This window comes from Thermobia domestica, chromosome 3 (assembly GCF_964235325.1).
Source record: "Thermobia domestica chromosome 3, izTheDome1.hap1.1, whole genome shotgun sequence".
Taxonomy (NCBI): domain Eukaryota; kingdom Metazoa; phylum Arthropoda; class Insecta; order Zygentoma; family Lepismatidae; genus Thermobia; species Thermobia domestica.
The window spans coordinates 43456799-43600977 of record NC_137456.1 but is presented as its reverse complement, the minus strand read 5'-3'; the positions used below and the strand labels follow the sequence as shown (position 1 = coordinate 43600977).

General features: G+C 36.1%; 1 protein-coding gene across 3 annotated transcripts; it reads right to left on the bottom strand.

Moving 5' to 3' along the window:
* Window positions 1-47667: 47667 nt before the first annotated feature.
* LOC145680334 (annexin B10-like) lies at window positions 47668-139564 on the bottom strand. Of its 3 annotated transcripts, none has more exons than XM_081750719.1 (10): window positions 139335-139564; window positions 117309-117436; window positions 94864-95040; window positions 92236-92440; window positions 83919-83998; window positions 71825-71897; window positions 64588-64761; window positions 63314-63495; window positions 52295-52327; window positions 47668-47952 (listed from the first exon to the last, which is right to left on the bottom strand). In XM_081750719.1, exons 2-10 carry the CDS (start codon window positions 117321-117323, stop codon window positions 47896-47898), a joined length of 996 nt encoding a protein of 331 aa, XP_081606845.1. In that variant the 5' UTR covers window positions 117324-117436; window positions 139335-139564; the 3' UTR covers window positions 47668-47895. The 3 variants fall into 3 exon arrangements, with proteins under 3 accessions (XP_081606845.1, XP_081606846.1, XP_081606847.1); XM_081750720.1 differs by lacking the exon at window positions 71825-71897 and adding an exon at window positions 78151-78220 and having other exon boundaries at window positions 139335-139561; XM_081750721.1 differs by lacking the exon at window positions 52295-52327 and having other exon boundaries at window positions 139335-139559.
* Between the last annotated feature and the right edge of the window lie 4615 nt (window positions 139565-144179).

Sequence of the window (144179 nt, the reverse complement as noted above, 5' to 3'; positions counted from 1 at the left end):
GCAATAAATTCACGTCGAACAGCATTCTCAAGTTCATCAACTGTCTTTTGTTTAATGAACCCGCATAATGCACTATCGCTAGATGTTAGATCAGGACTTCGGGATGGCCACTCCAAAGGTACAGACAAATGGACAGAACCTAGTCTAATCCATTTATCATAAAATACATTATTGAGATATTCTTCAACGGCAGTATCATAATGGGGTGGTGCTCCATCCTGCTGGAACCATATACGACCAAGCAGTCCTCGATCTTGCAGATATGGAATAAACCAATCACGTAACATCGTGAGCTACGCAATGTGATTCACAACACCATCAAAGAAATATGGACCTAGTAAGTGGGTTGCAGACATTGCAGCCCAGATCACGGCATACGGTAGGTTGTGTTCAAGTTCTTCATAAAAATGAAGGTTTCCTTTACTCCAGAAATAAACGTTTCTGACTTTCGCACTACGATATATTGTACACTCGTCTGTGAAAAACGCTTTCGCTCTTGAAGAAAGAGTTATAAAGACATCGAGCATTCTCCCACAAGCCAGCTGACGTTTTTGCATGTCACTATAACTCAATTCGTTTACAAACGTAGGTTTAAATGTTTTTAACTGTAAATTCTTCTTCATATGATTTTGTCATGTTGAGTATGTAACATAATTCCTACGACGATTTACGAATGGTCTTTTTTGACGAACGTTCGACAGACGCAGCATCCTCCACACACATATTTCCAGTCGTATTGGTGGTCGTCCTGAGCATCTTTTATGCAACCAGTTGCAAAGAGGTTTTACCTTTATAATTTTGCCACTTTTAAGTCTCAGTGCGACAATTTCAGAATTTTACATGTTTTCACCCCTGGTGAAGTCTCTGTCCAAATTTTATATTCCCCCCTCCTTCTCTTTGCTTTATCAATTTGAAAATGAAATGAAATCTTTCAGTTTAACGTCCCATGATTATGTCTTTTAGGCTAAGGGAGATGATGATTAAGGCAAGTAAATGATTATGGAAGAATTGATGGAATGAGAATGTGTGAGGAAATAAGAGTACCCCGAGAAAACTCGCGGACATGATGTTGTTCACCATAAAGTTACTTGGCCTGGAATCGAACCAAGTATTCCACGCACGAGAAGTAAGCGTTCTACAACTTTTTTTTTTTTAAGTTAACTGATTCACCGAATATGCCTCCTTAACTTGCTTAACTACTTATTACTAGGTTTTTACTCGTTTAACTTGTTTCTCTATTAACCTAGAATGACAGGGACACGAACACAGAAACATCGAGGACAGTTAAAATTCCAAAGACACTCTCACTGGGAATCGAACTCGCGTCCCCGTATACTAAAGGCGCACGTGCTAGCCACTAGACTAGCGGGCAGGGCCTACTGAGCCACTCTATAAAATTATTGGGCTCGGTATCATTTAAGACAGTGGTTCTCAATCTAATTCCTATCACGACCCCATTTTATCTCTTCCTCTTGCCAGCAACCTTCTTATAATTTCTGGTTCGTAATAAGCTTGTGTAGGACTTTTAATATACCTATTGTAGAGATCTCACGATATCCAATTATTTCTATAATAGTTGAATCCATTTCTTGTATATAGTGGATGCAGTAACTTTCTTAAAAGCGAATGAATTAAAACCAAATTTGTTCAGTTCATTCATCTTCCGCTTAACTTCACGACCCCTCTAGGGGTCGCGACCCCTATGTTGGCAAACCCTGATTTAAGAAATACGACGAAAACTACAGTTTCTATTTTCCTTCTTTTCTACTTATTTTTCTTATCTCTTCTCTCTTGGGATTTCACCCTGACAAAATTCCTAAAAGATCGAAGCACCCCACAGAGTCAGCGAAATTGCGTCTGGTAACCCTAGAAATGACACAACTGGACGTAACATATGTCAATATAGTGCGATGATCTTACTGAATGTAGATCTTGTTTAATCGTATGTAGAATCAATTTTCATTGAGTTGAGATAGAGAATAGAACTTTCCGTTGTTGGATCCTGCCTTCCATTTCCTTTGTTTAGCCATAGGCGTTGCACAATACTCAAGGCTAAGGACGAATTTACATAAGCTACTGACTGACCTGACATCTACAAACAAAAGGATAACAATTACTTACTTATGAACATAATATTCAGGTCGTCGCTATGCTAATGAACTTCGCTACATTAATGTATACTTGCAATTTGTATTTGCAATTACAACTAATTTAAGCAGATTTTTTTTTTTTAATATGATATTTGCAGTTTTAGTTCTCAGTGACTGAACTAAAATATACAGCACATTATTTTTTTTCTGCTCCTCAGTGGTCGAAGTTGAGAATATGAGGGGGTATGGCATACTCTCACCTCAGGGTGGCCTCGCGTAGCGTAGTCGCTAACGCTCTCGCTTTCGGGGCGAGCGGTCCCGAGTTCGATTCCGGTGGGGGCACTAGGTCGAAAAAGTGTAATACGCTTTTTCAGGCCAGCCACCCTGAATGAAGCTTTCCTTGGTTTTCTTCATTCACACCAGGCAAATGCCGGGGTGGTACATAACTTATAGGTCCCAGGCCACTTCTTTCCTTCCCCTATCCTTTCTTCCTTCCCTTTCCCCGTATTGTGTACTCGCCGAGGGACGTCATCCCTCAAAACGTGATGGGGTGTGGCCATAGATGCCGAGTCCACCATTCACAGTTTCTGGAATTCGAAATAGGGCCTATTGAAATTTAGCTTTTTCGCGATTTTGGACAGCCCTAGCTCTGATATTATGCACTATTCGCCATAGGTCCATATGAACTTTTTGTCTCATTTTGATGTGAAGAATCATCTCTTCCAGTTTGTCGGTATATGTAGTTCATTAACACCCTGTATATGGAACCTTCAGCCTGTTATTTTTTCTGGTCTCAGAGAAACTCCCTGAATGATATTAAGTTAGCTTCAAAACAGGCCTATGCAGACCACATGTCAGAGCTTTTTTGACCATAAACCACTGCAGTTTTCTATAGCGATGGGATGATAGTGTTCCTTTTTACGGTCTACCAGAGTGTATACAATCTATTCTTCATCTCTTGTTAGCATACTCATAAAAAATACCGTGTTTACTCACGTAATAGTCGCACTTTTTATACCAATTTTTTAGTGAGAAATCCAACTGCGACTATTACGTGAGGAAAGCTGCCACTCAATTATCGCTATGATGAAAATAATTTCGAATTTTGATACATACAGCATTGTGTCAACATAAAAAAATAAAATATAGTCTACGCGCGGTAAAATATTAAAAATAAACTCGCAGCTTACAGATCCGTGGGAGACAAAAAAATCTTCTTGACATTGGCACAAAAGAACGATATATTTACATAATCGGGAAACACATGAGTGACAACTACGTAACACCGCAAAGAAGAAACACACACGTACAAGAAGTGTCATAGCTGTCCATACATGCGAAAGGCACTATTCAGTCCCATCTGAAGTTTCACTTTTTGTCATATCTGGTTCTGACGAATCTGTGTAACTGTTGCACAGAACATCATCTTCATTTCCGTCCAGGTTTTTTTGAAGCTTTTTAACACGGTGTCAGATGTTATTGAAGACCAACGTTTCACCATCCACTTGTATAAAAGTTCGAGAGATAGACGCTTTATTTCCCTACTGAGTGTTTTTTCTTTGTTGCTGTTGACCATCCAATCTCCAAAAGTTCACAGAATGGAGGGTGTAAGTAGGCCGAATCTCTGTTGACAGATAGGTCACGATGTTACGTATGTCAGTAAACACGAAAAGTTCTTTTGCTTGAACTCGCACAAGATAAGCAATTTCGAAGAAAGTCTCGTTCACAAAGACAAACATCCCGTAGGCTGCGACTTTCATACAGGGAAATCTTTTTTGGCGAATGTTTTTACTTCAAACTTAATATGCGATTATTATGCGAGGGTGACTATTACGCGAGTGCACACAGTACCATCTGGGATGTGAATGAAGAACTTTAAAAAAACAATCATTTTTGATTTTGATTTTGCTCTTGCCCTCGTACAAAAGTTTCTTTAAAAGAAAGCCTGCTTATATATTTCAAGTATTGGCATATTTAAGTGAGCTTGTAATATTATACACGAATAGTTAATTAAAAATTAGAGTTAGGAAATTGACTTCTGGGCTTCCGGCATGTATGGCTATTTTAGCCCGCCACACTTATTTTAGTATTATGAGGGATGGCATCCCTTAGCGATCACACTGCCAAGGGAATTTGAGAGGAAGAAAAATCTTTAGTTTAACGTCCCACGTTATGCCCTTTAAGCTAAGGGAGCAATGATTTAAGCAAGTGAATGATAATGGAAGAATTACTGGAGTGAGAAAGTGGGAAGAAACAGGAGACTCCGAGAAAACCCACGGACACGATGTTGTCTACCACAAATTTACTTGGCCAGGGTTCGAACCAGGAACCCTGTGCACCAGGGGTAAGCTCTCTACCACTGAGCCACCGTCCCCGCGGAGAGGAAGAAAGGGATGGGGAGAAAGAAGAAGGTGGCCTGGGACTATTTTATTAGGAACTATCCCGTCCTTTGCTTGGTGTGAATGAGGAATACCCAGAAAAAACCTTACCCGGAATGACTGACATGAGAAAGCTGTTATACCTTTTCGACCAAGTGTCCTCACTAGGAATCGAACCCGGAACCGCTCGCATCAAAAGCGAGAGCATTAGCGACTACCCTACACGGGACCACAATTAGTTAATTTATATACTAGAACATTTGCATTTTATTTGTTTGGCTTACTTTTCGGATATCTTGTATTTTTCTATTATATATGTTCTGTATATTCTGTATATATATATTATATATATATATATATATATATATATATATATATATATATATATATATATATATATATATATATATATATATATATATATATATTCTGTTATTTAAAATAAGATAATAGTACCCAGAAAACAGCATAAACAAAAGTAAAATGATAAAGGAAATAACATAAATTGATAACGTTAAAAAATCAGGTTTGCGAAACCCGTTTATTCATTATCATTTCTTAATTGTATTTCTTCCGCGAAAGTGCTTTTGTTTATTTTATTCTTTTCTGTTCTACTTTTCGCCTCATAGTCTGCGAAGAAGAATGATTAGCTCGCGTGTCTTTGATAGGTGACTTACCCAATGGGGACCCCACAAATGGTTTGGTGTTGATCTAACACTTTGAGCACAGTAGTCCAATTGGACAGGATGACACGGCATGGCATATCGATAATAATAATGATTTTAAAATTTCGAAAACTATCAAATTGTAACAAATTAAAATAAGCTTGACTATTATATACCCTATTTATAATGCAAACACATATTAGTTTCTGCGAACGCTGAAGATTCCCACGAGATCAGAAATTTCTCGTTTATACGAGATGAGAAGTAAATTTTTGAGTTCGATCACTGAGAAAAATCCGTTATTCGGACAGCAGTATATTGTATGATACGTACAAAATATACGGAATCCGTAAGTTTACTACAGAAATTTGTATGGAGCATACATTATCCTTATGCTACATACACATTGCCCTTACATGTTACATCATGCCATTGCATCATGTCTGAATCTAACAGTCTTCCCTATACTACATACATATACTTATGTTACATTTCTCAGCTATATGTTATATACGCCCAATTTTATGTGAGATCCTTACCGCCTATATTGTTTGATACAATGAAATGAAATCTATAAGTTTTACGTCCCACGTTTATGCCGGTTAGATGATGATGATGATGATGATGAGAGATGAGTGAAATGGTGGAATGAAGAAAGTGGGAGGAAACGGGAGAACCCCGAGAAAACCCACGAGCACGGTGTTTGTCCACCACAAAGTCCATACGGCGCGAGCTGGGATCGAACCAGAGACCTCAAGCACCGGAGGTGAACGCTCTACCACTGAGCCACCGCGCCCCCATTGTTTGATGCAAAAAGTACGTAAGATGCAACACTTACGCGGAAAGTAGAGGAAAACAGGGGGTTATGGAATAGGGGTGGGGTTATGGAATCGTGGCTTATTGCCACTGTTGTGTGTTATACTTTCGCGGGAATGAGCGAAACTATGTTCTCGAAGAAGCTTCATTACGTAGTAGTATTGCGCTAGTTGTTACAGCTGATTGACTTGCTGCAGTTCTTTTCTTTTCTTTTCTTTTCTTTTTTTTTTAATTTGTGCCTCAAAAAACTTTTGCAGGTAAGTTTTCGTTACTTATTTCATAGAATGATTTTGGAAATTAAATGCCGAACTCTGCAGTAATGTGTGCGCCTTATGTTGTGTTTCTAAGGAACAGAACGAAATGTCACTTTGTAATGCACGATTTATTTGAGGTGTGGTGTTTTACAAAATGGCCATGGGAGCGGGTTATGGAATACTTCTATTGTTGGTATTTTATAACCCCTTCCAGGCTGTATGAAAACGATCAGCATAATGATAGATTTGTGAGTTAAGTACGAAATTGTAAAGAAATTAAGATGAATAATCTAATAGTACATATGAATAGATCTGTTACAGCTAAATCAGTGCACTGTTTATTAAAATTTACGCTCAAACGAAAAGAAGTTTCACTGATTTCATTTCTGCAGATCACGAAACAACATCCACATCCGTTGGACATGTCTCCTCTGCTGCAAGCTACTCCGGAGCACAAGGACAACGAACCTGATGCGGCGGAACCGATACTAGGTTAGATTAGGTAGAATAGTCTAGGTCTAGTTTAGAATGACTAGATAGAATAGGGGTCTCTAGTAGACTTAGATCGCTTTCAACCATTTCATAGAAACCTACAGTTGTAATTGATTCGCGTAGACGTTGTTTTTCTTAATGCTCAGAAACTTTTTGCATCACAAAACTGTCGATTGCAGTGGACGAAATCGATTAACAGTTTAACTTAGATTTCAACAAAAATATGAAATCACTAGTAGTTAGCTAGTCTGAGTGAATAGAATAGATTATAGAATAGTATATTAGAAGCGGTAGATTAGATTGGATTCTTTTGGTCGTTAAAACTGCTCATGAACAGTTTTCTCAACAATGTATCACTTTGATGAAAGAGTTTCTCTCTTATTTTTTAGGACCGTCGACAAGCTCATCTATCACTTCCTATGACATTTCACCACCACCATCGCAGTAACGCAAACTATCTACAAGGGGATGTCCAAAGGGATCAGCGCATGTTCTAACTTCTTTGCCATACAAAGAACAAGTAGTACGTTTGCGTGAGAGACGAGAATCGAGGCGTGGCGCTAAATGTTTTTTCTAAAAAGCGTGCTCCTCCGAAGAAGGTGCAGAAGTTAATGGGATTATCTTCATCTATTGACTCTAGTAGTGAATCTGATGAACTGCGTCTTCAAGATTCCAGTGAAGGAAAGGTCGTGGCTCCGTGCATCCAAATAAAAGATGGAAAGGTTACGTGTTTCTTTTGTGACAGAAAATTTTCGGACGAAGTTTCCGTTGAGAAGTGTGGGTTAACTGTGTGATATGCACAATCTGGGCTCATGAAGAGTGTTCTAGGTCGGACAAGGACATCTACTGGTATATATGTGATTTCTGCAAATGACAACGTGAAGAGTATGCATGTTGCGGAAAGCTGCACAATGTATATGTACTTTCCCTAGAAACACATCAATTTCTAATGTAGTTCGCTACTTTTAGACCTCAACAACTGTTTTGATGTTACACGATTCACTGAAAAAAAAAAAAAAAAACACTAATAGTTGATAAAGTGATCATACCAACACAATTAAGAGCATATATCGACGTGTAAAGATAAGCAAGTGATTATACATTATATTCCAAAAACTAAATATTTTTTTAAATATATGTTAATCAAACCCTTCGTGGACCTCTTGTAAGATAAGGATTCTGATATTTTCTAGACGAAATTAAAAAGTAAATTTTGTAAAGACATAAATTCACAAAACGAGGTGCGACAAAGTTTTCCGAGAATCAAGACGAGTGGAAAATTCGCAAAAAAAAAAAAAAAAAAAAAAAAAAAAAAAAAAAAAAAAGGAAAGAAAAAAGAAAGAAAAAAGAAAAAAGAAAAAAATCGAACCGAGACGAGAAATTAGTGATGTTCTTCCGATCTCGCCTCATCTCGTGGGCAATGGTAACTGTGGTACGCAAACTTCAAAATACTTAAGAGGCCTCATCAAGGCGAAATTAAAATACCGCTAATTTTACAGTAATTATATGGTATGTTCAAATAGATAAATGATAATCGAAATGTGGAACAAGAGCTCGCTAGACAATATTACTTTACATGAGACACCGTTAGCACGACTCATTTATCTGCATTCGATTTCGATCCATTTTGAAAATCAGCATTTATTTTCGCGTTTCTAAACGGCTGAAAACGGAAAGCCACTATATGATTGTGATAATGGTACCTCACGCAAAATAATATTGTCTAGGGCACTCTTATTCCACATTTCGATTTATCTTTTATCTATTTGAAGATATCATATAATTAGTGTAAAATTAGCGGCATTTAAATTTCACCGGGATGAGGTCTCTTAAGAGTTACAGTTCACATAAATATTTAAGCGATGTGTAACCTCCTGCATTCTAGAATTATACACCCTTGTTTCAATAGTAGAAAATGTAATATGGATAGGTATCGTTACCCGTGAAGATAACGGATTGATAACGGCTCGAGATACCCACTCTAGCTATTTATTGCAAAAAATGAAATTCGAAGATTTTCTTTCGTTCAAGATTTATCGCGTGGAGTCTTATATGTCCCATCAGTGGAGTCTTGTGTTGTAGATTATCTATATAATACAAAGTTATTATTTTCGGTATATATAAAAAATGTGTCTGCCACCCCCCAAAAATTTCTACTCTTCATTTTCCCCCTCTACAAGAATTAAAGCTGGCGTTATCTGAGTTCCACTTGCGTGATCCTAAAAAAAAGGGGGGGAGGGCGTAGAACTTGTTCTACTAGTTCTACCAGAAAAGCATTTTTTGATATCTCTTATCGTGTATGCTCTGACACCTGTTGATATACATGTAGACAGACGGACGGGTACAACAGTTCTACAGAACTTTCCGTACTTACAAGCAGTTTGAAAGTACCAAAACAAATGTAAAATTTACGTGCAAATCAGTTTTTAAAAAATTACAAAGTGATGATACCACTATAGACAATATAATTTTATACAGACGTAGAAATGAATTCTCATCACTTTCCTTTTTCTCCTCTTTAAATGAGGTTTTGTGGGAAAATAGCCTTTGAAAAAAATATTTTTTTAAAATGTAAAAAAGACACAATTACAAAGGAAAACTTCATGTTCTTAGAGGTCATGTAGAACTTGCGAAGATTCCTCCTCCGTAAATTATGTCTAAATAAATTACTTTGAGGTCATGATTACGCAAAAATTACATAGAAATTATCTTTTTGTTTTTATTTTCTTTCCATATAATTAATCCGGAAGCTCTGAAGTAACCAAATTGCAGTCAAGCAAACTCCTCCGAGACACGTTCCACACTCATGGAATGTACTGGTACTTTTAGTCCTAGTGAACCAGGTTCGTCATTTCAGATTTTAATTGGGGACGGGGAGGACCATCGATGTCAGTAAATCTTCAGGGTTTCCATTAGTATATTACCATCTTATGGATAAAACTGCAATTAGTTGTCTTTCCCAACCCTTTACCCTTTTAGGATTTTTGAGAACTTTTGTTGTCATGGCGTAGTATCGTCTTTGACCACTTATTTAGATTCTATAACAGGTATTTAAACTGGATTTCTTTTTATTTGTCAACTGAAGAATGAATCAGGGAACACCCCAAATCATTTTGGAACCGAATGGTCAGCTTGGCGGCGCCAAGTGGGTGCGGAAGGGCATGACTGTTTTTTTAAAAAAGCAAATTCGAATCTATTCAAAATATTCAATCTATTCAAAATATTCAATCTATTCAAGAAGTCGGTTGTGCAAACCATCCGAGACTTACTGATATCGGACAAAAATGCTGGTTTTTATTCTTCTTACTTTTTATTTGTTTCTCGCATTCCACTAAATGTATCTGGATATATTATGTATTTATAAGTAATATATATATATATATATATATAAGATAGATAAGATATAGATATAGGTGTGTGTGTGTTTGTGTGTAATCTTTGCCATTTCAATGTGTGCTTTTTCAATTATTATTCTAGAAACACTCGTTATTATCATAGTAATTCTCATGTTTGAATGGTCAAGTGGGAGACAAGGCATGATTAGCCTTAACTTCGCCATGTAAAATAAGACTAAATAAATTTTTAAAAACTTTTCACGCCTTTAGTTTCCAAGATACCAGATTGAAACTTTGCATACGGAATGTGTGCACCTTTGAGTATTTCTCAATTTTTTTGAGATGCCTACGTGAACCCGGGCTCGAGTCCGAGGGGCACAACTATTCTGAGGGTGTGGTTTTTTTCAAAAAAAAATCTGTTCTTTCCCGACTTTTACAATTTAAGTGTATGATACGGACATGTGAGTAGTGCCGTTGGAAAGGGCTCATTATACTAAAGAAAATGGCTTTTGAACTATGACTGTAGACCAAATAGTAACGACGCAGTAAGTTTTATTACATATATGGCTCAAACTCAGATTTTGAAAAATTTCTCCCCGCCATAGTTTTCAAGATATAGGATTGAAATTTTGCACACGTATTATGTACCTAGCTACGTATTTTTCAAAAAAAAAAAAAAAAAAAAAATTCAAATCCTCACGTGAACCCAGGCACGGGGCAGAGCGGCGCAAACATGTCGGGAGAAAATTCAAAAATCTCCCAAGTATCCACGATTTTTCGTTTCTGGTGTATAGGGTCTAATACGGACAAGGGGAGTGCTACCGTTGGAAAGGATGCTATATTCTGAAGAAAACGAGGTATGAACCATGATCCTACGATAAATAGTAAAGACGCAGTAGCTGTTTGAGTGAAAGTCTAAAATTTATCTAAAAAAAATGGAAATCCTAAAATAGTTAATAGTGCCCCTGAGTGAAACGTTAAACCAAGCGATTGACTTAGAACAGAAGATAGTCCTCAAAATACCGTATTTGATTGTTAGAACTCTTTGTTGTCACAAACCCACCGAGACGAAAAAAGAAAAACTGAAAATAAAAGAAATGTCACGCTGATCACGATATGGTTCGATCCTGGTAGGGGACTGTCGGAAACCAACCAGGAAGGAAGAAGAAAAAGTTCATTGTTAAAGTGTCATAAAAACAATTTTCTGGTAACGGAGGCCTCCACCGATTAAAATAAGTTTATGAGTGTACAACCCGGAGAAAACATGAAACTGCAATAAGTGAAAATTGGAAAGAAACTGAACTAACTAAGTTCACGGGTATTCGATGCGTTCGCAATGCGCTTTTATGGTTCATGCTTACGCTTGGAATACGCTGACCATGTTATTGAATGTGGATGGCTAATCACAATGTGCTGCAAACGTGAAAGCAATAAAAACGCGCCTAGAATACGTTGGCTCGAGCGTATTTGGCGCGTTTCGGAACAGTAGACCGCCTGCTGTTTCGGAATCAGTAAAAGATGTCTAAATGAAGAGAAGTAAAGGAAAGACGTGTTGCTAGGCAAGGGGATTTTAGCAAGAAATAGCTGCTTGGAAAACAAGGACGAAATAACAAAAGAAAATTCACAAAAATACAAGGAAACTCCGAAAAATTAGCTAATCAGAGAAAAATCACACAATAGGGTTATTTCTCGTGATTCACATGAATGAGAATAAGGATGTGGCAGTAAGGCCTGGAAGCCCAGACTGTCTCACAGCATGTGTTATAACTCTAGTGAAAGTAAAATTACCGAGGAGCCACCTAGGTTGCGTTCCCTGCGGGGGTTAACGTATCGCAAATGCATCCTTGAGAAGTCATACATTAAAACTGGTGAGACACATCATGACCCCGCATGCTAACACCCAATCTTTGACATTTGACCATTAAAACAAAATTTGAAACTGTAAATAATTTAAGTGGTAGATAAACTTGGTAAACAATAATAATAATTAAAAAAAAGATGGGTGGAAGTAGCGGGCATCAATCAAACATTCATTCCTTCAACCAGCCAATAACCGCAAACATCTTGCTAAACGAAGAACATAATCGCAGGAGCAGAAGTACCAAAGGACTGGCTGTGGCATTTGCTCTGTAAGTTTGTCTCCCAACTCTTGTCTTTTCACAGTATCCATTGAGCTGTAGTTTCGCTAGCCCGTTACCACTATACATCTTGATTTTGTAATTGTTAATAGTTCTTCTAGTTAAGTGTATCAAAAGGTCTAATGTTATAGTTCAATAGCAGACCTCTTCTGGCTGTAAATAATAAAACACATTTCTACAATTGAAGACCTGAATTGCAGAATATCCCAAGTCCACCGGAGTACTTTTGTGATTTTAGAAGAAAAACAAGGAGATTATACTGGCATGCTATTCCGTTTACCCTTTTTTTTTTTTTTTTTGTATTGTTTAAAAAAGGTTTTGATTTTGATTTACGTATTACCCAAGTGAATAGCCCTTAAAACAAAGATTACTAACATAAAAAAAAAGCGCAAAATACGAAGAGGAAGAGTGGACTTGGGATGTTATGCAATTCAGGTCTCCAATTATAAGATTTAAAACATTCAAAAAAAAAAATAAATAAATAAATAAAACATCTTTAAAAAATTGAAACAATATGTTGGGTAGTGCTGTAGGTGACATTTTTTCTTTCCTTTAAATTTCAATGCTAATTTGATTTGTCTTGTGCGGCATCTCTGTGCGTCTCCTTGAATTACGACTTTCAACATTTTGTCGCGAGATGGAGCACTACGTAATTAATAGCTACAGACGGGTAATTAAATCGACCGGAAAGGAATATTTGAAACGAAATGGCGTAGTGCGATTGTTAGCATCCTTACCTTGGAATTGGGAGATCCTGGATGGAGTTGGAATCCGGTGGCTTCCCATCGTATTTCTTTTTTTCAGTTCTACCAGCCAAATGGCGGGATGACATCTTCCTCAAGGCGATATCCCTCCACTGTCTTTCCTTGTTTCTTGTTGTTAATGGCCCTGCGTAGCGTAACCGCTAATGGTATCCTCTTTGGTGAGAGCGGTCACGGGTTCGATTCCCGGTGGGGACATTCCGTCGAAAAAGTGTAAAATGTTTTCCAGGTCAGCCGTCCTGAGTACGGTTCTCTTCGGTTTTCTTTATTTACACGAAGCAAATGCCGGGATGGTACCTAACATACGGGTTCCAGGCCACTTTCTTCTTTTCCCAATCCTTTCTTCCTTTCCTTTCCTCGGATGGTGTGATCGCCGAGGGATGTCATCATCCCGGCGAAATTAAAATACCGCTAATTTTACAGTAATTATGTGATATCTTTAAATAGATAAAAGATAATCGAAAACTGCAACAAAAGCTCACTAGACAATATTATTTTTCATGAGAAACCGTTATCACGACCCACTTATCTGCTTTCGATTTCGAGCCATTTTGAAAATCGGCATTTATTTTCGCGTTTCTAAATAGCTGAAAACGGAAAGCCACTAGGTGACTTGTGATAACGGTACCTCACGCAAAATAATATTGTCTAGGGCGCTCTTGTTCCATATTTCAATTATCTTTTATCTATTTGAAGATATCACATAATTACTGTAAAATTAGCGGTATTTTAATTTCGCCGGGATGAAGACTCTTAATGCGTAACGAGCTTACATGCCCGTGATGCTGAAATCTAATTCCTAATTCCTAGGTATTGTTATTGACTATTAACCATTCCAGTATAAATTGAGCTTGTAGGCTGTATATAAAAAATACAAGAACACATCTAAAGTACTTATAAGTCAGGGCCGGTTCTACCAGATGTGTGACACGTGCATTTGCACGGGAAGGACAGTTTCGAGGGGCAGCAAAATCTGTCATAACTATAAATATTTCTTGTTGGAAACAGACTTCATGATGATGGTAGTGAAATTTACTAAGCTAATCTTCTAATTGAATATATTACATTCATAAATCATGTTTAGGTTGTATTAGTTTAAACTCACACGGACAGTGCTAAAGCAAATGGTCAAACAAATCCCAGTATGACTTGCTAGATTATTGTCAAATACAAGAACTTAATTTTTGAACTGTTGCGAACACCTGTTCCGTTAGTTAGTTATCACAGTTTTGATATAAAAATTAGTCCTGTCCTTGTCACAAACAAGTTCCTTATCATTAAAGGCGGAAACAATTATTATTATTATTATTATTATTATTATTATTATTATTATTATTATTATTATTATTATTATTATTATTATTATTATTATTATTATTATTATTATTATTTAACAGGCGTAGAAGGAAAATCAAGAAATAAATGTAAACGAGCTAGAGTCCAGAAGGTATAACGTCGTTCGCTTCCCGTGCTTGGATCTGCTCGTCACCGGTAGTAGAGGCAATATACGGTTTGACCCGGAAATAATTGCAACACAAATGGTTTTTTTGTCTATCACTTCCAAATAGCGTTGCTAATAATATATTCAAAATCCGCTTTCGTAATGCTTGGGGAAAGTCCGCCATCTTGGATTCAATATGGCGGCCACACCGAGACACCGACTCACACTTAAATGACAATATCTACTCACAGATTTAAGCTGAAAACTTCGTTCCTGCGCCATTTTCAAGATAATAGCATACCTTAAGGGATGCAAGTTTGCATGCCTCTATGTACAACTGCCATATTGAAAAATGGCGGCGATTATTAAAAATATAGTTTCTTTTTCAATTGGCAATAATGTTTTATTGGCAGATAACTCAGAAACTAACAGAGATATGCAGAAATTTCTTGAAATAAACGTAAAAGCTCATGATCTTAGCTTTCCAACGAGGGTACTTATGTTCGTTTATCTTACAAAGTAACGGAGCTGGTCGAATTTATGTGGCACTGGGTGTGCGATTTTCGATAATATGACTTTTTTTCTCAGGTTCCTGCTAAAAGCTAAGTAGACGCAGTATACGGATTGACCAGTAAATAATTGCAACACAAATAATTTTTAAACCAGGATATGTAACAAGGTGTATTTAGCTACATATTAAAAATCTTCTACTTACCTCCTTGGGGAAAGTCCTCCGAAATTTCGTTGAAATATGACTTCTGAGATTTCGTTCAGATGTCGCTACAGATCGCGATAATCCATCATTGAAATGAAAGAAGATGTGAAAAATTGCTCAAAATTACGATATTTCTTCAGTCCTTGTTATGGTTAACGCTACATGTCTATTTGAAAGGCAAGAATTAAAACAGTGTAGCAACCTCTTCACTGAAAAAATTGTCCTCGTCTTTACAAAGTTTACACTCTTTTCCACATTATCACAAGTTTCTTCCAGGCAATTGTCACTAAGTTATATTAGTAATAGATCACGTTTCTGGCATGAATACTTCATGTCTCTATTGTTTTCATGTATGTGTATATATAATGGATAACAATTAAAACAGTGTAGCTATCTAATCATTAAAATGAATGATCATCTTCATAAAATTCTAGAATTTCTTTACACATTGCACAAGTTTCTCTCACATAATGCCCACATTCAATGTACAAACTATATCTACTTTGCACCGCATACGTGTATGTTCATACCTTATATGCATATTCAATACATAAAAACTACATTAATAACTAAAACTAATAATTTTCATTTTCAAAAACTTCAGTTTTGTCTCACATTATCAAAATATTTAACCAGAAACTGGTCACAAATTGATGTACAAAACTGTCCATACTCCTTGCATCAACACACCATACTGACATAGTTTTCTGCGGATATGTATATTTAGTAAATGGCAAATAAGCAGCACACCAACCAGCATAGAGATATTTCATTGAAGAGGATGAGTAGGGATGCAGCTGATACTTAAAAAAAAAAAAAAAAAAAAAAAAAAACTTGATTTCTTAACATTATGTCAGCCGTTCCGAACTGAAGAGAAACTTATTAATATTACGAACGGTTTAACTGCCCAAGATGGTGTCAATGTTGATAAAGCAAAATGTGTTGGACAAAATATTTTACTGAAAATGAAGGAAAATTCGTCAGACTCATTCATATTTTCGAAGAAGGATAAAGCCATTACAATGGCAGACAAGAAATCCATACATACGATTACCGGATCTATCAGTATGGAACATAACAGGCTTTTCCAAAGATTAGCAATTGTTGCTATGAGAGGAAACATGAATCTAGAAGACGTTTTCTCCTATGAGCTTTGTTCTGTTCCAAGAACTTTATTTGAGGATTATGAGACTCTACGACCAGCAAATAAATCAGCACTGGCTAATGCTTTATGGAAAATGACAAGTTCACCTTCAAATACACCAACGTCTTGTAAATATGTGATTGACGGTGGGTGGGTGCTCCACCAGGTCAATTGGCCAGTGAATCATACATTCAAAACAGTATTTGAGTCCTACGTTTCTTACATGAAGACAAACTTCATTGACGCTTCAGTTATTTTCGATGGTTACATTAGTGGTCCATCGATAAAGGATTGCACACATCTAAGGAGAACTAGAGGTTTGAGCGCTCCTGAAGTGCTACTTTCACCAGAAATGAGAAGGGAGAGACTAATTCGAAAATTGGGTTTGGAGCTTTCTGCTGTTGGATTACAAGTTTTGTATTCAGACAGGGATGCTGACACACTGATAGTCAACACAGCTATTCAAGAATCACGAAACCAAGATACTTGTGTTGTTGGAAATGATACTGATCTGCTCATTCTTCTCCTAAGTCTATCACCATCAAACACGAATGGTTTGTTTTATAAAACAGAAACTAGGCTTTGGGACATTAAATCTACGAAAACAGACCTTGGCGAACTCTGTAACAATCTTCTATGTATCCAAGTATTTCTTGGTTGTGATACATCACGATTTTTTGGAAAAGGAAAACAAGTGGCATTACAACTAGCTAATTCCGAGGGGGCCTTTCAGAAATCCATCTCTATTTTTAATTCTAAAAATGCCTTTAAAGAAGAAATTATTCGTGCTGGAGAACAGGCAACAACAAGGCTGTACAAATGCAAGGAAGATGAATCTCTTGTTGCTTTAAGAATAAGAATGTTTTCAAGCAAAATCAGTACAGCAACAGATTTTGTACGACCAGAAAACCTTCCCCCTACTCCTGATGCACTTAAATATCATTCTCTGCGTTTTTACTACCAAATCATGGAATGGAAAAGTCTATCCTCTCAAATGCGACCAGAAGATTGGGGATGGCGACTACATAAGGGAATGTATTTTCCAGTGATGATGGACAGGAAACCTGCTCCTGATAATATACTGGAAATCATTCATTGTAATTGTCATGGAAATGGTATAAGCATGAAGTGTTCTTGCAAGAAGTATGGTCTGTTTTGTACATCATTTTGTGGACAGTGTCTGGGACAAACTTGTGATAATGTAGAAAGGGAATCAGAACATTCTGACAATGAAGACGACTTGTTTTAGTACTTAGGTTGGTGTGCTGCTTATTTGCCATTTACTAAATATACATATCCGCAGAAAACTATGTCAGTATGGTATGTTGATGCAAGGAGTATGGACAGTTTTGTACATCAATTTGTGACCAGTTTCTGGTTAAATATTTTGATAATGAGAGACAAAACTGAAGTTTTTGAAAATGAAAATTATTAGTTTTAGTTATTAATGTAGTTTTTATGTATTGAATATGCATATAAGGTATGAACATACACGTATGCGGTGCAAAGTAGATATAGTTTGTACATTGAATGTGTGCATTATGTGAGAGAAACTTGTGCAATGTGTAAAGAAATTCTAGAATTTTATGAAGATGATCATTCATTTTAATGATTAGATAGCTACACTGTTTTAATTGTTATCCATTATATATACACATACATGAAAACAATAGAGACATGAAGTATTCATGCCAGAAACGTGATCTATTACTAATATAACTTAGTGACAATTGCCTGGAAGAAACTTGTGATAATGTGGAAAACGGTGTAAACTTTGTAAAGACGAGGACAATTTTTTCAGTGAAGAGGTTGCTACACTGTTTTAATTCTTGCCTTTCAAATAGACATGTAGCGTTAACCATAACAAGGACTGAAGAAATATCGTAATTTTGAGCAATTTTTCACATCTTCTTTCATTTCAATGATGGATTATCGCGATCTGTAGCGACACCTGAACGAAATCTCAGAAGTCATATTTCAACGAAATTTCGGAGGACTTTCCCCAAGGAGGTGAGTAGAAGATTTTTAATATGTAGCTAAATACACCTTGTTACATATCCTGGTTTAAAAATTATTTGTGTTGCAATTATTTACTGGTCAATCCGTATACTGCGTCTACTTAGCTTTTAGCAGGAACCTGAGAAAAAAGTCATATTATCGAAAATCGCACACCCAGTGCCACATAAATTCGACTAGCTCCGTTACTTTGTAAGATAAACGAACATAAGTACCCTCGTTGGAAAGCTAAGATCATGAGCTTTTACGTTTATTTCAAGAAATTTCTGCATATCTCTGTTAGTTTCTGAGTTATCTGCCAATAAAACATTATTGCCAATTGAAAAAGAAACTATATTTTTAATAATCGCCGCCATTTTTCAATATGGCGGTGGTACATAGAGGCATGCAAACTTGCATCCCTTAAAGTATGCTATTATCTTGAAAATGGCGCAGGAACGAAGTTTTCAGCTTAAATCTGTGAGTAGATATTGTCATTTAAGTGTGAGTCGATGTCTCGGTGTGGCCGCCATATTGAATCCAAGATGGCGGACTTTCCCCAAGCATTACGAAAGCGGATTTTGAATATATTATTAGCAACGCTATTTGGAAGTGATAGACAAAAAAACCATTTGTGTTGCAATTATTTCCGGGTTAGGCCATTTTATCTCGTTTGTTTCTTCTACTACGGGGGTGTAGCAAAAGGATAGCCAGTCAAAACCTTTCAGATTTGCCTAACTTACTCATCGCGAGGGTGGTGATTGGCCATCCTCGTACCACATCCCCAGTGACGAGCAGATCGAAGCGCGGGAAAGCAACGACGTTATACCTTCTAGATTTTAGTTTCACTGGAATTGCAAACTGATATATTAAGATTGAAGTTCGATATTGGATTCTATAAAAAGGACTACCATCTTTCCTCTGTAGGTGTATACAAGGGCACCCATACTGTGGTTTCCAAGGGGGGGGCGACATTTTAAATATAGGTTCAAATTTTGCTGTTACTAATGTAAAAATTCAATTGGGTTTTCCATATTCCGAACTACGATTTCCTCTAGGGGGACAAGTGCCCCACCTTGCCCCCCCCCCCGATGGGCGCCCTTGGGTGTATATTACTTGCTTTATCTTTCACTTACATAATAGACTATTTTTTAAATAATAATAATAATAATAATAATAATAATAATAATAATAATAATAATAATAATAACAAAACAAAACAGACACAATATTTTATTTGTAGTGTTTAGGCCTTTATGAGTGCGATGCTCCTTTCGTCCCCTTCGTTGTTCATGATGGGGTAGCATACTTAAAATTCTGGATTTTAAGATTTGTTATTTCTAAAGAAACAGGGGCGGTAAATGGTGCCATTGCAGACAGTGGCGGATCCAGGGTGTGATCAAGGGAGGGGCTAAACCATAGTTTGCTGTTTTATCCAGTGTAAAGCAGAATTGAAACCCATTTTATCCAGTGTAAACCTGAGCGTCAAGGGGGAGCTATGGCCCGTTAGCCCCCCTTGGATCCGCCCTTGATTGCAGAAGGTGGCAAATTGCTTAGAGCTGGCCTTGGTTGTAGTCAAGGGTATACTGCGGTATACTCCATATACCCTTTCCTTAATTTTAATCATTAGATTATACTTTCTGCTTCAAGGTGTCTTCACGGTTAAAATTGGCTATATCAGTTTCTTTTCTATTCTATTCTTACGTGCTGTTCAAGTATATCGATCATGCGAAAAAATATCTGTTTCTACGACTACTCTGCTATCACAAAAGAGAGAGGAAAGAAAGGGAACGGAGAAAAAAAAGGAAAAGGAAAGCTACATCAGCTTTGACCAAGTTCATTTAGTTTTGATCAGTGAATATCAGTACAAAAGATTTGCTTAACTGTGATATTCGTATTCCTATCCTATTTCCTCACCACAATATTCTTAATTCTTGCTCAAGGATCTTATAAAATAGAGGATCTGCCCTTACAACAAAATCCTGAAGCCATACGTCACAGTTTCGCCACCCCTACTCTGTCCACTCCGTCCAATAGGATCGCAATGTTTTGAGCCAACAATCATGGAGAAAACGAAAGTAGCCAATCAGACGATGGCAGAAACGAGAGTAGCCAATCAGACGTGCCGATGCTCGGTTGTTTTTTTGGCTTCATCGGTTTAATAGGATGAAGATACATATGGGCAGATCCTCTATTTATAACATCCTTGTTCTTGCTGGTATATCGAACGCGATTTTCTTTTGTTTCTTCTACGTACTTACATTCATTTCCTCGTATGTTATTAATGGAGTGATTTATCTGAAGAACATCATAACGGAAAATAGTATAAAACACTTTTAGACTACAAAGCAATATTGCAACCTATGTATTGTAATGAAATTATAAATACAGTAGATTCCCGAGTATCCGGTCTAATGTGGCATAAGGGGAGGCCAGATAACAAAAAAGCCGGATAGGCTGGAGTTCTATGAACTCATTTCTTTATGAGCATTAACTTGGTCATGTAAAGTGTTTAGAAATATTTGGGCACGTTTTTAATTTGCCCATTTGACGTCGAGAACAGAACTCTGCGGGGCTTCTAACCCGTTCCTACTCCTACTTCTATTATTACTTCTACTACTACTAATACTACTAGTACAATTATTACTATTACTACTACTATTACTACTACTACTAGTACTACTACTAGGGGAGAGGAAGGGAATGGCGATCAGCCCACTTTGCCCTCTTGTGTGTCCCGAAGAGAAGTCAAACTGGTGCTGCCATCTTCCTCTTCTAGCAAGGTTTCTTGTGTATTGTCGAGGAAGTTGTCAGACAAGACTGAAGTCTACAGGGCGCTGAAACTTGTTTTTGTTAATTTTCTTATAAGGATCTGCATATTTCAACTCACGATATATACAATTTTAAGTTGTAAGATCTTGAAGTTACTAAGATTCATAAAAAGTTATATTTACGTCTAATGCACGACTCATATTTTAAATAGACTACGTTTTACAGTATAACCAGCTCTATTTTCAAAATGGCGCAATGTTGGGAATGTCGATGAAGGTAATCGGTTTACCATCATGGTGATCGCCATTCCTAACAAACTTTTGGAATACTTCTTCAGCCACAAATTATAAAAGAGGCTAGACCTAAGACAGGTAATACATCTAGTCGAGTCAAACACTGAAACTTTCGTATCGGTGTAACCTTTGTGGATCGTGGGTGCATGCTGACTGTACTGCTGTGAACTCAACACGTGGATATATCTGTGACGTTTTTTTGAAAAAAACTTCAATGAAACATTCAGTTGACGTTTCTCAATCTTTCGAAGGCTCAGTTTAGCAAAAATAAATAAACAAATAAATAATAAACAAATAAATAACTGCCTATGGAACTGTGTGTTTATTAAGCTTGTACTGGTGATCGCCATTACTAACATGTGATGAGAATGGCGACCAAAGTAGCAATTTGAGTTTTTTCCATCGTGTTCCCGAACTGAAAGAATGATCTTCTTTTAATTTTACATACTTATTGTAGAAGGATTGGAGGATGTATTTACAAATTTGTTTCAATATATTTTGTAAATGAAACTACGTAATAACCCATTTTTCTTAGGTGATCGTCATTGCCCACCTCTCCCCTACTACTACTACTATTACTATTACTGCTATTTTTGCTATGGATTCGTATAGTGAAACTGCACGTTTATTTTAATGAAAAAAAGTTTTATTAAAATTTTAAAAAAATAATGGGCAAATCACTTTTCTGAGTATTATTGTCAATCTTATTTTAATGAAAAAAAAAGTGTTATGAAAGTTTAAAGAAATAAAAAAAAAAATCCTTGGGCCGGCCCACACCAGAAACGAGCTCACTGGCACGCTCGGCTACGAGGGCCGACAGCAATTGGCGTTTACTTTTTGCTAGGATATATATATGTATATCATGACTCTTGATGTTCTATCTATACCGGCTAATAAGATCAGAGGGTACCTGAAACGTTTGGGATCTGGAAATATGCCGCCCGCTTCCAATGCCTTGGCAATGTTGCCAATTTAACGTCTTGCCTTTCTCATTTATTAATTACGATGAAAAAAAAAAAAAAAAAAAACTAGGCTGGATAGTACGGAGGCCGGATACTCACTAGCCAGATACTCCGGAGTCTACTGTACTTGCATTTTACATTGTTTTTTTTTTAAGCCTTTTGTATTGTAATATATGTCTACTATTCCAATCAAAGATGTCCACAAAACAGTGTATAGGCTACCCCGTAAACATTTTAGGACAGCGCCGATATACATTCATTATCCAATGATACCAATTCATGTGAAAAGATCCCCTGTTATGAGATTTTTTTTGACAATTTCTTGGGAAGGGTTAAAGGGAATTTTCGTCTCAATTGGCAATATTGAAGACTCTTAAGTTCGCGAGACAGGCTGCGTGCAAAGAATTCAGTGCATCTTTCTAAATACATACAATTCTCAGAAACTTTTATCATTGAAAGAAGATATTAAAGTATAAAATTATTAATATAATTTAGTTCATATTATAGCTTTATTTTGTAATATTCTAGGGCTGCTGCCGGTAAGCCTGGTAGTCCACAAAATACGCCACTGTCTTGCAGACTGTATTAATTTCTCAACACATTCAAAAAGAAACTTGTACTCGCAGGAAAGTAACTGTACAATATGGAATTGTTATAATTTCTTAGTTCACAGTAGTTTTCTCACAAAAAACTTGAAGAATCAGTTTTTCTAATGTACATAGTGTATAAAAGATCTTGGTATCGTCTGTGAGAGTGTCTCCATAAACTGTGCTCATAATTGTAATTTGTGTAATCACTAGAACACCACGTTTGAGAATTAATATTTTAATCAATTGTCTACTAATTCTGTACTAGGAAAAAACGTGAAACTCGTATGTCGGTGGAGGATCTTACCTCCCATGCAAATCCGAAATGACACTCTTACAAACACACGTTGAAGATTTGTAATCTTATTTCGACTTAACTGATTTCAATTTAGAAAAAATGGAAATATTCATTTTTATCGGTGTAAGTTTTTGCCTGAAAGAAAATGTTGAGACAAGTTGAAGCTGAAATATACTGATTGCAGTTTTAATGGCAAAAATTGTAGACTGGTGAATCTTATGTGATATAATACACACAAAAAATTAACAATCAAACCTTTTATTCTATTCATAGAGAAAAAAGGAAGCATCTTTTTGACGTACCTAATTTCCCTGGCTACGTATCAACTTCTCTTAGTTTTGGTGCACTGAGAAAAAAAATTGTAGGTGGCATACTTAAAAAGATAAGTTACATGCGTAATTCCTGTAGTTTTTGGACTTAACGTACAGCAGACGTATAACTGAAAACGCATGTTTTATAATACTTTCTGCATAAGTGTTCCATCTATACGTACTTTCCATATGAAACAATGTAGCCGGTTAGGATCTCACATACAAATGGTCGTATATAACATATAGCTGACGAAGGTAATATAAGTATATGCATGTGATATACGGAAAACTGTTAGATGCCAGACATCCTGCAACGGCATGATGTAACATCTAAGGGCAGCGTCTATGTAGCATATGGATAACGTAGGCTCCGTACTGATTTCTATAGTAAGCAAGAGGATACCGTATATTTGTACAATATATCGCTGTCCGGAGAACGGATTTTTCTGTGTGTGTCATTGACGACGGCCGACTCTAATCACAACCAACAACGGTCGAAACTATGATAGGAGAAACGAAAGAAAGTAACAACCAAGAAAAAGAAACAGAAGAGTAGAATGGACGAAAGATAGAATAAAAATAGTTCTAACATGGAATGAAATTGGACAAATACAGTATTATTCGTGAACAAAGAGCATAAGAAAATGGAAAGTCAATGAAATTCTTAGAAATGGTAAGAAGAAATAATGTTGTAGCCCTACGTGGAATGCAGCAAACCATCAAATTTATTTCGGGAGGAGCTTGAGCCCAATAACCCTCCTCCTAAATACGCCACTATACTGTACTAAAATTTCTCGGAGTAGATTCTATTTCTACACTGATTCCTTATTAGTAATTTGAAAAACTGATGATTTTTATTTCTATAGAAATTTATTTTTTGTAATTACACATGAGGATTGAGGTCATTACCAAGTCCCCCCCCCCTAGAAAGCACAAAGGGAACGAGGTCCCGAGGAAGTGTTCAGAGGAGCCTGTGAATTTCCCCCCTTCAATTACCACACTGCTCAAGAGCAAGGACGGACAGGCTATTAATTGGTCCCGGCGGCTGACATATTGTCTTGGCCCCGAATTCTCAATCTCCCAAACCAGCACTACGCCAATTGCCCACTGTTTTCCCACGATAAAAGTACAGTATTATCTTAGATAAAGGAGGGGTAAAAGTGGATCTGAAAAGGTAGGGGGACGCATGACGTCAAGTCGTCTCCAGTGCCAATCTTAACCCATTGTTACTTTTTGGAAAGCGGGGGGGCGCCACATATATTTTCTAAAAGTGGGGGACGACGTCCTCCCGCATTCCCCCTCACTTTTATCCCTGAGATAAAGCACACTGTTTTTTAGTAGCCACAACTACATTATACCATAAAGTTCATAATGAGAATAACAGATAGTAATCATTAGCATAGCTTTTTTCATCTCGCCTTGGGATGGCTGAAAATTGTGATTTGTTAATAAAGAACTACTGACAAATTAATGTATAGTTAGCACTAGCGGTGTCAGTATTCGTGAATAAGAGGTACGATAAGCTACAAAGGAACGCTCACTGCACGTAGCCCGAAATAATTTTCGGGGGGGTGGGTGCGGATATATCTCCCGGAACAAGCATGACAAAATCTTCTCGTAAGGACGTTAATACCAGTAAGCACTTGTGGTCCACGAAGTATGTCAGGTACCCAGATTGTGTGTATTTATACAAATCGTGTACACATATAGGCATACAGGGTGGTCGTAATGGAATTAACTATGGTTGCAACGTGATAAAACATCAGGAAAGAAATTATTAATAGTAAGTATTAATATTGGTACCAGAAATTGGTATAATGATTTTTCATTTCGATTTACGTAATTTTATTCCAAATTTATGTGACCTCCTTCCTCTCTTTATTAAAATTTTCATTTGGCCCCCTTCTAATTTGGCCCCTGTTTGGGCGGCAATCGCCGCCTAGCCACCTCGGCCAGTCCGGGCCTGCTCAAGGGACCGAACTCCATCATAATCGTGCTCCAAAACACGATGCTCATCCAATTCAAGACTTTTAGACCAAACATCAAATTCAAATCCCTCAGACACGTTCGCCGGACATAGCGTCCTGTGACTATTGGCTTTTTTATTCGAACCTCAAATTTCCACCTATAAGGTCGCTCTTTTCAGAACAGAGAAGAAAGAGATCGTGCACAGTGATGCCAATTTAACCTATTTTTGGCTACATCTAGCCTATTTGGATAGACATTTAGCCATACAAATTTACGAAATGCTCATAACCTTAAAATAGCTTATTTTATTAAACTCTTCTGCTGTTTCTTGCTTTTTTTTCTTTGCTTGCATTCTAAAAATACTTTTTCTTTGAAAATAAGGTGCAATTTTTAAAAATTAGCGTATTTGTCATTATATTGTCGTATTAATTGGTTTTTCTGGAGAGAAGGTGTTTTATTACGAAAGAAATACTTGTTTCTAATTTTTCTTCTCTCTTCCCGGACACAGATTTACTACTGCTCAACTTTACTTATCGACTCAGAAAGAATGTTAATGTCGCTCCCGTAACGGCATCGTTTGCTACTTTCTAATTATTTTAATTTTCACATTTCATTAGAAGAATGAAAGTTTTCTAATACAAATTTAGTAAACTGTTCGACTCTTCAAGCAATAGAGATTGTTTTTGTTTATTAAAGAAAACAAATAGGATATCTAATTAGCTTGAAAACTCTCAATGCAATCACGATAATTCATGAGGGTATACGGAAGAAACAAGAAGTGTTTGTAAGGACTACGACCTGCCGAAAGAAGTACTACTGAAAATTGGGACAATGGTAGTCTACTCAAACACAACCAATCTACAAAATAAAATGCTGGAGCATCCAGTTCCTTGCTGCGACGTCATCGACTTTTAATTCAACTGATAGTATGGCTGTTGACTTTCACAAATCAGATGAGTTGTTGATGAATTTTATTGTAATTTAAAGTCATGCATGTGGTTTGTTAGTCTTCAATGAATAAAAATTGAATATTTCAAATTTTACTATAAATCACTTATAATCCTACGAACAAAAAACTGCTTAAAATTACAATATGGGTTATAGGTTAGCAGTTGAAAATCTAGCCATTTTTTGCGTAAAAAAGCTCCTTTTTGAAGGCAATCTTAGTCTATTTTCTTCAGAGATTGTTGGCAACACTGATCATGAATAACACGACGTGGTTGCCTGCTAGTAATACCACAAGAGGACTTCCAAAATCGCTTCTATCAATGGACAAGCCTGTTGAAAGAAGTATGAGCACTCTTACGGAGATGAGACCTGAAATTAGCAGGTATGATATATTTATTTTTATAGGCCAAGTCACGTACTTTTTCATCAGAAATGTAAGTGATTGCAACTAGTATGTGTGTCACCGTTATGAGTCTGTGTGTGTCACTCTTAGGACAATACAAACAAATAAGAATATATATATATGAAAGTGAGTATGTGACTTAATAACTCTCGAACCACCCAACAAATCTCGATCAAATTTTCAACACGGATAAGGTTTTGGCCTGAGATGGTTTCTTTATCATTTCACTTTGACGGTACAACTTAAGGGAGGAGAAGGGGGATATATATATATATATATATAAATGATCAAAAATGACCGATATTAGTGCCGAATCCACAGCTTTCGGAGTCGCTGAGACTAACAATGACATTCCCAATGCCATGCCATTTAAATGTAAATTCATTGGGGGGGGGGATGGCGACATGCAAAATCAATTGAAAATGACCGATATTAGTGTTGAATGCATAGTTTTTGGAGTCCGTTATGTCCAAAATGAAACGTATTTTCCCCGTGCGAAGAACGGGCATTCTGCTAATAATGAATATTTTAAACATTGAATAAGGGAATAAAATTATTTGAGTAATATAGCACTTAGAAACAGATTTTTAAATCATATATTATTCTTCAGGTCTACTCATCACACATACACACACATACAATGATATCCACGAAATAGTACCTTTCTGACGACAAAACATACATTGACATTTAACCATATTAAGGAAGTCATTGAACTCGAAATTTCTAACCAGCGCGAATTATCATTGTTCTCATTGTGTTGGCTTTCTTCTGCTCATTTAATGTAGATTTTGACGTGATGTAATCGTTGCATTAGTGTGACAAGGAATGTCAAGGCTGTAGAAGCAAGACGACAGACAACAATTCTTAATTATCAGCGTTCGTAAGCTTATAATATACAGTGCATTATTAACTGTCTGCTTTTCAAGCAACAAGAATCGTTACAATCAAGTTAGTGTAACGTTTGACTAAAGTTGTTACTAGCACTCATTGTGTGGTTTCAAAAACAGTTTTCCTTTAAATTTTAAATGATAGTTAGTTAAGCAGTTGTTAAATGTATTTAATGACATATTTGTTAAAGAACATACAAACAGACTATTACAAATGACAGTTACAAATCACAGGGCAGTATCCTCAAAGTGAGATCATAACACGAAGTACGTCACCGAAGAGTCCCCACACAGATAAAAAAAGATGGTGTTAAATCTACTCGACTCGATTTCAACATAGGCCACCAGATCTTCCAGCCTTAATACCACTGTTACGCGTTCTTTCAACACCAAGGCTCCAGTGTTACGGTTACCACAGGCCTAGTATTACGGTTAACACAGGCCTAGTGTTATGGTTAACACAGGCCTGGTGTTACCGATTTGACACGAAGGTTACAAAACTAGGTGGTTGAACGAATAAATGCAGAAATAGGAACAGCGGTAATCTTTCTATGATATACACTATGTGCTGTTAGTAATATTCTTACTAGCAAGGGGAAAAGTCATTCAGATACTAATATCAATCACTGCATTATTTGTCAATGGTATGCGAAACCTTTTGTTTGTTAAGAATAATGACTTAGATCTGGATTATGAGGACGCTGTTAATATGGCATTAGCAATGCGGAAAAATGGAATATAGGACTCTGAATATACAGTGTAATGCACAGTATGTCAAAGCTTCTTTTCAATAACATAAAATACGCCTCTTTTCAAGCTTATAGTTTCTCATTTAAACATCACTTTTGTTGTACTACACCAAATTTTATACCGGAAGACGCTATTTATTTTGCTCATAAGTTTGAAAAAAATACTTATATATACAACTATTATCATGCGAATCGTTTCGGTTCCATTTTGCTCAATATTAATTTATCCTTACTCTTCTATTAAATTGTAGAGATCCTCATAACCCCCTACTCTTGGCTACGCTACTGAATATTTCTAAATTTCACCTACTTCGTACACGTAAACACTAATAACACCGTAATGTCAACACGTCTAAACGTGTTGAATATTCTCAACGGTCGGTTACCGCGTCCTCGTTTCGCGTTGAAAACGTTCGTATTGTCCAACCATTGATATAACCAGTGCTCTAAACGATCGGCGTTAATGCTATATTGTTAACGGCACATTTTTAGTACCCATGTAGTCCAGGCCCTAGCAAAGATAACACAGACACCTGGAAACTCTGTGAATCAGATAGATACATCTAAACTGCAATTTTAAGCATTTTTTAAATTTTATTTTGTGAGAACTGATTTTCATTAAGTGGAGGAGAACTAGTTAAAGTCGTTTGACTATGTGAGCTTTCCTTCATCGTTGCATTTCGCAAGGAAGAAACAGAATAAGGACAGTGGATATTTAAGTTAGGAGTTACAGAACAAGAATGCAAAATGCAAGAATAATAATGAACAAGAAGTTCAAAGACACAAGACAATACCGGGATGAAGACAAAGAGGAGCCCTGTTAGCACATTAAGGATTATTGTGGCTGTGATGATGGTGCAACACATGGAAAAGGATAAAGTACGTTGGGTACACCAAAAAATGCTGCACTTTTTGATTGGAATATGACATTTTCTGTGGTCATAGTTTATGTCAAAATGTAACATTTGAGCCGAATAGTGTCTAGTCGTAGCCCCCAAGTTGTACAGTCCGATGCATAGAAAATGTTACAAAAAGTTTAAGTCCAACTTAGGAACAAACTCTTGCGCCGTGTACTTATGCATTCAGAAATACACTCCTCATCGACCAAATACTTCTGGTATTCAACCCAACTCACCCCTCCTCCACCTCTCCTTGTCTAAAGCGGTGTGCGACGTAATATACTTTCCGTTCAGACCGAAAAAAACAGGAACCACTTTACAAGGTTTATAGCTCTAAAACCGTCTCTTTTATTCGTTTGTTCTGAAATGCCGTTATAAAGCCTGAGTAAAACAAAATATTACAGAATGTTCCCGTAGCTTCATAAACACCCTTATTTGCATTCTTTACCTTCTTCAAAGGCTGCATATCACATCAACCTCGGAAGATGCTCTTTCTGAAATCTTTGGAAATTGTTAATCATGGCAGTAGTTGTGTGCTTCCCAAAGTCTGTAATACGGACACAGAGCTCTAAAAACTACTGAGAGAAATTAGTGTTATTTATTTCTTTTCAGTAATTGTAAGCAAATGTTCCAGTTGGCGTCATTTGGGCAGGACAGAAGGGTGTAATTGCATCCTCCCTTGAGCTTGACAAATACATATTGTTTAATCACATGTATAGTAATACACTAAAAAAATCAATCCTAGCTAGCACCAAGTCAACTTTGTGATGGACAAACACCGTGTGCGTGATTTCTGTCGTTTCCTCTCACTTTTTATTCTACAATTTCCTTCATTGTTCATCATCACCGTCTCCTTTAGCCTACCCGGCATAATCGTGGAACTAAAATTTAAGATTTCATTTCATTTTTTGCTAATAAAAAAGTGAAACTATTATGTCGGCGGAGTGTCTCCCCTGCCCCCGGGCAAAATCTAAAATGAACCTGCTTTTAACAACAAACCCATATAGGTACGATAACACATTGCTAGAGCGCTTACGTTTGGTTTCAAGAGTCGAAGGTTTGATCCCAAGCCTTATGAGTTTATGGACGACATTGATAGAGAGAGAGATTCAAATATTGAGACAGAAAGGGATGATTTACATATACAAGTTAAGAAATGCAGAAAAAATTATCGGAGAGTATCCGTATTGTGACGAAAATTGTGATTTGTCAAACAGAAGAAAGAAAGGTTACGGACTGCGAGGATCACATTAGGCAGTTGTTGAATTAAGGTATAGAACTCTTTTTATAGCATCAGAAGATTGCAAAGGGAGAAAAAGATCTCAAGATCTGGATAATTAAGAATTTACAGTAAAAAATCTTTAGCCTTGGAGTCGGGTTTCGAACCACGAATCTTTTGGTTATCGAACCATGCATGACTTCATCCATTCAGCCACGGAGAATTCTATGTAGTCTGTCACATACTTTTCCTTTACCTACTAGAATGGGATATGCCAAACATAGACTCGTTGGATTCGCTGTTCAGATGAGACGCAGACCTATTGTAGCTTAGTTACAGGGTGTCGAATGAACTTTCCCTTGTTCAGGAACACTTTTAAGGAAGTAAAAGTTTATTCCTATCGTGTTGTTATATTCGATAGAACTACATGATAAAGTAGTGCCAAATACTTTGCGTCATTGTCTATTACATGAATGTTTAGTGTAAGGGTTTCCTACTTGGATGGTCTTAGGTTCGAATCCCGACCGTTTTTTAAATTTTCTTCTAGCTACGCTCATACTGTGCACTCCAGAAGTTCCAATTTTGAATTAAATGTAGTAGAAGCTAGTTTAAGATGAAATTATTTTCAAGTAATTTGTTATTACATGTTTTTCTTTAACTTGCGATTTTTCAACTTTGATATTAAATCCTACTACATTAATGTAATTCATTTCCCTACGTCATATCATGCTCAAATATTAGAACTTTTCGGATATATGAGACGTTATGTATTTAACGTGAGTTTTCATATTTATTGGCTTGAAGACAAAACTTTGATAGAAGAAGAAAATGAAAGAACCTTAACTTGATTAGAATTTTATGTTAAGAAAGTCAAGCTTTAGTATAGCTAAATGGCATCTTGAAACTTGTTGTAGTAAGTAAATGGGTTGCCGTTATATTGATAAGTGTAGAAAATGTTTGCTTATAGTTTGTAGCACGTTAAAGTCTTTAGGAGTTAAAATTGTTTTAAAAGTAATAAAGCTTAAGTTCTTTCATAAGTTATTAAGGAAAGCAATATCTGATTCCATTTTGAATATTAAAGTACTTAATTACCATTTAGATACTTAAATTCTCCCTCATTTTCATGCCACTGACGTAGCTTAACGAAGAGAAGTTTCATAAAAGAGTAAAGATTTGTGAAAGACTATTGAACAAAAAGGGTTTTGTATTTAAAAGGCTATTTGAAGTAAAGATAATCATTACTTATTAAAGTGAATACTCGATTTACGTGGTTTTTGAAGCCTAAAAATATTGTTATATTTGGGAAAACATTAACCTTCTAAATTTTCACGTAATATATATACAGGCCCGCAACCAGAGGGGGGCTAAGTGGGTCTGTGCCACTAAATTTTTCGCGGCTTCTCCAGACCTCAATACAAAATACTATTATTAATACATAAAACACAATTTAGAAATTTAAGAGAATTTTTAATGACTTGGCCCACCTAACATATTCATGGCCCCCCAAACGTCTATGGCTGGTTTCGGGTATCTATCTATCTATCTGTGTGTGTGTATTTGTGTGTGTGTGTGTGTGTAAATTTGTTACAATAAAATTATGGATGCTGTTTTCTTTTGTCTTCACAAATAGCATTTGAAATACTATTATTTATTATTTAATAAGTGTATTATTTATTTATTTATTTATTTATTTATTTATTTATTTATTTATTTTTACTTATTTAATAATCACCAGATACAGCTCAGAGGCCATTTTACACTGGATATCCAACAGCAACAACAATAACAATGGAAAGGATTTGGGAAGGTATCAGCCAGGGCCTGTTTAGTAGGTACGATCCCGGCATTTGCCTGGTAGGACTGAGGGAAACCCTCGAAAACCTGTCAGGATGGTCGGCAGCGGGATTCGAACCCACGACCACCCGAATGCGAAGCCAACGCTCTACCACTTGAGCCACTTCGCTCGGTTGAATACATTTTGGATAGATATCTGTCTAAATTAAAGCCTATTCCAGATACCTACGAATCATCTCTCAGCGTCGTCAGTATTCTCAGTAGTGGAGGAATGGAATTTTTCTTTCCTCTCCTTTTATAATTTATCATAAAAGGGGAAGAAAGTGAGGTATCTTCCCGCAGGACTTTGGACAGTGGGAGAAATTATATGTGTTTCATTTATACGTTACAGGGCGACTAATCGCAGACTGGTGACTTTCCTTGGAATCCTCTCGGTTATATAGACGGTGGCCCTGCTGTTTCCTCGTTGTCATGTGATTAGTGTTGTCACTGTTGTATCCGGCGTCTGCAGCTATAGTAAGTAAGATGCACGTGGTTGGTGTTTGTAAATAGAAGCACATATTGGGTGTTTGTAAATAGAAGCACATATTGGGTGTTTGTAAATAGAAGCACATATTGGGTGTCTGTAAATAGAAGCACATATTGGGTGTTTGTAAATAGAAGCACATATTGGGTGTTTGTAAATAGAAGCACATATTGGGTGTTTGTAAATAGAAGCACATATTGGGTGTTTGTAAATAGAAGCACATATTGGGTGTTTGTAAATAGAAGCACATATTGGGTGTTTGTAAATACAACCATGCAGGATATTACAATATATATACATACAGAGCTACAAAACCATTCCTATCCTGCTTTAAATTTCGTTGTAGATTTTTTTAATGATTGTTGCTCTCCCCTTTCCTTCTGTACATACCATTACAACAATAATATTTGGTAATTGTAATTACTCGTACAATATTGTCGCAATTGGAAACTTTAAGTTACCAATGATTATCATATCTCTGAAACGGTTTGAGATGTGATGCTATCGACTTGGCAATGGTGATGTTATTGAGTGTAGTATGTAACTCCTCTTCCATAGTTAGATCTATGAGATGAAAGGTACGGTTAGAGATATGAGTATGATATTAATTTCAGTTCGTTTTATCTTATAGTAAATAGATTCAAGGTGCGACTGATGATTGAGCTGTAATCATGGGGCTTGTTTGATAGGTGACTTTTATGGGCGCATGATCACTGTCGAGATCAACAATGTCTACGGCACGATGTGGCACAAGATTATCAGAAGTATTAACTACGCCAGGTGTTGTGTTTGAAAATTGGGCGAGTAGGTTAAGGTAGATGGAGAATAATGAATGATATGTTAGTATTGACAACATTGTTCTCCAATTGTGCGTCTATACATATTAAAATCGGCCATGATGAAATACCTGTTGAAGATATTGGAGATGTATTGCAAAAATTGCTTGTTTAGGGAAGAGGACGTTCTAGTCTGATATATATATAGTACCAAGTGCAATGTTGATATTTTAAAAGTAAACTGTAGCAAGGAGGTCTTCCAGTACTTGCGTCCTAAGGTAGTGGTGCTGTCGAAATAATAAAGAGGCGAAAACCCAATGGCTACTTCCCATAAGGCCGGAGCAGTGTTTGCGGCATGAATCATTATGTATTGTAGCAATCGGCAGGAGTGATATGAATATGAAGTAAAAAAGGTTTCATTAAGTAAGAATGCTGTTACATGATGTTAAAGGAAATGCTCAAATAAAAGTTTGTTTTTCGGCAGTGAGCAAATGTTGAGAAAACCATAAAATGAGTGAATTTGATTGATTGATGTAGAATGGGATTTATGAAAGTGGACGGTACTATCAGAGTATGTTGCATTAAAGGTAACATGGAAGGTATTTGTTGCCAGAGTAAATATTTGTTGAAGAATATGAGGTCTGATGAATGGGTAGTTGTTCTGTGATGCCAGCGTTACGAAAGTGAGAAGATCTAGGCTAACAGGTGAGTCTAACGAGTGAGGAATGTTGTGGGGTTGGGCGGGAGACCGAAGAGAAACGATCGAGTCAGGATGTTCCTATGCAGGTTCTGGTTTTGTTTTATACTTCTAGCATACGTTAGATGTTGTCCATTACAAGTTGCACATTTCGTAGGTTGTTGAAGATTGCTACAAACCTGTGTACTGTGGAGACCGGCACACTACTTAATCGTATTCTTGCAATCGTTCTTATAATGTAAATTGTACACCTGACAGCATTTGCAACATACCGGCATAGGTTCTGATCGTGAGGACTCTATTCTATGCGTGTAATTGTAGACGGAGGCTCCAGAGTTTAATAGCTCATCAATCCCTTCCTGATGTATTGGTAAGAGCACGTACCATATAAGTAAGACTCCGGTCATTGCGAATTCATAGTATTTTGGTGATCGTATATTCCTCGAGGGTGAGTTATTCGTGCTCGTCGGTATAAGATGGGTCAACTCCATGTATGATTACAGAAAGTAATAGTGGGCGTCGCGGAGATGAAGACTGTTTCCGTCTAGGTGTGCCAAGTGCTTCTAACTTTGCATGTTCAGCAAACGTGTCGATGGGCTCCTTGTTCTTAATGGTGCTGTAAAGGATGGAATCCTCGCAAATAAAAAAAGAAGAGCTATAATGTTATCCTGAATCCATTTCAAAAACTGATATCTGTAGAAAAACAGACGAATAGACGCATATAACTGTTTTATAAAACTTCCAGGTTTCTTTTTAGTTTAACGCCACATTATGCACAAGGCTAAATGAGACGGCGATGATCATATGGATGTTAATGGCGGAATGACGAAAATTACAGGAAAGGAGAGAAGCCCTAGAAAACCAACAGATATAGTGCTTATTCACCACAAAGTATACTTAGCGTGAGCGGGAATTTACCAAGGACCCCACGCGTTAGGTATAAGCGCTCCACGATTGAGTCACCGCAGACCCTAACTTCCAACTCTAAGCACTCTCAAAAGTATTACATTAGTTCACTTTTCCCTCTTTTTCTGTTCACAAGGACCATACTTAGTGGTAGATCTAGAAGGTAAAAACTGAAAGGGGAGGCCAGCCAGAACCCAGACTTAATAGGTAGACTATATCATAAGTTTAAAATTTTTTTAGAGTCCTGCAGAAGTTTCCAACTCAACTCAATCCTGATGGATATTATGACTAGATCGGACGTTTACGCTTACTATAAACTTTCAAAAATTTATAAATGACAGCTTCAATTACTTTTGTCTACTCAAAAAGAACTAGGGTGGCCAGATCCTCGGTTCGTTGTAGATACGCCACTGACCTTAGTGGTCCCTGATTGTTTGAGTAGCTGCAAGTCAGAACATAAACACTGACCAATACTTATTTTTTATCAGTAAAAATATGTACAAGCTCGAAAACAAATCAAGTATCATTTCAGTAATACAGTACTTTTCAATATTTCATGGGTCCTTCTTATTCAGCCAAGATGACCAGTACGCCGTGGTGTTTAATTTAGGGAAACCTTATGAAATTTGGATAGTAGTTGTAAATTAACAGTAGCGAAACCAGCGAATTCAAACCTCAATTGACGGGTCAAGTGAGAGAGGGAGATATGCCACAAATCTTGAAAATTTTTGTTTTTCCGTTTCTAGTCTTCTACTGTCATATGTCATCTATCATGTGACATCGCTCCCGCCTTTTCTGCAGCAGATATGTTGAGTTCATGAATATGTCCTTAGCAGCATTTTTGAGTGAGAGAAGGAGCTATGCCACTTACCGATGATACCTGGTATCGCAGTAGAGGAGGTACCATCAGTTGAACAGTAAAATTGTACAGAATGGTGTTGCAACACCCGGTGCTAGCTTTCATATCACGAAAATAACTCCTGCGAAATTTGATACAACACTATCAAGAATACTCTTCTTCAAATACACGTATGGTGCTTGGGGTTCCGGGTTCGATCCCAGCCCCTGCCAAGTGAACTTTGTGGTGGACAAACACCGTGTGCGTGGGTTTTGTCGGGATTCTCCCGTTTGTTCCCACTTTCTTCATTCCACCATTTCATTCATTTCTCATAATCACCGTCTTCTTTAACCAAACCGACATAATCGTGGGACGTAAAACTCAAAGATTTAATTTCATTTTTTCAAATATACCTATTTTGACATAAAACTCTTCAAGAAATTACCATTTAGTCGCTCCAAAGCAAGAAGAGATGTCGTGGTTGATTATCCTTATGTGACTACACTTCTTGAAGAAGTACCACCACTCTATTCACATGGACAATCTATATCAGAACTGAAGCTAAAAGATCTCATAGCAAAAATGTCTTATACTCGTTCAGTTTTTCATGGTGTTCACCAAAAACTAACATCCACAAAAACAATAGACAGCGAAGATACTCCAGAAGACATATTTCCCTTCTGTAGTTCATATGTAAACATGTGAACATGATTTACACTCAAGCAAAAGTATTTAAGTCATGTTAAAACTTTAATGTACTATATTGATTTTTCCACATGAGTATACTACGAACATTATACCACGCATTTCACAATAAATGCCATTTACATTGAAATTCATATTTTTCCTTATGCAGAATTTACCTAACAATAAGTTAAGAAGTAAAAAGTTTACCTATTATCAGTGGCGTATTTAGGGGGGCTTCCGGGCTTAAGCCCCCCCCCCGAAATCTTACTTACTATAGTAAAGTATATGAAATATCTTGCATAATTTTCACATTTTCAGGCAAAGCCCTCCCCAAAGTTAGCAAAGCCCTCCCCGAAACAAAATCCTAAATACGCCACAGCCTATAATTATACAAATTATGAGATTAAAAGGGAGTAACCGTGGCCCCGTATTTTTCAACTTTTTTGGGGTTTAAAATGTAGATTTCGGTGAGCTGTGTCCAATGGCACTACTTTTGATTTCCGGAACAGACCGCTTCAAGGTCAAATCAGGGGTGAAAATAAAATGGGACCATTTGGGCAATGTGGACCAGTGACCGACTGCTACGAAATGGGTCTCATCCGATTCGTATTCTTACGTACATGAACAGTTGATATGCCATTTTCCAGAAAATTCTATTTTGACTCCGAAAATTAACGAAAATCCGGTATTTTCAGCAATGCGAACCAGTAACTGACTGGAACAAAATGGGTGTCAGTTGATTTGTATTTACACATACACGAATAATTAATATGCCATTTCATGGAAAATTCAATTTTGATCCGGAAAATTAACGAAAATCCAAGATCCAAAATTACAGATTTTCGTTAATTTTTGGGGTCAAAATAGAGTTTTCGGGAAAATGACGTATCAATTATTTATGTACTCCCATGCGCAAAAAATATTGCGCGTATACTGTAACTCACGATTTTTCGCAATTATTCCATTTTCCTTATGTTTATGGGTAAAATTCAGTTATTAGTATGTGGAGATAATAGAAAGCAATCCATCTAAGGAGATATTTCCAAAAAATATAATAAAATAATAAAAATATAAGCAAAAAACAAAATTATGTTCGGTTTTGTGTATACTGGCAATAATGTTTTCGAGGGATTTTTTGCAGTAGCACAGCACGATTGCAGAGGGAATAACTTTAGTTGAATCAAGGAACTGGAAAGTGGACTAATATATTGCATTTATTGGCTTAAATCTAGGGTGTAAATTGTCTACCAAATATAAATTAGCTTCTGTAACCAAGATGTTATACGGAAGTATAGAAACAAAGAGAAAAACTGTTGTCTTAAGTTTGGAAGTGACATGCTCTATAGCCATGAGCATTTATTTGTTAAGAAAAAGACAGGCAACGAAAGGTAGTCTGTGTGGTCAAGTGGGTAGAGTGGCGGACTAGTAATTCCTATATTTTTTTGACACCAGATCGAATCCCATGCGATCCCATCCAATTTTTTCTTTAAAAAACATTGTAGAAAGTGTATAATTTTTATGTTAATAAGAACCGAAACAATATAATAATGAAATAACTTTTTGTTTTTTCTGATGACGTATTTATTTAGAATTAGTGTATTATTAATAATAGCGATTGTTTTCAGTTTATGGTATGATATGCTTAATCATTCCCTCTCCGTTAGCAGAAGTAACTTCAACTCACTGCGAGTGTCTGTGAGTCAGGAACAGTAAAAAAAACAAAACATGCGCGACCTGCTGCCTTACACACAGCGTGGCGAACACAGTCACAGCGATAGCTCGTTGTCATGAAGAAAAAAAAAGCTGATGTTAAATTACTGTTCTAGTGTTTCAGTGTGTGTGTTTCTTTTTAGAGTATTGACTCTCTCTCTCTCTCCTTTTGTTTCATATCCACAAGTGCAACAAATGCAATCATAAGTCTGTGTAAGGAAATAAAGGGTGCTTTCCTTAAACAAAACTAAATTAACAGCTCTATTTGTGAGGAACACGAATGCTTCCAAAAGATGCCATGGGTATTAATTATAATCATACCGAATTATACAGTAGCGTGAAAAACTGATAATAAAATGATGTAACCTGCATAAGCTTTTTTTTTCTAGCGTGACAACACATTAAACATAACAAATTAAATTTTTGGGATTACAAATTATCACCTTACGTGTCGGTATAGGCCTATTCGTTTTCACAGTCGAGCGACGAAAGAAGAAAGTGTGGTGATAGTTATAAAAACCGAATACCAGATTTCAATGAATTCAAGCTACAATGCTCCTACATATCGAAAAAAATATTTTTCGATGTCTGTCCATCTATTCGTCTCGGTTCGTCACGCTTTTACATGCACTCAAATAGAGGCCATACTGTTCAACGTATCTGGACCGAATTCTAGACATAACGTTTTAATAACATACTATCTTTCGAATTTTATATCCTTCGACACCTAAAAGTAAGGGTAATTTACTGAAGGATTAAAATTTAAAATAATTCAATTTTCTCAAGAAAAAAAAAAGCTGTGACGATTTTATTTACTTTTTATAAATATATATTTTATTAACAAATATCCACCGTATATGAATATTTTTTCTGAGAAAATATATATGGTGTAATTTACTGTATGGTATGCGTTCTTTTTCCACAATTTTCTCAACCACATTTCATAAATAAACGTATTATTAATAACCTAACAATATGACAACTCGTTCGAAGGAGTAGTTTACTCTTAGGGTGAGCTTTCCCCCGATGGTTTTCCCATTAATGCCTCAGGCAATTTTGTTCATATTTCGTAAAGAAATGTTTCATTAATATACTAAGATACAGCATAAATCGTTTATTCCGTTAACATACAGAAGAAGTGGTTTTCTCAAGGGTTGATTTTTTTTGACAATTTTCTCAGTAATAACTGAGACAAATTTCTTCTAATTTCAGTAAAAATATTGTCTGTAACACTCTTACAATATGCATAACTCGCTTGTTCCGAAAAGAAAAATCCAAAAGAGAGAGTTTACTTTGACAGTGAAATTTTTCCCGACGATTTGCTTAAAAATTATTCGATATACTGTCAAAATTACAGATAGAAGAGTTTACCTTTGGGGGTAAGCTTTTAACGATGACCTTCCTAAAAACAACTCAGGAGATGTTTGTTGTTCATATTTTATAAATACATGTTACATAAATAACCTAGCTATATGGTATAATTCCCTCATCCGGAAAATCTAGAAGTGGTATAATACTTTTGACAGTAAGTTTTACCCTGCGATTTTCTCAAGAACGACTCAGGCGATTGTGTTCGTATTTCATAAATAAATGTTTTATGAAAACACTAACAATATAGCATAGCTTGTTTGTCCTGAAAAGATCCACAAAGGATAATTTATTCTTGGGGTGACTTTTTTCATGATTTTCTCAGAAATTACTCAGACGCTTTTGGTTATAGTTCGCATACAATTATATCCTTAATAATTCTAATATATGGATCAAGTTATTTCTAACCAAAATATGACCAATGGGTACTTTACTTTTGGGCCTGAAGTTTCTTCTAGCAAAGTTTTCCAAAATATTATTTTATTCGCAATTTCCCAAATAAATGTTTCAATAATAGTTGCAGCCTAACACGAGTCAGTGTAAGAAATTCAAGCGAGAAAGTACAGTGCGTTTGCTCCGTACCCTTTCTTAAATGTATTTTTAATGTTACACCTAATCACAATTTTCCGAACAAAATCGAAACCTCTTTTTAAATGTGCGTTGTTGTGGTCAAATGGTTCAAGTGCATTGGTTCTGGATTTGATTTCCAGTGAGAGCTAGTGTATTTTCGTCCAAGAGATGTTACACGTCGGTGCAAAGAAAAAAAGTGTTTAAATAAGCCTAACCAAGCTAATCAACAAAGAAATAATACAATGTTACGAAATTATCGTAGAAACGTTGTTAATATTAGGTAGGTGCGACTGAAATGTCCAAACGATGATTGTCAATTCCAAAGGTAAAAAAGTGAAAAATACAATGCCAGGTTAATCAGTGGCCTCTAGGTAAAGCTATCCTACTAACATAAGAAGTGATTGAGACGCCAAAAAATGTTGTAATCGCTGGGAGACATGTTAGGAGAATACAGAGGTGAGAGAGAGTTTAATACTGCGAATCATGGATAGTCTTCACTTTCGTTTGAGGGCGAATATTGAAGTCCGTAGGCCTACATAGGTTTGCATTGAAATGAACATTCTTGTTTTCGGCCGGCGGGAGCTCAAGTGGTTCAGATTCCACTTTAATCAGTAGGTCCACGTCTCATATAGCCTCGCTGCTGAAAGAGACGATAAACTCAAAATCACATCACACATCTTTCTTTTCGCCTTTGTTTTAGCCCATAAATGTCTCTGTTCATGAGCTCCTTAGTGGATATGCGGTTAGCGCATGCGCCTTTGGCGTGGAAGACACGGCTTCGATTCCCGGCGAGAGCTCACGTGGTATAGAGTCCACGTTAATCAGTAGGCCGAAGTCTCATATAGCTTCGTTGCTGAACGAGACGATAAACTGAAACTCAATGTCTTTGTTCATAAATTTCTTTGTGTATGGTTTTGCATATACGTGGCATGGATATTAAATTTTGATTTCTACGCCATATGTATCTAATTACATACACACCTATAAAACGAACACAACAAACTTGGAATATCTACATTGTTTGCGTATGGAAAATCATCACGTTCTGCTGCACAGGAGAGCCGTGTGTATGGAATTCCATACACGTGGCAATCAACCTATTAAGAAATGTATAATAATAATAATAATAATAATAATAATAATAATAATAATAATAATAATAATAATAATAATAATAATAAACAGAAAACGATACGATCATTTACATAATTTATAAACATAAGTTAACATTTAATAAGCATATAACTGCAATGGAATTAAGTTGTTTCTCTCTCTCCCTTAACGCAACAGCCCTTATTGTGCTAAGGCGTAGAAGAGAACTTGTAGCACTCACGATTTGGGGCGGTGTGCGGTCAGAACATCGGATCCCTTTGTTGTTAGTCCTAGCTTTCTAGACGGATGCAGTTATTCCCGATAGAATATACAAGCAAATAGACTTTTGCATTATCCCTCAATGTGATACTTGTGGTTGCTTAACCGTATACAGACAGCTGTCCATGGAAGAATCGTTGATAATAATAATAATAATAATAATAATAATAATAATAATAATAATAATAATAATAATAATAATAATAATAATAATAATAATAATAATAAATAACAGAAACTCGACAAATATTCTTGCAAATAATAGGAAACAGTTTGCGTCACACTGTTCACTTTGCTAGACACACCAGTGTGCCGCGTTATACCAATTGTGCCACACTGGAATATAGGGTATGGCTTTTTAATTTTTTCCAACTATTCCAACTGCTTCAATTGAAATGGATCTATAACAATAAGAGAGTGAATTTAGTCTTCTTACCCTTCGATTTAGAAATAAGGTTCGCGAGAATTTCATAAAAGAATAATATACTCAGAATTGTATATAGTAGTTTGTTTTATTCGAAATTACATACTTCCTACAACTGTTTTTTTATTGAAATGATTTGAAATGAAACCTTTAAGTTTTACGTCCCACGTTATGCCGGCTAGGCTAAAGGAGACAGTGATGATAAGAAATGAATGAAATGGTCGAATGAAGAAAGTGGGATAAAACGGGAGAACCCCGAGAAAACTTACGCACACAGTGTCCAGCACAAGGTTCACTTGGCGCGAGCATAGATCGAACCAAGGACACTATGCACAAGAGGAGAACGCTTTACCACTGAAACACCGTGGCCTCTGAAATTGCTTAAAGGAGAAAGGGACTACTTTATGAAAACTTGATGACAAACACATTTGTTAAAAAATAATGCTTTTCGTGAAATATTGCTTATAGACATGGGCGGATTAAGGCTTTTGGGGACCTAGAGCCGACTGTTTTAAGGGGGCCCTATGTTAAGAATAGTTCCAGTGCATAAATTTTCTTTGCTGCCTTCCACAGCCTCATAGGTTTATGGAACTACCGAGAACTATGCTGTAATATTTGAATGTGCTCCAAGTTTACAATAATTAGTTTAGTTAAATCCATTATTAACAATTAAATAATTGCATTCATTATTAACAGTTAAATGCTGCTGATGGAAAGACTTAAATCTAGCGATACCGCGAGCGTAACGAGCGGAAAAAAATTAGCATCGGTCTGGAGCCTATAATATAAGTTGATTACTATATTTTACTGTTAAACAGAGGGATTTTAAAGAGCCCTCTGAGCTTGGGGTCCCGAAGCCTGGGCTCCATTGGCTCCGCCCTTAATCCGCTAATGCCTATAGATTATAAATTAAAGGGGACGGGCAGGGTCCGTTCTAAAAATTCCGGCCCGTGCAGACCGCTAGCCCCTGTGTATATGCTATCTTTGGAAATACAGTAGAGTTTCGTTTATCCGACATAAAACAGACAGGCAGAATGCCGGATAATATGGGTGTGTTAAGGAAAGACCTATTAAAAGTCAAACTATGATATAATTTTACATATTACTCATCTAATAATCATGTTTTGTAAGAAACAAATATACTGCATTGACTCATGGACGTATCCAGCGTGAAGTCCTGGAAGCTGTCCCTTTCCAAACCTCAAACACTTTTTAATAAACCTACTTTTTTCCTTTTGAGGTTCTTTTATATCAGATTACTTTGAGTCAGTGTTCAAACTGTGGGCAATGCGTTGTTGTTATAATTCTAACAAGTAACACCTCCCCAGTGTAACACTCCGATTTTGATAAAATTTGGCAGGTAGATACTACACATAAAGTAAACAAATAAGTGCTTTTTTATTTTTTGCGGAAAAACGGTTCTAGGGGAAAAAGCCCCCACCCAAAATTTTGAAAGTTGACATCTGAAAGGTAAGAAAAAGTGAACCGAAGTGAATGAAATTGTGCATAGATATTTTAGACGAAAAATGAGAGAATACGGGTTTCGTATTTTCCTGGAAAAAACGGTTAGGTGGGGCACAGACTCCTCCAAACCTTTGATCATGAAATAACAAAAGTGCTAATAACAGTATGTCAGAAGTGCCCAAATTTACATGAAGAATTGGAACAAAACTTTGTGTTAGGACAATAAGCAAAAAATAAACAAATACGGCTTTTTTTATTTCCTGTGAAAAAAAAACGGTCTTCGGGGGCAAAAGGTCCTACCCAGAATTTTGAAATTTGACGCCCGAAAGGGAAGAAGAAATCGACCGAACTGAATGAAATTGTTCACAGATGTTGTAGAGGTAAGATGAGGGAATACGTGTTTCGTATTTTCCTGAAAAGAAAAATACTGTTGAGTGGACCGTGGTGTTGAGTGTCGGAAGGAGTGGACCGAAGCCAATGAAATTGTCTATAGATATTGGATATGATAAATAAAGCCTCTCCTGTTTCACAAGTGTCTCCATCAGATTTATTCAAATTTGGCAGATCAACAACAATCACAAACAGTATAGCGTATTTTATAGTATTTCACGAGGCAACTTTAACCCTTACAATGATTTTCCGCATAAACAAAAACACGTGCCGATTAATTTCCTGTTTGCTGTTGATGTGCCAAAATTGATAGGGACATCTTAAAAACACGAAAGTCCTTATTTTACATACTGTCTATACAATATCTACACACAATTTCATTTGCTTCGGTCCACTCCTTCCTGCACTTTTACGGTAATATTTTTTTTTTTTCGGAGTGGCTCTAGGCTCCAACACTGTTTTTCCGTACAAATTAAAACACATTTCATTTAATGTTTTGCAAATTGTCCCTATACGAAGTTTCGTTGCAATTCTCCATACTTTTAGGAACTTCTGACGTATACTTATTTGCACTTTTGATATTTCGTAATAACCAACTAAGAAGATCCGTGCCCCACTCAACCGCTTTTTTTTTTCAGGAAAATACGAAACACAATTACCTCAATTTACGTCTAGAATATGTGTGCACGATTTCATCCAATTCGGTGCACTTCTTGTTGCCTTTTTGGCCTTAAATTTCAAAATTTTGGGTGGGGAATTCTTCCCTCTAAAACCATTTTTTCGCAGAAAAAAACCGTATTCGTTTGTTTTTTGTGTATTGTCCCTACACAATGTGTCGTTCCAATTCTTCATGTAAATTTGGGCACTTCTGACATACTGTTATTAGCACTTTTGATATTTCGTGATCAAAGGTTTGGAGGAGTCTGTGCCCCACCTAACCGTTTTTTCCAGGAAAATACAAAACACGTATTCCTTCATTTTACGTCTGCCATATCTGTGCACAATTTCGTTCACTTTGGTCCACTTGTTTTTGCCTTTCGGGCGTCAATTTTCAAAATTTTGGGTGGGGGCTTTTGCCCCCTAAAATCGTTTTTCCGCAGAAAAAAAGAAACATGTATTCGTTTATTTTATGTGTAGTATCTACCTGCCAAATTTTATCAAAATCGGAGTGTTACTTGTAAGAATATACCGTAATGCCATTGAAACCAGGTGGAATTAAAGCACACTTTTAAATGGGATTATAATTTCGTTTCCGTTTTGTTTATAACATTACTGTATTAGAACGATACACTCATAGCCATTTGCTATTTTTTTATGTGATATACGTAGCAGACAGTTTTCCTTACATGTCTCTAGAAAATATTTTTTGATTTCGTTTGTGTTACAATGCAGTTTGACCGGTTCATAAATGAAAAGTAAGAAACGTTTAAGAGAAATACAGAACTGTTGCATTATTATTATTATTATTATTATTATTATTATTATTATTATTATTATTATTATTATTATTATTATTATTGATATTTTTGAAACATTAGAATTACATGCTTACGAGAATTCGTGTTGGGCCCCCTCCGAAAAGAAAAGCTGGATACGTGCCTGCACTGAATGATAGACGTATGAGTCATGGTATAGACGGGCGTGCTAGGCGATCGAGTCCAGAGCATCGAAAACAGACCACAACTTGCAGTTCTTCTTGCCAATTGATGCTGCTTTTTACCTGCTATGATATGTCGGATAATAATGTGGAATAAACGAAGGTCGAGACCATGGCGTATTGGTGTTTCATGCACCTAAACCTGTAAAATATTTGTGCCGAAAACATCTTTCACTCACTAGCTAAATTTGTGGGTATGATCGCACATCTTCCCTTATAAAGTATAGTCTTATAAAGAATATATATAGCATGCTAAAAACCTAAAGACCAAATTCAATAATTTTCTATAGTTTTCTTTTTTAACAACGGGAAACTTGTTTAATTCATCACGATTAATCACGTTTGATACTAAGATGTCTGTTTCTGTCTATATATATTTTTCATACTTTATTGGAGACAATTTTTTTTTCAAGAAAAGAGGATGATAAAAGAAGCTATACAACAGCATACACTAATTCTAAATAAATACGTCATCAGAAAAAACAAAAAGTTATTTCATTATTATATTGTTTCGGTTCTTATTAACATAAAAATTATACACTTTCTACAATGTTTTTTAAAGAAAAAATTGGATGGGATCGCATGGGATTCGATCTGGTGTCAAAAAATATAGGAATTACTAGTCCGCCACTCTACCCACTTGACCACACAGACTACCTTTCGTTGCCTGTCTTTTTCTTAACAAATAAATGCTCATGGCTATAGAGCATGTCACTTCCAAACTTAAGACAACAGTTTTTCTCTTTGTTTCTATACTTCCGTATAACATCTTGGTTACAGAAGCTAATTTATATTTGGTAGACAATTTACACCCTAGATTTAAACCAATAAATGCAATATATTAGTCCACTTTCCAGTTCCTTGATTCAACTAAAGTTATTCCCTCTGCAATCGTGCTGTGCTACTGCAAAAAATCCCTCGAAAACATTATTGCCAGTATACACAAAACCGAACATAATTTTGTTTTTTGCTTATATTTTTATTATTTTATTATATTTTTTAGAAATATCTCCTTAGATGGATTGCTTTCTATTATCTCCACATACTAATAACTGAATTTTACCCATAAACATAAGGAAAATGGAATAATTGCGAAAAATCGTGAGTTACAGTATACGCGCAATATTTTTTGCGCATGGGAGTACGTGTGGATACGAATCGAATGACATCCATTTCGTCGCAGTCGAACACTGGTCAGCGATGCCCAAATGGTCTTACTTTTTATTTTTGACCCCTAATTTGACCTTGAAGTGGTCGGTTCCAGAAATCAAAAGTGGTGCCATTGAATACAGCTAATCCAAATCTACATTTTAAACCCAAATTTGTAAAATACGGAGCCACGATAACTTAATTTTAGCCATATTATGATACAACACGATGTTTTAGAAAACTCAAAAAAATGAAATTTTTAAGTTTAACGTCCCACGATTATGCCGATTAGGCTAAAAGAGACAGTGATAATGAGAAATGAGTGAAATGGTGGAATGAAGAAAGTGGGAGGAAACGGGAGAACCCCGAGAAAACCCACGAGCACGGTGTTTGTCCACCACAAAGTCCACACGGCGCGAGCTGGGATCGAACCAGGGACCCCAAGCACCGGAGGTGAACGCTCTACCACTTTTTTCTTTTAAAAAACTTCCTGACTTATTTTCTACTTCAACCACTTTTCAGGACTACTAGACACGACAGGGACACGAACACAGAAACATCGAGGACAGTCAAAATTTCACCCTGGCTACTACAGAGGGACTCGAACCCCCATTGGGCTTCACCTCACGATAATCAGCCTGACGCCTCAGACCGCTCGGCTACACCCACCGGCCACTGAGCCACCGCGCCCCCTTTAGAAAACTCAATTTATTTCCATTTCTTGTCGAAGTGGCATAGCTTCCTCTCGCATTAGACCCCTCAAATTTAAGAGTGCATTTCAGGAATTCAGACAATAATAACAATAAAAAATAACAAATAATATTTCAAATCATCTTTTATAAAATAGACTTTTACATGTTTCTTTGGCAATAGTCTTTGGATTCCCTCTTCATTTATAAGTTACTATATTTATAAAAAAGCATAAATAAGAGTACATGTGACACGTATTTCTTTCTCTTGAGTAATAATAAGACACATAATATACGAGAGAGGGAATTAGTATCGAACAAAAGGCATCACTATAGTGTGGTGAACTTCTTCTAATTCAGGGTCCTCCAATCAACGCCACCAGCGCCCTCTTATAGTCACCGGATGTTTCACTCTGTAACAAAAGAACAACGAAATCAATGTTGTAAAAAAAATATTACAATAATAATAACACTGTAATAATAATACATAAATAAGTTAAATTTCACATTTGTTGTAAAACTACAGTAGACTTTCGAACTATGGGATCTCGATATTAAAACCGGAAGTGGAAGATATATCCCTTCCGGTTGCAATAGAAAGAAAAGATCCAAGATAAACCTGTTCTTGACAGTCTGAATGTGACGTATTTCTGCCAGCAACTTGCGTTCCCTTCCTCGCTCAACATATATTACGAATGTAGTTTATTTCTGTCAGTACCTTGCTTCCCTTTCTTATCTTACTTTCTGTGAATGATCTATTCAGCACGTTTACTTGAAAACTGGAAAGCTAGTTGTTACCATGGCAGTTCATTATTAAACTACTATTTTGTGTAAGAATGTCTATCATATCATGTAAAATTCATTTTACTTAAGATTATTATTTCAAGATTCCTACGTACTAAATGAATTACAGTTTCCAGTTCTAGAAAAAAAAAATGTTTGTTTCTTTCTAAATAAGATATTTTAGATATGTGGACTCGATTTTATTTAGTTTGTGTGTCTGGCTTCTATTTTCAAATTTAAAACAAATGTGTTTATGTAATTTTTCTCTTGATGAAACTAGCCTTTGCTAATTCTCAGAATGATTCTCCGAAGTCCCTGTTTGCTTCTTATTATGTTGTTAATGTGGGTTTCAAATATAAACCTTCATATTGAATATCTATATCCTTGATGGAGCTAAAATAAAAAAAATGGATATTTATTACCTACTGAAATTGGACTGACCTCTTTGTTTCGTGCAGAAGATTATGATTTTACTTATAACTAGTAAGTCGACTAGGTGGTATCCTGCTATACAATGTAGACATGTAATGTTTTATTCAAATACAAAATTGTTTATATTTCTACATCATATGAAAAGTAACTTTTTTAATGGCATATCTCTGTAATATATGTATGTCATATCTCTAAATATTCAAGTAAAGTTTATTACCCTGATTCACTTCGGTCTGGCGGCGTCAATAATCCAATCGTCCATAAACCGATTTTGTAGTTTAAGAAATTCATTAGTAGTCAGAATATGATAGATTTACTAGTATATAGAAACGTATTGGGGTATCTTATAAAATAGTTTATGAATCAGTAAATAAAAATAGAATTAATTTCACTCAAAGAGAACTAACAGAAAAGTTAAGAAGAAGTCTCTGCAGATTAGTATTTAAGGTATACGCAGATTTTTAACAGTATTTAAGGTATTCGGTAAACCAAAGAAAATTATCAAAATTTTAAGTTTAAATAACATTCTATAGGGTTCGCACGAAGAAAATCTCAATGTTTCAAGGCAAATTGCATTAAGGGAAGTTCTTTACCAAGGAGTGGTCGAGATTCCAGACGAGGTCTGCCAAGGAGTGGTCAAGATGCCGGACGAGGTCTTTCAAAAAGTGGGCAAGATATCGGATGATGTCTGTTAAGGAGTGGTCGAGATGTCGGACAAGGCCTGTCAAGGAGTGGTCGAGATGTCGGACAAGGTTTGTCAAGGATTGGTCGAGATGGACGAGGTATACAGTTAAACAGACACCAAAAGAATATAGTGAATGAAGAAAGACTCTGGAGACACATGGAGACTCTGCATCTTCACCATCCTGAGTACATTGTTGTGCAACATAAGGACATTATGTCTATTGACCATTGTTGGGCGTTGCGGACAAGTTTGAGGTCAACAATGTAGATACCCGTAAGGATGGTTTCGCCTCGAGGAGAGAAATACATGATGGATTACTTCTATCATAGACCCTATCCCATCAATATCTGAGGGTGGAGGATACTTTCGGGCATCACCTTGAATGTTGACCTATCTTAAACCGTTTGCGATTACCGTAACAGATTCGTTTTCCATTAGAAGAGAAAATCTGATGCTGAAAACCATTCCGGTTATTCCTTACACACAGAAAACTCCAGATCCACAGGTAACAATCCCTGTTAGTTGGTGTTATTTCATGTGGTTATCATTTTTTAACAAATTTCGGAGCCACTGTACGATATGGCATTGCGTATCCTTTACTCGTCTGAAATTTCAAGAACACTTCTGTGAGGGCTCACTTCTACGGTGTTACTGAGAAGCTCTCCACGGTGTTTTAATGTTGTGTCACGGGCACGAAATTTCACAAATCAACGACGTATGGTGCGGTCATTTATCACTCCTGACCCAAATACATTTTAAATGTTTTTCACTGCTCGATGTGTAGAATATTACAGTTTAAATTCCCAAAAGAAAATCTTTCGCAATTTTATGATTTATATGTTGCACTTTCACACGACCTTGTTCAAAAGCGTACTGCCTTCTGATTGACTGGGCACCGAAGTCTGCTTTCTGAACATATACGGAGACTGTGACGTCGTACTTGAGAATACCACAATCTATCAAATTGGTTGCATTACAGAGAGTGGTTTTCTCACCAGATGAAAATAAATGCCAGTTGATATTTACCTCAAATAAACAGTTCAGACTACATCTGTGATTCGTCGTTAGGACATATATTTTAATCAAATGATTGAAGAGCAGCAGCACTTTAAATAGTTTTCATTTCTTTTGGAAATTGTATGGTGGATCATTCCCATACTTTACATGTTAAATTGAGGAAACAATGTTTGACACAACTTAAGAAATATAAGTTCTGGAAATGCTAATAGTAGAAATGTTACTCAAATTTGCTCTGAATATACATCTCTCTCTCTCTCTCTCTCTCTCTCTCTCTATATATATATATATATATATATATATATATATATATATATATACTGTATATATATATTACAGTGGCGTATTTAGGGGGCTTCCGGGCTGAAGCCCCCCCCTACATCTTACTTACTACAGTAAAGTATATGAAATATCTTGCATAATTTTCACATTTTCAGGCAAAGCCCCTCCCCAAAAGTTAGCAAAGCCACCCCGAAACAAAATCGTAAATACGCCATATATATATATATATACATACATATATATATATATATATATATATATATATATATATATATATATATATAGTAAACCTAGTTTACGCTTCATTTATACAGAACAAGTCAATATGGATCCGATTATCCGATTTCAGAAATTTATTCTGTGAAATCTACTAAATACCGGTACATGTTATTGTGAGACATGTTTCGAAAGGCTAATTCTCAAAGTTCAGTTTCCACACGCAGTGTTTCCACTTTCTACTGCTGTATGTAAGAAGCAAGCAGTTAAGAAAAATGGCGTTGACTGGAGAACAGAAATTTTTGTGTGTGCTTGATTGTCATGTAAACAAGTCCGTAATTTTTGTTGACTTTCGTTTACAGATGCAACCCGAATCTCTGAAATATTACCATTTACCATTTACGAACGGCCTTCTCCGTAGGTATATTTCTGCGATATTTGGTATGTAAATGCTGTTACACACTAATCATAGAGTTGTTTACAGGGCCGTAACTTGTGGGGGGGCAGGGGGAAACTGCCCCTCCAGGGAAACTCCCCGTCGTTTGAGGAGGGCCCATTTTAAAACAAAATTTTCTTATTCCATATACGATACGAACATGAAATTATAAATGAAGCATCAAACAGGTTCACTACATTACATAAACAAAACAGCACACAAAAGGTCAATAAAACAAAAAATGAGTCGTGGGCCCATTTCAGTAAAAAATGTCTACTACTAGAGGCCGTAGAAATAATATTTATTCCTATGGCTTGCTTTGAGATTTGTCAATATTGTTCCCTTAATTAATTTGTTATGTATGGAACGGGCCCAGAGGCATAACTAACGGCCCGCAGGCCTTGCCGTGCGGGAGGGCCCACAGGCTCCGGGGGCCTATAAACAGTAGGAGAGAGAGGGAAAGAGGGGGCCAAAGAATTAAAAACAACTTTTTCTATGGGGCCCAAATACGCGTATTAATGCCCCAGAAAAAGATCTAAGTTGCGGTGCTGCTTATTTCTCCAGTCAACGCCATTTTCCTTATTTGCTCGTTGCTGATTGTTACCGGTAGAAAATAGAAATACTGTGTGGAATCACCTTCGTCTATATCTCGTAAATGACTCCTCAGATCATTCTGTACACCAAAGATCGATAGAACTTCTGATTCGATTGGAATAATTAAAAATTATAATGTAAACACGTTCGCTGAGACCTCTTCTTAAGAAAGAAAGAATGAGAAGAACCATCACCAATTTTTCTAAGTAAAATTCACCAAAAGCCTCTGCATATACAAGGGATAGAATCAACAAGCGAAGACATAGGTGTATTACATATTATTAAAAAAAAAAAAAAAGAATATTTCTACCTGCCAATATCCGTTTGAGTAGATGGACTCGCCCTATAGGATTGGAACAAAATACAAAATAAAAATAAAATAAATTCTAAAAATAAAAAAGAGAAATACATAAAGGAGAATTATAAAAAATAAATTTAGAAAAAATTAAAAATATAAAAAATAAATTTACAAAAAATTAAAAATATAATAAATAAATAAACCAAAAATTAAAATATAATAAATAAATAAATAAAACAAGAAAATTAAAAATATAATAAATAAAACAAAAAAATAAAAATATAATAAATAAAACAAAAAATAAAAATATCTATCTATATATATAAAAGAGAACGTACAAAATCCTTTGTCCGCTCATCACGCTAATACGGCTGAACCAATTTCTTTCATTTTTGGGGGGTTATTAGGATTTGGACCCTAGATGGTTTTTATCATATCACTTTAATTTTTAATTACCAGTGTCTTGAGATAATTGACCATTCAAGTGTCCATAACGTACAAATCCTTTGTTATTAGTTCATCATAGGTAAAAATAAACGTATTTATATGCAACCCGCATGACCGTGTCACTCGGCGGGTTAACATAAATGACAGGCGATATACAGCGGAAAATAGCTTGAATCTTCTGTTTAAAATTTTTTAATTGATTTGCTTATTTTTACAGACACTTTTACAATATGCCAGCACCGGGATGACCGCAGCGAAGCGGGGCGGGTTAACATAAATGACAGGCGATATAATGTTAAGATTTACTGCAATCTTCTATGGTTTTTATCATATCACTTGAAAGCGAAAAAGTAAAAATTATCTAAGTAACAAAGTTTATTGCGTTCCGGGGTGACCGCAGCGAAGCGGGGTGAACGCTGCTAGTAATAAATAAATAAAACAAAATAAAAAGAAGCATATAGGAATAAATACAATATTCAAGCTGGAATAAAATAACCGCTTAAAAAAAAGAAACAGGATTTTCAGCATTTGATTTGATAAGTTATATTACTGGAAATAATTATCTTACTTTGTAATGTCATTATTTGAAAATTTTAGACACATCAGCACATCAATGATATTAACAGGAAAATTATGAAGATATGAAATGAAAATGAAAGCTTTGAGTTTACGTCTCATCATTATGACCTTTAGGCTAAGGGAGACCATTATTAAGGCAAGTGAATGATAAAGGAAGAATTGGTGGAAATAGGAAGTGGGAGGAAATTAAAGTACCCCGAGAAAACCCAAAGGCACAATATTGTCGACCACAAACTTACTTGCTCAGGGATGGAATCAGGGACCACATGCACCAGAGATAAGCGTTCTACCAGTTTTTTTCAAACTTCCTGACTTATTTTCTACTTGAACCACTTTCCAGAACTACTAGACACGACAGGGACACGAACACAGAAACACAGTTAAAATCCCACCCTTGCTACTACAGAGGGACTCGAATCCCTAATGGACTTCACCACACGATCATCAACCGAACGCCTCAGATCACTCAGCTACACCCACTGACTCCACTCAGCCACAAAGCCTATGAAGATAGGTAAGTTAGGAAATAGTTCTGAATATGAGTATATATAGAACTGAATATTATTTGTCCTCCATGGATATCCACTCCAAGTCTCCGTTTTTAATTATTTTTTTTTAAACACGAAACAAATCTTTCAGTTTTACATCCTACACATACGACGTGTAGGCTAAAGGAAGTGCTAATAATGAGAATGAATGAAATTGTTGAATGGTGTTTGTTCATACGGTGTTTGTCCACCATAAAGCCCACTTGACGCGAGCTGAGTTCGAACCAGGAACCCCACGTACTAGATGTGAATATTGTTCTATTGAGCCACTGCACTTAGAAATTGGCTCGGTCCAGTTTTTTTTTTTTTTTTTTTTTTATCATGTCACTTTCATTAAAATATGTATCCTGAGAATGAGGAGGGATTCTTTCTTCTTTTTTTTATTTGTCAGAAATGCAGTATCTCACGTGGTTCTCAAGTTAGCCAGATGACACTTGGTATACAAACTTTTTACTAGCGGATAGTCTAAAATGTATTGAGTCTTTTACGTGGGAGATGTCGTTACTGTGTGGTTAAACAGGACTTTAAAAAAATGATCAAGAAAAAGAATTTACAAGAAACGTAAGAGCGAACAGTAGGGCGAACGGCATCATCCTTTTTAAGCCTCCTAAATATCCAGAACTGGGACTCAAAAAACGTAAGACTATGGGAAAACACCCTGAAAATCATATGTATATATATATATATATATATATATATATATATATATATATATATATATATATATATATATATATATATATATATATATATATATAAGCTGGTTGATATGCTTTGAATAGGGCTTTTTAGTAAAATAAGAGAGATTAAAAATTAGTCTGACTTGGGAATCATTATTAATGGTTCCATATTGTCACCATTGAAGTGATATGGTTTGCATACAAACCGAACTTCTTCCCTTGTAGATAGGTACCATACCTACAAGCAGTATTATCATTCAGACGTTTCGATCGAACCGGTTCTTCAGATTCCTAGAAACGGTGGCTAAAATTCTCTTTCCACGTCTAATTATATCCAGTACGTAAGAAAAACTATTAATTCTTCAGCACTATTTTCGAGAATCTAATTCATATATCTTTCAAAGAAACAGTTAAGGGATGCTTCACTAGAGAGAAGACACTTCTATTTTCTACAGTTTCTTATCAATGGAAATGTAATTCTGCCGATTTCCAGGACGCAGTTCATTTCTGAAATATGTGTTTAAATGACGCAAACCGATAAGAAATGTCTGGGATCCTTGATGCTTTTTGTGTGATGACACAGAAATGTCCCTGCCAAGGATGCCGGGGTTTGAAGATCAGTAAGGATGCTCTTACTGTTCAAGACCAGGGGATCTCGGGGTATGAAATTCTACTTAGGTTTGGTGGAGAGGGGTCCGTGCGTCCTTCTCCTGAAAGTTTTGAAAATTTACCCGCCTAAGAATGCAGTTTTAGTTATCTTTGAATGAAAATATATTCTTTTTAAATTTACAGTACAAAATATGTATTCTTGAATGAGAGTATGGCAACGTAACCGGGGAGGATGTTGTACACTGAGTTTCTAACTTTCAGATACGGATGGAAATATTTTCCACCAATATGCTACGAAAGAAGTTAAAGTTGAGCTATCTTTGCAAGGGAGAACAAGGAAAGAGACAGAGACAGAGAGAAGGTAAGGTAGCAATTTCTCTTTTCGAAGTGATTGATGCTACCTCATGTCACTTTGACCCCATCCTTTCAACACTGATTCCTTCGAAACTTGTAATATACAGCTAAATATTTCTAACAAAAAATAAATAAATAAATAAATAATAAATAAAAAATAACCTCGCTGCCTATACTGGCAAATACATTTCTAAGCAAATAAGTGAAATTCGCCTGAAATACGAGGTATGTTGAAAAAGTATCGAATCATTTTTCGCACGTAAACCACTGAAACGCGGAAGACTTTTTTTCAGCGTAGATGTAGAGGAGACACTTACGCGCAGTCGTGATTTTTTTTTCTCGCCCGTAAAAAGCGTCACTTGCTGGCAGTCGGCCAACGAGTGGAGACGTGTAGTGAGCGCTCCTCGGATTTCAGTTGTTTTGTAAAATGACAGAAACATTTGAGCAGCGATAATGCATCAAATTTTGTCAAAAGCTTGGCGATACTCAAGAGTAAACCATTCAATTAGATTAGTACATTCGATTTTGAACGAGAATTTGGACATGAGGAAAGAGTCCGCAACATTTGATTCAGGCTTTCACCGCAAGGTGACCAGAACTTTTACTTTCCAAAACGGGACGCATACGAATCGGCGACGGGGGGGGGGGGAGGGACTTCCACATTGCATTTTGGGACTCAGCAGTGTTTTTAATTTACAAAATACACAAGTAAGAATGATAACACAGCGTTTCTAATTTAAGTACTACCCAACAATACTTTCAACTACTTCAACACTCAGAATTCCCACTGAATTCCCACTTGAACCACAGAACACTCAATTTTCATTTGAATATTCAGCAGTTCTAGGCACGGCTGAACCTTCCCAATGTATTGGTACGGAAGAGTGTAGAATTAGCATTGACCATTTATATTTTGAATAATAATTACGGGACACCTGGTTCATGTTTGCTTGAAAACGGGACATTTAGGCGTCCCGTTTGAGAATCAGAAAAAAACGGGACAACGGTTGAAAATAAGGGACTATCCCGGCTAAAACGGGACGTCTGGTCACCTTGTTTCACCGCCAAACACAACATTCCTGTGTGTCGTCAGGCTCTCTACTCACCCGACATGGCTCCGTGTGATTTTTTATTTTTGTCATTTCCCCAGCTGAAAATACCACTAAAAGGGACCTGATTTGAGTCAAGAGAAGACATCATGCGGAATATATCGGCACGGTTGCTCACCATTTCAAAGACTGCGTTCCACACGTATTTCCAACAATGGTGGGAGTGCTAGGAGAAGTGTGTGCATTACCAAGGAGACTCATTTGAAGTAGATTGGTGTTTCGTTTTGGCCAACCAAAAGTTCGATACTTTTTGAACACCTCGTATGAGACCAAAAATATGCTTTTGTATCACTTTAGGCCCAAAAATATGGCCTAAGGGTAAAATATAGTTCAAATATGCATGACCAATAGAAACCATATTTTGTGTTCACTATAACCAGAAATGTGCTTTATTTAATTAGACATGTAAGAAAGATACCACTATAAAAATAGAACGTCAAAGATAATCGAATCTTAAGAATAAAAAATCTGAGTGTGCACTATTACCCCACTTTATCCCATGAGAGCATACGTCCATATGTGCTACAGTTTAATATAGTTTATTTAGTTTATATAGTTTCGTTTCTTTAGTTTAAGTTTATGGTTGTTTTCACACATAACATACAATCGCTCATTTACTTTGTATTTATGAGTTTTTCGTAGATAATAACTTAATCGTTTATTTAGTTTGTCTTTATGATTGTTTTTCATACATAATGAACAATTCGTTTGTTTAGTTTTTTTTACATAGGTAATGAACAATTCGTTTATTTAGTTTGTGTTTGTTTTTCATAGATAATGAACAATTCCTTTATTTCATTTGTATTTATGATTGCTTTACATAATAATGGACAATTTCTTTATTTAGTTTTAGTCCAATTGTAGCGAATATGATTTCTAGTTCAATATTATTTGCTATTGTCCATGCTCATCTTAATACATAACGTTTGTGTATGAAAGTGCAATAACTGGTAAATCTAAGCATGACTGTCCTTTACAAAACTACTCATAGAAGAAAGTGTGTCACAAAAGTAAAAAAATACTATTTACAATTTAACAAAACAGTAAATACTTTAAAAATGCTACCACCAATCCCGTGAATTGTTGTTTAATAAATGACGTGAAACAAACCCATAACCCTCAACCACTAGAAACCGAAAGTGAAAAGTTATTAAATTATCATGTATTTACTCAACTACCTTCCAATACTGCTTCCAATCAAGAAACTCGCCCTATTTAAGAATAATAGTAACTAATTAATAATTTTACGGTAAATAGGTAGACTTTACCTGAATTTTAAATATGACACTGGCAAACAAAGATAGATACAAAACAAAAAATAGATACAAAAATTACAGTTTGTGAATATCTTCAAATTTTCTACAAGAGTGATAAATTTAGAATTAAATATACATGTGTACAGATTTCTAGGGAAAAAATATTACGGATAACTTCACAAATGGCAATAATTATAAACATTCCATTTAGTAACTTCTAGATTTCTAAATTCAATTTCCACTGTAATTTATTTTGCCTTGGATTCGATTTTGTTTCACTGGATTGGAATTGTCACGCCCTAACCTAACCTAACTCGTTGTAGTTGTCACGTTTTCTTCCTATACAAGATGTGTTAATTAAGATAAAATGAAAGCAAAATTGTAATGCGTTACGTTTCAGATCGCAGAAAGGGTTAATATATTTTTTTTTTATTTGTAGTAAAATGATGCTTAAAAATAAAGAAGGAAAACCCTTAAGGACGAAATCACGCAAATTATTTTTTAAAACGCATATATAGCATATGAAATAAGGTATGTTGCGGAAAAGCGACTAGCTACAATGCTGTAATACCTCGAGAATAGTTTGGTTCAAAATAGGTACCACTCCGTCAATGAACTCTAGAAACAGTCATTGATGTCAGACCTATTTTATATTATAAAATCACTGTTTTCCAGTAGAACAAAACAAAACCAACAGAAACAGAGGAACACGTTGTTCTGTTGCCGTCAATGTCCTCATGCTCACAGAAGTAGATAAAATCGACAACAGATGGCAGAGTAAGCAAGGGTAAGTTGACTTGTAGCGGTATTTACGGTAATCGCTACACACCGGCTCTCAGAAGCACATACGTCGGTAGTTCGCAGCATTCGTCCAAAAGGGGTTAACACTGAGAAAAAGCTAGGATACAGTCACAGAAAAAAAGCCACGACACTTGTTTAGAAAGAATAAGTAAGTTCCTTTCATATCGTGGAACTATGTTAAACATTCAAACCATGGCGACCCATTATTATAACCATAACAGGGTTCGAGCACTGGGTTTTACATATAACGATAAAAGCTTCTTAACGAGTAATTCAATCTTGGAGAAAAATTAAACCTTTTGATAGTGTATAAGGAATATCTTCATTCCTTCTACATATAGTTAAGAAAGTATTAAAACATTATGATCAGAAATATTATATGTAATTAGTGTTTCTTTCAGAAACAAATTTCCGAGAGGGCATACTTAGTATTCCGGGAGCACTGTTGGTACTATTCTATTTATTAGGCCTATATAATAGACTTCGCACGTTCAGAGCTCGGGGTGGGGGGTGGTGGCGTGCTCCTCTAGAAACATGTCTTAAAGAAATTCTATGTAATAATTTAATAAAATAATAAAGTTCACCCTTAAAAACCTGGCTAGTTGCTTACTCATAAATGTAATGAAGAACTTTTAACTCTTTCCACTTTCTCTGCTCTATGTACTCGTATTTCTCTGTTCTTCTACCCTACCCTCGAGTTCTCGATAGATTACACAGAAGCTTATAATAAAAGAAATATCACGGTGGTAGCTCCAACACACGAGCTATGTGAATGGATTTTTTTATTTTATTTTATTTTATTTATTTATTTATTTATTTATTTATTTATTTTTTTGCGGGTCTCACCCGACATGCAAGAGCAAACTCAATGCAATATTTAGGTTGTCAGAGCTGCCGCGACAGTCGAAGTGAAAGGGTTAAAAAAATAGAGACAAAAACTTCCAATGCATTTTTTTAAACATGTGAATCCGGAAGCTCATATTACATCACAGTTGTCAGGCACAAGATTTCTGATCTATTAAAAAATGTCCTGAAAACAACTGTTTGTTCATTTTAGAGCATATTCCAAATATGAGCTTATAATATCTGGAAATTCTAATTTTGTTTGCCCGTCATTTAGTAAAACTCAGGGACAGGGATTAAGTTCACTGTCAATTATTGCTCAAACTATAGTATGACGGGCAGCCAAAAAGTTCTCGGAATTCTTTTGTATTTTGTGCTGCCAAAATGTCTTGAGCCGTGGCAAAAATGCGAACTAAAGCTCACACCCTCACACACCCTGTGCTGAGCCAATAAGGGTTCAGCTGTTGCTAAGCGAGAGAAAGTGAGTGGAGATCCTTCAGCCGATAGCAGCGCTTGCAACGGAAGACTAGGGATCAAGTCAATGTGGTATATGTATAGCCATAGGCGCCGGAACCTGGGGGCTCAGTCCCCTTCAGCCCCCCCAATGTTACCGATGAGGGGGCTGAGCCCCCTCAATGTTTCAGTTCTGTTTTCGTATTTTTATTTCTTCAAAATAGTTTTTCCAGACTTAGTGTTTTTTGAAAACTGACTACTCAGGTGCATCTTCATTTTCAGAACAGTATTTAGTTCAGAATTTTTATTGAAAAGAGAAAAGAGATTATATGGTTCTTAAGTTTTTTCCCTCCCGCTCCCAGCTTCAATTCTTTACTGGTGACTGGACTGGTGAGCATTGTCGTCATGGAGTATCAAAGCAAACAGAGAGAGTAAAAGAATTACCGTCGTTTTATTAGTATATGATGTAAGGACAAGTATAGTTTTTCTCTAGGAATTCTGGAAGCCCACTGAACTTTCCCCTGCTAGCCCTTAATACACATGCTACTTTATGTAGAGGTTTATGACCCCAATTTGCAGAAATAGGGGTTTATGACCCTTGGTTGCACAAAATCCTTTCTTCTGATTTCTTTCTTTCTATATTTTTCACATATTGGGTTTTGATCATTTTGTGGAGAAAACGGAGACATTAATGTATACATCCCTTGTTTCTTGTTCGAAAGATTTCGTGTCGTGTCGGTGTTTTAGTTTATCGCTGGTGTTGACAGAAAAAAGAAAACGTTATTCTGGTGACTTGTTATCGTTTGTTCTCTAGAAGAAGAGGAATGTGAGTTTTAGTGAAGTGTTTTAGTTTTATTTATTCATTCACTATTTACTGGTAAATAGTGTTAATTGCAAATTTGGAAAATGGATCGTTTTGTAGTGAGAACGGAAAAAGTGCAGAATGAATCTGTCCGTGATTGACAATAGGGATACATATTCCACCGTTATTATTATTATTATTATTTTTTAAGCTACCATCCACCACTTGCACAGCGGGGAGATCCTTTTCTTCTTTAAGACGACTAAAGTCCTATCTACGATCTATTATGGAACAAAAACTGCTCAACGCGTTAGCAATTTTTAATTGTCATCAAGAACTTTCTGCAGCACTCGATCTTGATCTTATTGCAGACGAATTTATAATGCGCATCGAAATCCACAGGCAAACCTTTGCTATGAAAAAGAAGTAATTCTCCGTTTGCCGACTACAAACTTGCACCTGGATGGAAGAAAGTGTCAATTAAACATAAGTGAGTTTAGATTAACATAATATTAGAATTTAATGAGAAATTTAAAATTTGGTAGACCCTAGTCATATCTTAATATTATATCTATTTTACAAGTAAATATAGGTGCAGAAAGCCGTACTGTATCATTCAAATATTGACAATATTTATACAGTGAAACATCTCTTAACGGACAGCCCCATAATGTGAAGAAACTTTTTTTTTTTTGTCCTTCCCTGCAGAAATATGTTGTGGGAGAAAACACTTCCTTTTATGGACACTTCTCATTAAAGGGCAAATAGTCATGTTCCATCGATGTCCGTTGAGAAATTAACTAAACCTATTATTCTATGCGATAAAAGACTAAACAGTTTATTGGTTATAATGACTTATTAGCCATTGTCGTTTCTGAATTGTTGCAACTATATTTTTGAATTGAGTTGATTATCATTCAGCTATTTTTACAGCAGCGCGGCTATATGAGACGCGGACCTACAATTTAAGGTGAAATCCGACCCACTGTCTTTCAATGCTGTCCCACCGGGAATCGAACTCGGGACTCTGCACCAAAGGCACACGTGATATCCACTACACCAGCAAGGAAGGCTGCAACTGCATTGTGACGAGCTGTCAGTAGTTCATTGTTGGCGCACAGAAACGAGGAACGTAAATAGGGAGAAACACTGGCGCAAATCCCAGGGTGCTGAGGGGGACATGTTCCCTCCAATCTTGGAACTGGGAGGACTGTCCCCCCAATAATCTGATTTGATTTTTTTTTTTTTTTTTTTTTTTTTGCCTAAGTAGAAACATACCAATTATAAATATGTATGTATTCAGATTTCAGAATGTGTTCACGGCACTGGTTTGTAATACTTATATGTACCACTACTTCATCGCCTGATATGTAATATACAACAGGTTCACCTTAGAAATCAGATTCATTTACCGTAATATGAGTCTCATCTCCTCCACTCCCCCAAAATAAGCCTCAAATCTACACACCTCCCAATGTTGAAGACAACTCTGCTCCCTTGATTTTCCACAGCATTGTTTTTCAATTTCATAAATACTTTGAACATCGCTTATGAAAAAATACTACGGCAGAATGTCTTGCCCGCCCCTCGATTTGCGCCGCTGGGGAGAAAACGAATGAAAGCTGTTTGAGGGGGGGGGGGATCAGGCTGGAAGGTGCCCAAATCCATCACTGAATAAAATCAGTTGGTTTTCTACCAACTAACCCTACATCTAACAAATTCCTTGTTCCTGTTTACAGTGGTTGAGCCCCCCCAATGTTTTCCTCGTGTCGGCGCCTATGTGTATAGCTCTTTATTACCACAATATAAGTACACACTTATTTAATCGCCTTCAAAATTGACACCTTCGGAACACACATACATCTGTTCCACCGCTCCTGCGATTGGTGGAAACACCGACCAAAGAGGTTTTTTTTTTTTTTTTTTTTTTTTTTTTTTTTTTTTTTTTTATATATATATATATATATATCTTTCCAAGTTCAGACGTCGCGTTGGTATTGATCTCTCTTGCGTTGGCGAAACGGAAAAGGCCAATTTTTAGCTTTGGGAAGAGCCAAACATGTGATAGTGCTAAACTGTTTTTAAAGCTATCAAACTCTCTCAAGAAGATTTTCCCCAATTGGCACATGAACTTGAAGTTTGAGCGTTGCTTGATCTGTGAAATTGCACCAACTGATTACCACACACTCCATCGCTCAGCTACATTGCTCGTTAGACGTATTAATACTTATCAAATTTATAATTAGACAATCTAAGATCTGTACTGTATAAGATTCATTGCGATTACCTCACAAATGCCAAAACTAGAACAACATTCCGGGAACTTTTTGAATGCTCCTCGTATAACTTAAAGAACCTTTTTTTCTTTAAAGATTTTATGTAATTATTTACAGCACAATTGATAAAAGTATCTGTGTATAATAAACCATAATTAGAAGTACAAGTCGTTAACATTATAATCTTGTATTATTAGCATAAATTTAGAATGATAACACGAGTTAAGAAATGTGGACCGTTAGTTTAGCATTATTATTTTTATTTTTTTCTTACCTTAACTGCGCTTTCTAATGTTTTATCAAACAGCCTTTCGTATTCTCGTTTGATCGTTCCTAGATCTACTTCGCAGCGGCTGACAATGATTCGGATCAGAGTTTTATCATCTGTCCCCATTCCAGCCATCGCTTTCTCCAACCTTCTAGCAAAGTACGTTGGACGACTTTGAACGCACTCCACTGAAATAAATAAATAAATGTATTTGCAGTATCGGCGTGTAACGAAAACGAAAACGAAAATCCAAAGATGAAACATAAATTAATCAATAGATCTCATTAATGTCGCATAATCACTCAACAATGTACAGAAAAAATATGTAAGATATAAAGTAAATTCTAAGTTAGAGATAAGAACTTTGGTATTTGAACATTTCATTTAAAATAATTAATAACAGAGCCACACACACAATAAATAAATATAAAAGTTCCGTGTACCGGACTCCAGGATATTGATTCGATCTATTTTGTTACATAGAATCCAAATTTTGAAACCCTAGGACGACTGACCGTGACAATTTCGTTTTATTCGCGAAAAATGTGTCTCCTCCCTATCAAAAATCGCTCAAAATTTTCGCCCATAAAAAATTCGCACGATCAATCATCCTGGGGTTTTGAAAGTTGGATTCTATGTAACAAAATACACAGAACTTTTTTTTTGTATATCTGTGTTACATGTATCCTATCTGTGTTACATGTATCTTATCTGTGTTACATGTTACCTATCTAAAATCGCTCAAATGTTCCCGTCATCCCCCTGGAATTTGCGCTAGTGGTCAGGATCTTACATTCAAATGGACGCAGCTGACGTATGTAACATAAGTATATATACGTAATATACCTAAGAATTAAATGTCAGACATCCTACAGCAGCATGATGTAAGCGGGAAAAGGACAGTACATATGTAGTATGTGGATGACGTATGCTCCATACAGATTTATGTAGTAAACTTATGGAATCCGTATATTTGCACAATACACCGCTGTCCGGATAACAGGGTTTTCTCAGTGTATAATATTATTTATGTATTTTACTTGTTACCGGGAATACTGTTTAGCAATTAACCTGTTTTATAATAAGCTATCTAAACAATTAATTATAGTTACGTAACAAAATAACAACAAAATAGCTTCTGCATTGATAATTAGCTTTAATTTAGTTTTAGTTAGAGAGACTGAATGAAATTTAGCAAAAAAAAAAGAAAAAGAAAAAAAAGAAAAAAGAAAAAAGAAAAGAAAATAGCATAATATAAAAGTGAATACAGAAGTAATTACCTATTGCGAGTAGTCCGTCTAACAATTCTCCAGAGAGTTCAGCTTTCAAAGCTTCTTCGATGGTCCTTCCAGCGACATTCTTATATTCTTCAAATATTAATTTCAACTGGGCGTAGCTCTCGTGGGCCAGAATATCATTGAAAACCTCTTCATCGGTTCCCAATTTGGCCTCTCCTGGAATAAAATGAAAAGTAATTCATTGACGAACGTATATTTTAATTTACACTTTGTATCCGATAACAAAACCGTTCTTTCAGTGTTAAACTCTCTAAAAGTTATTCAGTATCTCTTCGCTAGTGCTAAATAGATCATGTGAATTCGGATTGATTTCCGGAGGGTTTCCTAGACTCCGTTCAAGGGCGGCTCTTGAGGGAATTTATATCGCTACAAGCAAAAGGAAGAAGATACCTTCAGATAATTATATACAAGAATTACTACTTTAACCTAAAGTTTAGGCAAACTTTACTTCCCTTGGCAATAAAATTTAAACTTTTACTGATGTAGCTTCTCTCAACACCCGCCATTGCCTCCGTCTTATCAGAAAAGTAGAATGAATTTGACATATAAATGAATTATGTCATCGACCAACTAGAACGAATTAACTCATATATGAGCTATGCCTTGAATAAAATAGAAAAAAAATTGTCACGTGAACGAACTACGCCTTCAGTAGGGTAAATTGGAGTGACATGTAAATGAGCTGTTTCCTTAATCTCTTGTGTTTCGCTGACATCTAGTGATGTCATAAAATACTCCGTTGCAAAATACAAGTGACTCATGAAAATTTATCCTTTATTAGGAATCCTATTAATCCTGGAGATGATGAAATTGTTTAGTGGATGTAAGGAACGAGTTAATTCTACTGTTTCTCTTCAGGTGACAGCACCTTAGTCATCTCCGGTTAGTGTTGCCAACATGAAGCAGCATAAAATTCCTTTAGAACATCAAAAGTTCCTTTTTCAGCCCAAATGTTCAACACTGCAAATATATATTTAAAAAGAAAAATTAATGTGAATGCTCTCCTCGAGCTGAATGTGTGTGTGTGTGCGTACGAGTGCGTGCGATTGTACAAAAAAGTATATTCATTGAACTTTATACAATAACTCTGCCCTACATAACGGTTTAGACACTCTTTTAACAGTAAATGAAAACCTGGTATTACAGCACGCACATAGGAAAATGAACCTGGAACGCAAGGGGTTAATAACGTGCACTGAATTGAAAAAGAACAACAAAAAGATAATACAGTATTGTTCATCTATATCTGATCCACATTAACCCCCTCAAGCCGGCATTTAAATCCCTACTTCTCTACCCTAATGACGGTATTTAAATAATGCCCTACAATAAAAAATTTTAAACCTTCTATTTAAAGTATAAGAAAAAAACTGTACATATGGCAGATTCTTTTTTTAATTCTCTGCATTTAGAGTGTGTGTGCTCGGAATCCTGCTCATAGAGTAAGCATTTAAATGATAAGTGCGTATACTCGAACTCCCAGCCTGAACGATTAACTTTTACCTTGAAAAACTTAATTTTCTAATTCTATAAAAAACAAAACCTCCGATTTGATTCTATGATGTGTAAATAATTTTTATCAACGTACTTTGTCTATTTGCTAACACTCGTTTCTGTTCAACAAGATCCAGCTTCATAGGGCTACTTGATTCCTACTCCTCCCCCGCCCCAAATTATCGGGTCATTTTCTCCGTTACTCTCCACCTAATATTCTACAACACCGAGTGAATTTATGATGCGTGTAAGCCAGGGGCGTAAATTAAGCGCCTCGCAGATCCAGCATTGCGTGGTGCCCCCCAAACCATCAGGGGCTCCCAAATCGTGAAGTGGGACGTAGAAAAGGGGTTCCACTCCACACTATCTACTGGGGGAAAGGGCAAACCTTTAGTTTCGCCACTGGTGTAAGGCATTCATTTTAAACGTCCATATGTAACCACCCGTTCTGTTTTTGGATACGAATATGTTTGGAATTTCTCTTTTCCTTATTTCATTACTCACTCATTTATTTGTCAATTCTTTTTATCAAGAACTACAGATATATATGAATTTCATTTGTTCACTGTGCAAAAGTGGTATGAGGTAAAGCCGTGCAATTTGGTGTAACTTCAGACGAAGGACATAAGTTTTGTTTCGCCATAGAAGCATGTCACTTGTACTAAAGATTGAAGAGATATAGGGTCAAAGGTCAAATTTCGATTTTTTTTTTCTTATGGGATTGCAATGGTAAATTCTAAAAGAGCCTGAAAAAACGGAAATCGAAGTGATAACAAAGAAAAAGCAGTATGGTATGATTCAATTTCGCAAGCCGACCAAATATGCGTCAATCAAGTGTCATGGTCAGAGGTCACTCTCAGATCAAGGTCGCAGGTCATCTTGAGAACCCATTTGAATACACTGAAAACAACCCAATGTCCATACCTCATCATCTCAAATGGGTTGTTTTCAGTGTATTCAAATGGGTTCTCAAGATGACCTGCGACCTTGATCTGAGAGTGACCTCTGACCATGACACTTGATTGACGCTTGATTAAGAAAAAAAAATCGAAATTTGACCTTTGACCCTATATCTCTTCAATCTTTAGTACAAGTGACATGCTGATGATTTGAGATGATGAGGTATGGACATTGGGTTGTTTTCAGTGTATTCAAATGGGTTCTCAAGATGACCTGTGACCTTGATCTGACAGTGACCTCTGACCCTGACACTTGATTAACGCATATTTGGTCGGCTTGCGACATAGAATCATACCATACAGCTTTTTCTTTGTTATCATTTCGATTTACGCTTTTTTTTAGGCTCTTTCAGAATTTACCATTGCAGTTCCATAAGGGAAAAAAAATCGAAATTTGACCTTTGATCCTATATCTCTTCAATCTTTAGTACAAGCAGTAATGAAAATTTTTCCGAAAATTTTCCGATTCATAAAAACATACTCCACTTATTGCTACATCGTTGTTTAGTCGAGATGTGAGGTGAAAAATTTTCTTCTATATTTTTCCGGAAAATTTTCCGTTCTTAACAAATATCAGTGATTAAGTAACAATTCGTCAGTATTCATAAAATTGATTGAATTCATATATAGAAATGTTAAAAAGTGAAAGATCGTTTAAAGAATCTGAAAATTTTCATGGCTTAGACAATTCGTCAGTATTCATAAATTGATTGAATTCATATATAGAAATGTTAAAAAGTGAAAGATCGTTTAAAGAATCTGAAAATTTTCATAGCTTAGACAATTCGTCAGTATTCATAAATTGATTGAATTCATATATAGAAATGTTAAAAAGTAAAAGATCGTTTAAAGAATCTGAAAATTTTCATAGCTTAGTCAATTTTCAAATTTTTCATAAATCGAAAAATTCTCTCTCCTGTACAGTGCTGAAAATTTTCCGATTCATAAAAACATACTCCACTTATTCCTACATCGTTGTTAAGCCGTGATGTGAGGTGGAGAATTTTCTTCTGTACTTTTCCGGAAAGTTTTCCGTTCTTAACAAATATCAGTGATCAAGTAACAATTTGTCAGTATTCATAAAATTTATTGAATTCATATATAGAAATGTTAAAAAGTGAAAGATCGCTTAAAGAATTTGAAAATGTTCATGGCTTAGACAATTTTCAATACTATGTAGGAACAAGTGGAACAATTTTTCATGAATCGAAAAATTCTCTCTCCTGTACAGTGATGAAAATTTTCCGGGAAATTTTGAAACGGAAAATTTTCCGATTCGTAAAAACATACTCCACTTATTCCTACATCGTTGTTTAGCCGTGATGTGAGGTGGAAAATTTTCTTCTATATTTTTCCGGAAAATTTTCCGTTCTTAACAAATAGTGATCAAGTAACAATTCGTCAGTACTCATAAAATTGATTGAATTCATATATAGAAATGTTAAAAAGTGAAAGATCTTTTAAAGAATCTGAAAATTTTCATAGCTTAGACAATTTTCAGTGGAACAATTTTTCAAGAATCAAAAAATTCTCTCTCCAGTACTGTGATGAAAATTTTCCGATTCATAAAAACATACTCCACTTATTTCTACATCGTTGTTTAGCCGTGATGTGAGGTGGAAAATTTTCTTCTATATTTTTCCGGAAAATTTTCCGTTCTTAACAAATATCAGTGATCAAGTAACAATTCGTCAGTATTCATAAAATTGGCTGAATTCATATATAGAAATGTTAAAAAGTGAAAGATCGTTTAAAGAATATGAAAATTTTCATGGCTTAGACAATTTTCAGTACTATGTAGGAACAAGTGGAGCAATTTTTCATGAATCGAAAAATTCTCTCTCCTGTACAGTGATGAAAATTTTCCAGGAAATTTTGAAACGGAAAATTTTCCGATTCGTAAAAACATGCTCCACTTATTCCTACATCCTTGTTTAGCTGTGATGTGAGGTGGAAAATTTTCTTCTATATTTTTCCGGAAAATTTTCCGTTCTAAATAATATCAGTAATCAAGTAACAATTCCTCAGCAATCATAAAATTGGAATCATATATAGAAATGTTAAAAAGTGAAAGATCGTTTAAAGAATCTGAAAATGTTCATGGCTTAGATAATTTTCAGTACTATGTAGGAACAAGTGGAACAACTTTTCATGAATCAAATGAATAAGTGGAGTATGTTTTTATGAATCGCAAAATATTCATGAATCTAATAAATTGAAATTTTAAATAATAGAATGGGATATTTGTATTCTACGAACTGGATGTGTGTTCTCTGCACTTTGCATACACACACACATAGAGAGAGAGAGAGAGAGAGAGAGAGAGAGAGAGAGAGAGAGAGAGAGAGAGAGAGAGAGAGAGAGAGAGAGAGAGAGATAGAGAGAGATAGAGGAGTTAAATTGAGTTGATTTTGAGTTTAACGTCTCTTTCAGCAGCGAGACTATATAAGACGGGACAACTGATTAACGTGGAATCCGAACTACATGAGCTTCCGCTGGGAATCGAAGCTAGGTTTTCCATGCCAAAGGCGCGTATGCTAACCGCTTAGCAACGAAGGAACACGCAGAACAAGAGAGAGAGAGAAACACTGTGTAAAAATTTATTTCCCAACTTCAAATGTTAGAAAGTTTTCCGGTTCCCGAAAGCTAATTGGAAAATTATAATTTGTTGCTGATTAACTTTCCTCTACTGAAATTCAATTTTGTAGCTCTATGTGCAGTTAAATATAGTGGAAAATTTTCCACGTAACATCACTATACATATCCAAAATTGTACGGCCTATGAAAAGTGTTTTCCACTTGTTTCTACATCGTGATGAAAATTTTCCGATCTATGAAAATTCCTTTCACTTGTTTCTACAGAGCAATAAAACTTTCCGACTCATAAAAAGTTCTTTAATTTTTCCATATAAGGCAGAAAATATTTCGATTCATGAAAAATGGTTTAACTTGTTCCTACATAGTACTGAAAATTGTCCAAGCCATGAAAATTTTCAGATTCTTTAAACGATCTTTCACTTTTCAACATTTCTATACATGAATTCGATCCATTTCATGATTAGTGAGGAATTCTTACTTGATTACTGATATTTTTTAGAACGGAAAATTTTCCGGAAAAATATAGCGGAAAATTTTCCGAAATGGAAAATTTTCCACCTCACATTACTAAGTACAAGTGACATGCTTCTATGGCGAAACAAAACTTATGTCCTTCGTCTAAAGTTACACCAAATTACACGGCTTTACCTCCTACCACTTTTGCACAGTGAACAAATGAAATTGACACACGAATTAATCAACCCTCTGTATATATATATATATATACAAGGTCTGTATGATAAGTAATGAGACTCGCCGCGCCGCGGCGCGCGTGTCGCTGGAGCGGGTTTGTCGGTGATGGAGGATGTAGGGGGGGGGGGTCCGAGCAAAGCAACGCACCGCGCGTCAGTTGGCTCCGAGCCTTAGTGGAGCGCGGACAAGCCTTGGACAAAGCCCTTGTGAACATTCTTGTCACGGCGGAAAATCAACAAACATGGAGGGTTCCATCGAACAGCGTTATGCGATCAAATTTTGCGTTCGCCTGGGGAAAACGGCTACTCAGACGCTTTCTCTCATCACGGAGGCCTACAAAGAGGAAGCCCTATCCAAAGCCCAGGTGTTTCGTTGGCACAGTGCGTTCCGGAACGGCCGGGAAAGCGTTGAGGATCTGGAGAGGGCTGGACGCCCGACAACAGTGACTACGGACGAAACTGTGGCAAAAGTGAGGGATCTCCTGAACTCAGACCGTCGATTATCGTTGAGATTGATTGCTGATGAACTCGATATGAACCACACAACAGTGCACAAGATTGTGACGGAACAATTGGGAATGAGAAAAATCTGTGCGAAACTGGTGCCGCGAGTGTTGACTGACGAACAAAAGCAACGACGTGTTGATTGTTGTCAGGAACTGTTGAACCTCATGAACAGTGACCCTAACTTTGAAGATGACGTCATAACAGGTGACGAGTCGTGGGTGTTCCAGTACGACCCTGAAACGAAACGTCAAAGCGCGGAGTGGCACACTCCTGCGTCCCCGCGCCCCAAGAAGGCCAGAATGTCGAAGTCAAAGGTGAAAACAATGTTGATTGTTTTTTTTGACAATGTGGGGGTGGTCCACAAGGAGTTTGTACCCCAAGGACAAGCCGTCAACGCCGCCTTCTACAAACAAGTCCTTGAGAGACTGCACAGGAGCGTCAAGCGGAAAAGACCGGCGATCGCTAGCCGGTGGAAGTTGCATCACGACAATGCCCCTGCCCACACCGCCTTCTTAGTGACCTCCTTTTTGACCCGGATTGGGGTGGAAGTCCTTCCACAACCACCCTACAGCCCAGATGTGAGCCCGGCCGACTTCTTCCTCTTCCCGAAGCTGAAGCCACGCTTGAAAGGAACCCGTTTTGCAGACGTCACAGCCATCCAAGCAGCCGTGACCACATTTCTAAAGGACATGCCGGCTGCTGACTTCCAGGGGGCGTTTGCAGCGTGGAAACATCGATTGCAGAAGTGCATCGACGCAAGAGGAGAGTACTTCGAAAGCTTTTAAGTCCCTGTACAGATCAGATCAATAAAACAATGTTTCCAGACCTGGTCTCATTACTTATCATACAAACCCTGTATATATATATGAAGAAAATCGTGAATTCTATGAAAGCAAACTACAATAATACTATAGCTATGCAGTGCCAAGATGAAAAGCCCAGAGAAAATCAATTATATTGTATACCTGCCTGATTCATATAGCGTTTCAGCAGCAGTCATAGCCTGCTCCTGGTTTACTGGAAGACCTTCGTCTCTATCTTCCTGTAAACACAACATAGTAAACCAATCAACGCCTTTCAATGTTGCATTTTCATTGGTGTGTTTTAACACCCAATCGTCTGTGAATTGTACATAATAAAACCATAATATTCGCTGGCCAAATGTGTATATCTGAATTATTATTTACATTATATTACTGCATTGATTAATTAGTTAATCATAAAACAAATGCATTTAAGTTAAAACTAGTGTTGTTATGTAACAGTCAAACATTGTTAATAATCACTACGTACTAGAATAGGCGGAAATTATTTCATTCTTGTACAAATTAAACAATTCTAAGAATCACAGCGGTTATAGAATAATTTCAGTTGCTTCCTGCATGGGCTCAAATAATTTGAGTGAACACGTGCTTTCAAACAAGTCAAAACACGTTCACACATACATGCAAACATACAACATACAGATGATTTTTCTTCTTCGCGTCATTATGTAATAATATCAGATTATGAAGGATGGGGGAGGCTTTCTATTCAGCGTTCGTAGGTTCCACTCAGAAAATTTCCCTCAAACTACTCAAAATTTTCCCTGTTCTGATCAAATTTTACCTAGTTTGTCGTTTCCAATTCCTAGTTTCCTACGACGTGAAGTTATCTGATAAGATTAAATTAGCTATATTAAAGGATATGCTAACCACGTTTGTTTTATTCATTTGCTTTTTGCTTCTATTTTTTAGTTTATCCTTCACTAATTTCTATGAAAAGAATACACACAAATACACCTAGCCAAGAATGGGTGCAAATTCGACTACTCCTACTTTGAACACACACACACACCACACTCAAATGATTGCTATTCTCAGTGGCGTATTTACGATTTTGTTTCGGGGGAGGCTTTGCCTGAAAATGTGAAAATTCAGCAAGATATTTCATATACTTTACTATAGTAAGTAAGATTTTGGGGGTGGGCTTAAGCCCGGATGCATCCCTAAATACGCCACTGGCTATTCTATTGGATAATTTCTGAAAAAAAAACAGAAAAAAATAAGTATTTACAGATGTGTTCAAATTATTAGACTCACGCTCAAAAAATGCAAAGCTGATGTAGGAGTCCTAATTTAGGAGTCTAGAACATTTAATTTAATAGTTAAACCACCAATATAAACTCCTTCCTTTGTTTAGTGTACAGTTGAAGTGGTGATAGCACCGTTGAACAGCAGATGGTACTACTGAGGGGAGAAAAATTTGAAAGTCGTGTTTCAGTTGTAGATAAGCTATTGTGGTTCCTATCAACAAGTTGCAGTCTAAAGTGTTGTGATTGCTGTCGTAAGAAGTTAACGACATTCAAAGCGTTCAACAGTTCGAAAGGGCCAGTTTAAAATGATCGTGACATGTTTCATGTATCAATCTTTTATTCTGTGTAGTCCTGTAATTGCAGCATAATGGGAAAAGCAAAAGATCTTTCTCCGCGTAAAATGGAAGTTAGCAAAATACTTCTGGTGAAAATAAGATATACACGACAATATATTGCTAGTAGAGTTGGGATAGAACCAAAATCTGTGAGTAGAATCTCTATTGAAATAAACAAGAGCCAAAATAGGGTTGGGAAGTGTGACCGAAAACCAAAGCTATTGTTAAGAGGTATCAGAAAACTAAAAAGATTGGCTCTGGGAAACAGAAGTGCAACTTATAATAGACTTAAGCATAAAAATGGCTGAGTGTGGCGCAGATATTTGGCCTGAAAGTGTTCGAAGGATTCTTTGTGCTGAGGGAATAAAAGCACAAGGTCAAGAAAGAAAACAAAAATTAGAGTCTACTCCAACCATGGCAAAGAAGCGCCTCGAATGGGCACGAGGCCTAGAATATAAGACTGCTGACGATTGGAGAATAGTGTGTTTCAGTGATGAATCATGTATCTTTGTGTCTGATGAATGTTCACAATATGTACGACGTTGACCTGGGAGGAATTCAAGTTGGAATGTCTTTAATAAACCGTGAAGCATCCTACTTCAGTCATGGTCTGGGGTGTGATCTCTGTCTTCGGGCCTGGAAGACTATATAGTAGAGAGGACAATGAAGCACGACCAATACCTACAAGTTCATCAATAAGAACTGCTTTCCCAGACTGCACTCTGGTTTGATGACGTACAATTCATCTTTATGCATAATAGAGCCCCATCCACCGGGTCAAAGCTGTGACAAAATTCTACGAGGACAACGAAATTCGTGTTCTTCCGTGTTCAGGCACTAATTCTGCCGAATACTGCATATTTATTTGCGACGAATACTGCATATTTATTTTCCAAACAGAAGGATAAACACTGGAATTTCGAATGTACTTTTAAATCTATCTAGTTGCAGTGTGTAGTGCATTGATAAATTGAAGTAACACTAATGGGTGGCACTGTTTGCTTTTAATTCCCCTTTAAAATTGTCATTTAAAAAATAACCATGGGTAAATCCCAGTTCCAACATTATAAAAAAAAAGAAAAAAAACAAGAAACATGGTTGTAAGGGTTAAATTCAACAAATACCTGTTCTAGCGACTTTTGGAGATGAATTTAGCAACATTTTTCCAATAAGAGTTGGTAACAGTGGAAATAATGTATGAATTTCAACCAGGTTTGCCAACCATATGATAATTTATCGTGTATACGAAAATTTATGTCTTAATGCTGTATATGATAATGCCCTTTACATAATACGTGAAGATACAATAATTTTAGCACGCACACTTTTTTTCGCAGTTTTTGAATATGCAAATAAAATTGTAGATGTGCATTAAATAATTATAAAATACACAAGCAGAGATTTTTAAAAGAGTCATTCCCAGTAAAATAAATCAATATCAATTTCAGAATTGGAAAATGGCAACCCTGTATCTATTATTTAAATTCAATTATGTTTACGAGAGGGTGAAAATATTCTTGTTGTTCAAAGTAGTGTTAATTAGGATTTTAAAAATGGCGCCGATTTGGAGTGTGAACTAAAGATTACTTGAAAGTTTATTTATATTATAATATAATTATTATAATAATATAATTATAATATATTATTATAATTATTATAATTATAATAATAATAATTATTATGATTATTATTATTATAATTATTATTATTATAATATAATTATATAATAATTATTGCTATTATTGTAGTATTATATTGTTCGTTCACTCTAGGATGGAGAATTGTTTACAAACAAGTGCTAGCGTCAAAACCTTGCTTCTCAACCCTACATGGTTAATTCATGGTTGCCAGGCACATGAGTCACCGAATCGAATAAAAGTACGTACTTCTGCACCGTCATGGACCAATTACTATTACTACAGTGAAACCTCTACTAACGGACACCTCTATAAAGCGGACACCTCCCGTAATGGACATATTTTATAATCCCCAAACACTGTAATACGAAAAATCATATTGGCAAACCTCTCTAAAACGGACACTCTCTAGTACGGACACGGACAGTATTTTCTGTCTTTTATAGGTATTATTTACCTCTGCATTACGGACACTTTCTCTAGAAACAAGTTGAGAAAATAAGTAAAAATACATTTTAGTAATTCATACATGTGTCACCAAGGAAGCATTGTGACAACATTTTGCCTTCTCAACTGTCTACTCAGCAACCCAGACGAAGCATTATCTGTTTAACAACACTCTCATGTTCTTTGCTTGCATTTCACTCCCACCCAATCTGTTTTAGATACAAAAGTGATTGGCAGTTGCCTGCCGTTTGAGATGACACCTTACACTACTGTCCCTCTGGAATCTCTGACCACGCAGAAGACAAATTTAGTATCTTTCCCCTCTGGTTCGCATATTGTCTCAAAAAAAGACACTACTGGACTGCAATTAACCCACAAATTAAAGGAACATACTGTAATCGTAGTAAATAGTGATAAGTGTAAAGTGCAGAAAACTATAACATCTTATTTCCATGTTGTGTCTAGAACATAGAGTATTGAATGGCAGAGGATAATGCAGGTTCAGTAACATTTTGGTAATATTCGTAAATACATGATTCATGCTATTATTTTTTCTAATTGGATATTACATTGTTTACTAATTTACGTAAGGAAATATTGACACCTCTCTAAGGCGGACACCTCTCCATAGCGGACAATTTTTGATTCCCCACGACTGTCCGCTTTAGAGAGGTTTCACTGTACATAAATTGCTGCTTTTGAGATGACTGAGACATTAACGTTATGACAAATCGAGTTACATACAATGCCCACTCAATTTTGTACAAGTGTTCTTATTCGAAAGTGTGCATAAGCCTTGTACGCCTGGCAATATTGGGAAGTTGCGGTTTGTGTTGTAAACAATAAATAGAGAGACCAACGACCGTTAGGTTCGCTGGACAGCATTGTTTTCATGATAAGGTGACAGAAACTTATTGTACTAATAGTAAACAGGGGCTGGGAATTTCGATGGGAGTATAGGTGGAAATATTCTCGCCACATATTGCCTGTTGGTGAAGGTTTGCAATGCTGCAAACTGCCAAGTCTAGAATTTTATACTAATTGAACGAGCTTTGAGAAGGAGGAGTATGATTCAATAATTATAATTACTAACAACCATAGACTTAAAGTACAAAGAAAATAAGCATGTTGCTGTAAGTAGAATATAATACACATCGAATTACGTGTTCAAAGTGCAGTATAAAGGGAATTTTAACATGTAAACATTTTAAAGCAGTACACATTTGCCCTGTTTGGGTACCCTTACAAGACACTGTCAAACACACACACACACACACACACACATTAAAATAGGTAGATCGAGCATGGGCATGAACCCGGCTCTCTCGTCTTCCTTATTAAAGTTTTCCTCAGTCCCACGAGGTAAATGCCTAGATAGTAACTTCTGTAAGGCCAGAATTGGACCGAACACTGAGACTCCAGAGTTGGCGGGAGATATATTCCGCCAGAATATTATATTGCCAACACTTTCGCAAATATTGTGGTGGTAGGTTCCGATATCCTTTTCTCGTTGTATGGCTCCTTAAATTCGTTATGAAGTAAATGTAAAAGTGCTTCTTTCATTCACTTTCTTTCTTTCTTTTCATATTTCTCATCCTCGCTCTCTTTTCCTCACGTTTTTAAAATCCGAACACTATCCTCCTGTAAGACTGTGTTTCTCTCTAGTCTACGGCTCAAGGTTTAAAGAGACCAACCTGATATAGTTAACTATTAGCAGAACTTTACCAATAAATTCACATTAGAGACAGCGCCGTAACTTAGATTTTTCTGAGGGTGGCAAGCATTAATACGTGTATTTCGGCCCCTAGAAAAAGTTGTTTTTTTCTAATTCTTGGGCCGCGCTCTTTCTATCTCTGTTACTCTTAATGGCCCCCCGGAGCCTGTGGGCCCTCCCCCACGGCAAGGTCTGCGGGGCCGTTACTTACGCCCCTGGGCCCGCTTCATACATGAAAAATTAATTAAGGGGACAATATTGACAAATCTCAAAGCCATACGAATAAATGTTATTTCTATGGCCCCTAATAGTAGACATTTTTTACTGAAGTGGGCCCACGACTCATTTTCATTTTATTTACCTTTTGTGTGCTGTTTTGTTTATGTAATGTAGTGAACGTGTTTGATGCTTCATTTATAATTTTATGTTCATATTGTATATGGATTAAGAAAATTTTGTCTCAAAATGGGCCCCCTTCGAAGGCGGGAAGCCTCCTTGGGGGAACAGTTGCCCCCTGGCCCCATAAGTTACGGCCCTGATTAGAGAAGAAGTAAACGGTTTCGAAATTTACGCAACTTGCAAATACCAAATCCTACTAGTGCTAAAGTTGTAGAGTTAGCACCACTGTCACCACTGCGATAAGGGGAAAGAAGGAGAAGGACTGCTAAGATTCGCTAACCAGGTTCTGTGTCAAAACACAGCGTCAAGCTATAGTAAACGGACAATACTTGTTTATCAGTAGTATTATACATACATCAGCGACTGATTCAAATGACTGCATCCAACGAAATGTCGCGGCTAGACTGTTGAAACTGATACATTGTCTTATCCATAGATGGCACTAAATGTCATGAAAGGCATATTACCAGTGCTGTAATATTTCAGTGACAAGCCGGAAACTTTAGAAAAAAACCCTCGTATATGAAACTATAGGATTTATGTGCCTGCTCTCAATTTGTTGATTATTTTTGAATTTGTTAGTTCAGTGTTACAAGTGTTAATCACGCTATCCAGAATTACCGGAAGCGCTGTATATGTTGATTATTGTATTTCTACATGCAATAACATTTCCGCAACACCATCCTTACCAGCTGCATGTATTAATTCAGCCTGCTCACGGGCTTTACTAGGTTCTAGATTATGATCTTTCCTCACTGCCTAAGGAAATAAAAGTAATTTTAAAGCACCAAATACAAATGTATTATTATCTTAATAAAAGCTATATATTGCATCATTCCTTAATGATTAAATTCTAATAAATTTTATTTAATACGTACACGGGTGGGTACAAATTGGCATTTTTGAGTGTACAATACATAGAAGAAAGAACCAGTGTTAATAATTTAAACAGAATTGGGTGTATCGTTATCCGGTGTACATCATGTGCACCAATAGATAAATTAATACAGGGTGTTTAAATATGAATATCGGAGTTTTAAGGCTTTGCAGCACCTAATACAATTAACTTACCATTATAAATAATACACCAAAAGAAAGAGTAATTCTAATAGTTTTGTACGCACGCATGCGCATGCATTGTTTTTTTTTCTGTCTGGTGTTAGAAAGCGCTAAAAGACTGAAATAATGATGTCATTTCCTTTCCGTTACCATGGTGATCGCCATGTTTTTTTCTATACAAACGCGTGAAGCGAATGGTGTATTTTAGTCTAGTAGAAACAAGAACAACGGATGTAAATTTATATAAAAAAATATAAAATGTTTTAACGACTAAATAGTGTTGGTGGGAAAATGTACAGATTTAGAATACGGAAATGCGTTTAGGAAACTACAAATAAAATCAAGAAAATTCATAAACAAAGATTAACATCTAAGAAACTTATTTCTAAAAGCGCCACATCTCTAAGTGATAAGGTGGAAATCAAATAATTAATGTAAACCTCATTATCATGTAATCCATCTTAAGAAGCAATTATACACACTAGAAACACCCTAACGTGCAGATTGACAAATTGTTGGCACTAGGAAGACTGTAAAAATATACGATTTTTAAAAAGAAAAAAACTTTTAGAACGATATTAATTCTATTGGGATATTTGCTTTCCTTATGTCTACTATTGATGATGGAAGTGTACAATATTAATGTCTACAATATTCCAAAAGAAAGGTGGAAAAAGCAAGCCTTTGGAATTTTTCAGTACAGACATCAGTGGATGTAGGTCAATCTTTTCTTATATTCGCTATCAACTTTTTTCTTAAACATTTGGAAACAGTACAATAAAAAAACATCCAATTATAAATGGTTCAGCATATATTCTAAACAACTGTTAATCATTAATCCTGTTCACGTATGTAATGTTATGATACTTATATTAATGAATCATAAATTTTCCAGAATAATTTAAGATTAATATCTGGTCATGAATAAGATGAGTACATTTGTTTTCTCTTTGTTTTTTTCTATATCTCTGTTATTTTAGTTTTATTGACTGAAAATATTTTTTAAAAAAAAAAAAAAAAAGAAACACAAATATTTCATTCAGTCTAATGTTTGCAATTCCGAAATATTTCATCACTGTTTTCGCTTTGCATTTAAGCCCTTGGTATTTAGGCTACTTCTTGTTTAGAAAATAAAATGGCGATCACCTTGGCAACGAAAAGGATGTGACGTCACACTTTTTCAGTCTTTAGCAAAGATGGCAACTGCTGAGCAGAAAGCTTTTTGTGGTTTAACTTTGCAAAGATTGAATCTGTAGTTACAGTGCAATCGTCTGTGTTGAGAATTTTAAGGAGACGCTTACAATTACGTCCTTATCGTTTGCAGTTGATACAAGAATACAGACTACGGTTTACGTGTCAACTTTGCAAATGAAATGTTGCTGCATAACGATGAAAATTTTCTGAATCGTGTCGTCTTCAGTGATGAATCGTAATTTCACCTTATTGGCGATGTGAACACTCATAATGTTCGCATCTGGGGGGTCAGCAAATCCCCAGGAGATGGTACAATAACACTCCCCTAAATTGAATGTTTTGTGCCATATCCCGGCGGGAAGCTTATGGGCCTTTCTCGCCTATCGACTCGATGTGTGCCGTGTGACGAATGGTGCTCACATTTAAACATTTGTAGTAAAAAGTGTTTTGAGTTCCTCTTTCATTTGATGTATTGTTTATAATTGCACGTTAAATGTAATAAATACTACAAAGCTTTAAAACTCCGATATTCAGAGCTCCTCCGTGGCTAAGCGGTTAGCGTACGCGCCTTTGGCGTGGCAGGCCCGGGTTCGATTCCCGTCGGGAGCTCATGTGGTTCGGATTCCACGTTAATCAGTAGGTCCACGTCTCATATAGCCTCGCTGCTGAACGGGACGTTAAAATCAACTCCGATATTCCTTTTGAAACACCCTGTATTTTAGTTATAACTGCTAATAGCATAACAAGAACAACTGACAAAATCACAGAAAAAAATAGGTTTTCTCACTTTCTTTGCAGATAAAAGTAACTCATAGATTGCATATTAATATTTTAGTGATAACAAAAGGTACTTCTGTCCTGAAGACTATGTAAAAGTGCATAAAATAATTGCTATTTTGTAAAATAATCGCATCAAAAATATGAATGTGAAAAATAGAGACAAGTTCATGTACATTTACCATTCTTTCGGCCGAAAAACAATGGAGGCCTGAAACGATGCCAAGTTCTGTTGAAATCCGCAAAATTGAAAAATGCAATTTCCTACTTTAGTGTTGAGAATAACTTGCCAGACAGAAGCTTTACAAGACATACAGAAATTTAGAGTTTGCTAATTGAGTAAATTAATTCACATCTTCACGGGGTAAAAGTGACTTTAACGGTCGGTATCCATATCGCATTCATTCTTAAACGAACGTTAATATGCAACCCTCAAAATATTTAATAGTTGTGGATTGCATAAACATCCAGGCGAAAATAGATATTCTCCCTTCTTACTAGAAACGCTAGCCCACTCATTAATAAAAGTACAGTAAAGTCCCGATTATCCGAGTTAATGTGCACCAGATCTAACTCGGATAAGCAAAAACTGGGTTAACACAGATGTATTCATTAAAAAATTGTACAGTATTTATTATTATTATCGTTTATTGATTATTTGTCTTTATTATTATTGTATTTATTATTTTTATTGGGCATACCTACATACGTACATAAAAATAATCATTTTCTCTAGTCACCAAAGGTCACTTTACCAATTACTTGCCAGCTTTTTGATAGTTTCACCACTATCTAATCGTTTTAATAGCTGTAAGCTTATCTTGTAATGATAAAACAACACTTTTTTCAATTATTCCTACAAATAGTCACTAGAACTAGAATAAACACCCACTGCCGCTCACACAGCTCTGTTGTTAGACAAAATACGTCTTTTGTGACTTCGGTCCAAAAACTGATACTCAAGACATGCAACAATTAAAGTTTGCTGGCTTAAATGTGGCAACGTCGGACGGGGACGTTATCTTTACGCTAGCTTCATTTTCGCTTTGTTGCTGTTTTTAAAAGATTTTTTTGTTGTTGTTTTGATTAAGCACGGATAACACGGAAACTCGGATAATCGGGACTCTTCTGTATAAATATGGTAGGTGTACTCTTTACTTTCTTTATTAGAGTTTATTTTCTCTTGATTGAACCTGATCAAACACTTATAGTTTATTATCTCGCAGCCATCTTCCAAAATTAACATTTTAAAAATACTTACTTACAATATACAGGTTAAGTCAACATGATAGACCTGATTTCAGAAATTTTTCTGTGATATCTAATTAACGTATGTTATTGTGAGACATGCACTTCGAAAGAGTTAACTTTCAAAGCTTGGCTTCCAGTCAGTGTTTTCACTTTCTACCGCTAAGAGTCAGTAGCAGGCTTGCCAACCATACGATAATTTACCGTGATATATGTTAATTTAGGCCTTAATACTATATACAATAATGCCCTTGTGAAACTAAGTGAATATATGGTAATTTTAGAACGTACAGTACACTTTTTTTCAGTTTTTGAATGCGCATTAAATAATTATTTTTTTTAAAAAAAAAACCACACACAGAGAGCTTTTTAACAATCATTCCCGCTAAAAATAATCAATAACGACTTAAGAGTTCGCAAATGGCAACGCTGCACCCATTCTTTAAATTTAAATACGTTTACGAGGGAATAGGAATATTGTTGTTGTTCAGAATAGTGTTAATAAGAATTTAAAAAATGACGAGGACAGTGACGCTGTTCGAAACTGAAGATTACTAGATAAGTTTATTATATATTATTCCTATTATTAGTAGTATTATTTTGTTTCTAGAATTATCAATTGTATAACGAAGATACGAAAACTTTTTGTAATATACGATGATTTTAGATATGAAAATCGATAATTTTGTTCCCTGAAGTTGGCAACTTTGGTCAGTAGCGAGCAGTTAAGGAAAATGGCGTTGATTGGAGAACAAAGATTGTTCTGTGTGGTTGTAATTATCATGTAAACAAGGCCGTGATTAGTTTCCAACGGCATTTCCGTACCAAATATGGGAGAGAAGCAGCAACAGGGAAGTCCATTGGTAAGTGATATAAACATTTCAGAGATTTGGGCTGCACCTGTAAACGAAACTCGACTGGCTGTCCGTCTCCTGATATTGACCGCAACCTGCAACAAAAGGTTTGACAGCAAATAAAGAGTATCGGCTTGATATGTACCTTGTTTTTTATGCGAAGTGCTTACATAGAACATTTGTTACATGTTTGAAGAAAACTGTTGACAGTTTATTTTCCTTAGCATATTGCAATATCCCATGTGATGTTGTAAACAAACAATTCCACACGTCAGTGTTTACAAACACCACTACGTGGTTTGGCAAGAAGACTTCACACCAGATGGATCTACACTCACTTACAGATGACGGCTTCTAGCCCCTCCCGCGGAGCAGAAGACCACATCGGAACAGCAGCGCCATCGCGAGAGCAGCGTCACAATCAAGGATCTTATAAAATAGAGGATCTGCCCTTACAACAAAATCTTGAAGCCATACGTCACAGTTTCGCCACTCCTACTCTGCTCAAGCCAACAATCTGGCAGAAACGAAAGTAGCCAATCAGACGTGCCGATGCTCGATTTTTTTTTTTTTTTTTTTTTTTGGCTTCATTGGTTTAATAGGATGAAGATACATATAGACAGATCCTCTATTTACAACATCCTTGGTCACAATAACATATGTTTTTTAAAGCCTGTGACAAACATCTTCACATTTCAGCTAAACGAATAAAACGCAAGCTCTGACGCGACGTTGCCAAGTGGTAAAGGGGTGCGACTATGAATTGGCTAAGCAGGCAAACCACAGCGCGATCAGGTGGCAGGGAATAGACTGAAGTGACTGTGTACGAAATAAACGTGGCAATACCGCAGGCCTCTCATTTGCTAGCAGCATTTAAAGGGAACTTGGAGCGCTGCCTTCAAATGCCAAGATGTTGGTCACTCCGTTTAGATTTCACAAAATAAATTTGTGAAATCGGGTCCATCATTTTGACTTGCCCTGTATTGTATGTAATCTGTTCTTAAGTAATAATGAGACCTATAGTCTTTTGTATTGCTCTATCTTAAAATCACTGGTAAAATTCACTTTATTTTAAGCATTAAATTTCAGTTCTCTGCACTAATTTTTTAAGTGTATACACCGTGCAACCTACATTATTTTTTATACTGTTTATAGTTGGTACGATTTGTAAGAAAAAAATATGAATATGTTCTCTATATTTGGAGATTTGGGTGAAACTAGAGAAATATAGTAGATGCATATGATCTACTATGTTGTAGACAAGAGTCATATACTAGATGTTGTAATTTTAATTGTAAATTAAAACAACAAAATATTTTACTTACTGTAACCAGAAGAACAAGTAACCTTCTAAAATCCCCTGACGTTTCTCCTTTTAGGGCCTCTGCTAATGGTTCCTCGTACACTAAAACATAAAAAAAATAAAGATTAGATGATCCGTTAAGATTAGGTGAAAAGTTATTAGATTACTCACTGACTCACTAAACAGTGTTATGAAATTGTGCTCGAAGAATAGATACAGAAAAGGCAAGTAACAAATATATTATTAATGTAATAATTAGTACATTTCTGTATAAATAAAACGAGTATATATATACAGGGTGTTTCAAAACAACACCGTCAACGTTTTGAAGGTGATTCCTGACACCAAGCTAAGACAAAAAGTACAGACCAACCTGGATGCATAAATGCTTCCTTTCGGAATTATAGCCTGCGGAAAACATGAAAAAATGAATTTTAAAGATCCATAGCTCCAAAACTATGGGACCTACTGTAGTCGGATCAAGACTTTACTTAGGAACTAGTATGTGAACTATTCAATATTCATGTTTCACAATCCTACGATACTTTCGAAACAGTTTTTATAGAGGTAGTGGGCGAGTACTTCATATTATATTCCTATAGCCAAACTTCGTCTACAAAAATTGTTGCGTGAAAACGACAGGATTTTGAAACATGTATTTTTGGATAGCGGACATATTAGTTCTTAAGGATAGAGTAGGAGACCCAGACAGACCAAGTGGTCCAGATAGACCAAGCGACCAGGATAGACTAGGAGACCCAAACAGACCAAGTGACTTGGATAGACTAGGGGACGCAGACAGACCCCAGGCTCAAATAGACCCAGATAGACCCAATCACTCGGATAGACTAGTAGACGTAAAAGACCCCGTGGCCCAGATAAACCCAATGACTCGGATAACCTAGGAGACCTAGACAGACTCCGTGGCCCAGACAGACCCAGTGACCCGGATAGACTAGGAGACAAACAGACTCCGTGGACCAGATAAACGAAGTGACCTAGATAGACTAGGAGACCCAGACAGACCAATGGCCCAGATACACCCAGAGACCTCGACAGAGTAGGAGACCCAGATAGACCAAGTGGCCCAGATAGACCAAGCGACCAGGATAAACTAGGAGACCCAGGCAGATCCAGTAGCTTGGATAGACTAGGGGATGCAGACCGACCCCAGGCCCAAATAGACCCAGTGACCCAGATAGACGAGGAGACCTAGACCCAATGGCTTGGATAAAGTAGTAGACGCAGAAGATCCCGTGGCCCAGATAGACCCAATGACTCGGATAGACTAGGATACCCAGACAGACTAAGTGGTCCAGATAGACCCAATGACTCGGATAGACTGCGTATAAAATATATGGTATTCAAACTCGTTATATTCCTTATGATGAACTTTTAAGAAAATTCAAATTATTGTCGCTTGAAAATAGGAGATTTATACAGCGAGTGCTATATCTTAAAAAATTAATCGATAACAAGGAAGATAACGCATTCTTATTAAGTAGATTAACTTTTTATTGTCCTCGGCAAAATCTGAGAGGTAGACAGGTTTTTTATATGCCTGAAAACAGAATAAATGTGAACAGGAATTCACCACTGTTTAAATTATGTGATGCAGGTAACAAAATTGAGTCTATGGGATTGGATTTATTTCAGCATGAATTTAAGACCTTTAAGCGAAAGTGTTTTCAGTTACTAAATGATAAATTGTAGAATATTGTACAGCATATGTAAAGAGAAAAAAGATTCCTATTCTAGTACTATTTCGTGTTACCAATGTTAGTTCCATATTTGGAGTTGGGTTGCATATCCTTCGATAATGATGTATAACCTTTGTACTTTGTAATTGCCTTTGGGTGTAAAGTACAAATAAATTATTATTATTATTATTATTAGACTAGAAGACCTAGACAGACTCCATGAACCAGATAGACCCAGTAACTTGGATAGACTAGGAGACCCAGACAGACCAAGTGGCCCAGATAGACGCAATGATTCGGATAAACTAGGTAGGGATGATACCGAGACCAAGACTAGTCTCGGTCTCGTCTAGAATTATCGAGATGAGACCGAGAGCGGGACGGACTTTTATATACCGAGACAGACCTCTACAAATCGAGACGAGACTCAGGTCAGTCTCGGTCTTGTCTTGAATATTGTTATTGATAGTTATTAAAATTGCCTTTTCTCAAAATTTGTTTCGATGCTTTGTTAGAGGATATGGAAACGGTTGACTGATGCACAGTGGCGTATCTAGGGGGTGGATATCGGGCTCAAGACCCTACAGAAATAAATTTATCTTTTTTTGCATTGAACGTACAATACAAATGTTTCTTACTCTTTCCTCAAACCTCTCCCGAAACAAAATCCACTGCTGATGTATATAGCCTTCTCTCTCTCAGCTTTATCCAGTGTAAAGAAAGTATGATTGAAGCCTATTTTATCGAGTGTATACCTGAGCGTCAAGGGAGCTATATATATATTTGTGTGTGTGTGTGTTTAAAATGCTGAAATTTTGTACCGAGTTGGGGGAAATATCGAAGGGGAAATTCTTGTAGATATGCTGCAATACCGCTATATGAACAAGCAGTGTTGCTAATGCAACATAAAATTGTATTTTCTCAAATTGCACTATGTATGGCATTACATATTTCTAATTTAGATATTAAATAAAACTACAATATCATATACGTTATTCAGTGTAACAAAGGACAATACAGTATCACTAACATCAACATTTTGGATATCTCTAATGACTCAAGTGGCATGGACGGGGCAATGCGCATCATTTGTATCTTAGCGTCAAATACGTACTATGATCATGGTATAATGTATTTCAAATGAATGAAGGAACAAAGTTACAAGAAATGGAAAATTTAAATTTTTCGTGATGACATATCACGTCTCATTATGTAGATGCATCCGAAAGATTTAAATGATCACAATGCCATTTGCAACAATTGTTTCAAATTGTTTCAAAGATACCAAACATATGGGTAGTGATTATTATACTGCTTAAAATGACATATTTGTGTTATTTTTTTATAATGATTGTTGCTTTAAATTGCTTCTATTACATTACAACAATATTTTTTGATGGTTTTAAATACAAATCGCAGTTACATTATATTAAGCAGTGCTGCCCACTTAAATAAATTGCTAAATAATACTTTCACAATTTTAATTTCACACCATTTATTTCGAGATGAGATCAAGACTTTGTACTCGAGACCGAGACCGAGACAAGCATCTGTTGACTGAGACGAGACCGAGACCTTTATCAACCGAGACTGTACAAGGTCTCGTCTCGTCTCGTCTCTATACCATCCCTAAAACTAGGATAACTAGACAGACTCCGTGGCCCAGACAGACCCAGTGACCCGGATAGACTAGGAGACCCAGACAGACCTAGTGACCCAGATAGACTCAGTGACCTCGATAGAGTAGGAGACCTAGTGACCTCGATAGACTAGAGGACCCAGACAGACTAAGTGGCCCAGATAGACCCAGTAACTTCGATAGAGTAGGAGACCCAGGCAGACCCATTGGCCCAGATAGACGAGGATACCTAGACAGACCATATGGCAAAGACAGACCCAGTGACCCGGATAGACTAGGAGACTTAGACTCCATGAACCAGATAAACCCAGTGACCTGGATAGACTAGGAGACCCAGAGAGACCAAGTGGTCCAGATAGATTCAGTGACCTTGATAGAGTAGGAGACCCAGAGAGACCAAGTGGCCCAGATAGACTCAGTGACCTGGATAGACTAGGAGACTCAGACAGACCCAGTGACCCAGAAAAAGCCGAAATATAAACTCTGTAGGATTACTGCTGAATTTTCTAGTTGAGTAATGATATTCACTGCTTGAGCTTGGACATTCATCTGTTTGATTCTCAATGTGACGTTTCTTAATCAAAATACCATTATGTGTAGAATATTTCATGTTTTCGGAAATATAATTTGATGTTTATTTGTTTTCCCATACGTGTTCTTGAACATAGCCTATATACAAAGAATTAACAAAACACTGTTTGGGCTGAGCGGTTATCTTTAATGTATTCTGAACAACAATTTTTACACGTGGATCACTCTTTACCAATTCCTCACAAGAGAAACATGATACTTATTCTTTGTGTAGTTCTGACTGTTTATACCGTACCAGCCATGTGCAACAACCGGACCACTGAATGATTCCCTTTACTCGACCCGTCTGATCCGTTATATAAACTGTAATTCTTACCTAATATTTAGTGGCCCCGCGTGGCGTAGTCGCTAACGCTCTTGTTTTTGGTGCGAGCGGTCCCGGGTTCGATTTCCGGTGGGGACACTCGGTCGAAAAAGTGTAAAACGCTTTTTCCGGTCAGCCACCCAGAATGGGTTTTCCTCATTCACACCAGGCAAATGACGGGGTGGTACCTAGCATATAGGTTCCAGGCCACTTCCTTCCTTCCCATTCCCCGGATAGTGTGCTCGCCTAGGGACGTCATCCCTTATAACGTGATGGGCTAAATGGACTTAGATGCCGAAAGCCCAGAAATCTAAATCCTAATCCTAATCTTACCTAACTGTAGGGGGCGCGGTGGATCAGTGATACAGCATTCACCTCCGGTGCTGGGGGTCCCTGGTTCGATCCCAGCTCACGTCGTGTGGACTTTGTGGTGGACAAACACCGTGCTCGTGGGTTTTCTTAGGGTTCTCCCACTTTCTTCATTCCACCATTTCACTCATTTCTCATCATCGCCGTCTCCTTTAGCTTAACCGGTATAAACGTGGGACGTAAAACTAAAGATTTCATTTCAATTCAATTTAAACTGCAACCCTTGAATACGCAGTGAGACAACATGAGAAAACAATCCAGAAGCTAGTATTTTTCTTCAGCACCACCCCTTACCATTAATTTTGTGCTTTAAAAGTCATCATAAGTAAGTTTTTTTTTTTTTTTTTTTTTTAAGTAAATATTTTTGGTAACCGACAAAAGAGTTTTAACGTTCCTGTGCTGTTAATGTACGAGAATGAGCTTTTCCATTGAACATAGCTATTCAATTCTTGTGAAAAGTTAATTCTTTGTCTCGTATGCCCCTCGATGACAGTATGTTCTCTGCGATTGGCTCACTGCGTGTTCCAACCAGTGTTCGTAGTTTGAGGGAAATTTAACTAATCTAGGGGAATGTCGTAGGCATATTTAGCAAAAAGGGAATTTTCTCGATAAAACATGAAAATGCAGGGAAATTCTCGCGCTGACTAATTGACCAATATAAATGCCCAAATTTTTATTTGTTTTTCAGAAATAAACCAATACAATATGAATAGTTCATGTATGTGTGTGTGTCTGTTCAAAGTAATATAATTTACAGCCATTGTAGGCTGAACGTGTTGGAGTGTATTTTTTGTAAATAAAAAAAGTGAAGGAAAAAGCAAAAAAGAAGCAAAAAGCAAATTAATTAAACAAATGACTCGTTCAGATGCCAAACCGATTAACTCAATCAAACGAGATTTTTCAGTAGAGCACATTTTAGTAACTTATATACAATGTATTTAAATGAGAGTGGTTAGAACATTTACGCATTCTAGGGCAGGCACGTAGCCAGGATTTCGTGAAGGGGGGGGGGGTCCGTGACATGAAATACTGTGATCATCACACCAGGGGCTCGATCATTCTAAACTATTTTACTGGAGCATATATTGATTCGTTTAGCCAGGATTTCGTAACGGAGGAGGGGGGTCGTGATATGAAATTCTGAAGGCTCAGGAGCTTGAACAATAAAAACTACTTTACTATCAGTATATATTGGTTTGTTAGGACAATAAAATGAGAATATGTTGGTAAGTATTTTAATTAAAAAAACTATGAAGAAATACTCGAGTAATAAAAGAAGAAAAAAAATTATTGAAAAAGATTTTACAATATTTACGTTCCTTTCTTTGTTCATTCAAATATAACAATTTTCCTTTCATTATGATCTCAACTATTATGAAAAGTACATATTCATTATTATAGTGTAAAAAGTACATACTCAATAGTGTCTTGTAAAATATTTTACAATATCTGCGTTCCTTTTTCTGTTGAATCAAATGCTAATAGAACTCCTTTACCATATAAATTTTTGTTTTTATTATTCCGTCAACTACTGTCGGTTCCAAATGACAGGTTAAAGGAGCAGTAGAAAATTGTTTTTGAAATAACATGTTTGATTCTGCAAGGACCCGATGCCGAAAAATTATGATAAAAAATGTCCACGCTGTTACTCAACGCCACTATGCTTTCGAAAGCTTGAAATCTCCCTGACTAGTAGCATAAATTCTGAGAATTCTGTAATTTTTCCAGAAATTTCAAATTCCCTGACTCTTCCAAGATATCTCGCTCACCTCGCCACCATGTATTGCAAGTAATACAAATCTCCTCATAAGAGAGAGTAACCAAAAGCTTCCTGTAGTTTTTTTTTATTATTATTATTGTTAACGCTGATCCTTCTTTTTCTCATTTCATTTTGTTTTATCCTTCTTATTTTTTTTCATTTCTGGTATCGAAGAGGGGTCTGGACCCCCGGACTCCCCCTTGGCTACGTGCCTGTCTAGGGGCAAATTATTACACTATAGAGTTAATCGATTTTGCCTCTAGAAAGAATGTACCTTTTCCAAGTACAAAATGTGTAGAACTAGAAAACAACCAAAAATGGAGTTAATCGATTTGGCTTCTGAACGTCTCAAATGTGGTTATCATTTCCTTGAATAGCTAAATTAATCTTACCACATAACTTCTGTCATAGAATTTGGACACTCAATAAACTAGGGAAAATTTGGTAAGAAAAGGGGAAAATTTTATCAATCGAGGGAAATTTTCTTAAGGAAACCTCCGAACACTGGTTCCAACTTGCACATGCCTTGTTTATACTCTGATAAACTTCGTAATTATTTTCCGGTGCAATGTTTTACACACACAGACGCAAATAAGAAGCGAGAAAGAAAATTACAGTTAGTGCAGGAATGCAAATAAGTAACAAATTTTTAATAGCCCAAGAAAAAAGCTACTAGTCCACATTCCACAATAGAAATCATTTACTTACTTTCGGTATGAATTAAATACTCACCCGCACTGATGAACCACTCGCCGGGCGAGTGGTTATTTGCATCCCTTATTTAGTGAAAAGACAATGAGAGAGGAGAGAGTCATGTTTGTCAGAATTGCATTAATAGCCTCATGTAAATAAAGACTTTCGTCTCTGTGTTAGTCCGGGTCACTCCGCCTCAGACTAAGTCAATAAAAGTCATAGACCTACCCGGATCAGACCGTCTGTCCGGGTTACCGGGTCACTGTAGATCATTGCTCTGTCCGGCTCACCGGGTCATGGGTCTATTCGGATCAGCGGGTCTGGTAGGGCATGGTTTGACTGCCTCTGGGTCTCCCGGGTTACGCGTCACGAATTTACGGGCAGGATTATTCACCAACATACAGTTTCACGTATTTTATTAGTATATTAGTATACAATTTATTTTTTAAAAAAATGTATTTCTGAAACTCATGGGTGACAATTACCCCTGCTCTCCCCAAATGAAGCCCCTATATGGCACATCATAATTCTTATCCTCTATATAATGCAAAAACATTTCCGTCTGCCCACCACACTAGTTGCTGTTATACTTTGCAAACTACAAAATATTGTAAAGGAATCAGTGTGTTTGTGTCGGGGCTCACATCAAAGACTGTTGTTATTAAATTATTATTAATTTATTAATTTTATGCATATATCTTTTATCATCGGACAATGATGTGGGCTACCTATATTTGTTTAATTTATTTGTTTTGTAAAGTTTCGGTGTGTTTCTAAAAAAAAAAAAAAAAAAAAAAAAACTTTTATTATACAATTATAATTACAAATAAAAAATAAGTATGTTACCAACTTGCGCTCTGAAAAGCCAGTAACCTACTAATTAATGTTTTGCTGTATCAGCATTTTATAAATGTAATGTGTTTTATGTAATTGTCTTCACTGTTTTGTAATAAAATTACGAAAAACGCCATCCTAACTCCTCCCAATACCTCAACAACACCTTCCATAACCACACTAGTTGTTATTATACTTTGCAAACTACAAAATATACAAGAGTTACGTGTTAGATGTTCACCGGAATATTTTCAATGCACATGCTCATCTGATTAAATTTTAGCATTTAGAGATCGAACATTATATAATGTGGCATGGAGACGATAAAGAAAATGAGTTATAATAGAATGCCAGACACTGAAAGAGTATCATATGGGATCATTGGATACTAGTACTTAACATTTGACGCTTGAGTTTTCAAATTTTAGAAATTAATTCTTGAATACATACACCTTTCGTAAGCTGCAACGATATCCTTAATTTCTTGATTTGATCTAGTACACAGAATCTCCACCAGAGCACTTTCATCCGTACCAGCACCAGCCATAGCTCTATGTAGTTCTTTCGCTAGATACTCGGCAGGTGGCAGCATCAATCCGAGAATCACATCTTCAAATTTTCCTCCCAGTTCTTTCTGCAAATCTTCAATCAAGTCCTATAGAAATTAAAGAAATGTTATTGAAATAAAATGCGATATATATATATTCTTGGCATTTCCTAGTACAGGAATAACAATACTTGCTAATGTTGTATCGATTTTCCAGTAATGATAAGATAAGACTACACATAAATTAAAATCAAACGCAATTTCTATGTATGTATTCGAACTCGATTACATCCAGTATTCGTATGAGTTTATTTTTAAAAGTATGTATTCATAATGTGTTGTGATGTCCTTCATGGAAGGTTTTCGGACCCTGGGCCGGTTTTACATTTTTTACAAATGTCAGTTTACTTACCTTATATTCTTCTTACGTTCTGTGCTTGGGGTCCCGGGTTCGATCCCAGCCCCCGCCAAGTGAACTTTGTGGTGGACAAACACCGTGCTCGTGGGTTTTCTCGGGGTTCTCCCGTTTCCTCCCACTTTCTTCATTCCACTATTTCACTCATCTCTCATCATCACCGTCTCCTTTAGCCTAACCGGCATAACGTGGGACGTAAAACTTAAAGATTTCATTTCATTTCTTCTTACGTTCTATTATCCTCCTTCGGTCGTGAAATAAGCGAGAATATGGTGCAATAATTTATATCTTAATAATTTATTTTAACGTACTGTTTACACACGAACTCGGAGATGATTGATTTGTTCCTCATTTCATATATATTTTTAAATATATATATGGCCATAATACCTATTTCCTTTTATTGGTCATTTCGAAATAAAGGCGCTTTTGGTTTCCTTACAATGCATACCGAACATGATAACTGTTTTAACATTTAATATTTGCGGCCTCTGTTATACTTCCTACGTGCGAAAAAAGTTTCATCTACTTCCATGGTTGTTCGGGGTCCTCCTATTTGAATATTTTCAAAAAGTAATTTTTAGAAAGAGCACTTTCTTGGTTTCGACTCTTGGAAGAGGGGAGAGGGTGTCAAGAACTTTACCTCTTTTAGTTTCGTGTTATAGAGCCATGTGTTACACTGGTATAAAATAATGGATTCAGCCCTTTTTGGTTCAATTTGGTACTATTTTTCAGCCCACTTCAGAGCTAGGACTGTGGCAACACTGCAACGTACTTATCCAATAATTATGCCAACGTTCAGTGTTACGTCTAATATATAATTAATATACATTGCATGTCACTACGCATTTCCACTTTTGTCTCTGCAGATGATACGTTTCTTCTTACCTGTGGTAAGGGGATAGATACCTATACCTCCACTGAAACCGAAAGCGAATCTTCCAGCACGCGTAAATGAAATGCAGTGTCTCCACTATTCTCGATCTGTGAATAGCATAAACTGACGCAAAGATGAGGATGCAAATGTGAAGAATTCCAATATGCTGGGCTTGTTGGCCCAAAAGTTTGCGAATAGAGCATCGTTTGGAGTTAAACAGAAGCAGTTTTTAAAACGAAAAATTCCTATTCAATCAACATTCGGGGGAAAGGTAAGTAATTTGGAAACATACGTTTTAGAAAATATAATAATTCAACCATTTTATATGCTATGTGCAGGGACGTACGCGGGGGTGGGTCCTGGGGGTCCGGACCCCCTCCGAAATTTCGACTTTTGTGTAAATTTCGCCTAATTTTAGGGGCAATTTTAGTAATTTTAATATAAAATACCCTCATATTAAGTTTGGACCCCTCCCGAAATAAACTCTTACGTACGCTACTGGCTATGTGTATTTGGTTAAAAAAAAAAAAAAAAAATTCAGCACTATACATATTAATGAAGGCAACCTTCATCTAAAGATCAAACCTATGACTACAAGTATGCTAAACCATTCTGCCTGTTAGAAGCCCACATTATACAGTATATGATCTCCACGGCAGGGGCGGATTCAGGACGGGCTTCTGGGGGGGAGAGGGTTGTAACATTGCTACTTAGAGTTACTTTTAAGAGCTCCAAACTCTGGGATGGGTTTTATTTATATATAAAACAAGAAGGTTTCCTCTTCTGGGGGGCGATCGTCCCCATTGCCTCCCTCTGGATCCGCCCCTGCTCCACGGAGCTTATTTTGCAATGCTGTGTCTCCCGAAGAAGTCTGACAATTCAGTTACGTAGGTTGTGTTCGTTCGCCATTCCTGGGCTAAATGCACTATTAATGTTGTTTTGAGACTTGCTGTACAGAATGGCCCAGTTTGAATTCGTAATTGTGTCTCTTCCACGATATACTCTCTTAGACTCTGTTCAACAACGCACCGACTCCTAACTGTCTGAGTATCCTATCCTATATTTGCTGGACGTGAACTGGGTTTGTGATCTTTGACTCATGTTGTAGAGATGACTTTCCCGCCAGACGTCAAAGCGAAGACTTCGTTCGTACCAACTTAATATATTTAGAGATATACAACATTGAACATAACAATAAATAAGCATATGATTTAATAACAACATAAACTTTTTTCTTACCCTTCCATACTCTTCCGTAAACTTAGTCTTGAGTTCTTGTCTCTGAGCGTTCGATCTTTGAGTTAGGACTTCAATTATGGCTGCTTCGTCTGTACCAAAACCTTTCATAGCTTGTCGCAAGACAAGACAATCTTGTCCTGGATCAAACCCAGAAGCTGGTCGCACTGTAGGCTCTCCCTGGAAAGAAAGTCAAATCATATAATACCACTAAAGCCCACGCTTCTCTAATGAAACCTATCCTTCAAATGCACTTAATTCTAGCAGCTCCTGATTCTCTAAATAATAAAATCCTTTAAAGGGTCTCAATTCTACATAATTCAGTCCTTTAAATGCTCTTAATTCTACCAACTCCTAATTCTCTAAATAATAAAATCCTTTAAAGGGTCTCAATTCTACATAATTTAGTCCTTTAAATGCTCTTAATTCTAACCACTCCTAATTTTCTAAACAATCAAATCCTTTACAGGTTCACAATTTTAGATAATTCAGTTTCTCTAAATAATTCAGTCTTTTAAATGCTCTTAATTTTCACAGCACGAGATTCTCTAAATAATCAAATCCTTTAAAAGCTTCCAACTCTAGATAATTCAATTTCTCTAGCTGATTTTCTAAACAATAAAATCCTTTAAAGGCTCTCAATTCTAGATAATTCAGTTTCTCCAGATAATTCAATCCTTTAAATTCTCTTAATTCTAACAACTCCTGATTCTCTAAGTAATCAAATCCTTTAAACGCACTCAATTCTAGATAATTCAGTTTCTCCAGATAATTCAATCCTTTAAATTATCTTAATTCTAACAACTCCTGATTCTCTAAGTAATCAAATCCTTTAAAGGCTCTGAATTCTAGATAATTCAGTTTCTTTAGATAATTCAATCCTTTAAATGTTCTTAATTCGAACAGTACCAGATTCTCTAAATAATCAAATCCTTTAGAAGCTTTTAACTCTAGATAATTCAATTCTTTAAATACTCTTAATTCTAAGCTCCTGATTTTCTAAATAATCAAATCCTTTAAATTCTCTCAATTCTAATAGTTAACGAATCTCTAGATAATCCAGTCCTTTGACCCTTGCATCTATATTTACTACCCATATCACGTACAAGGAACATTGCATTGTACTTCGAAACGATTGTGCTTATTGTACTCTTTGGTACGCATCTTCAATACTCTTGTTTGGTCTAACGCGTTATATTTGTCGTTTTTGTATACTTACAGTTGCGCAATTAGGTGGTAAATATACGTATGTACTAGTGGTGTCTTAATTACTTAAATTTTACTCGGAAAGCTACATTGTCGCGAGTTTTCGTTTCCTATATTTTCTATATTAAAAATATACATTGTGTAGATATGTATTTGTGCTCTAGATATAACAACCAATAGGCCTATTTATTGCGGATTTTAATGGTGATTGCATTTGTGTAAAGGGTACTTCCTCGGCCCTTGATCCAAATTGGGTAGTTATTGACCAAAAAAAAAGTTACTCTTGACCTGAAACTACCTCAAAAAAATGTTCAACCTCTACCTCCACCCCTTACCGAATTATCGTATCACACATGCTCAAAATTGAATATTTTTTTAAAAAAATTGGTGGGAATTGTTGAAATATTTTGAAAGTTTTACAGTAGGGTGGGCCGAAAAAACTTATTTTGGAACTTCGATTGGCTGGGTTGCGGAAAAGTTGCCTCGTGTCAGTGGTAGTCAACACACAAAATTTGGATTTTTTCGGTCAACCCCTTCCTTTGCCTCATTGGACTTGAATATTTTTATAGAGGCCGCGGTGGCTCAGTGGTAGAGTGTTCATCTCTGGTGCTTGGGGTCCCGGGTTCAATCCCAGCCCCCACCAAGTGAACCTTGTGATGGACAAACACCGTGTGCGTGGGTTTTCTCGCGGTTCTCACGTTTCCTCCCACTTTCTTCATTCCACCATTTCATTCATTACTCACCATCTCCTTTAGCCTAACCGGCATAACCGCGGGACGTGAAAACTCAAAGATTTCATTTTGAATATTTTTATAGCTGCGACTATGCAACCCGCACGACACTACGAAGAAAATTGTGCTGCACATCTATTTTGGTTTTGATTTTAGATTGGCTGTGTTGCGGAAAAGTTGCCTCGTGTTAGTGGTGGTTAGAGAAAATTTGGATTTTTTGGTCTACCCTTCGTTTGTGTCATGGGACTTGAATATTTGTGTAGCTGCGACTATGTAACCCGCACAACACTGCGAAGAAAATTGTACTGCACAGCTATAACTTTTGGTTGTTTTTCACACTGAAACATTCTGAGGCTGAAAATAAAACGTAAGATAAAAGTGAGATGCGATATTTTTCCTATATAGTTAAAAATTATAATCAATTAGACGAAGAAATTTTATTGATGTTTTCAAATACTTTATGAATATAGGTCATGAAAAATTGTTAATAAACCTTCCCTTGCAGCTCTTAGCTCGTCTTGGCACATAAACTCCTAAACTCCCCAGAAACCACTACGAGGAGGTGGCTGCAAATCGAGTTCCACCCGTCCACTCACTTGCTTCCGTTTTTTGTCTCATTTACATTTGATAGACCTGCTGGTAGTCCAACTTCTGCATTTTTTTTCTTCGACATTCTAATTTTGCCCTGATAAAGCTTTCTCTTCGACCCGCTCCACAAACTAATGTTGACGCTTCTGTAACTACTTTTATCATTCTCTTCACCGCTTGCCTATGGCACGGAAAACATCTAATTTCCTCAGAAGCTGTAGCGGCCGTTCTAAGATTTTCTTCTATCTTGCTCGAAAAAAAGTTATCTTGTTAATGGTGGCTCGGTGACGTCTGTTGAAAACCAATCGATCATCTCAGGATATTTAATTGCGTCTAAGTTTACTTTTGGAACAACACATTCACGTAGACTTGATCGTTTTCTCTGTCGACACTTTTTTTTATTCTTCTCCATCCTAAAGCTCGGATGTCCTGGTTCCTGTCGGTGATAATGGACAACAACAAGTTTTCCGGATGGGCAAAGTAAGCGTTGGAGGTAATCACAATATACAGTATTCTTCTTGATTCCTCTAGTAGAAAGGATGGAGTTCAAGAGCGTAGTCACAAGTGTCGCCTCCCGTTGCTGAGAGAATTTCGCTTTATTTTAAATCAAACTTGTGCAAATACTTTGCTGACATACTGTGCAAGTCAACGAGTGCTTCTTCGGGATTTTCGGAGAATGCAAGAAGCTGTCAACCATTGGAACATGACAATTGGTCCAGGTTTTTCTTCAGAACGTTTGGTGGACACAAACCTTCTGAAACGGCTCGGCAAATATCCAAAAGATGTTGCTGATCACTACTGAAATCTTTTACTACCATTTTGTCAGGTCAAACCGGCAGCGAAAGACCCAGGCTGCTGTACTGTGTATAAAATTAAAATGTTTGCGACTTCTTATAAAATAATGCTTTACGTATTATTATTATTATAGTCGTGTATGTTGTAGGTAAATATATATTTTCTATTATTCCCCAGCCGATGTCAAAATTACTTGATATCATATTACTTGATTAAAATTTTCTTTATAATATAAACGGGTCTAAACGAAATTGTTCACGATATACGTCAAAAAGCTGCTATGTAAGGTTAACAACATATTTTTCACGCTATATATGAACATGAATTAAAATATAAAAAATACAATTTTTCGTCTAATTGATTATAATTTTTAACCACATAGGAACAATATCGCATCTCTTTTATTTCGCGTTTTATTTTCACCCTCAGAATGCTTCAGTGTGAAAAACAACCAAAAGTTTTAGATGTGCACTACAATATCTTCTTCGTAGTGTTGTGCGGGTTGAATAGTCGCAGCTATAAAAATATTCAAGTCCCAGAGGCAAACGAAGGGGTTGACCAAAAAAATCCAAATTTTTTGTGTAGACTACCGCTAACACGAGGCAACATTTCCGCAGCACGGCCAATCGAAAATCAAAACCAAAATAGCTGTGCAGCACAATTTTCTTCGTAGTTTCGTGCGGGTTGCATAGTCGCAGCTATAAAAATATTCAAGTCCAATGAGGCAAAGGAAGGGGTTGACCGAAAAAACCCAAATTTTGTATGTTGACTACTACTAACACAAGGCAACTTTTGCGCAACCCGGCCAATCGAAATTCCAAAATTTGTTTTCGGCGCACCCTATTTCACAGTTTGTAGATACCATGTAGATGTAAATGTGCAACTTTTTTTCCAAAACATCAATGCGCATTTTCTTTGTTCTTTTGCGTTTTGAAAATTTTAAGAAATCGTAAAAAAAAAAGTTGGGGAGAACACGTCACTATTTTTTTTTTGTTACAAATTTTGTAATACCATTAGGTACAACATATATTTTTTCGTTGCCTGAAAGATGGAAAAAAAGGAATAAAACTGAAAACAAACGTGTTTTACGCACAGTTTTCCCACCATTTCAAGTCCCTCAAGGTCAAACTTCAAATATTTCTTTGCCAGAGTTCACGATTTTTTTCTTTCTGTTGCATCCCTTCCGCGTCTGCCTTCTTCGGCTGCTTCGATTATGTCCATTTCAGAATAAAAGCGCCAAATATATCTCCGTAACAGTCAAGGGCGCCGATATTGTGGTTTCCAAGGGGGGGGGGCAAGTATACGCGACATTTCAAATATAGGTTCAAATTTTGCTGTAACTAATGTAAAAATTCTACTGGATTTTCTATATTCCGAAGTACAATTTCCTCTAGGGGGGGCGAGCGCTCCACCTTGCCCCTTCTTGATGGGCGCCCTTAGTAACAGTGCTTCCACTTCAATCAACTCTTGCACAACAAAGTTACACACACCTCGCGCCGTCTCCTCGTATCTACTAGTACTTGCTTCACTGGCCGCATACAGTGAAGCTCTCTGTTACCCACAAAGTGAAAAAAAATAACATTGATTCAAATACTTAAAAAAAATATTGTATTTTGTAATGATACTGTATTTCGAAAATATGTATACATAGAGTTGCCAATTTAACCACTTTGTGGCTAGATCTGGCCACTTGGAGAACCTGGCTACCCACAAATTTTCCAAAAAGCCACTAGTGGCTTTCCTAGCCATATGCCATTTCTACCATTTTCTGACTTTAGTAACTTTTTGATATATTTTGTGTGTCATTTTGCTATTTTCTGAAGTTTGATGCGTTATCTTGGTTACACAGCAGAGACTGAGCTCAAAACCTGTAAATCACCAGTAGATGTTGAGTAAAATTTTCAGGGAAGAAATGTAAGTTTTACTTTAAAAAAAAAAAAAAAAAAAACTCTTTAAAGAAATTCAAAATTAAGTTCCTAATAATATAAATATCCTTTAGAAAATGTCGCTTTTCAGTGTCAATAAGGATTTGGAAGCGATGAAACAGTCTTATTAGATTCAGCTTCAAGCTTTCACTCTGAAATATGAAGATAATATGGACAAAATTGAAAATCAGTGGGAAACATAAATTTCATGAAATGAGTAAAAAAGTTCTTAATTGATTTTTTTTTTTTTTTTTTTTACAAGAAGTAAATCGCTACACAGATGCTCGAGGAGAGACAACATTTTCAGAATTAGTTTTTGTGTGTGTGTGGGGGGGGGGGGGGTGAATATTTTACTTCTACATTCGAACGCAGAAATGAAACATGTATTACATCTGATGAATAAAGTCAAAAACAAATTCAGGAACAGGTTGAAAACGAAAACACTTTCTTTAATTCTAATGGTAAGATTCGGGTTACGAATGTGCAAAAGTGTTATTGCATATATGAAATTTTGACCACAGTTTTGCAACTAGTTGAAACAAAAGCAGCCCAGCACAAACAACCGAGACAAAAGAATCTTTCCCTTAACCTGAAGAAGAAGATGATGATGATATTTATCTCTGTGAGGGAAGTTTTGCTTTAATTTTATATTATTATAAGATGCGGATTTATTTATCTTTGGTTCAGCGCGGAAGCTTGCTTTTTCTGACCATTTCTGGCCATTGATTTTAGCCACTTTTTCTCGTTAAGTGCTGGCAACACTATGTATACATGTGAGCACATGCTGGCTCTGTCATTGAAAGAACAATCAACTGCACTAGTATAGTGCACTTTTGCCCTAAACTTAAACCTTCGATTCAATTCCTTCCAGAGTTATTGATGAATATACATTTTTGGGTCCTTTTGCATAATAAGAGGCAAGCCAGACGTTATCTGTTGTCCAAGACATTGCAGTGTGATTCTTGAGTGGCTATGAGTAAAACCCAACTCTTGTTATGGAATATGAGTTAATTAAAAGAAGGGAAGAAACGACATATCGATATTACGCGTTCATTTCTTCTCTATGTTTCAGGCTTGCCAACCATAGATAATATATCGTGACATATAATAATTTAATCCTTCCCTAACAGCACAAAATGTGCTAGGCATGCGCCATTTAGGTGTTGTAAATTCACCTCCCACATTTGATGCATTTGTTGCTTCTTTTTCTAAGCCATTGTGTACTAGAAGCAACAAATGTATTAACTTTATTTGATAGCAACTGTCGCCGATCATTTGAAAGTGAATATGGAAGAACTATGAAATAAAGTAAATAGACACGGTCATTTTGTTATAAAATTACATGGCGAGCAGATTTTATCTGATCCCAAACGGTTATCGTCTAATATACGCGGTTAAAGGAGCACTCTGATTAGCCCAATTCAAAATAACACAACAATTTACCCCTCTACAAGAACGTTCTCTTCATAGCCTCCGTGGCCAAGTCAGAAGAGTAATCCAAAGGTTGGTGGTTCGCGCCTACCCTGGGACACTTTTTCTTTTTTTACTTGTTTAGAGTGTTTTTAGACTCACTTTAATGTAAACTCATTACGCATATAGGCGATTTAACATATTTTGGGGAAGTACTTTTGTGGTTCATTGACGCTTACGATATGGGGAACATACCTAGAATATATTAGGTACGTTCCCCAGGTATGATCTGTAAGGAAAGTAAATGTACACCTATTTTTCGAGTCTGGCATTCCTGCGCTCCATCCGTGGAGAGTATGAGAATTAAATCAATCAAATGTTTACTGAGGGGCAAAAAGAAAAGCTTAATCTGAATAAGACATTGCAGAGGGGCACAAGCTGTGAATACGAATAGTGCATTGTGTAAATAAAGGACGACACCGAAAGAGAAAGCCAGAAACAGCTGTTAAACTTACAAAAAAAGAGTAAAAATTGTCGAAGTGGAACATAAAACACAAATACAACAAATACGCCGACAACTAAACGGTCACCATGCCATGGTCTTGGTGTAGTGGTTAAGGTGCTGGCTTGCAAATGCAAAGGACGAAAGTTCGAATCCTCGGCAAGGACATTTTTAAAATTTTTGTTAATAATACATACAACTCATGAGAGATGGTAAAAGAGGTCGTATTTAGTTTTTCGTAGCAATTATTATTGGTAATGTTTAGTACTGATAATACTTTTTGTCCTTGCGTATTGCTTTTGTTCTTGTCTTCATTTCGAAAGAGAAGAATATCCGAACAAATGCCACCAAAATTCCTCATATTTTGAATGTAAACGCCATTTGCAATTAGTAAAGAATAAAAATTGAACGTTCCGAAGTAGCTGCAAAAAGTAAAAGGAAAAACATGAAAGTCGACCATACTCATGGTTATTAAAAATACAATTTCTACATGCCTTACACCTCCCGACCACGTTTCTACGTTAGCAAGTAAGAGGTTTGTGTTTAGGTTAGGTTGGTCAATACGTTTTGCAAAGGGGCCCGGTTTAGCTCTGACGCACCACAGGTGCGAGAAGGGAGAAAAACACTTTTTCTCTCTCCCTCTGTGTGTCTACTTATCTATCTATTTGTATATATATAACGCTATTTGTGAATGCCATAACCACCCTAATTTTCAGCGGATTGAGACGAAACTTGGCACAAACATTAATTGTTGAAATATCTTGATGAGTTCGTTAACCAGAATAATCAGATGAAAATGTTCAAAATGGTGGCCCTTCAAACTCTTAAAAAGTTCCAAGGGAACCAAATTTCGCCCATAAATAGATATTCAGAAAGTTTGAATAAATTTTCCTCTTTTACTGAATTATTTGTGTGCAGAAACTTATTGAAATATTGGACCCGATTAATCGCCTAAAGAAGGTTCACGCCCTTTCGCTACGGTCAGTTTTTTTTTTTTTTTTTTTTTTTGCAGGAGGGGGTTATCTTCCTATTGGAACAAGATGATTGTTACTGATGATATGAAATTACACATTGAAAGTGAAGTAACTTGTGTAACGTGTTATTTGAAAGAATAATATAATAAATGTACATTCCTCTAACACAGAGAACTCATGTATTTCGAGTTTGGGAGCCTGAATGGCGAGGAGTGTTATTTGATTTGCTTTTTAGTAACACATTGCATTGCAAATAAAGGTAGGCAACATTAGTAGTAAGTAAAACAACAACAACAACAACAATAATAATAATAATAATAATAATAATAATAATAATAATAATAATAATAATAATAATAATAATAATAATAATAATAATAATAGGTGTTGTTTGTGGCAAAGCAATATCTTCCTCAATTCTTCTTCAAACGTAATGATTGTAACGCCATATCTCCCTTACAAACAAAATATTAGCAATTTATATCGAGAGAACGGGAAACTGTAGAGCGATGGGACCAACGTTGGACAGTATGCACTCATAGTACTCAGAAAAGTAAGCGATTTCAATGCAAAATGAACGAAGAGTCATTGTCATGGGTACTCATGGGGCCACGGCAGAGCCCTCTTTAGGAAAAATGTCGATAGCTTATATCGAGAAAACAGGAGGTGATACTGGGATGGGACCAACGTTGGACACCGTGGACCCATAAGCCGCATCGAAAAAATTAGGGAGGCGGGCGCCAGCCAGCCTTACTTATTTCCACATAATAATATAAAGTTATATTGTCGAAATACACACACGAGTTAGCTACTAATATTTCATATTATTATTATTATTATTATTATTATTATTATTATTATTATTATTATTATTATTATTATTATTATTATTATTATTATTATTATTATTATCATTATTATTATTATTATTATTATTATGTTATTATTATTATTATTATTATTATTATTATTATTATTATTATTATTATTATTATTATTATTATTATTATTATCATCTACAGCGTCTTTTCATTACGTGAGCATGTTTGACATGAAACCAAAGAGAAAATCCATCCTGTAGCGAAAGGAAACAATACTTTCTCTCAAATGGATAAAATATCAAGCTGAGATTGATTCGAACTCGCATGGACGGCGCGAAAAGCCAGTGCTTTGTCCACTATTTTTTTAACTGACTCACCGAACGCGTTTAAGTGACTTACTTATTGCTAATTTTACTTGCTTCACTCGTTTAACTTGCTTTTTCTAATAACTTATAACGACAGGGACACGAACACAGAAACATCGAGAACAGTTAAAAATGATAGATGCTATCCCGCCGAGAATCGAACCCGAGACTCCATACACCCAAGGCTCACGTGCTAGCCTCTAGACCAGCGGCGATGGCAGCATTCACTTCCTGTGTCGTTAGGGATTACGACCACTGTATTGCCAGCTATCACTTCTGTGGGTTGTATACTATGATCACATGTTTCTTCTTTGCTGGAAGAGTAAAACCTACATTATATGTAATACATGAGGTATTTAGACCTACATGCTCTTCATATAATGTAATAAAAGGGTCATGGTGTCGGATTTTAATACATGACGTATTGCAGTATACAACATGCTTTACATTACTTGTTTGTTTGTAGACAGCTACTAGCTTAGTGTTCTGAAAGGTTGTGTATAAACTAGGGATAGCCCGTTCCGAAATTATTAGTTTTCGGACTCCCGAAATTAAAGCCGAACAAATTCTGGAATTCGGAAAATTCCAATTTTGTAATAATTTCGGAATTCGGAAAAATCCGGAATTTAGAAATTTCTGATTTCGTTAACATTCCGGAATTCGGAAAATCCGGATTTTTTCGAAAGTCGGAGTTTTTCTCAATTCCGGAATTTTCTAAATTCCGGATTCTTTCCGAGTTCCGAAATTCTTCTGAATTCCGGAGTATAACTGAATTCCATAATTTTTCGAAATCCGGAAAGTGAAAGTTCCGCTTCCGAAAAATGAATTTATTTTGGTTAATATGAATCGTGGCGGAAATAAGTCTTTGACCAGGTAATGGCGACTGCTTTGAAAGAAATGGGGAGTATGAGAATTCAATCTGTCATATTTGTAGTTTCGTGTGGAGAAAGAACGAACTTGTGAACCAGTGGTTTAAGAAAAACTCAAGTTATTAATATAAACTTTGCCGACTTCAAAAAAGAAATACGAAAGACATTTTGAATCGAAAAATATAACATACAAGTTTGCAAGCGGAGACAAAGAAACCTAACGTAACCAGACTAAAGGCGGATCGTTTACCGCGTAGCGATCGCGGTTCAGTGGTCAAGGTGCTTCTGCGAATGCACGTTGCAATTTTTTTTTCTTACTTTAGAATGTTTGATGGCGATTGATCAGCGATAACATACGTTTTATTATATTCAGATATTTGAATACTCGGATGTTTCAATACTTGAACTATCAAATCTTCAGGAATAATAATAGTAATAATAATAATTATTATTATCTCGTAGAAGATTAAAAGCTAGAAGCTAAATTATCGCTCAGGTCATACCATTACAAGGAGAAACGTGACATTTGGAAAGAATATTTCGGTTTGGTTTAATGTTGCTCACGAGAAGAGGAGTTTCTCATCTCGTTTCTAAAACAAATAAAATAACATGAGAATTAACATTTTACATTCGAGACGGGTCAGGGCTAAATCAAAATTTTCGTCTCTCTTTGGAGATGAGAATCGAGACGAGACGAAAAGTATCGTAAACATTTCCCGTCTTGTCTCGATTCTCGAAATAGTGTATGTCCATTCTTTAAGTAACAATTGCTCTGTAGACTGAATCTCACAGGCTATTTCGTTACATTATATTTCAGAGCTCATTGAATTATGCTCTGTGTAGGTATTTTTGTAGCAAAGCTTTTATATTTACCTCTGCATATTCTAAAAATTAGTTTATTATATGCCTTACTGTCGCGTGATATTCAGTTATATTTATTACAGTTATTTTCCTCAAAACATACTTTCTACATGAAACTTCAATAAAAGGTTCTAGTTTAAAATGTTGGTAGTTGCAGAGGTGTGTCTTGAAGGTACGGAACCCTTTCCCCGAAATCTCTACTTTTAAGTAAGTTTTGCCAAATTTCAGGGCAAGTTTAAAACTATTATTATTATTATTATTATTATTATTATTATTATTATTATTATTATTATTATTATTATTATTATTATTATTATTATTATTATTATTATTATTATTATAATATCAACTCCATGTATAATCTTTAAAAGATATACGGTTTGTATCTGAATAGTAAAAGCTAATTGACTGTCGATCTCGGTCGTCTGGAAGTCTTCAGGAGGCAAGGACATCGGTCACGTTCTGGGTTTGAGTTCCGAAGGGGCAAGTATTCGGGCTCGAGCAAAAAATTGTTAAAAGTTATAGGCTTCAGCCAAACATATTCAAAACAGCTGGGACCGGGTTTGGGCTTCTCAACGGCTCGACCGGCTCGGCTTACAGCTCATTCAATATCGAACCGAATCGAGAAGTGAGCCGAGCCAACAGCTCACCACACCGAGCTGATTTGAGCCATCGGCTTAGTTGAGCTGAGTCGAAACGTGCTGATGAACTAGTTTCAATTTAGCTGGCTCGAACCGGTTCACATGAGCCGAGTAGGTGACCCATCCCAACCGAGAAAGCTCGAGCCATCGGCTCAATTGAGCTGAGTCGATAGCTTGTTCCAACTAAGCCGGCTCGGGTCATCGGCTCATCCCAACCGAGCCGACTCGAGCTGTTCGCTCAGTTGATACGAGCCGAGCCGGTTGATATCACTACCCGAGTTGGTCTTCTGCTTGGGCTCAAGAATTCGACCGTGCAGATCTCAGCCTTGATTTTAAGAACTACAGTATATACTTATATTGGTGATTACGACATTTGAGGCTGTCTCGTAATAATAATAATAATAATAAACTCTTGTCTTCTCGTTATCTAGACGAGACGAGATACACTAAAATTGCCCCACGAGATGCACTAAAATTACGAGATGAGACGCACCTCTGTCGTGAGCAACACTAAAAGTATTCCACATTACTGCTTACATTTCTCATGGCTTTTGCTTTCCAGTCTGATCAGGCCAATATTTCAAAACGAGTTAAAACGAGCTGAACGAGCGAGAGAACCATTATCAAACTCAACTCAACTCGAAACTAGACCTCGAAAACAGCGACTTGGCTCGGAACTCAATTCAAGAAAATTACCTTTGACTCGACTCAAATTGTACTCGAGTTGAATTGAATTTTGGCTCGACTTGTGCTCATCCCTATTCGTGTTTGTATTTTATGTTTCCACTTCAACAATGTCTACTCTTTTTTCTCCTTTTACCTGCTGTTTCTGGATTTCTCTTTCGGTGTCGTCCTTTATTTACACCGTGCACTATTCTTTTTCCCAGCTTGTGACCCGCTTCAATGTCTTATTCAGTTTAGGCTTTTCTTCTTACATTGACTTCACATGTGATTGATTTAATTTTCACTTTCCGCGCACGACCGATGAAAATGTTTTATTATTATTATTATTATTATTATTATTATTATTATTATTATTATTATTATTATTATTATTATTATTATTATACTATTGAACTTGCACGGCGAAATTACTGTATAATACGATATCATTTCTGTAATTTTACTCCATTGTATGTTATTTAGTTTATTAATGGGCACTAAATTGTCTCCAGATCAACGAATAAATTAACTACGGCATGCACTTTGGTGGAAATATCATTGCAATAAGATTATTGGTTCGTTCCAAACATGTTCATGTAATGATATTTCCACCAAAGTGCATGCCGTAGTTAATTTATTCGTTGATCTGGAGACAATTTAGTGCCCATTAATAAATTAAATAACATACAATGGAATAAAATTACTGAAATGATATCGTATTATACAGTAATTTCGCCGTGCAAGTTCAATAGTATAATAATAATAATAATAATAATAATAATAATAATAATAATAATAATAATAATAATAATAATAATAATAATAATAATAATAATAATAATAATAATAATAAAACATTTTCATCGGTCGTGCGCGGAAAGTGAGAATTAAATCAATCACATGTCAAGTCAATGTAAGGAGAAAAGCCTAAACTGAATAAGACATTGAAGCGGGTCACAAGCTGGGAATAAGAATAGTGCATGGTGTTAATAAAGGACGACACCGACAGAGAAATCCAGAAACAATAGGTAAACGAAGAAAAAAAAGAGTAGAAATTGTTGAAGTGGAAACAAAATACAAATACGAATAGGGATGAGCAGGAGTCGAGCCAAAATTCGACTCGACTCGAGTTCAATCCGAGTCGAGTCAAAGGTATTTTTCTTGTAGTACTTAAAATTATACTGTAGTTCTTAAAATTAAGGCTGAGACCTGCACGGTCGAATTCTTGAGCCCAAGCAGAAGACCAACTCGGGTAGTGATATCAACCGGCTCGGCTCGTATCAACTGAGCGAAGTTGTTGTATTACTATACATCTGCTTCCGCCCCTGTCAAATCTGGTCGATCTCGTTGACGCGACATATTTGCTTTTTTATACCCCTTTCTTCGTTTACTGAACAAAACAGTAACTATTCTGAAATATACTACTGCGCATGCCTCGTAGATAAATATTTCTGATGCCAATAGTTTCCGTTTTGTCCAAGGAATGTTCTTTTTCTTATTCCCAGCATGACCCTTTTATTACATTATATGAAGAGCATGTAGGTCTAAATACCTCATGTATTACATATAATGTAGGTTTTACTCTTCCAGCAAAGAAGAAACATGTGATCATAGTATACAACCAACAGAAGTGATAGCTGGCAAGACAGTGGTCGTAATCCCTAACGACACAGGGAGGGAGTGTTGCCCTTCCCGCTGGTCTAGTCGCTAGCACGTGCGCCTTTGGTCTATGAAGTTCCGGGTTCGATTCCTGGCGGGAGAGCATCTATGATTTTTAACTGTTCTCGATGTTTCTGTGTTCGTGTCTCTGTCGTTATAAGTTATTAGAAAAAGCAAGTTAAACGAGTGAAGCAAGTAAAATTAGCAATAAGTAAGTTACTGAAACACGTTCAGTGAGTCAGTTAAAAAAAAAAGTGGACAAAGCACTGGCTTTTCGCGCCGTCCATGCGAGTTCGAATTAATCTCGGCTTGATTTTTTATACATTTGAGAGAAAATTTTGCTTCTTTACTCTACAGATAGTCCACTCTTTTCGTATTTTTCGCTGTCGTTCACAGTTAAAGTAACTGACTATTATTCTTTCTACGAATGATGGATCTTCTCTTTGGCTTCATGTCAAACACGCACACGTAATGAAAAGACGCTGTCGATAATAATAATAATAATAATATGAAATATTAGTAGCTAACTCGTGTGTGTATTTCGACAACATAATTTTATATTATTATGTGGAAATAAGTAAGGCTGGCTGGCGCCCCCCCCCCCCTATTTTTTCGATGCGCTTTATGGGTCCACGGTGTCCAAAGTTGGTCCCATCCCAGTATCACCTCTCGATATAAGTTATTGACACTTTGCCTAAGGAGGGCTCTGCCGTGGCCCCATGACTACCCATGACAATGACTCTTCGTTCCTTTTGCATTGAAATCGCTTACTTTTCTGAGTACTATGAGTGCATACTGTCCAACGTTGGTCCCATCGCTCTACAGTTTCTCGTTCTCTCGATATAAATTTCTAATATTTTGTTTGTAAGGGAGATATGGCGTTACAATCATTACGTTTGAAGAAGAATTGATTAAGATATTACCTTGCCACAAACAACACCTATTATTATTATTATTATTATTATTATTATTATTATTATTATTATTATTATTATTATTATTATTATTATTATTATTATTATTATTATTATTATTATTGTTGTTGTTGTTGTTGTTTTACTTACCACTAATGTTGCCTACCTTTATTTGCAATGCAATGTGTTACTAAAAAGCAAATCAAATAACACTCCTCGCCATTCAGGCTCCCGAACTCGAAATACATGAGTTCTCTGTGTTAGAGGAATGCACATTTATTATATTATTCTTTCAAATAACACGTTACACAAGTTACTTCACTTTCAATGTGTAATTTCATATCATCAGTAACAATCATCTTGTTCCAATAGGAAGATAACCCCCTCCTGCAAAAAAAAAAAAAAAAAAAAAAAAAAAAAAAAAAAAAAAAACTGACCGTAGCGAAAGGGCGTGAACCTTCTTTAGGCGATTAATCGGGTCCAATATTTCAATAAGTTTCTGCACACAAATATTTCAGTAAAAGAGGAAAATTTATTCAAACTTTCTGAATATCTATTTATGGGCGAAATTTGGTTCCCTTGGAACTTTTTAAGAGTTTGAAGGGCCACCATTTTGAACATTTTCATCTGATTATTCTGGTTAACGAACTCATCAAGATATTTCAACAATTAATGTTTGTGCCAAGTTTCGTCTCAATCCGCTGAAAATTAGGGTGGTTATGGCATTCACAAATAGCGTTATATATATACAAATAGATAGATAAGTAGACACACAGAGGGAGAGAGAAAAAGTGTTTTTCTCCCTTCTCGCATCTGTGGTGCGTCAGAGCTAAACCGGGCCCCTTTGCAAAACGTATTGACCAACCTAACCTAAACACAAACCTCTTACTTGCTGACGTAGAAACGTGGTCGGGAGGTGTAAGGGATGTAGAAATTGTATTTTTAATAACCATGAGTATGGTCCACTTCCATGTTTTTCTTTTTACTTTTTGCAGCTACATCGGAACGTTCAATTTTTATTCTTTACTAATTGCAAATGGCGTTTACATTCAAAATATGAGGAATTTTGGTGGCATTTGTTCGGATATTCTTCTCTTTGGAAATGAAGAAAAGAATAAAAGCAATACGCAAAGACAAAAAGTATTATCAGTACTAAACATTACCAATAATATTTGCTACGAAAAACTAAATACGACCTCTTTTACCATCTCTCATGAGTTGTATGTATTATTAACAAAAATTTTAAAAATGTCCTTGCCGAGGATTCGAACTTGCGTCCTTTGCATTTGCAAGCCAGCACCTTAACCACTACACCAAGATCATGACATGGTGACCGTTTAGTTGTCGGCGTATTTGTTGTATTTGTGTTTTATGTTCCACTTCGACAATTTTTACTCTTTTTTTGTAAGTTTAACAGCTGTTTCTGGCTTTCTCTTTCGGTGTCGTCCTTTATTTACACAATGCACTATTCGTATTCACAGCTTGTGCCCCTCTGCAATGTCTTATTCAGATTAAGCTTTTCTTTTTGCCCCTCAGTAAACATTTGATTGATTTAATTCTCATACTCTCCACGGATGGAGCGCAGGAATGCCAGACTCGAAAAATAGGTGTACATTTACTTTCCTGACAGATCATACGTCAGGCATGTAACTATCACTTACCATCCGTGTGATTTCTCTCTCAGAGGTACATAAGGCACGTACTGGACACATTCTCATGTACCTGCGGGAACATGATAGGCATATACCTGCTATGTAATTGTGCTGTTAGGGTTAATGCTATATACGATAATGCCCTTGCGATAGTACGTGAACATATGATAACTTTAAAACCCACATTTTTTTTTTTTTTTTTTGAGTTTTTGAATGTGTAAATAATTGTAGATGTGTATTTATTAAATAATTATAAAATGCACACGTTGGGGTTTTTAACAGTCATTTCCGGTAAAATAAATCAATAACAATTTGAGATTTGGCAAATGGCAAACCTGCATCCACTCTTTAAATTCAATTACGTTTATGAGAGGGTGAAAATATTGTTGTTGTTCAAAGTAGTGTTAGAATAAGAATTATAAACTACTACTAGATAAGTTATTTACATATTATTACTATAATTGGCAGTGACGTAACTATGGAAAGGGGGAAAATGGGGCTAGTGCCCCGGGCGCTGGATTGGGGGGCGCAAAACTGGGCAAATATGTATTTTCACTATAAGGCAAGTAAAGGAGTTTTAGCAAACTTAAGATTTTTAAAAATTACAGTTCCTCAGAAACTTAACAGGATAACAACGATTCACCAACTTTAGGATCATATCCATAGAACATAAGTTATCTTCAAAGCTGAGTCCGCGAAGTTAAATGTTAGTTCCAGCTTTTTGTGTTTTAATTTAACTTACATGGATTTAAGAGATTTGCAAAATGTTCGAGTATAATACTCGAGACAACAGCTTGATTGATTTTCGTAATTAAAGATTCTATTCTAAAACAACAGACTGTTGAGCAAGGGCACCCATCAAGGGGGGCAAGGTGAGGCGCTCGCCCCCCCCCTAGAAGAAATTGTACTTCGGAATATCGAAAACCCAATAGTGTTTTTAGAATAGTTACAGCAAAATTTGAAACTATGTTTGAAATGTCGCTTATTTTGCCCCCCCTTGGAAACCACAACATGGGCGACCTTGCTGTTGAATCATTCTACAGATATGCACATTCCGATATAATTCGAAAAACATTGTGATTTGCAGTTATTATGATAACATTATAAGAATATGTATGTCAAGCATGCTACTCTCAGGTTATTTGGCAATCAAATACTAATGAGTTTGGTGTCTTATCTTGTACCAAAGATTAAATTATATATTACAATTTTGAAATCAAGCTTTACCACTTGAAGATAAAATGAAATAGGAGAATTACTGTGTGATGTCAATATCAGGTGTAGTTAGAGAGCGTTTTGGTTTGATTGATTAGTTAGGGGGGGCGCTAAGGCAAGTTTTTGCCCCGGGCGACAACTAGCTTAGTTGCGTCGCTAATAATTAGTACTATTATAATTAATTGTTCCTACAATTATCACGAATATACGATAATTTTAACGATGAAAATCGATAATTTTGTTCTCTGTGGCTGGCAACTCTGATGTCTAGTTACAACTCTAGTGTTGAGTTTTACTTTCTTTCTGTATTGCTGCAGCGGACCGAAACGGAAGTTAACACAAAAGAGACAAGGTACATCTTCCGGTCGTTGTCATTGTTTAAAATACACACACATTACTTTTTTTTTTTTTTTCTACGCACTTCATCACTATCTGTTAATATTACATAACATTCACATTTGGAGAATAGTCAGCAGGAAATTGTATAAGAAACGAATACTTCCAGTTCGTTAGTTCTGCGTTTACCGTAAAAGTTCCACAAACTAGATAGAAAAATCAAAGGGAATATCATTTGGTCTATCCCTGTGTGGGAAGGCATTACTGCAATGACTCACAATCGATTCTTTTGCTTCTGCTTTGGACCTGTGCCAGCGTCACTGCATTTTGAGAAAGTGACAGCGTCTACAGTTGCTAACAGAGAAACAAGGAGATCTAGAGAAAAAATAGTTGGAGAAGATTCTATTGTTAGGTCTTGTGTCTAGACACAATGGTTTCTAAGAATGGAGATTGTATCACTTATTCGGAGCATAAGAGCAATGACACAAGAATCAAGTTCAAGCACACAAATAACCTAACTCTCTGTGCAAAAATAAAATAAATCAGTGTTTTGACGCTTTTTTAGAAACTACTTTTGAACAGTGTTTTAACATTTTAGTAAGTGTCTAGAGTGTTGCATCGTTGAACAAAGAAATGATTAAAATGTATTCTAGCAGTGGTTAACGTGGGCGTCTCTGGCGGAGGGGACGAGGGGTACGCGTCCCCCCAATATTTTGAAGTACAAAATATTCAATATTTTATTCTAATTTAATTTATATACTGACGACAAAATAACATATAAATAATAATATATATTTATTTGGAATATACCTAGGTAATATTCAGGCTGTGAAACGATTATAACAGAGTTCTTGCTATACCTCACGGGATCCGTGAAGGTAAGCAGAAAGGTAAGAAATGGAATAGTGGATAATACACAAGTTGGGCTAGGTTACCATTTAAACCACTTTCTTTGATGTCCCTTCCCCCCCCCCAAATTTTACATGCCAGAGACGCCAGTGGTGGTTAATAACACTGGCGTAAATCCCAGGAGGATGAAGGAAACATGTCCCCCCAATCTTGGAACTGGGGGGAACTGTCCCCTCCAATAATCTGATTTGAAATGTGTTTTGGGGGAGAAATGTGATGATTTGTGTCCGATTACCACAAAGGAAAGTGAAATGAAATTGATGTCTCCCCCAGAACAAGCCTTAAATCTGCTTGCCTCCCAATGTTGAAGGCAACTCTGCTCTCCTGATCCTCCACAGCATTGTTTTTTCAACTTCATAAATATCTGGAATATCGTTTTAAAAAAATATGGGAACGGAATTACCCGTTCTCCCCCCAATGTTGAACACAGATTTGCGCCACTGGTTAATAAATAGTACCTCCCCTAGGAGTGTGCAAATACCTATTTCTGAAGCGTCCAGTGAGTATATGTTCAGGAACGACTTCAGGACACAAATGAAATGAAATCTTGTGAGTATAACGTCCCACGTTATGCCGTTGAGGCTAAGAGAGACGATGATTAAAGCAACTGAATGATGATGGAAAGATGAGAAAGTGGGAGGAAACGAAAGTACCCCGAGAAAACATATTGGCACGATGTTGTCCACCATAAATTTACTTGACCAGAGATCGAACCAGGGACCTCACTATCAGAGGTAGACGCTCTACCACTGAGCCACAACGTTTCCTCATAGTTCAGACAGATTACACATTACCGAAACTCTTTGAAAACTCAAATGACACTTATTCACCCTTTTTACATATTTTTGGACATGTACAAAGTTTTTTTGGGGGGGAGGGCCATGTTTTTTTTAAATTAATGTTTACATAATGTAATTGCACATCGAAACAACAATAAATAAAAAAATGTCGAGATCGGGATCACACCAGGGACCTCATCCACAATAGGCGCGTGCTTTACCACTGAACCACTACTGCGTGTGAAAGACAGTGGAGTCAGAAGTAAGTATGTAATCCTTTCATTGCACTATTTCATTTTTAATTATTGTTAGTAATGAAGATACTTAATTTAGTATTTTAATTCTAGTATTAAGACTCATAAAATATTTCGTAAGGAGTGTTGTACCGTATGGGGCAGAAATATGGACATTACGCCAAAAAAAAAAAAAAAGGATGAAAAACGATTGGAAGCTTTAGAAATGTGGGTGTAAAGAAGAATGGAGGGAATCAGCTGGGTCGAGCGAAAAACGAATGAGAGGGTATTAGGAATGGTAGGGAAGAAAAGAAGAATTTTAGATATTATTAAGTAGAGGAAGAAAAACTGGGGATATTGGGTAAGAAGGAACTGTATCATGAGGGACGTGTTAGAGGGTATGGTGGCAGGAAAGAGAGGGAGAGTATAATTAATAGAGGATATCAAAACAGAAAAATCATACGTGAAGACGAAGATGTTAGCAGAGTTACGGTAGGTGACCTGCCAATAATGGCAGAACACCTATAATGATGATGAGGATGATAATCAGACTCTACAAATCGATGGGAGATCCCTTCTTCGCAGAAATCTTTAGAAATTATTCAATTCACTTAAGGCAATAGTTTGTGAATGATTACATGACCACAATAGTTATTTTAGGTTTACTTAAGTTAGAACCCACTTCACGATCCTGTGAAACGTATCATCAAACTAGATTTTTTTAATGCAAAATGTTATCAATTATGAAAGGTGAGTAAAGTACATATGTGTACATATAAGAAAGTTCATTAATAGCTTCTGTGATTCCGTCACTTCATTCTTTTTTAACTTTTTTTTTTTAAATCAAGTGTTCATTTGAAAGGATATAACACTACAAACTATGGTACTAGAGTAAAAAGTGAGGAGGGCATTTATCTTACAGTTCACGCTTGGATGACAAAATTGAATTTTCCGGGAGTGAAAGTTGTTCAATATCTCAAGGACAATCTATATTTCTGTTATGTTGAAAAAAAAAAAAAAAAAAAAAAAAGAAAACATAACTACATATTTTATAGTTTTATAATTTATTGTTTACAAAAATCTTTTCATAAAGATACCTCTTTTTAGGAGTGAATGTAAACATTGGTCATTTTTTTTAATGGAGTTAGGCCACTTAGTAGATATCCAAGCGATCCATTTATACTAATATACTACGTAAATAACCTTATATCCATAGCATAATATGTAATATAGTAACAAATGTCACATTGTAGGACCTATATTCTCCATAACTCATGATGTGAAACAATACATAAAAGCCTCAAAATAGTTGAGGAACGGAATAGTCCAGAAGTTATAACGTCGGCTTATTGCGTTCATGGGAATGAAAAGACAGTAATTAGAACTAGGTTAAATTACTATAGACGGCCAATTCATCAGTCAGAGAATCTATGAAGTTCATTTCATGGTAATAGTTTTATCCATAATAGATATCTGGATAGATGCTTAAGATTATCATTATACTTAAACTAACTATTAGTTTTAGTTTACTGAAATTAGATGAAAATAGCATGTTTTCGAAAGGTTAACTATTAAGTTTACGCATTGTGTCAGAGGTCGATCTGGAAGGTAAAAACTTGTAGGAGGGGGGGGGGGATAGACGGAACCCAGACTATGATAGGTATATTATGTGCTTACTATAAACGTTCAAAAATATATACCTAGGTAAATAATAGCTTAAACTATTTTTGTTAGCCGAAAAACTGGGGGGTTTAGGCCACCAGGCTCCGGGCTAAATCAACCATTGCGCTCTGTGCCTATTTACAGCCACAAATACTGGTATTGGTTTCAAGACAGATAGCTATTTCTATGTGAAAATTTTCTTCTAAATAATTTTAAAAATTTCTCAATGATTTTCGAGACAATCGAGACGAGTCGAGATTTTACGAGCTCTGTCTCGAGTTGAATTTTCGAGCCGAGTCAGATATTTGTCTTGACTCGCCTCGAATTCCACAAAGTGTGTCTCGACTCGAATCTCGTCTCGTTTCCGAGTCGAGTCAAAACGAGATTCGAAACATGTCTCGACTCGTACGCATCCTTAATGGTGATTAACATTATTTCCCCAACAATTTTTAAATAACAATATCACTACAATAAAATTTAAATAGTTCAATTTAAAACAGTGTGTAATTTTATTTCCTTATGAAATTAACGCTCCGTTTCAGAAACTAGGCTATATGAAATGTAAACCAATAGCTTTACGTGAGATTTAAACCACATGAGCGCTTACCGGGAACCGAATGAGAGTCTCATACATTAAAGGACACTAGCTAGTTAAATAAACACTGAATTCTTAAGCAATTTGAGTAAGATAATTTAAGGAAAACTAAAAATTAAATTAATAAGCAAATAAGAACTTACCGGATAATCAGTCATGTTGTCGAAAGCTGAAATTCAAACCGACCACTTGAGAACTGGAGTTGTGTTCAACTGGTAGCACCACAGACCATAAATAAAAGGAAGTTGTTTAATATGTGCGAACAGTCCTTCTGAAATAAAAATCAAAACCATACGGGTTAAGGTTAAGAATTTTGATGATGATATATTGAGTCAAGGACAAGATAGCAAATTATATAATAACACAGTTTCTTCCTCATACACAGTGTTGCCAGTTTCAATAAGAAACTCTGGTATTTAACCTACTACGTATCTAAATAACGTTGCATGTTTGTGCATGTTGAGATGTGGCAAAGTGTTTAACGGAAATATTGTCACGTAAAGACACGTAAACCATAATTGAGACAGAATTGGGCTCTTCTCCTCTTTGTCGCCTTTTATATTCTCATTGTTATCTTTTTTTTTTTGTTATTATTGTTGTTGTTGTTCGTTATGATGTTTCACATAATCGTTCTCCGGTATAGAAGTCTAAGAAATATATATTCTGTCTGTTGTTTGTTTGTTGATTGAAATTGAGCGAAGAGACCGTGGTGACTCGGTGGTAAAGCGTTCACCTCTGGTGCATGAGGTTCCTGGTTCGTTTCCAGCTTGAGCCAAGTATGCTTTGTGGTGGACAAACACCGTCTTGCATGATTTTCTCAGAGTTCTCCCGTTTCTTCCATCTTTTTTTTCATTCTACCATTTCATTCATTTCTTATCATCATCGTTTTTCTTTAGCTTACAGGGTATAATCGTGGTACGTAAAACAAAAATACTTTTTTTTTAAAAAGTTTAGCGTCCCTTTTTGAGCACCAAAGCTATATGAGACATGAACCTACCGGCACAATATAAGGTGGAATCCGAATCATCGTAATGCATTCAAATTTTAATATTCCCCCAATGGGGATCGAACCCTCATAATCTACAACATTCTGCCAAAACCGGAAGTGGTTGAAATTGACTATTTCCGTTTTTCAATACTGATTTCAATACAGCAAACACGGTGAAAAGATATTCAGAAGCTTTTTTTTTTTTTTTTTTTTTTTTTTTGCAACCGATTCAGCGTCACAAGAGGTTTTAATGTTTATCGTCATAGAACAAAATTGGTAATATATAGCGATAAGCGTTCTTTTGTAATCGGTTCAGCTTCTCAACAAAATATATTATAACCACCTACAACACTCTACTGAAACCAGAAGTGGTTGAAATATGCTAGTACTTCCATTTTCAATTCTGATTTCCACACAGCAAATATATATATATATAATATTGAGAAACTGTTTCTTTTAGTGCTGTCGATTTTTGTGACTTTACGGTTTTCGGTTTTTGAGAAAACTGGTTTTCTGAAAACCGAAACCGCAAAAACGGTTTTCAAAACCGAAACCGCAAAAGCGGTTTTCAAAACCGACATTTCGGTTTTATGAAATTTCACTTTTTTCAAAAACCGGTTTTCGATTTTTTCAAAAACCGATTTCGACAGCACTAGTTTCTTTCAATCGATTCAGGGTTCCAATTAATAGGTTCAATATCCTATTTACTATTATTAGGTATTGTGCCTTTTGGCAGTTCCTCGGACTAACAAAGTTTTCTTCTTTTCTTCTTAATTTTCAGTATGGGCCTGGAAATGTTTCTTCCATGTTTCTGGATTTTCAGCTTCCTCTTTAAACTCCTAATATTTTCTTCTATTTTTCAAATCATCGATCACTTGTGCTCTTCTTCTTCCTATTCCTCACTTTCTTTCCATCTTTCTTTCTATAGTGGTATGAAGAAGTCAATTTTTTTCGCAAGATGTGTTCAATCCAATTGACCTTTCTACGAAGGGTGGTAGCTAGAAGCGTCCTCTTCTCTCCTATCCGTTTTAAAACATCGTTTGTTGCTCTCGCTGTCCATTTTATCTTCTTCATCTTCCTCCAACACCACATTTCGAAGCTCTCTAAATATTTCTTCTCTAACTTCCCTAATGTCTAAGTCTCTGGACCATAAAGTCCAATGCACTTGACGAATTTCTTCCTTAGTCCAATATTAAGGCTGCTAGTTAAGAGTAGCCTTTGCTTCTTTTCTTGTTCTTGTTTTAATATAGGGTAAATACGATATTTTTATTCTAATTTCTTTTTAATTTTTAATTTGTTACTATTTTTTTAAAAAAAATATCCTATTTACCCTATATTAAAACCGAAAGTGGTAGAAATCACTCTTTTCCGAATTCAAAGATAATCGTTGACAGGACATATACGGTGATAGACATCCACAAGCCCCCACTTTTTTTTGCAATCATTTTTGCAATCTGAAAGAAACACATTATCACACACCTGCAACATTCTACAGAAACCGGAAGTGGTTGAAATTTACTTGTACTTCCGGTTTCAATATTGGTTTCCATAGAACAAAAGCGGTAAGATATTGACATTCTTTTGTTTTGTTTTGTAATTGGTTCAGTGTCCAATGAATAAGTCTTAATTTTTCCGTTAACCCTTTGTTCAAATCGAAAATAGTAGAAATCAACCGTTTGTGGTTTTAACCTTGATCGTCATAGAACAAAAACGGTAATAGATAGCGATAAGTGAATTTCAGCAATAGATTCATCGTCCCAAGAGAACATACCATCATCATCCACAACACTCTACCAAAACAGGAAATGCTTCAAATTTATTAATACTTTCGATTTCAATGCTTGTTTCTATAGAGCAAGAACGGTTAGAGATATCAAAAAATGTTTTTTGACACAGATTCTGCGAACCAAAAATGAATTTTGTATCGACTTTGGTCTATCTCTTGAAACCAAAAGTGATGAACATCAATTGCAACACTGGTCGCATAATGGATAAAATGGAAATAGTTAGCGGCAATAGATTTTTCATATGGATTCAGTCAGGGGCGGATCCAGGACCGACTTCTAGGGGGCGGGCCGATGGGTTGTCATACTGCTACTTTTAAGTGCTCCAAGCTTCGGGATGGGTTTTACTTATATATATAAAATAAGAAAGTTTCCTCCCCCCTGGATCCGCCCCTGAATTCAGTACAAGCAAGGGAAGGTCCCACAAGGTTTTGCTCAAATCTGATTGCCCCATAGCACATTTGATAGAGAATCATGATAAATGAAAATGAGCAAAATTTAAGGTGCTATGGATAAGAAGGATAGGAGCTACGGAGTTTCAAAATTTGAATATCCAAAAGATTATATCATGGAATTATGTACGTTTAAAAGAGTTTAAATATCTTGAAAACTGTTTAAAGCAATCAAACGGTTTTCAAGATATTTACTTAAAACGTATATATTTTCATGTTATATTTTTTTGGATATTCAAATGTTGAAGCCCCGTAGCTCCTATCCGTCTGGTCCATAGCACATTAAATTTTGCTAATTTTCATTTCTCATAATGCTATGTAGCAATATTTGAGCGACAACTTGTGGGACCTTCCCTGGTAAGAATATTTCATCTGTAATTTTAATCTTTTTATTGCACTCAAAACTGATAGACTTGGCACCTCCTAGCAAAACATTCTATTTACAGGAATGCCTGGGGGAGAAACATTATATCCCGTGTTGACCCATTCGGAAATTTCGGAACAACCATGAACCTATAGCCCCCCTCTGCTAAGGAACAATTATCTTAATTGTAGTTTAACACGTCTAGAAAGGAAAATGGTCCGTTGTTTACAACTTCCATAATAAATTGAGGACGGTAAAGCAGCGGAGTGCAGACGTGAAATTTAATCATTACATACGAGCGTATGCACAATAAACCTAATAATGTAGAGAAACGTAAGTAAAATGCTAATAGTCACCGCAAAAAACAAACCACATCACCGCAGCAAGTACTTTCGAAGAACATTGTCTTCATCTTCAGCCTAGACACACTTCGAAAAGGATTTAAACCATAAGATTTTAAAAATATGCGAAACAAAAATCTTCCTGTCACTAGAAATAGACATATGTTAATAAAGCCTGTGACAAACATCTTGACATTTTAGTTAAACGAATAAAACGCAAGCTCTGACGCGATGTTGCCGAGTGCTAAGGGGTGTGGCTATGGCTAACCAGACATACTGTAGCGCGATTAGGTGATAGGTGATAGACATGGATGTGTACAAAATAAACGTGGCACTAACGCTACCCTCTCATTTGCTAGCAGCATTTAAAGAGAACTTGGAGCGCCGCCTTCCAATGCCAAGATGTTTGTCACGCCGTTTAGTTAATGTTAATATTAACATACATCTATTTCTAGTAACAAGAACATTTTTGCTTTGCATATTTTTAAAATTCTTTTTAAGCATTTTTACCTATCCATAATTTCTTTCCTATGGTTTAAATCCTTTTCGAAGTGTGTCTAGGCTGAAGATGAAGACAATGTTCTTCGAAAGTACTTCCTAGTGATGTGGTTTGTTTCTTGCGGTGACTATTAGCCTTTTACTTACGTTATTTCTACATTATTATCACCGCTCGCAATACAGTGATAACCTAATAATGTAGTTTATTTGCGAAGATTAGTCATTATTCGTCGATTCTTTCTGTTGCAAACGACATGGAAAAAGTCATTAGTTAAACCAAACATACAGGAAATCAATAAAGCTTCTCTTCCCTGGTCTGCGACAAATATTGACTTTCGTTCGTGGTTATCATAAAGGGACATCTGAACGCAAAAGTATGAATGATAGTTTGTGGGGGTTCGTAGTGGTTCAATGTTAGAGCGTTTACCTATCATACTGGGGGTTTCTGCTTCGATCACAGCTCCCAACAAGTGAGCTTTGTAGTGGACAAACACCGTACGAGAAGGTTTTCCTGGAGTTGTTCCGTTTTCTCTAACTTTCTTTATTCCAACATTTCGTTTATTAGCACCCCCGCCCACCGCCATCTCCCTTAACCTCGGAGTATAATAGTGAGACGGTAAACTAAAATAAAAATAAAATGAAATGAAAAGAAAAACACATTTAAGGGAATTTTACGAAACAGTGAATATTTTGATGAAAATTTGAAGATTTGAAAAGACTGAAGATGTGGAGAGGTTCAGTATTGAACAAAGAGTCGCAATTGTGGAACTGTATTTTGGAAACCAATGATCAAATACTGCGACTTAAATAAGTTATCGCAAGACATTTTAAGGTAAGAAACGCCCGCACCCTCGGAAATAACTATACGCAATCTGTTCAAATGCTTTCGACACCAGGGATCTTTAACTGACCTGCCTCATACAAGAAGATCATGTTCTTCCAACGGATAATAGAGTAACAGGAAAAATGTGTGAGGCTGAAAATGGCAAACACTTGAAGAATGATATATTTAAGAAGTAGGGATGCACGCGAGACGAGACTAGACGAGATATGGAAAAGTCTCGTCTCGCGTCTCGTCTCGTCTCGCATAAAATTTTGAGTCTCATCTCGCGTCTCGCGCGAGACTTTCTCGCATGGTCTCACAGACTCGCATATATTCTGGGTCAAAATTTTGCAATGTGTTATTCTATGGCTGTTAATGAATGATGATGTGATATTCTGTCCGAAGGCAGGTATTTGACCTAAAAGTTCCTTGGCAAGATGAATCCATGCTGGTTTGCCACTGCTTTCCATGGGATGAATGTTCATAGCATCCTAAGGAGACGGAACCTAGAGTTCAACATGGTATCCGAACTTGTGTATCCTCCGTCCCAAATTAAAAGAAATGTTGTGCTGGAATTTGATTGCTGGACCATTAATTTTCGTCAAATTAATAGCATAATTTACAGCAAAACCAGCATAAATTGTTGCTGGATCCAACATTGTTTTCCAGCTTAGAGGTCTTCAACAATATTTGGCTCTTCTAAAATATCGTCGCCACTATCAACATTTACACGTTTTGGTCGTTTTCTTGAAGGGTGATTTTCTATTATAAAGATGTTTTTATACCACCAAAAGCGCTTGTAGACAACAAAAGAACTGGTCACAACACAATACGACCCAATTCTTTCAGTTCGTTCGCGCTTGTAGCAATGTTGCATTATCGCATTTTATCAACTTTCGCTTTCAACTTATTTAGTGTTGCTAGATCTAGAAAATAAAATTACTAACAGATATAGGGCCATTCCTACCATCTCCCACCAAACCTATAGGGCCATCCTACCAAACCAGTATTTGAATTAAACTTCCGAACTAGAGGGGCATGTTTTTGATAAATATATAGAAAGAAAATACTATTTCCATGTAAAAATATCATGTTATTTCTGCGAGCCGGGCCGGGGATAAACTTTGACGAGAGTGGATTTCCCCACCATCCCCCAACATTAATCGCTAGTAGTAATGTGAAAAAGGCAGAAACAACAGAAATATCACATTTCGCAACAATAGGGAGTCTTTTTCGCTTTTCAGACCAAAAACAGAAGTTCATGTATTCGTGCGCGCCCACGTGTATGTGTTTGTGTCGCAAAATAAAGTCCTAAATCGATGCTGTAATAAATTTCCAATTTACAAAACTTTTCTTTTTTAGAAACTAAAGAAGGCTTTAATTCTGAAAATGAACCTTGAACAATAATAAATCTCATAAAATGTCTATTGCCCCAATCACTTTTTTGTTCCTGGAGGCATTAACGCTCAACTCAGAAAACTCAATAAATGTAAAATCACTAAATACACAATTAAATGTAATTCATAAATGTTGCGAGACTGCGAGAAGTCTCGCGAGACTTCTCGTGCGAGACTTAATCGAGTCTCGTCTCGCGTCTCGCATAAATTTTTCACCCTCGTCTCGTGTCTCGTCTTGCAAATACGAGACGAGACGCGAGTGCGAGACGAGACTTCTCGCGTCTCGCGTGCATCCCTATTAAGAAGTAATGAAAAAAGAAACTTTCATACATTATGCTACGAATACCTATCTGCATAAACCCTTGTTCAGAATAAATTTCTTTAAAAAGTTGTTGGCTTTTAAAATCACCCAATTTGAAAGTATTGTGTCCAACTCGATGAATTGTGAATAATAATAATAATAATAATAATAATAATAATAATAATAATAATAATAATAATAATAATAATAATAATAATAAATTTTCGACAAGTCTTGGATTGAAATTCTGCGAAAATAACCAACATTATTTATTTGAAATAATGTACACTGAATTCTCATTACATCAAATTAATATTAAAGTTATATTTTAATTTCCATTTTCCTTTCGTAGTTCATTTACATTTTCAGACATAAAATAATTTCTATTTTGTGTTGACTCGTTTCCTTTTATGTATTTCTTATATGTATATATATCTTCATACAATTACTTTCGAAACACCCTATACTATTCATATCTTCGAGAAAATCTTGCTGCTCCATATTCCTACCTTTTTATTGTAATTTGTACCCGCAAAGTTGCTTATTTTATATTTTGTGTACCTACACCTTGAAATGTTTTAGGTACCGCCAAAAATACGCATAGCAGAACTGGATGAATATACTGAGAAAAAAACGTGAGTTGCGTACGTAAAAACGTAGGTTATATGTGTAAATCCTGTAGTTTTGGACTTAACGTATAGCAAAGGTATAACTGAAAAAAAAAATATTTTATACATACTTTTCGTATAAGTGCTCCGAATAAACGTACTTTCTGTACGAATGAAAGAACTATACAGGGTTTGTATGATAAGTAATGAGACCAGGTCTGGAAACATTGTTTTATTGATCTGATCTGTACAGGGACTTAAAAGCTTTCGAAGTACTCTCCTCTTGCGTCGATGCACTTCTGCAATCGATGTTTCCACGCTGCAAACGCCCCCTGGAAGTCAGCAGCCGGCATGTCCTTTAGAAATGTGGTCACGGCTGCTTGGATGGCTGTGACGTCTGCAAAACGGGTTCCTTTCAAGCGTGGCTTCAGCTTCGGGAAGAGGAAGAAGTCGGCCGGGCTCACATCTGGGCTGTAGGGTGGTTGTGGAAGGACTTCCACCCCAATCCGGGTCAAAAAGGAGGTCACTAAGAAGGCGGTGTGGGCAGGGGCATTGTCGTGATGCAACTTCCACCGGCTAGCGATCGCCGGTCTTTTCCGCTTGACGCTCCTGTGCAGTCTCTCAAGGACTTGTTTGTAGAAGGCGGCGTTGACGGCTTGTCCTTGGGGTACAAACTCCTTGTGGACCACCCCCACATTGTCAAAAAAAACAATCAACATTGTTTTCACCTTTGACTTCGACATTCTGGCCTTCTTGGGGCGCGGGGACGCAGGAGTGTGCCACTCCGCGCTTTGACGTTTCGTTTCAGGGTCGTACTGGAACACCCACGACTCGTCACCTGTTATGACGTCATCTTCAAAGTTAGGGTCACTGTTCATGAGGTTCAACAGTTCCTGACAACAATCAACACGTCGTTGCTTTTGTTCGTCAGTCAACACTCGCGGCACCAGTTTCGCACAGATTTTTCTCATTCCCAATTGTTCCGTCACAATCTTGTGCACTGTTGTGTGGTTCATATCGAGTTCATCAGCAATCAATCTCAACGATAATCGACGGTCTGAGTTCAGGAGATCCCTCACTTTTGCCACAGTTTCGTCCGTAGTCACTGTTGTCGGGCGTCCAGCCCTCTCCAGATCCTCAACGCTTTCCCGGCCGTTCCGGAACGCACTGTGCCAACGAAACACCTGGGCTTTGGATAGGGCTTCCTCTTTGTAGGCCTCCGTGATGAGAGAAAGCGTCTGAGTAGCCGTTTTCCCCAGGCGAACGCAAAATTTGATCGCATAACGCTGTTCGATGGAACCCTCCATGTTTGTTGATTTTCCGCCGTGACAAGAATGTTCACAAGGGCTTTGTCCAAGGCTTGTCCGCGCTCCACTAAGGCTCGGAGCCAACTGACGCGCGGTGCGTTGCTTTGCTCGGACCCCCCCCCCCTACATCCTCCATCACCGACAAACCCGCTCCAGCGACACGCGCGCCGCGGCGCGGCGAGTCTCATTACTTATCATACAGACCTTGTACGTATATAGGCGGTTAGGATCACACATATAGATGGACGTATGTAACATATATAGTTGATGTATGTAACATATGTATATACAGAGTGGCCCAAAAGTAGGTATACAGTCCCGTATGATCAACTTATTGCTTTTTATATTATTTCTTATTGTTATCCATTAGGTAGACTTAGTTTCTTTATTATTTGCTCTTAATGTCTTTTTACTTATATCTTAAGCTCGGAATAGCCGAAGCAAATAAACCTATAAGCTGGAATGTTATACAGGGGTGTATACTTACTTTTGGGCCACTCTGTATATGTAAATACGGAAGACAATTAGATGTCAGACATCCTGCAACGGCATGATGTTAACATGTAAGCGGGAAAAGTATGTAACTTATGGATAACCTATGCTTCGTACTGATTTCTGTAGTAAACATAAGGATTCCGTATATTTCTACAACGGATAACGGATTTTTCTCAGTTTACTACCACTAATCTAAACAAAATGTATGGTCATGCTCTAATATGTAAAGAAAACCTTTTCAGTTCGTTTTTTTTTTATTATTATTATTCTTTCTTGTAATGGCATGTTTTTACATATTCATAAAGCACTTTTCGCTCTCTTTTATAATGTTATACATTATGCTTTTACATAAACTAAGGTAACGTAAAGTCTTGCAAAACTGTTCTCTTCAACTCATATGTGAAGCGAAATGTAGTGTCATTTCGCAAACTGCTGCAGAGTCCAAGAAACCAAAGACACGTTCTTGAACTACTTTCGAGTCCAAAGCATGCTTAGGAATTGTAAATGTTATGAATATCGTGATACAGAATAATATACTGTATAAGTGGGTTTATAACTTAACAGAATATAGGAAAACTAAAAATAGACATTATGGTACGCATATGAATAGACATTTTTCCGCAGTTAATATTGTCCAACGTTTATAACGTGCAAAATAGAGTATAAAAATCGTATATATATATATATATATATATATATATATATATATATATATATATATATATATATATATATATATTGAAAATCAATAAAGATCTAAGTAAGACATTTTTTTCTCATCTATATATACAGTATAAATGAAAGTCAGTATGTTTGTGATTTTATACTTCTTAAACCGCTCGAACGATCTCGATTAAATTTTCAACATTGATAAAGTTCGGGCCTGAGTTGGATTTTATAATTTTACTTTGCCAGTGCACCTTGGGGGAGGGAGAGGAGGAGATAAAAGTGATCGAAAATACCCGGTATTAATGTCGAATCTATAGTTTTCTCGGTCACTGAGATGAACAATGACACTTCCAATGTCATTTAAATCCAAATCAGCCCCGCAACTTGGGAGAGGGGTATATATATGACCGAAAATGACCGATATTAGTGTCGAATCAATGGTTTTCGGGGTCGCTGAAGTAAACAGTGACACTTCCGATGCCGTTTAAATCCAAATTCAGCCCAGAATAGTAATATTTCATTTTTAAAACAAAACAACATCGTTTCAAGGAGGGCGCTTCAGTAATAGTAAAAAGTAATTAAGTAATGGAATAAATAACTATTTTTTCCTATTTTAACCCAGCAAAGCGGATAATTGACGTTAATTACTACTAATTTCTAAGAATGAATCAAAAGAGAAGATGAGCTGAAAGCAGATTATATAGCCTAACATGTATTATTAAATACTTACGCCAATTACTTAATGGACACTCAACTTTTTGACCAAGTACACTATCAGTTGCCGAGGCAGAAACTTGAACAAAGAGTTTACAGCAATGTATTTATATTCAATGTAAGATAGCAAACATATACAAACAATGGGCCATACACTTTTAGAACCGTGACGTGCTCAAGTCCAAGTTGATTCAATTCAAAATGTAATTAAGCGTGCAAAATGCATTGTCAATGATTATGCACTGAATAGAATGGTTAATGATTGGTCAAGTTGAAAGGCAAAAAATCATTACCATACCATGTAAACTCAATGACAATAAATGACTTCTACGACTTCGAGGAAACGAGAACAAATTTCTTCCAAGTGTCTCCAAAAGCGACAGCAGGAACGATCATTGCATGCGAAACAAAGAATTCAATAACTGAAATTTCTTGATCATAGTAATGTCCGAGAAACATTGCACCAACGTCATTTTTTTTTTTAATATTTATTTTTTGCACCAAAATCCAGCGACAAATTTGAGGTATTCTATCACAATACCAACTGCAGCGATTGTTTAGCAACTTCACAGTTTATTTCATAGCAGAAGAAGACAGTACTTGGAAAATATGTGCAGCATAGATGTAGATACCACGTGAATAATCCGTGTGAAAAAAAAAATGTCCATGATTTTATCCAGTTATAATTTTCAAAGGCAACTTTGTTTTGTTTCAGTAAGAAACAAAAACAGTGGACATTCAAAATATTTAAACCAACAGTTTCGATTGATTCAATGCTTTTGAATAGGATATGAGACACGGTTTTGAATATAGATAGTTGCATTCCATAAATCTAGACTCTCAATTTTGTTTGTATACAGCATTCCATAGATGGATAGCGTCTCAGCAATAAATTATTGAATATATTGTGTCATTTTCTTTTTTTAAAAAGCAACAGCCTATGACGTATTCTCTGCTTAAAAAAACATCGCGTCGTATGAGAATCAGTGTTTGTAGGTTTCCTTAAGAAAATTTCCCTAAACTGATTCACACATTTCTCTTTTCTTATCAAATTTTCCCTTTTATTATCTAATTTTCCCTTTACTTATCTAATTTCCCTTTTCTTATCAAATTCACCCTTTTCTTATCAAATTTTCCCTGTTTTATCAAATTCTCCCTTTTCTTATCAAATTTTCCCTTTTCTTATCTAATTATACCTTTTTTAATCTAATTTTCCATTTTTCTTATCAAATTTTCCCTAGTTTGTTGATTGTTCAATTCCTATGACAGAAGTTATGTAATAAGTAGAGCAACCCACATTATGCTTTATTTTTTTCCAAATTATGCTTTATTGTGCTTTATTATTAATTTCAATCATTGTTTTACATTAATCGTATATAATGTGTAATATTTACTATACATTAAATATTCTAAATATTTTGATCTCTTTATTAATATTTTATGCAACCAGTTTCTTCCATATTTAATGAACTTTCTACTTAATGCACTGTAAAGAGATCCTTTAGTCGAGTCAGTTTTTTTTTTTTTTTTTTTTCTTTAATCACTAGTGTGTGCGCCTTAGAGGTGCATACATACAGAAAGGGACAGTAAAAGATGCCACCAAAAAGTACACAAGATGCTCAAGTTCAAGAGGTACACAAAACAATATAATATGGAGTTCTTGTGTATTATTCATTGTTGGCGGAAGTTTTCTTCTCCTTTTTTCTTTTCTCCACATCAAAGGATTACACCGAAAAGTTTACAGAAATAAAAATAAGCTTTTCATTGTTGCATTGTTGTTCTCAATGCTTTTGTATAGTATAGTAAATATTGGTTTTGAAAAGTATTAATACAGTATGTTAAACTTGTAGTTAAAGAGATTTTTTTTAAAGAATTGTGCTATATATTTTAAATTATGCTTTAAGCTTTATTTTCTAAAATTATGCTTTATTATGCTTTTAAAATTAGTTTCTTCTGGACCCTTAAACAACCACAACCATGTTCAAGGTACCAACCATATGTGTAAATTGCTGTTATGCTTTTTATGCTTTTGGGTCCTCTAGCAATAAGTTAATTTAACTATACTAAAGAAAGTGCCAACGACATTTGTTTTATTCATTTGCTTTTACCTTTTTCTAAAAAAAACTTTTTCCTTCACTTTTTTCTTTACTAAATATAATCCACCTAGTCATTAATGGGTGCAAATTCTGCTACATTAAACTATTGCTATATAGTGTTGGTTTATTTCTGAAGAACAAAGAAAAATTTAAGCATTTATGCTAGTCAATCAGTTAGCGCGAGGATTTCCCTGGATTTTCACGTTTTATCGAAAAAAAACTTTTCCCTTTTTATTGCTAAATTTACCTTCGAAATTTCAATAAATTAGGGAAATTTCCCTCAAACTACGAACGCTGAGGAGAATCAGAGGAATGTAACTCAAAGAATGGGATTTTCGCTTTCTTGGATGTATGCACATTCATGTCCAAAATGATTGTCGCATATCTATAACTGTCTTCTTGTAAGAATATAATTTGATCCTGATTTTGCAGGGTACTTTTAATACTGATACTATGTGTATAATCGAGAAATGTATATTGTGATAAATTTCACAAGGAAAAGAATTATAAATACGAAAATTGGAATAAGTAAAACAAAATAAATTGCTAAATAGACAAGAAAGTTTTATTTTCGTTTTATTGTTTTTATTGACTGCTCTTGTGACATAAATTAGCCACATACATGTCTTTGCCGATTATACACGTACTAACATTATAAGAAATACCGAGCGAATTTGTTATCAAATTATATTCCTGCAACAACATATTTATAGAAATGCGACAATGATTTTGGACATGAGTGTAAATAACTCTGAAAACCCCACTTGGTGTCATTTGAGCGTTATTGAACATCACTTTGACATGCTTTGACTGTTGTTCAATTATGTTTTTACCATCTTATTTAATAAAAAATAATTGTTGGAAAAAAAACTTATTTCCCTCTCTCCTGTAAACATACGAAAATGGAGTCCCACCAGAGTCGCTAATGTCCCACCAGGATCAAAGACAGAGGCTATAACAATAACAATAGAGCTGCCAACTTATTTTTCGTATGGATAACATACTTTCTTATCCTTGGCCTCATTCAGTAACGATTTGTGACAACGTAGCATAAAATAGGAAATTTATTAAGAAACTAACGATTACCTTTATAAACGAATTTTTTAATTTTAATTTAATCAATTAGATTTTGCTGGAGTTAAATGTTAATTATTGATCGTTAAAAAAAATGTAATGATTAAAAAATATAGTTGTTAATTTTTCTCAAAAACTATTTTCTTCGCAAGAGGTTTTTTTTTTTTTTTTTTTTTTTTTTTTTTTTTTTTTTTTTTTTTGTGGATTATTTCAAAAATTTCATAATCAGACAGACTCCAGAGCCCTTTTCTGAAAACTGCCCCAACTTGCTTTGGGTCATGAGGTCTCATTCTGTAGGAGTTTGCGTCAACGCAGCTCTAAATTTTCATCATACTTTACGATAGTCGACGTAAAAAACCAATTGTAACTTACAATTAGTTTTTGTACTGTTTGCATTGCGCTGCAGTGTACCCACGTGTGCTGAATGACCATGATCGTAGATTCGTCCAAGCAAACAGGCAAGTGATAGTACCAGTGGCGGCTCGTGGTACTTATACTTAGGAGGGCTGCATAAAATAAGACACCTTATTTAGAAATTAATTCCATACGATGGTCCATCCTTGTAGTAAACTTTTCGATAACTCTATCATTGAAGTTGGGGATTTTTCAACCATGTCCATTTCTATTTGATAAAATGGCAAATACCGTTGACCATTCTTCTTCCCTTGTATTTCTTAGAAAAGTTTTCACTCTTTTAAGGGTAGAAGAGCATCATTCAGGTTCACTTGTAGTTAGGGGCAGTGTTATGAATATTTTCAAAAGTTTGAGTACTTCAGAAAAAGTGAAAGCAAGACTACTGTTTAAAATATCCTGGAGGAAATTCACAGCACCACCAAGTTTTCTGATCTCTTGCATAAACTACACTAAGTTCAGTATGAAGTTCATCTTGACCAAAAACAGGAAAGAGCTCTGTACATTTTATTAAAGATTTTTTCGGAAAAGGAAGCACTAAATTGATCAAAATTAGATTTCTGCATAAGTAGTATGTAAAATGGAAGTGTAGGGTTACTTGCTTTAAAATAACATCACACTTCTTTGGCTGCGTTTGCTCTTGACTGTGTATTTGAAACAATTCTCTTTTGGTTTTGATTTTACGTTTCCATATCAACTAGTCCTATTGATTCCCTGATTTTATTAATGTCAGTAGTGAAGACAGATAAATATAACTGAACTTTTCCTGCATCTATATGATAACTATGTAGTTGGTTATGTAGAATATCTAGATGTTACGTAACTAAGTTAAAAAATAGGCAGAAACAAAATTCTTCAATTCAGTAACCATTAGGGTATATCTCTCCCACTACAAGGCAGACGCTTCATTTATTGTTGTAGTGTTTGAGGTCTCGGATTCTGACAAAATTTGGAAGCATTCTTTTAGTTTTTCCTGCTTTTCATGCACCACATTAACAGTCCTAGATTTAAAATTTCATCTTGTTGGTCCACCACTGGGTATCCGCTTTGCAAAACAGGAATATAAAACTGCTGTTCTGTTATGAGAGCGAGAGAAAAACCGGGATAGCAGAAAGATTAGAAAATAATATGCTGGCTTTAGTGTTTTGTCTGGTGGCTCTTTCCATTACAAAATATAATTTATGAGCAAAACAGTGCACAAAATAAGCATTAGGATACACTTCTCTCACTTGGCCTCAACTCCATTTATTGCCCCACTCTCTACAGGTGCGCCAATAAGAATTTCATTCTTAAGAACGAAACAGACCACTCTAAAAGAACTGCCAAAAATACAAAAATCAAAATTGTATAGTTTGATATTTCATAAATTTTTTCGCTTGTCTTTTGGAAACACTGATACAGAAGATAAAAACCACAAGTAACACCACGCAAATATTGAAAGAATTAAATATGATCGCATTTTGAAAGAATTAAATATAATCGAATATTGCACAGAATAAATCAGTTGCCTACTAGAAACACCCCGCCAGCAGACAAACAAACCAACCCCAAACAACATAAGCATACTCAGCGTTGCTAATAAAAGAAAGGGGCATTATGCCACTCGAAGCTAAAATCAGAAACTAAATAGGATTGGCCAGGGGATATTTCCATGGAGTTGGCAAGCCTGAATATACGTACTCATTGCTCATCAAAACAGACGAACACAAAACGAGAAGAGCGCGCTTGCACAAACTGTCAAGCATCCGAAAGGACTGCATGTATTGCAGTCCACACGTTACCAGTATAGACATGCTGAAAAGAGGAGGAAGTAGAATCGCAGCATCGTAAGAAAGGCCAGGCGAGATTGTACTGACAGTCCCAGGGGGTGAAGTGGAACAACAAATTTGCTTCAAGGAGGTGAAAAATTAAACAACAAAACGCGCGTAAAAAGGGCATAAATACAAAGATTGATTATTAAGTCTCGAATCGGAAATATGGAATTACGTTGGGGGGGCTGCAGTCTTGCAGCCTTCCCCCACGGGCCGCCGCTGGATAGTACATGAACTGACAGTCCGACACACGAATTAATGCACGATATTCCAGCAATTTCTCTCAGATGTCAGTAAAGCACTAGTGTAGGGTAGTGTCATGGCTTATCGCAACCGCAGACCGACGCAAGTACCACTACTAACATCAGCAACGGCGACTCAGTGCACTGAGGAACAGGTGGATTGGGCCTTGTAGCATAGTCAGATGAGTTATGTTTCCAGTTGATACAGACGGATGGTAGGGTTCGGATGGAGCGCTGCTCCACGAAGCCGTGGACCCCAAGTTGTCAATAAGGCATTCTCCAAGGTGGTGATAGGTACGGAATGGCTTGGGTATGTTTAAATGGGAATGTTTGGCCCTTTGGTCTGGTTAAACAGGTCATTGACAGGTCATCGCTATGTTCATCTGCTTGGTAACCATAATCTCCAACCCTTTATGAACTTCTTGTACTCTGCCGAAAATGGGATTTTTCAGTATGATAATGCGCCATATCATCGGGCCGGAATAGTATACAGGTGATTTGAAGAACATTATCGCCATTTCTATCGAATGATTTATCTCCTAGATCTCTAGATATGAATTCTATCGAGCAAATTTGGGATATCATCGAATGAGCCATTCATGCTTAGAATCGTCGACATGCAACAAACACTAAATTATTTACAGCACATCCTTCCAGCGGACTACAGCGTGTCGCGTCCCTGCCACGTTGAGTGTTTGCGCTTCATCGTGCTCGTGGAGGATTCACATGTTATTAGATAGATATCCTCCGTCTTATGCAGAGTCGTTTTGACGTATGATTAAGGTCGTACTCAAGGCCTGACTACTACAGGAAACATATGCTAGTCGAACTCCTTAGTATGGTACTATTCACGCGACAGCACGATTCTGCATAAGGCCCCCTATGTATTTTTGCACTTAAGTATATTTACCGTCTGTACACACGCACGTGTGTGTCCGGGATACAAAAAGATCTTAGGAACTACCTGATGGATTACAATTAGTTTTGGTCACTATGTCGAAGGTTAAAAGTTAGGAACCAAGTTGGTGGACGTAGCTTTAAAACCAGGAGTGGTAGAAATCAACCATTTCCGATTTCTACGTTGATCACCATAGAGGGGAGAAACGATTATAAGTAGGGATAAGTGGTTCCCTGGAATCGATTAAGTGTTCCAAGAATATGTTCTATTTTCATAATATAAAACGTTTTTGGTCATTTGTAAATACCAAACAACAACATAACATAAGAAATCTAGTGTACACTTTGAATAACGAGAACTTTTCCCAAGGCAATATTTCAAACGGTTTTGCAAAATATTTTTCTTCAGTTTACAGTCAAACCAACTTTAGTTATAAATTTAACGATGTTCTTGGAGTTTTTCCGAACATACATCACAAACTTGATATTTTGCATTTTAACTATGTTACTTCAGATGAGGTTAAAAGTGCTATTAAGCATCTCAAACCCAAACAATCTTGTGGCCCAGATGGAATTCCTTTTTACGTTATTAAAGCATGTGGGGATGTTCTATGCGAACAAATTAAATTTATTATTAATTTGTCATTGAAAACTAATATTTTTCCTCAAAAATAGAAAGAAACAAAAATAACTCCAATTTTGAAATCAGGTAATTCGAACGTTATGACAAATTATAGGCCTATTTCAATAATTAATTCAATGTGTAAAGTATATGAATACATACTATACGAAAAGGTGTTTAATCATGTGAAAATTTGCATTTCTCCAAATCAACACGGCTTTTTCCCTAACCGATCAACAGTAACTAACTTGTTGGAATTTACACAGGAGATCTACAATTGTTTTGAAAAAAAAGGAACAAATGGATGTACTATATTTGGACTTTGCTAAGGCTTTTGACAAAATAGATCATGAAATATTAATCAAGAAACTTATAACATTCGGATTATCCAAAAATTTAATTATGTTGTTTCTATCTTATTTACATAATAGAAATCAATAATGTAGAGTTTCAACAAGAAACTGGTGTTCCGCAAGGTTCCAATCTTGGTCCTTTGTTGTTTTTAATTCTAATTAATGATTTGCCTGAGGTTGTAGAAAATTCCAATTGTTTGTTATTTGCCGACGATGCAAAGATTTATAAATCAGTTACAGTTGAAGAAGATAGCAAAATTTTACAACAAAACTTGAATAAAATCATAGATTGGTGTGGTTTAAATAAACTACAACTGAACGTAAATAAGTGTAAAAGTGTAACCTTTAATAGAAAAAACAAATTAGTTAAATATGTATATATACAAAATTAACAATATCCAAATAGAGAATGTTACATCGATTAGAGATCTTGGTGTAATTTTTGATTGTAAATTAACATTTGGTAATCATTTAGTTAGTGTTATAGACTCAGCAAATAGAGACTTAGGTTTTGTTATCAGAAACACAAAAATATTTTCACAACCATCAGTAATTATCAAGTTATATGCAACCCTAGTTAGAAGCAAATTAGAGTATGTGTCGGTAATCTGGAGTCCCCACTTTAAGAGAGACATCCAAGCAATTGAGATGATTCAAAACAAATTTTTGAGATATTTATATTATAAAACATTTAAACCAGATTCAACAACTTACTTGTCAGTGTCACTTTTACGCTCGCTATTCAACCTAAGTAACTTAAAGGATAGAAGAATTGTACATTCTCTTATTATTTTAAGAAATATATTGACAAATAGAATTCATAGTTCAACACTGTTGCTACATATCCCTTTCTATGTACCAAGATATCGCTCCAGAAATCAAAATATCTTTTATATACCTATGTCGAAAAGTTCAACTCATGCACACTCACCTATTATACGAATGCTGAGAGTCTATAATAAATTAAATGATAGGATAGACCTATTTTCAGATGGAAAAGTTAAATTTGTTAAACTTCTCTATGAAATACTGAATAATGACCATGTATGATCTATTATTATTTGTTAACGTACTGATATATATTATATATATGTATATTATTGTTCTCGTGGCTGGATTGTACATTCTTTCCTTTTTATTTTTTAGTATTTTTTCTTTTATTTTTCTTTTATTTTTTTCTTTCCATGTTTTATTTTTCTTCTTTGTAAAGTCATGTTACCATCGATTATGTAAGTCAAGAAGGTATGTTGTGGGTGTATGCCTGTGTACTTTCATATAAATAAATAAATAAAGTATTCATCCTTAACTCAATACTAAAACCGAAAGTGATAAAACTTGCAACTTCCGTTTTTAATATTGATGTACATAGAGCCAAAACGATAAGAAATAACGAGAAGCGGTATTTCTGTAATCAACTTAGTGTTCTAAGAATAGGTACAATCTTGCCTATTAACCCACTATTTAAACCGGAAATGGCAGAAATCAACCACTTCCGGTTTTAACTGATTGCTATAGAATAGAAAGGGAAATAGATACCTAGAAGCCGTTTTCTGCAAACAATTAACCATTCCAAGAGTATATTCCATCTCCCCTCTACGCTGTATACTAAAACCGGAAGTGATAGAAAGCTTAATATTCAGAAAATATCACGCTATACAAACGAAACTCTATGATGTAGTGTACACATGACACTCTTGCTTGTTTAAAAACATTATAATATTAATTGAAATTACCTTACTTTTACATTGGAATTAGTCATATATATATATATATATATATATATATATATATATATATATATATATATATATATATATATATATATATATATATATATATATATATATAGGGTGTTTGAAAAAGAACTCCCTAGTTTTAAGTATAAATTTAATTGGGAAATGAATGAAAACTTACATCAATGAGTACGTATCATGAAAGAGAATTCTTTCAAGTTTTGTTTAATGTTGGTAGACTTCAACGTGGGATCCATTTGTGGCCCTGTACACGTCGAGACAATATTCTACTTCTCGCCACGTATTCACCAACATTTCAGGTGTAACTGTCCCAACAACCGCGACGATTCTTTCCCGTAAATGATTTATGTCTCTGATCGTTTCACTGTATATAACAATTTTTATATGGTCCCAAAAGAAAAAGTCCAGTGGTGTTAAGTCTGGGCTTCGTGGTGGCCAAGGTATTGGGCCAGCCCTGCCTATCCACCTTCCTGGAAAACGAGTGTCAAGTGCCGCACGCACATGGTTACTGTAATGAGGTGGGGCGCCATCTTGTTGGAAAAACACAAGCCCCTTTTTCGCCTCAATATTGTCCATGTGGAGAAAGACGTACTCTGTCAGCATGTCATAGTAAACGTCCCTGTTTATTGTTTTTTCTACAAAAATGAAAGGACCAATCACACTATCTTCCATCAAAACCGCACCAGACATTAAGTTTGGGAGAGTCACGTTGATGCTGAATAAACTTCATGTGGATGCTCTGCCCCCAAATTCTGCAGTTATGACGATTACCTGTTCCACTGACATGAAATGTAGCCTCATCAGAAAAGAAAATCTTTTTTAAAAAATTGACATCATCAGCAATTCTGTGTAGAAAGTCAGCAGCAAACTCATACCTTTCGATTTTATCAGTAGGTTTAATTTCATATAACAGTTTCAATTTATAGCCGCGCAACTTAAATCTTTTACGCACATCATACACAGTACTTTTAGACACTCCTAATTGTAGACTACGTCTGGCCAATGACTTCTTCGGACTCCGAACACAAGAAACACGGATGTGTTCAACAACATCTCCAGAAGTTCTCGGTCTACCTGGTGATTTTGCTTTTAACCAGGATGGTTTTTGCTGTAGGTGGTTCACCACCATACTGACGTTTAAAATTACGTTGCACTATTATAACTGACTCAGTTTTCACAAGCCAAATAACACACTGCGCTTTCTGTTGCGGAGTATACATTGTTGCTGAGTATGCATTGTTGTCTGCACTGCACGCCTGTCTGGACTGAACTGAGATAACAAACAAACAAACAAACAAAAACAGCAATGTATTTCTCAAACTGTGGACCGCGGGCCACAAGTGTTTCTCAAAGCCCATCTTTGTGATCCTCTTAGATGAAACATTAATCCAAAAAGGACACAAAAAAGCAAAATTAAAGTGAGTTGCTTATCAAATATCACCCATCATATAGTTGAAAATCTCAAACAGGTTTAGTTTATATAAATAATAGATTCTACAATATATTAATGATTATACGAAATCTAATATCTTTTATATATGTACTACTATAAATAAACTTAATAAATTTCAACTAGTTTAAAATTCTAATATATTAGTTTTTAAACTAGTTGATAATCTATTAAGACTATTAATTATATTATAATCTATATACGAATTGTAAATCATTAATATATTGTAAAATCTATTATTTATATAAACTAAACCTGTTTGAGATTTTTCAACTATATGATGGATTATATTTGATAAGCAACTCACTTGAATTTTGCTTCTTTGTCTCCTTTTTGGATTAATGTTTAATCTAAGAGGATCACAAAAGTGGTCTTTGAGAAACACTTGTGGCCTGCGGTCCACAGTTTGAGAAATACTTTTTTTAGGAGGAAAGGAAGTGTTTGAAACAACAATTCAGAAAATCTTTGAAATATTTCATTGAAACGTTTTGCCTCGCTGTTTACTATTGGCATAAGCAAGGGGTTCTGAATTTTTATCATCCCCTTCTCTTGAGCAAGATATGCAAAAATAAAGTATTATAAGATAGGTATAGAAATACTTGAAATAGTATGAATGAATGAACTCTTCCCCCTCTTACTGATATTCTGCTGTTTACTATAAATGGCTACAAGAGATGAACAGAATATGTATGATATTTCATACGGGACGGGAACTCACCTTTCCGTTGCGTGCGTACGTCACGTCAGGGGTTGACAATCTTGCTTCCTGCGAAACAAACTCACGCTGAGAGCAATGCTACACAATTCACACGCTATGCTATGCACCTGGTAGTTACACAAGTATTTGAGTTCTGCACACTCTCTTGCACTCACACACATGTACAAATGGAAGATAACATTAGAGGACTTTAGCCAGACGCTCCCCCTATTCCATGTGACGCTATGACGTCACACAGCCGTCACGGCGCAAGTCGGTGCCTCCGAGAATAGCTCCGAAAAACATTTCGTTAGGGCGTTGCCGCAGTCCTCTTTTTCACTCAGAGCGGTTCGGCGTTTCGGTCAGGCATAGAATTAACCCATTTTTTTTCTTTTAAATGTCTACATTAAAGGGGAAGTGGCATCTCCCCCGCCTCCACCCGAAACTTTCAATAAAGAAGATGGACACTCAGGTATTTTTTTGATGAATTATTTATGAGGTTACTTCCTGACTATTACACTTTGTTTGCGTTTCCGACCTATCGCGTGTGAAATAGAATTTAAAAAAGCACCTCAATGAAAGAAGAATCTAGTGACTAGTACGTGCGTTTTTTTGCTTTGAGTCAGGAGCGAGGAGTTATTTAAAAGAGAAATCTCAGAAATCTCTAGACCCGTGCTCAACATCTATTGAGCATTACGCAGAGTAGTTATTACGAGTCTGACGCGTGATTAGTGTCATACTAAAGAGCACGACTAACATGTTTCCTGCAGTAGCCAGGTCTTTTGTAACGCTAATCATACGTCAAAACGACTTTGCATAGGGTCCATTGTGATTCTGAACAGCATCAAAATATAGTAGTAACATCTCATTTCAGCTGAAAATGTTTCGTTTTCATTAAAACTTATTTGTCAGCATCAGGTGAGCATTCAGAATTGTTTGTTGGGAGGGGTATAAGTATTTTGTTTGGAAGGTCCAATACTACATAAACGTAGTGAATGGGTATTATTTTGGACCCCTAAAGATGATAAGTAATTGTAAAATACATTCAGGAAAACAATGATAGAACTAGCTTGCTTTTATAAGAGAAAGAGTACAGATGAAGTGTAAGATCAAATTTTCATGCTGCATCTATCATTCAATTAGGAAGTTTTGGGAGGTCTGGTCCCGGTGGACCCTCCTGTGGGCGCACCCCTGGTCAGAATATTTAAGAATTTCTTCTTTAATCTTGTCATCTCAAACTTGGTAATGTCACTTAGTGTTTGAGTAGCTAATGCACTGTATGTGTGAGGTCCCGGGTTAAAATCCCGGTAAAAAATACTTGCCTTGGACAAACTCGAATAGTGATTCACAGTGATCTCAGAAGATTTTTTTTTCCTGCGGAAGGGAATTTCAATACACGGATAGTGAAAGTGCTACTGTAAAAATATTATAAATCCAAGTTGAGTACAATCGGCAATAACCTTCCCGGGATATTTGATAACTCCCGGGGAAAAATTGCCCCATCAACCAAAGTCATTACTGGTGATTGGGATCCCACTTCAACCAGTATAATGCAAATAATAATAATAATTGTTGGGATTCTTTTTTTACAAATCACTTCTGATCATTCTTTAAGATGTCTAAAACCGTTTTCAAGTGTTCTATTAGTGAACAAATAATATCTGGAATGTACAGAAATAGTTGTTAAGTGTTCAAAATGTGCTTGAACTTCTAACGGTCTATTGAGTACAGGGGCACACGCACGCGAGGGCCCCATCGGGTCCGAATTCCTCCCTAAACTTCATAACTCGACTCTTTATGCTTTTTATACTCAACTTTTTATGATATACTCAACTTAGGTTAGAAAGTAGGAACAAATGAAAAAAAAAATGCGGAGGCCTTGAAAGTACATAAGAAAATTCACCATTGTTCAGAAGATTGAGCAGAATGGGTCGGTGGGTCATCGTGCCGTTTTGGTGGGTAACTCTGGGTGTTGGGTCACAATGAGTCACGTTCTGTTGACACACGATCCACTGACCCGCCTGACTCACTAGACCTACGAGTTCACTAACCAATTCCATCTCTGCCCTCTGTCACTGAGCAATACTGCTTCTTAGCCACAACCTAAGATAAACCTATCAGCGTCATTCACTTTTGGGCTCGATGAACGAAGAACCTAAACTACCAGGTCAGATGCTCAAGTGTGTTTTGCCCAACCATTAAAATGTGGGACATTTCCTCAAGTGTCTTATCTTGCTATTGATCATGAACTTGAAATCCATGACAGGCACGAAAATCTTGACTAATGGCCAAAACGGAGGGTTGAGATTTTCATATATGATAAAATATACGCAGGGTTGCCACAAGTTAGATATCATATTTTCCATATTACGAAGGCAAAACACTGTATCTGAGCAATTCAACGTACAAACTGGATTTCTTTCATTGCTTAAAAGACTTAAGAAAAACAGAATAATTAATTACAGACGATACATAGTATGTACGAATTCTTCAATAAATCACATTAATTTCTCAGGTTATGTACAGTATAATTCAAATTAGCTATATTGAAGAAAATTATATTAAATGTTCCATTGTTTGAAACAAAATGTTTTATGCATAGAGTATAACAACGATTAAGAATAGTGTTAGCCAAGAGACGAGATTTACGGCTGTTTCGTCTTGAAAAAGAGTCTTGAAAGTGTTGTCTTTAAAAACGACTTTTGGAAGAGCTCGGTGTCATCTCGAAATTCTCCCTCGACATTATGTTGGGTAACACTAATACCATAATCTATATAGTACTATTATATAAAAGAATGGAAGTGATTCGCTCACCATCGCCTAGATCATACTTCTTTAGGTAAAAATAAACGTGAAATTTGGACAGAATATTCCTCGGGTGTACTCCACTAGCGCACAAAGAAATGAAATAAAGTGCTTATGGTATCGCGAGCACATAATATTCGATATTGCGTTGTCATGTTTGGATTTGTTTTTACAAATTAGGGCTATATGAGATTGTTCCTGTTACATACAGAGGCAAATATCAAGAAATATAGTAGACGTTTATTATAACACGATTAATTGCCACATTTTGATTTGAGAAAAATACGGAAAGATGTTTTGTATGAAAAGGTAAATAGCAACAACTGTAACATATACGTAATATTATTATATAGCAAATTTTATATCCACGATCAGTCTTTAATTGACATTTTCCCATTTTTAGTTCACACCTATAAAAAAGAAAAAAAGTGAACATAACCGGCTAACACCACAGTATAAGTGCCGCTAAATCTGTAACTTTCGTCAAGGGGAAGATTTAAGTTTGTTTGTGTACCAGTTTTAGACAATTTAAAATAAGATTGTTGAATTTCATTTATCCACAATTATTCTTACTGTTTACTTTGAAAATGATTACCTTATTTAATAGAGAACAGCAGTTTACTTTTTTTAAGAATATGCTGACAATATGAAGGTATAAAGAGGTGACACATAATATGTTGACCTATCTCCAAATTCTGTTTCCTTCTCCAGCGCGAAATAAATTAACTAATTTTGTGCCCAGTGATAATGCAATCTTTGTTTCGAGGGTGGAGGATGGTGGTTTTGAAAAAAAAAAAAATCACTATTGCCAAAAACTGTTTGACCCAATGGAGTATCATTGCATCATATTTTGTGTACTCGAGGTTTCTTATTTATGTCATGATCGCACAGAGGCCTTTATTTGTGCACTCCCGGCCTATGGCCTATCCCTTTTATTACGGAGGCAAGAGATAAGAAAGAATTTTTTGGAGCATGTATTCCAAGGGAAATAAAGAGGTTTTTAAAGTTTTTTTTCTTTTTTAAGAATTAAGTATCTCACACATTCATGACATTAGAGAGATGAAACTCGGTATATAAACTCTTCTTTAAAATAAGGGAATACGTATTTCAGCGCTTTCAAAAATGCCGCTTCGAACGGAGCCATGTCTATAATATTCAAACTTTTCTTCCTTTCTTCAGAGACTGTCGAATGTGAAGATTCGCTTAAATTGGAGATGTGGAATTCAGTACATAGATTTTTAATTAAAAATAAGGGAACACGTATTTCAAGAGCAAAAAGGTCATATTTATTATATTGAAAATTTCTTTTATTTATACATAAAGTGCGACAATTTAAATTTTACGGTTTTATATTTATTACACCTTACCTTCCTGTAAGGAAAACGGAAAGTTCTGCTACTGTATGTATAATCATAATACGATAAAATATGTATTTAATAACTAGCCTTCGGTTGTCTGGGCACTTCGCCCAGAAACCGCGGTGTTTTCTGGCCTACGGCCTCACATCTCATACACCTGCAAGCATACCGATTTTCAGTTCAAACATCAAGTTCCATGTTTCTAACTTTCGGGATCCCTAGATATGAATGTATTATTATAATAAACTAAAAGCCCGTAAAGAGGATTTCGTAATATTTTATCATTTAATATTGAATATGGAAGTTTGTATGGTTCTTTCAATTCCGGAGTTTATCTCTGTCTATCTCCGTTTTTCCTTTACAATGATAAATGTGGAAACCGGAAATGACTCATTTCTACTACTCCCGGTAGGCAAATCACCTCCATCAACGAACTCCCTCGAGATAATAACTCTATGTATCTATGGCAAAAACAGAATTTAAAAATTCGCATTCGTTCAAAAGTTATCGTGTGGAGTATCGGACGTATGTACTAGCATTGTAATCTTGTAAGTACCACTACATGATCCTATACTTCGACTAGCTGAGTGTTTCGCCCTCAGACTCTTGCGCCCGCGAAAGTAGTTTCAAGAGGACATGTTAACTATTAATGAAGTGCAAGGCTACCAACGAATGCGAGCTAGACCAATTTTAAAAAAATCAA

Excerpts from the sequence above, each read along its gene's own strand:
- LOC145680334 (XM_081750719.1), bottom strand. Across the intron at positions 71,898-83,918 it reads TACTTGTTCTTCTGGTTACA|GAAGATAGAGACGAAGGTCT; the intron begins GTAAGTAAAATA and ends TTGTGTTTACAG. Across the intron at positions 47,953-52,294 it reads ACTCAAACGGATATTGGCAG|AGTGAAACATCCGGTGACTA; the intron begins GTAGAAATATTC and ends CTTTTGTTACAG.